At 44.9% G+C, this 144179-nt stretch overlaps 6 protein-coding genes across 7 annotated transcripts; 4 read left to right on the forward strand and 2 right to left on the reverse strand.

Moving 5' to 3' along the window:
- Nucleotides 1-1775: 1775 nt before the first annotated feature.
- On the forward strand, nucleotides 1776-6333 carry LOC100381909 (uncharacterized). The gene is made up of 7 exons (NM_001361554.1): nucleotides 1776-2710; nucleotides 4209-4340; nucleotides 4492-4622; nucleotides 4694-4904; nucleotides 4988-5225; nucleotides 5348-5498; nucleotides 5575-6333. The coding sequence occupies exons 1-7, from the start codon at nucleotides 1843-1845 to the stop codon at nucleotides 5917-5919; spliced, it is 2076 nt and encodes a 691-aa protein (NP_001348483.1). The 5' UTR covers nucleotides 1776-1842; the 3' UTR covers nucleotides 5920-6333.
- Nucleotides 6334-32764: 26431 nt separating this feature from the next.
- Nucleotides 32765-36019, forward strand: LOC100285504 (uncharacterized). Its single transcript, NM_001158396.2, has 4 exons — nucleotides 32765-33136; nucleotides 33231-33335; nucleotides 34284-34410; nucleotides 35674-36019. Exons 1-4 carry the CDS (start codon nucleotides 32924-32926, stop codon nucleotides 35889-35891), a joined length of 663 nt encoding a protein of 220 aa, NP_001151868.1. The 5' UTR covers nucleotides 32765-32923; the 3' UTR covers nucleotides 35892-36019.
- Nucleotides 36020-36578: 559 nt separating this feature from the next.
- On the forward strand, nucleotides 36579-38266 carry LOC100281743 (taxadien-5-alpha-ol O-acetyltransferase). Its single transcript, NM_001368093.1, has 2 exons — nucleotides 36579-37207; nucleotides 37304-38266. Exons 1-2 carry the CDS (start codon nucleotides 36758-36760, stop codon nucleotides 38159-38161), a joined length of 1308 nt encoding a protein of 435 aa, NP_001355022.1. The 5' UTR covers nucleotides 36579-36757; the 3' UTR covers nucleotides 38162-38266.
- Nucleotides 38267-39108: 842 nt separating this feature from the next.
- Nucleotides 39109-40552, forward strand: LOC100272498 (uncharacterized). The gene is made up of 2 exons (NM_001367769.1): nucleotides 39109-40168; nucleotides 40258-40552. Exons 1-2 carry the CDS (start codon nucleotides 39115-39117, stop codon nucleotides 40278-40280), a joined length of 1077 nt encoding a protein of 358 aa, NP_001354698.1. The 5' UTR covers nucleotides 39109-39114; the 3' UTR covers nucleotides 40281-40552.
- Nucleotides 40553-40632: 80 nt separating this feature from the next.
- On the reverse strand, nucleotides 40633-64477 carry LOC100282494 (GUP1). The gene is made up of 19 exons (NM_001155403.2): nucleotides 64177-64477; nucleotides 64033-64088; nucleotides 63765-63946; nucleotides 63629-63677; nucleotides 56486-56589; nucleotides 56323-56387; nucleotides 54499-54569; nucleotides 53718-53777; nucleotides 51848-51961; nucleotides 43889-44013; nucleotides 43744-43795; nucleotides 43036-43098; nucleotides 42748-42857; nucleotides 42327-42419; nucleotides 42160-42241; nucleotides 41571-41648; nucleotides 41203-41278; nucleotides 41044-41093; nucleotides 40633-40971 (listed from the first exon to the last, which is right to left on the reverse strand). The coding sequence occupies exons 1-19, from the start codon at nucleotides 64277-64279 to the stop codon at nucleotides 40930-40932; spliced, it is 1575 nt and encodes a 524-aa protein (NP_001148875.2). The 5' UTR covers nucleotides 64280-64477; the 3' UTR covers nucleotides 40633-40929.
- Nucleotides 64478-83048: 18571 nt separating this feature from the next.
- On the reverse strand, nucleotides 83049-113714 carry LOC103647820 (probable ATP-dependent DNA helicase CHR12). 2 transcript variants are annotated; one of them, XM_008672327.4, is made up of 13 exons: nucleotides 113208-113634; nucleotides 112751-112789; nucleotides 112072-112207; nucleotides 106800-106864; nucleotides 100582-100776; nucleotides 100333-100482; nucleotides 99474-99872; nucleotides 94584-94843; nucleotides 94250-94468; nucleotides 92840-93041; nucleotides 85119-85272; nucleotides 84367-84966; nucleotides 83049-84264 (listed from the first exon to the last, which is right to left on the reverse strand). In XM_008672327.4, the coding sequence occupies exons 1-13, from the start codon at nucleotides 113502-113504 to the stop codon at nucleotides 83591-83593; spliced, it is 3390 nt and encodes a 1129-aa protein (XP_008670549.1). In that variant the 5' UTR covers nucleotides 113505-113634; the 3' UTR covers nucleotides 83049-83590. The 2 variants fall into 2 exon arrangements, with proteins under 2 accessions (XP_008670549.1, XP_008670550.1); XM_008672328.3 differs by lacking the exon at nucleotides 112751-112789 and having other exon boundaries at nucleotides 113208-113714.
- Nucleotides 113715-144179: the final 30465 nt, after the last annotated feature.

A 144179-nucleotide genomic window follows, 5' to 3' on the forward strand; every position in this document is an offset into this window, starting at 1 on the left:
TTATATCAAATCAATATAAATTGAACAAATCGGATTAAAAATTACAAGAGACATCTACTTTAGAGTTTAGTTTGCTATTTTAAAATATGTTCTGTATTAAGTTTTAAAATTTTCATTCGACTCATTTAGATCAAGAGAAGTTCATGGGGCTCGTATATGGGGAACATGGACGGAGGATGATTCCCCATCTTTGTCCCCACAAACCCAACATAGACTAAATTTTCTTTGTTTCGATTTTCATAGAGACTAAATTACCTCCGTTTTTATTCCCTACTAGAGGAATTCCCCATAGTGAATCAGGGTTTGAATCTTAATTGTCATATCTAGAACTCTAGATGGGCCTTGTATGTTAACATGGCTCACTAGTGAGCTCAAAATAACATGCATAGAAGGAAGGCTCGGAAGGCCGTTGGAGAGACAATACTACATACTCTTCGCTTCGTCATCGTCCCTGCGAACACTCACATGGGAGCCTTTTCTCCTATCCCTGTCCTCATCGCGGGGAATTTATTCCCGCGGGGATCCATCCCCGCTAGAAAGTACAATATCTAGAGACCAATTTAAATTGATTATATCAAATGAATGTAAATTGAACAAATAAGATTTAAAATTATACGATACATATACTTTAGAGTTTAGTTTAATTTTATAATAGGATATGTATTGAGTTTTTAGTATAATTATAACAACTCAATAGACTAATTTAAATTAAGAGAAGTTCATGGGGCGAGTACGTTGGGAACAAGGACAGGGAAGAGTTACCCATCCCCATCCATGTGATTCCAATATGGACTAAATTTCCCCATTTTGATCCTCGTGGGGCTACAACCTAGTTCCAAACCTCTAAAAGCACCTCTAAAACTAATTGTTATGCATCTAATAAGTTATTAGCTGGGTTGGAGCAGCTACCAACTAAATCTATTTGAGATGTATAACTAACAATTAGGGAGGGTCTATTAGCTGACCTATTCTAAACCTTTTAAGTAATTTTAGCTACTAACTATTAGTTTTATAAGTTTGAAATAGGGCATAAGGGACTGTTTGAATGTACTATAACTAATAGTTAGCTGAATAAAAATCACTAGTGGAATTAACTGACTAATAAATAGCTAGTTAACTATTAGTTAATTTTAGCTAGGTTGAACCAGTCAATGAACTAATGGATTGTTAAAAGTGCAACTAATAGTTAGCTGGACTAGTAGCTGACGTGTTTAGATGTTTTCGGCTAAAGATTGCTAATATCTGAACTATTAACTGGATTGTTTGTATGCGTTCAATTAATTTTAGCCATAATTTATTAGCCTAAATTACCTCATACTTGTTCTATAATAGAGGAATTCCGCATCTCTAGAGGTGACCAACGTGATGATCGAGTTTCTTTTGACCGTGACATCTCACGAACTTTCCCTGTTTTTTGCTCTAGGCTACCATACCGTGTGCACACTCTTAGGGGGTGTTTGGTTTCTAGGGACTAATGTTTAGTTCCTTCATTTTATTCCTTTTTAGTGTATAAATTGCTAAATATAGAAACTAAAATAAAGTTTTAGTTTCTATATTTGTCAATTTTGGAACTAAAATGAAATAAAATCTAGGGACTAAACATTAGTCCCTAGAAACCAAACACCCCCTTAGATGCAACGCTGATACTGATACCACTACCACAGGCCGCAGCGAGGGACGTCGCCGGCGGCCCCCACCCTGCCGGTCAATTCGAACTAATACTCCAATGCGTTGCTACTTTGCTAGTCAAAGGACACGCCCCGCCCCCCGCGACGCACACGGCACCAGGCACGCCCTCCGTCACCGCTCAGGTGCTCACCACTGACGAGCCGCCGCGGCGTCATGGCCACAGCAGCGCCCGGTCCCGGCTCCCGGTCGCGGCTCCTCCCCCTTGCCCTCTCCTCCTTCCTCCTCCTCCTCCTCCTCCTCCTCATCGCGCCGGGGGCCGCCGCGCAGCCGTGGCAATCCTGCGGGAACACGGACAACTACTCAGCCAATAGCACTTACCAGTCCAACCTCGCGAGCCTCGCCAAGGCGCTCCCCGCGAACGCATCCCGGTCGGCGACGCTATTCGCGGAGGGCAGCGCCGGCGCCCTCCCCGACGCCGTCTACGCGCTCGCGCTCTGCCGCGGGGACATCAACGCCACGGCCTGCGGCGCCTGCGTCACCACGGCGTTCCAGGACGCGCAGCAGCTGTGCGCCTACAACAAGGACGCCGCCGTGTTCTACGACGCCTGCTACCTCCGCTTCTCCAACAAGGACTTCATCGCCAGCGCCACCAACAACGGCGATGCCATAGTCCTCATGAACTCGCAGAACGTGAGCCCGCCCGTGCGGGCCTTCGACGCCGCCGTCGCCGTGCTCCTCAACGCCACCGCCGACTACGCCGCGGCCAACTCGTCACGGCGGTTCGCCACGGGGGAGGAGGGCTTCGACGCGACCGATCCCACCATCTACGGGCTCACGCAGTGCACGCCGAACATGTCGCCCGCCGAGTGCCGGACCTGCCTCCGGAGCATAATTTCCGATATGCCGCAGTACCTCAGCGGCAGGCGGGGCGGGAGGATTATCGGCATGCGCTGTAATTTCAGGTATGATCTCTATTCTTTCTTCTCCGGGGGGCCGTCGCTGCGGCTGCCAGCGCCGTCCGCGCCGGCGCCGGCACCGTCTCCTGCGCAGGTTAACGTGACGCCGACGGTAACCCCAACAGGTGAGATGTCAGACACGAACTCGCCAAGTTTTCAGTTCTTGTTTTGTTTTAGCGGTTGTTCATGTTTCCTTCAAATCAGACTTTGCTAGCAGATACGTGACCGTGTATGATGATCTTGACATCTCTGCAGTCCCATCGCTATCATTTATTGAATGGAAACAGAAATTATATATTACGCTGAAGAACCGTATCTAATCGTTGACGTGGTCTGCTGACCGGTTCGGTCCCACTCACAACTAGGGCCACGTCTGTCCACAACAAATCGGATAAAAAATAGGGGATTATTAAATTATTTATATAGTGAATTTCGAGATAGGAGTTAAGATAAGATAGGTGCTGGAGACAGTCTCAAGTGTCCATCCGTTAGCATTAGTTTGATCTAGACCGGTCGATATCAATTGGATTTGTATGTCATGTTAGCTACCTATTTTTTAAACCGTTTAAAGCTCATTTAAAAAACTAAAAGATTGTAAAAAACAAAAAATATGAATTATATATTTTTTACTTTCAGAATTATGTAATTGTTATTTATGTTCTATGAATTATGTATAAATCATACAATTTTTATTTATGTTTTATGCATCATGTAAATTTTATTTGCTTAATTTTATACACGGATGACTTTTTATTTCAATACAACGTTGTGTTCCATTTTAAATAGAAGTCTCTAGAAGAAAAGTTGATGCGACGCTAAAGCGACTATAAGATGGTCGATAAAGGTTGTGCACTGCTTCAATAGATAAAGATTGACGGTGGTCGATAACATGATCGGTTGTATCATTGTATGGTCGATAGCTAATATGACAGTAGAACCGGCTGCACCAGAACGGGCCTTACTCAATTAGTTCAAAAGAAGAACAATTATGCATATTGGCGTTCAAGGCATACGATTGGTATTTTTTTTAAAAAAAATGAATAGAAGAAAGCCTCAACTACCACTACCTCGTTCTTAAAAAAAGACCTGTATACCACGAAGCCCTCAACTATAGATAAATCATGTACATTTTTTAGAAATATTCTTACGTTTTCAAGGGTGCTTGTGTTTTCCATTATGCATGATGAAGTCAAACAGATTAGCCCACAAAACAATGTGGTTAGTTCCGTTTCCAGTAGGCACTGCCCGAAGCTAAGTATTAAAAACCATCTCATGGTCCACTTCAAGATCTATTAATTAGGAAAGAGTCAGCAAAAGATGAAATTTTGTCGTAAAGGTGTCTTTGTTTTCGTCTGTTGGAACTTATCCTGAATAATATATCGCAAAGCGCCACACTGCTACTCTACTAGTAGTCGATTTCCTTAATGTATGGGCCTAGTCGCACTAAGCTTCTTAGTGCTTGGACCCCCAAAATTTCCTACATGTGCTCTGAGTCATTGTATCTTCTGGAATGAAGCTTTATTGTAGTAAAATATGTTTTGTACCAAGTGGTTCAGATTGTGGTTGAATTGTTACCAAGATTTCCTGCGTGCTATTACTGAAGTTGGTGGAATCTGTTTACAGGGAGAAGCAGAAACAGAACGGGAATTGTTATAGCAATTGTATTGCCTATAGTTGCTGGCGTGCTAGCTATAACTATGGTTTGTCTCTGTTTCCTGTGGAGGAGAAGGCCAGCAAGAGATCAGACATCATCTTGTAAGTCATCTTAACATTCTGTAATTGTGATATAGGGATAAATAGTAACGCTTATATGTGATTGTTATTTTTTGTTCTAAATTGAATTTAATGTAGTTTATATTCACATATATTATATTTGTTATTACATCCTTATTTTTCCTTTTGACAGATTCAGTTAATCAATCAGAGATTGAAAGTATTGATTCACTTCTTCTCGATATATCAATGCTACGTGCTGCAACTGATAACTTTGCTGAGAGCAATAGGCTTGGTGAAGGAGGTTTTGGTACAGTCTATAAGGTGATGACACGCATACCATTTCATTTCATAGTGTTTTGGGTTTAAAAAACTGAATGTCCACACATATGCAGGGTGTCCTTCCTGACAACCAAGAAATTGCAGTGAAGAGGCTCTCACAGAGCTCAGGGCAAGGAATACAAGAGCTGAAAAATGAGCTTGTTTTGGTTGCCAAGCTTCAGCACAAGAATCTTGTCAGGCTTGTTGGTGTTTGCTTGCAAGAATATGAGAAACTGCTTGTGTATGAATACATGCCCAACAAAAGCATCGACACCATTCTTTTTGGTACTATTTTGTAGTTATTTGTTTCCCATAGTATAAGTACTACCAATTTAAAATTACTGACATGATGTATGTCGAACTGCCAGATTCTGAGAAAAGCAAGGAGCTAGATTGGGGAAAGAGAGTTAAGATAATAGATGGAATTGCTCGAGGGTTACAGTATCTCCATGAAGATTCTCAGTTGAAGATTATTCACCGGGACCTTAAGGCGAGCAATGTCCTTTTAAACTCTGATTATACTCCTAAGATATCTGATTTTGGCCTAGCAAGGCTATTTGGTGGGGATCAATCACGGGAGGTCACAAATCGAGTCGTCGGAACATAGTACGTCTATGCCCATGCTTCCCCTCTCCCATCAATTGTTGTTTATCTTTTGATGTTTTCGCTCCTTTATAAATATGTCTAGCTGCATCCTTGACTAGAATGGATTTTTCTTCACGTTGCAGTGGATATATGTCTCCAGAGTATGCCATGCGTGGCCACTATTCTATAAAGTCAGATGTCTTCAGCTTCGGCGTCTTGATCCTGGAAATATTAACCGGAAGAAGCAGCAGTGGTTCCTTTAATATCGAGCAATCTGTTGATCTCTTAAGTCTTGTAAGACATTACACTATACCCAAACCTACAAAAGTATTTGCCTCAGAAATGATAACAAAATTTGCATTTGACACAGGTCTGGGAGCACTGGACAATGGGAACAATTGTGGAGATCATGGATCCATCTCTGAGAGGCAAAGCTCCTGCAGAACAGATGCTGAAAAATGTCCATATCGGGCTACTGTGTGTTCAAGATAACCCTGTTGATAGACCGAAGATGTCAACAGTAAACATCATGCTCAGCAGTGGCACTATGCCTCTCCAGTCTCCATTAAAGCCAGCATTCTTCATTCCCAAGAGCGGCTACTACTCAACTGTTCATTCAGAATCATATCCTATAGCTTCCCGATCCGTCGATAATGGCAAGCCAGGGGCGATATCACCAAACGAAGTGTCAATTACAGAGCTGGAACCAAGATGAGGCCATAGTAGTTGGACATGGTTGTTTGTTGTAGCATCTAACACTTGACGCTAGTGGCTAAGGACTTTTTTACCCAGGCACATGGGTGACAGTTTAGCCTTAGAATTGATTGTCATTAGTGCTTGAGATCTTTTTTCCCTTTTGTTCGAACCAGAAATGAGCCGGCGGACTGTCCGGCCCTGAGGCCGGACGGTCCGCGGTCCGGACGGTCCGCGCCTGTGGGCCGGACGGTCCGCGCGTGCGCAGAACAGATTAGGGTTCCGAGTTTTGTGCTACGGTTGTTAGCTATATTCGCGGGATTAGCTCGGAATCAGTTGTGTAAAGGGTCCAGCCCCCCTCCTCTATAAATAGAGAGGTCTACGACCGATTTGTAATCATCAACAATCGAATCAATACAACTTCTATTCGCATTTTATCCTAGGAGTAGTTCTAGTCTAGTTTAGGTTTAGCCACTCAATCCCCAAATTCTCCGCCTCTCCTCGACTCTACGTCGATTAGAGGAGTCTAGGTCGGCCTGCCCGAGCCTACACAACTCCTAGGATCTCTCCTCCCCGACGGGGTCCCTCCCGGGAGCGAGATCCAGGCGCCGCCGGCGACTTCTGCCGCCCCTGCACACGCGCGGACCGTCCGGCCCTAGGGCGCGGACCGTCCGGCTGTCAGGCAGAGAAGCCCCAGCTGCGCACCAGGCCGCGGACCGTCCGGCTCCATGCCGCGGACAGTCCGCCCCTGCGCAGAGAATACCACCGCGCCTCGCACCAGGCCGCGGACCGTCCGGCCCCGCGCGTGGACCGTCCGCCCCTGTGCAGAGGGCATCGCCACGGTTCTTCTTGAGTGTTTGACGCTCCGAAAAGGCGTCAACATACTTTTTGGCGACTCCGCTGGGGAAGACACATCTAGGCTCATCAAATCGGCCCTCAATGGCCGGTTCAAGGGAGAGCTCTGATATTTCTCCAAGCAACATCATAGAGCCGACTTGGGAAACCTTGCCGGCTGACGAGCAGCTCCAGTTTGAGGAGCACAAGGAGCGGATGATCCAGGAGGCGAAAGCAAAATTATTGGCCAACTTCAAAGTGGACAGGAACAACAGGGTCGTCCGACATCGGGCGACGGATCCGGCTTCGCTCCAACCCACGCCAGATATCCCCAATGTAAGTAATACCAACGAGCTACAATCTCTTAGAAATTACGTAGAAGAGCAGCGTGAACAAATGCAGAACATCATAGGGGGTATGCAAAGCGATGTTAAGAGACTAGTACGTGCATTCGATAAATCTAACATCACAAATTTTCCTTCACACGAGGTTGAGTTAGGAGGTAACACGCGTAACACATCGGCTACAGGTTGTCACGACCAGTCACAACCCCTTTATGGGATGCCGATGGACACATACCCTGAACAACCGCAAATCGGCAGCAAATCAGCCGATCTGCACATGCCCGGACCCTCCGCACGTGAGCGCGGACCGTCCGGGCCAACAACAGTCGGGCCTATTTTTAATGAGTTACCTAGATATGCGCCCGAACCACCACATGCGACACAGAATCTAAACTACCCAGTCGGACCATCCGCGTACAACGACGGACGGTCCGCACATAATCACGGACGATACGGGCCAATGTCCGGACAGTCCGCGCATGACCTTTTTGAGCAGGATTGCTACCTGAATCCTCACCCGTCCCAGCAACACTTCCCATCGCACTATACAATGCATCAACCTATTAATTCGAGATCTAGAGCCCAGGAAAACTTTCCGGCCCCACCTAGAAGGCCGGAAAGGAACGATCAAACACACGAACCATATAGGGCAAATGGCAATGCACCACGTAGCTCAAACCAATGGGGGGAACGACAACATACCAACATGCAACCAACCCCACCTATGTTTGACCAGAGAGCCAGTGGTCTCGCACCGGCTGCCATTGATATAGTAAGGGAAGAAATAGCCGGGGCGTTCTGAGATAAGCTCGGAGTGAGCATGGTCCCTGGGGGGCAATCATATCGGAAACCTTATGACAGCCGATTTGATCACCACCCATACCCACAGGGAACCAGGATACCCGAATTCACAAAATTTTCGGGTGATCAAGGAAAGAACACACGTGAACACATAGGCCAATTTTTAGCACAATTAGGAGAATTGGCCGACACAGAGGCATTTCGCGTACGTTTATTTTCATTATCTTTAACAGGAACTGCGTTTGCATGGTACGCCACTTTACCTCCTAATTCCATTTCATCATGGGGGGATTTAGAACAAAAATTTCATGATCATTTTTTCTCCGGTGACTATGAGTTGGATTTGGTAGATTTAGCGTCGTTGCGACAGACAAAAGATGAATCGGTTAATGATTACATCCGGAGATTCCGAGATACAAGAAACCGATGCTTTCAAATTCATTTAGCAGAGAAACAGCTAGTAGGATTAGCTTTTAATGGTCTGCGATATTATTTAAAGGAAAGATTAGAAGGCATCCAATTCTTTACACTAGCACAATTACACCAGAGAGCTTTGGCTTGTGAAAGCCGAAGCAAAGAAACTACTAAAACAATTCGTCACAACATACATGTAGTAGAATGCGACCAAAGTAGCTCAGAAGACGAATCAGCAGAGGTGTATGCTGCTGAAATGGTTTGGCCAAAACAGGCCAAATCTTCGGCTTGTTCCTCCTTACAGCCGGTTCAAAAGAAACGACAAGAGGAGGTTAAGTTTACATTTAATGTTGGTAAGTGTGATAGAATATTTGATGAATTACTCAAAAATGGCAACATTAAAATAAATCACACTATTCCATCCGCCGACGAGCTAAAACGTCGTGCATATTGCAAGTGGCATAACTCATTTTCTCATGCCACTAATGATTGTAATGTATTCCGTCGACAGATTCAATCGGCCATTAACGAAGGACGATTGAAATTTCAGGAAATGCAGGTGGACACGGAGCCCTTTCCAATGAACATGATCGACTTTGAGGGCAAGAAAGTCCTGACTCGACCAAACACAGCCGATGAAGGCAAAGGCAAAGAAATAGTCATCAGCAATGCAAGAGAGGCCGGTGGGAATCATAAAACTTCTTGCAGAAAAGTGGTGGCAGAGAAGACTCCTGATGGAGGGGAGACCTTGAAGGTGACCATCACAGCCTCTGGCACTGGGGGGCAAACACAGACAGGGAGACAAGCGCAAGAACCCATTTTGCGCATCGCGGACGGTCCGCCATCCAGACGCGGACGGTCCGACGCTTCTCCGGACGGTCCGGCGAACTCCAGCGGACGGTCCGGCCGTGCTCAGGACCCGCAGCAACCACGTACCTTCAAACCACGATGACCCGAGATAGGTACGTGGAAAACAAATACATTTAAAGCAGCTGGTCGGCTGATCAAGCCTGGCCCGACTTTCGATCAATTGTTGTCTAAATACGTGAAAAAGAAGGCCGGTCCCAGTAACCGGCCACCAAAGCGACCCCGCTCACCCATTCATGAGCAACGTCAGGTCAAAACGATTGGACCACCTCACCAATCGGAAGAAATGAAAGGTCCTATTGTACAATTGAGACCTAACATACCGACATAGACCCCTCCACCCCCTTATCCATCTATGCCATATCCATACACATACTTACCTCCACCATATGTCCCAAATCAAATGTGGGGCATGCCACCATATCCACTTGGGATGCCACAGTACCCCGCCTGGGGGGCACCCCAAACATCCGTTTTTGATAGGTTGGCGCCGCCAGTGCAAGACCGATTGAGCGCTGCTGGATCTGGTCACCAGGCACAGGCCCAACAAGATTGCCGGATTACTCGGCCTCCTAGGCCGACCAATCCGGCAGGGGGGCATATGTCTGTAGCAACTCAAAGAACAACGAAAAAAGACATCATCAAAATAGGCACTGCAGATGTTGTCATACAGGGGGACAATAAAGGGCTGATGATTTTTGGTGAATCGGCCAACACAACCAAAAAGTATAACACAACCAAAAAGGATACGGCTATCGTCAAAACAGCCGATCCAAAATACTCCATGCCTCGATGGTGCCCGGCGGGATTGACACGATCCCAAAAGAGAAAATTACAGCGCCTAAGAGTGAAGGAGAGCCAGGAGAAAGAGGCGGAAAAGATATTCAATGACACGCATCCACTATACCCGCCACCGCAAAAGAAATGGAGACCAAAGGCCGTCGAGAAAAAACAAACGGCCACGGAAATAGAAAGTCAACCTGCACCAGGCGCGGACCGTCCGGCCCCTGCGCACGAACCGTCCGGCTTTCACCAGGAAGCGTCTGGACAACCTGCACCAGGCGCGGACCGTCCGGCCTTCGCACGCGGACCGTCCGCCGTTCACCAGGAGGCCTCCAACGACACGACAACATCAATGGAGGAGGACGACCTGCTGGGAGAAGACCTGGTCGACTACGAGGCTTCTCCAGAACGCCCAGGTATGGATGTAAATATTATTACATTTTCTGCCGATTGTACTATTATCGGCGACGATGAACCTGTTGTTGCCCAGTTTGATTTTGGTCCTAAAGAAGCCACCTTTACTAAACCAAAGGAATCGGTAAACCATTTAAAGCCGCTCTTCGTGCGCGGCCACATTGATGGGATACCGATTGCTAGGATGTTGGTAGATGGAGGGGCGGCTGTAAATCTAATGCCTTATTCATTGTACAGAAAATTAGGTAAACAAGATGACGAACTTGTCAAGACCAACATGACCCTCAGCGGTGTTGGAACTGATAGTTCGATCAAAGCCAGGGAAGTCACGTCCGTTGAATTAACCATCGGTGAAAGGATCACGATGCCCAAGAGGGGGGGGGGGTGAATTGGGCTTTTCTAAAAATCAACACTAATTAAAACCTAAGCAAGAGCTAAACAAGAGCCCAACTTCACCCCAACAACTAGCACTAAGAATATAATACTAGAAATGTAACAAAGCTAAGATAATACTTCAAATACTTGCTAAACAAATACACAATGTAAAGTGCTTGAATTAAGTGCGGAATATAAAGCAAAGTTTAGAAGACTCCTCCAATTTTTCCCGAGGTATCGAAGAGTCGGCACTCTCCACTAGTCCTCGTTGGAGCACCCGCGCAAGGGTATCGCTCCCCCTTGGTCCTCGCAAGAACCAAGTGCTCACTACGAGATGATCCTTTGCCACTCCGGCGCGGTGGATCCCTCGAGACCGCTTACAAACTTGAGTCGGGTCACCAACAAGATCTTCACGGTGATCACCGAGCTCCCAACGCCACCAAGCCGTCTAGGTGATGCCGATCACCAAGAGTAACAAGTCGTAGACTTTCGCTTGACCAAGAGAAGCCTAATGCAAGTGGTGTGTGCTCTAGGTGGCTCTCACTAGCGCTAATGAGGAACAAGCGCGGATTATGATTCTCTAATCTCCTCACAAGGCTTTTGGTGCTTGCAATGCTCTACCAATGTGCTGGAATAAATGTGGAGTGCAAGACATTGAATATGGTGGGTGGAGGGGGTATAAATAGCCCTCACCCACCAACTAGCCGTTACAGGCAATGTGCTGCGCGATGGCGCACCGGACAGTCCGGTGCGCCACCGGTGCGCCAACGGTGCGCCACCGGTCACTTCCAACGGCTAGTTCTGACACAGAGCCGTTGGACTCATGGCGCACCGGACAGTGAACAGTCCACTGTCCGGTGCACACCGGACAGTCCGGTGCGGTGTCCGGTGTGCCACTAAAATTCATCTCCGAAGGATGCGCTCTCGGGTTTCTGCGACGGGGAAAAACTCTGCCGTGGACCAGCCTGGCCCCACCTGGCAGAGGGTGCACCGGACAGTCCGGTGCCCCTAAGCCAGAAACACTAAATCTTGTTTTCAGCTGATTTTCAAATCGGTTTTCGCTCTAACTTGTGTGTGAGTTCTAGAGTGACACCTAGCACTGTATATGAGTGTGATTGTGCACCAACACTACACTAGAACTCTCTTGGTCAAACTACTCATCGACAACCCCTCTTTATAGTACGGCTAAAAGAGAATAAAAGACCTAACTAAATCGCGAGTGTCCACATCTCCTTGACACTCGGACTCCGTAGACCTTCACCTTTTGTTCCGTCGTTTTAGCCGTCGCTTCGAGTTCTTATTTCCTGGATTGTTTTCACCGTTGTAGTACTTCTACCTGTCATGCGACCTAACTTACCATTTGTCTCTGCAAAACACATGTTAGTCACATATAATATTACGTTGTCATTAATCACTAAAACCAACCAGGGGCCTAGATGCTTTCAATCTCCCCCTTTTTTGGTGATTGATGACAACCCTACAAGTTTTGTGAGAGTAGTTTGTTTTGAAGATTCTGTCAATAGAAAGAATGGTTAGTTATACTCAGTAATCTTTGACAGAAAGAATGTGTACCATAATAATAAGAGTGAGCGCATACACATCATAAGATTCTTGTTCATATAAAAGTGAAGTTAAATTAATGAAACAAGAGCTAAAAGACTGGTGATAAAATATAAGGTGAAAACATAATACACACTGTCAATCATACGCAACGAGAGTATATGACGAGTTTGTGAGCCAAAAACATCAAGGTAGTACAGAGAGTAGCAGGCACATATATTACATCAAAATGACTCTGACTCTCTACTAACTCTCTAACTCCCCCTAGCTCTCACAACTCATATCTCTCCCCCTTTGGCGTCAAACACCAAAAGGACCTGAACCTAAACATCTGAAGCAGGAGGAGGCGGCGGGGGCGCATCCGGTCGAGGTCGAGGTAGCAGAGCGAACGCCGGCGGAGGGTCAGAGTCAGTCTCGGATCCAGGATCTGCGGTAGAAGCTGGAGCTGGTACTGACTCGGACGGAGGCCGCGCTGCAGGAGCTACTGGAACAGAAGCGGTCACAGATACTGCCACAGCGGTAGTGGTAACAGCAGATGCTGGTGGCACTGGCGGCTGCGGACAGATAGAGCTGAGAGCCGGAGAGGTGAACGCCAAAGTGACCGGCCGGAGTGGAGAGGTACCAGCAGGGGGTCCAGACAAGATCGAAGGCACCACTGGAGCGTGAAGCGGAGGAGGCGGAGCAGACTGAACCGGAGGTGCTGAGATACCAGAATGCTGAAGCATGAGGGCCATGAATGCCCTATTCTCTGCCCTATCCTGAATAAGCTGCTGCTGAAGTGCATCCTGCCTGTCCTGCATGTTCTGAAACATAGAGAGCATCCTCTCGGATAAACGGGCCTGCTCGGCTGCCAGGTGAGCCTGCTGCTGAGTGAGAGTCTGGAGAATCGAAGCAAGAGCAGGGTCCATAGCCTGAGGAGTAGCAGGAGCAGCACTAGAGCTCCCAGCCTCATGATCATGTGAGCGTGGAGGCATAGGAGGCGGAGGCGGAGGAGGAACCCCAAAATCATCATCATCATCATCATCATCATCATCAGCTGCTGTACCCTGAGTGTCAAACTGACGAAGAGCTGCATCCTCGGCCTGAGAGTCGAACACAGAAGCAGAAGCTGGCACTGGAATCTCAGGAGCAGGATGGTAAGATCCAAAAACAAGTCGTGAGGCCTCAAGGGTGCTCTGAAAACGAGGTGGCTGAATCAGCTGCGCAAAGATGTGGCACAAGTAGTGAGCATAAGGTAGCTGCCGACGAGCACGAATCCCATCCAGAACAGTGTCCTCGATCTCACAGATCAGGAAGTCCACAACATCAAACTGTGAGTGGGATACCAGGGCACCAAGGAGCCAAAGCTGAATATGAGTGGTAGCCTCCCTGTATCCCATCCTCGGCAGGAGTGTCCGTCTGATGAGCTCATATAAGTACTTCGCTGCTGTAGTAAAGTCTGCTGGAGAACGTCGCGACCCATCTGTGAAAGGCGGGCGGAACAGAGCCGCGACGTGAGCTGTCCCTGGAGCAACACCGCCGTGAGGGCGACGAGGAGGATCTGAAGTGCCGTAGCAGAGGCTGTGGAGGCGAGTCGACGACTCAGGGAATCCAAATAGCTGTCGGATCTGACTGGCAGAGATCGTGACATCCTCGCGCTCAAAGCGGAACCTCATCCAATGATGATCCGGGTCAATCCAAACAGAGGCGTAGAAGACGCGGACCCACTCCTCAACATATCTGCCGCTGATAGTCAGAAGGGACAGGAGGCCAGGCAGATAGGTGAGATGCGCCTCAGACTCAGCACCGGCTGCAAGCAGAAAAGCTGGAAGATCCAAGAGGCGGTGCACTCGCAGCGCTATCTGAGCAGACATCTGAGCCCTGAAGAATGACTCCTGAATCCGTGTGCTGAAAAGAACACCTGCTGCTGGGTCTCTCTGAGCAGGTAGCCAAGACTCCACGGGTACGTACCTGAACCGACGTACCCGTGCTGCAGTAGCACGCTGAAGATCAAACAGACGAGGATCCGAAACCAGAGGACGGACCTCAGTCTCATCACGCTCCCGGAAGCGAGGTGGAGGAACAGGAGGAGCTGAAGCGGGAGCGGGAGCAGGGGTAGCAGTGGAAGCTGGCGTAGTGCTGGTAGTGGGTATGGTTGTGGAGGTGGATGGAGCAATAGGAGTGACGGGAGCAGGCAGGGTGGGTGGCGGAGTGAAAGCGTAGGTGTGAATGGAGGAGCGAGGCCGGGAGGTGAGACGACGAGCACGGAATGCAATCTGATCAGATGGAACATGCGGCTGATCTCCAAGTGCTGCCTGCGCAGCGGCTGCTGCAGCTGCTGCCGCTGCACGGGCCTCTCTGTCCGTACGCCGCTTCTTGCGGCCTTCTTGCTGCTCCAAATACACAGTCTTGCCCTTCACCTGCCTGAAGGGGCGACGAGGGTCCTCGTCATCGCCACCCCCTGACGCCGACGCATTCTTCGTGCGCGGCATCCTGAACTAATGTCTGCAAATGAGATAGAGAGACTAAGCACAGAGCAAAAGTGACCGATAGATTTAGCAAAGAGTGAGATGTCTACCTGGAAAGCTCACACGAGAGGTGACGATCCAGGCAGGACGGGAGACGGCACACGGTCACACAAGGTCACTAAAATGACAGAAGAGGTGAGCACGTATTAGTCACATAGTCATAAGCATATGAAATGTGAATAAATACATACACAGAGAGATATGGCACAAGACGGGACGTTCAAGAGGTCAAAAGACGTAAAAACGACGTTTGACAGATAAATAGTGACATAGGAGGTTTGGAATTCGAAATGAGGCACGAAATGTTATGGAATTGAGCCGATACTTCACGAATAGGTTGATATAGATCAATATGAGTGAAGTGTGTGCTTGATTTGAATTTAGGCGAAGAAATAGGGATTTGGGCACTCGGCTCGGAAACGATCGCTCAAAACGGGAATTTTGGTGAAATTTAAGCCTGGGATCTCGGATTGGCGTGAAATTTGGCAAGTAGGTTACTGGAAGTGTTGTGAAGGTGCCTGAAAAATTTGGGTTCAATTGGAGCAAGTTTGGCTGGTTTGGGCATTTCACCGAGCATGTGGCATGCGGGGAGCTAGGGTTTTGGTGAAACGGCCATTTGAGGTGGGAATGCCCTCCCGAAGGAGCTAAAAACTTGCAGGGATACACAATAGAGATATTTGAACTCATTTCACCAGAGGGATTTGCAGGATTTGACAGGAAAATGAGAGAAGGTCAATGGGGGGAATAGAGTGCAACACAGCTGCAGACAGAGCACAGAGAGGGAGAGGAAACAGGGGAGGAAGAGGAGAGCCTGCTCACCGAGAGGGAGAGGACGGTCGCCGGAGGGTCGCCGGAGAAGATGGCCGCCGGTGGAGATCGCCGGGGGGGGGGGAATCGCCTAGAGGCAGAGAGCAGCGGGCGGCTGGGAAATAAAACAGAGCCTCTGGCTCGGCTCTGCGGGCTGGAGGCCTTTTTTTAAAACGCGAGATGGGCACACCGGACAGTCTACAGTGCCTGTTCGGTGCACACCGGACAGCGCACAGTAGCTGTCCGGTGAACCACCGGACAGCGCACAGGAGAATTGGATTTTAGCGCGCGGCTGCCTGTGCACCGGACATTGCACAGTGCAGTGTCCGGTGCACACCGGACTGTCCGGTGAGCCCAGACAGAGGGGAGTTTGGAAAATTTTGAATTTTTCTATATAACTCCTAACCAAACCAAATCCCAACTTATAATCACACAAAATAACACTTGTTGGGACAGGTATTGGCACCCTCATATACTTTTCAAAATATTTTGCCATAGGCTAGATAATTTTTAGAGAAAATAAGCAAATGGTGAAATTTGCATTTGGGCTTGCACTAGGGGTTTTCAAGAGTGATTTGAGTTTTGAATACTCCCCCTAAGTGCAGTACCTCATGCATATTTCAAGAACCAATAATTGCATGAAAAGTAAGAATTTAAGTGCTAAAAGCTTAAAAACTAAGACTTGTCAGGTTTGACCCGAGTTAAGCTTTTTCACTCGTTTTGTTGGCGGTTATCTCAACTAGGTTAGACAAGTCCTAGATGCAATACAAGGAATTTAAATATGCAATGCAAATGACAGCACCATTTGACATTTCACATAAAATTTCTGAGATCAAGAATATTTAGTTCATTCCTCAACATGCAAAAGCGGGTCTTATCAAGTGGCTTAGTGAAAATATCCGCTAATTGATCTTCCGACCTCACTCCTTCTAAAATGATATCTCCTTTAGCAACATGATCTCTAAGGAAGTGATGACGGATATCAATGTGCTTGGTGCGAGAGTGTTGTACAGGATTATTAGCAATTTTAACAGCACTCTCATTATCACACAACAAAGGTACTTTTTCTAGAACTACGCCATAGTCTAGAAGAGTTTGTTTCATATATAAAATCTGTGTGCAACAAGCACCTGCGGCAATGTATTCCGCTTCGGCAGTTGACAAGGCAACACTATTTTGCTTTTTGGATGTCCATGAAACTAGTGATCTACCAAGCAGATGGCATCCCCCAGAAGTACTTTTCCTATCAATTTTGCAACCGGCATAATCCGAATCGGAATAGCCAATTAAATCAAAAGTAGCTCCTTTGGGATACCACAGACCAACGCTTGTGGTGTGCTTGAGATACCTAAGAATTCTCTTAACAGCGCGAAGATGAGCTTTCTTAGGATTAGATTGAAATCTAGCACACATGCAGACACTAAACATAATATCGGGCCTAGATGCGGTAAGGTATAATAAACTACCAATCATAGAACGGTAGAGAGTTTGATTAACCGGGTTACCTCCCTCATCTAAGTCGAGATGTCCATTTGTAGGCATGGGGGTCTTGATTGGCTTGCACTTCTCCATGTTGAATCTTTTCAACAAGTCTTTGGTATACTTCTCTTGTGAGAGAAAGTTACCATCTTTCATTTGCTTGACTTGAAAGCCGAGGAAGTATGTTAGCTCACCAATCATTGACATCTCGAACTCCTTCGACATCAACTCACCAAATTCCTTGCAATGATAGTCATTTGTCGAGCCAAAGATTATATCATCAACATATACTTAACAAATGAAAATATCACCGTTATGTTTCTTTGTGAAGAGAGTTGTGTCGACGGTCCCGATTTTGAAGCCCTTTTCGATGAGGAAGTCGCGAAGACGCTCATACCAAGCCCTTGGAGCTTGCTTTAGCCCATATAGCGCCTTGGACAACCTGTAAGCATGGTTAGGATATCTAGGGTCTTCAAATCCAGGCGGTTGCTCAACATATACAAGTTCATTTATGAAGCCATTTAAAAATGCACTTTTTACATCCATTTGATAAAGTTTTATATCATAACATGATGCATATGCAAGTAGGATACGGATGGCTTCCAGTCGAGCAACCGGGGCAAAGGTCTCTCCAAAATCCAAGCCTTCAACTTGAGAGAATCCCTTTGCGACAAGTCTTGCCTTGTTTCTTACAATCACACCTTGATCATCTTGTTTGTTTCTGAACACCCACTTTGTTCCAATGATTCTTGCATCTTGTGGGGGCTTCTCCAGGGTCCAAACTTCGTTACGGGTGAAGTTGTTAAGTTCTTCATGCATGACATTCACCCAGTCCGGATCCTGTAGCGCCTCATCTATACAGGTAGGCTCAACACAAGAAACAAAAGAGTGATGTTCAATAAAATTTGCATGTTTATGTGATCGAGTAATAACCCCTTGTGAAGGACTCCCGATGATTTGGTTTTGAGGATGAGCTTGAAGTAGTGATGAGTTTCTCCTGTCAACCACTTGGGAAGAAGATCCTGGAGCATCAACATCTTCGGCTTGTACCCTTGCTTGTTCATGAGAGACAAATGTATCTTCATTTGCATGCCTCTCATCTTTTTCATCATCTTGTGGTACATTTGATGAAGAAGGCCTGTCAATGATTTGCACCTCTTCTTCATCTTCTTTTGGTTTGATAGCTCCAATAGGCATGTTCTTCATTGCTTCCCTAAGTGGCTCATCACCTACATCATCAAGATTTTCAAGTGCTCCTTGGGAGCCATTAGTCTCATCAAATTCCACATCATATGTTTCTTCTACCACGCCAGTGGCATGATTGAATACTCGATATGCTTTGGACTTTAATGAATAACCCAAAAGAAAACCAATATCACAACGTCTTTGAAACTTCCCTAGGTGATGGCGTTTCTTGTAGATGTAGCATTTGCACCCAAATACCCGGAAGAAAGAGACGTCTGGCTTTTTCCCATTTAGCAGTTCATAAGGAGTCTTCGCAAGTAGCCGGTGAGGAAATAGTCTGTTTGATGCATAGCAAGCAGTGTTGACAGCTTCGGCCCAAAACCTCTCCGGTGTGTTATACTCATCAATCATTGTTCTTGCAAGGGTGATCAAGGTCCTATTTTTCTTTTCAACAACTCCATTTTGTTGAGGTGTATATGTGGAAGATACTTCATGCTTGATCCCAATTTCATCACAGTACTCATGAATGTTGGTGTTGTCAAATTCTTTGCCATTGTCACTTCTAATCTTCTTAATCTTGCAATCAAATTCATTTTGTGCCTTCTTGGCAAACTTCTTGAATATAGATGCAACTTCAGATTTGTCATGGAGAAAGAACACCCAAGTGAATCTTGAGAAGTCATCAACAATCACTAGACAGTAGAGGTTGCCACCGGCACTGACATAATTTGTAGGTCCAAATAAATCCATGTGAAGTAGTTCCAGTGGCCTTGATGTTGACATGAAAGCTTTAGTAGGATGTGTATTAGCAACTTGCTTTCCAGCTTGACATGCACTGCATGGCTTGTCTTTTTCAAACACCACATCCTTTAAACCTCTAACCATATCTTTCTTTAATACCTTCTTGAGTGTGCTCATCCCAACATGTGCAAGCCTCCTATGCCAAAGCCATCCAAGAGAAGCTTTGGTGAAGAGGCAAGTTCTTAAGTCTGCATCTTCTGAAGTGAAATCCACTAAGTAGAGGTTGTTGTATCTAAAACCCTTGAATACCATTGATTCATCATCCATTTTTGTTACAATAACCTCTGATGGAGTGAATAAGCATTGAAGTCCAAGATCACAGAGTTGTCCCACTGATAATAAATTGAAGCTCAAGGGTGCAACTAAGAGAACATTTGATATTGATAAGTCATTTGAGATTGCCACCTTGCCAAGTCCTTGCACTTTTCCTTTTGAGTTGTCTCCAAATGTGATTTTATCTTGACCATCAACATTCTCATCTAATGAGGTGAACATCCGTGGGTTGCCTGTCATATGTTGTGTGCATCCACTGTCAATAACCCAATGGCTCCCACCGGTCTTGTAGTTCACCTACATTCACAGACAATTCAAGCTTGAGTTTTGAGGGCCCTATATTGCATAGGACCAGTGACTCTTTCAATTAAGGACTTTGCCACCCAGATTTGTCTAGGTCTACTCTTATTTGGTGGACCCAGGAATGTAACCTTAATCTTTCCATTTGCAACCTTTCTTAGAACATAGTGAGCATTGAAAGCAAATGGTCTTGAGTGCTTAGGCAAGGGAGTTGGTGGTTTAGCTTTGCAGTTGTGGGCAAAATGACCTTCATTTCCACACTCAAAACATTTGATAGGCTTGTGAGTCTGCTTTGGCTTGTATTGAGTGATAGCTTTCTTTTGCACAAAAGCATTGTATCCAATACCACTCTTGTTATTTTTCATAACAGTGTTCATAAGCAGCTCATTTTGGAGGTATTGACCCTTGTTGAACTTTTGCACACTTGTTGCAAGATGTTCATTTTCACTTTTTAGTTTCTTGACCTCATTCTTAAGCCTTTGATTATCCACTGCCAACTCATTGTTGAAATCATTGTTCTCAATAGCAACTTTTCCTCTAGTTGTTGCATCAGTCAAGTAATTCTTCAATTTTTGGTTGTCTAAAGTCAGGACTTCAACTTTTTCAGTCAATTCAGCATGTAGACTAGTTTGCTCTTCTTGAATCAAATCATCACATGAGGTTGCTACATCAAGCTTAACAACAGGGTTAATAGCCTCATGTGTTTTGCAAGATAAAAGTTCATTTTCAACAAGAAGATTGTCATGATCAAATTTAATTTGAGTATAGTCTTCCTTGATCTTTACTAGTCTATTTTGCAACTCCCTATTAGCTTCATTTAATTTGTCATATTTTTCCTTAGCATCTTTTAGGGAGTTTGTGAGCTCATTTACAGTTGATGACATAGTTTTATTTTCTTCTTTTATTTCATCACTAGCCTTTATAACTATGTCATACTTGGCATTTAAAGATTCATTTTCATTTTTCAACCTATCACATTTAGCTTTTGACTTTCTAATGATTTGAGTATATTCTTTAAGCAAGTCAGCTAACTCATCATATGAAGGTGAAGCAAATTCTTCATCACTATCACTATCACTATCATCATCAATATTAATATCATTTTGTACCTTTCGTTCACCCCTAGCCATGAGACATAGGTGAGAAGTGGATGATGGCGATGGTGGTGGTGAAGAGAAGTCCCCGGCGATGGCCGCAACTTTTTCATCATTCTCTTCTTCACTTGAAGAAGACCCACTTGATGATTCGATGTCGGTGAGCCAGTCGCCAACAATATAGGCCTTTCCATTCTTCTTCTTGTGGAACCTCTTTTGCTTCCCATCCTTCCTCTTGAAGAATTTCTTTTCCTTCTTTTCATCATCGATGTCATCTTCCTTCTTGCCCTTGAACTTGTTCTTCTTGGGCTTGTTGCATTGATGAGCAAGATGACCAAGCTCACCACAGTTGTAGCAGTCCATCTCAGAAATGGGCTTTCTTTTGTTGGAAAAGAACTTCTTCTTTCTTGAATCAAATTTGATGCCTTCTCTATTTAGCTTCTTCAACATCTTGGTGGTCTTCCTTACCATCAAGGCAATGTTTGCATCAAGGTCATCATCACTTGAGGATTCTTCCTCAACTTGTATTTTTGCTTTTCCTTTTCTTTCATGATTTGCTTTGAGAGCCAAATCCTTTCTTTTGGAAGATGATTCTTCTTTGTCGTTGATGTGCATGTACATTTCATGGGCATTGATCTTTCCCAAAATTTATGTAGGTGTGGTAACTGAAAGATCCATTTGATGTAGCACAGTGACAATGTGTCCATATTTGTCTATTGGGAGGACACTGAGAATCTTCCTCACAACATCCGGTTGTGAGATTTGAGTTAGCCCCAATCCATTGACTTCCTCTACAAGAATATTAAGTCGTGAGTACATAGCATTTGCATTTTCATTAGTAAGCATTTCAAAGGAATTTAACTTTCGCATGGCTATGTGATATCTTTCCTCACGTTCACTTCTAGTTCCTTCATGTAGAGCACAAATGTCCATCCACAAATCATGAGCATTTTTATGATTCCTTACTCTATTGAACACATCTTTGCAAAGGCCTCTAAAAAGGGTGTTTTTGGCCTTAGCATTCCATTTCTCATAATTGAACTCATCACCTACAAGATTTGTGGGATCTCTAGGTTCGGGGAACCCTCGTGTGGCGGCTTTATAGACACCAATGTCTATAGCCTCTAAGTATGCTTCCATACGAATTTTCCAATAAGGAAAATCGTCACCATCAAAAACGGGAGGAGGTCCATCCCCACCGGACATCGTAACTCTAGCGGTTAAGCTAATCTATGAGCAACAAGGCTTTGATACCAATTGAAAGGATCACGATGCCCAAGAGGGGGGTGAATTGGGCTTTTCTAAAAATCAACACTAATTAAAACCTAAGCAAGAGCTAAACAAGAGCCCAACTTCACCCCAACAACTAGCACTAAGAATATAATACTAGAAATGTAACAAAGCTAAGATAATACTTCAAATACTTGCTAAACAAATACACAATGTAAAGTGCTTGAATTAAGTGCGGAATATAAAGCAAAGTTTAGAAGACTCCTCCAATTTTTCCCGAGGTATCGAAGAGTCGGCACTCTCCACTAGTCCTCGTTGGAGCACCCGCGCAAGGGTATCGCTCCCCCTTGGTCCTCGCAAGAACCAAGTGCTCACTACGAGATGATCCTTTGCCACTCCGGCGCGGACGCGCGGTGGATCCCTCGAGACCGCTTACAAACTTGAGTCGGGTCACCAACAAGATCTTCACGGTGATCACCGAGCTCCCAACGCCACCAAACCGTCTAGGTGATGCCGATCACCAAGAGTAACAAGCCGTAGACTTTCGCTTGACCAAGAGAAGCCTAATGCAAGTGGTGTGTGCTCTAGGTGGCTCTCACTAGCGCTAATGAGGAACAAGCGCGGATTATGATTCTCTAATCTCCTCACAAGGCTTTTGGTGCTTGCAATGCTCTACCAATGTGCTGGAATAAATGTGGAGTGCAAGACATTGAATATGGTGGGTGGAGGGGGTATAAATAGCCCTCACCCACCAACTAGCCGTTACAGGCAATGTGCTGCGCGATGGCGCACCGGACAGTCCGGTGCGCCACCGGTGCGCCAACGGTGCGCCACCGGTGCGCCAACGATCACTTCCAACGGCTAGTTCTGACACAGAGCCGTTGGACTCATGGCGCACCGGACAGTGAACAGTCCACTGTCCGGTGCACACCGGACAGTCCGGTGCGGTGTCCGGTGTGCCACTAAAATTCATCTCCGAAGGATGCGCTCTCGGGTTTCTGCGACGGGGAAAAACTCTGCCGTGGACCAGCCTGGCCCCACCTGGCAGAGGGTGCACCGGACAGTCCGGTGCACACCGGACAGTCCGGTGCCCCTAAGCCAGAAACACTAAATCTTGTTTTCAGCTGATTTTCAAATCGGTTTTCGCTCTAACTTGTGTGTGAGTTCTAGAGTGACACCTAGCACTGTATATGAGTGTGATTGTGCACCAACACTACACTAGAACTCTCTTGGTCAAACTACTCATCGACAACCCCTCTTTATAGTACGGCTAAAAGAGAATAAAAGACCTAACTAAATCGCGAGTGTCCACATCTCCTTGACACTCGGACTCCGTAGACCTTCACCTTTTGTTCCGTCGTTTTAGCCGTCGCTTCGAGTTCTTATTTCCTGGATTGTTTTCACCGTTGTAGTACTTCTACCTGTCATGCGACCTAACTTACCATTTGTCTCTGCAAAACACATGTTAGTCACATATAATATTACGTTGTCATTAATCACTAAAACCAACCAGGGGCCTAGATGCTTTCAATCGGGACTAAGACCCTTGCTGCTGCATTCTTCGTCGCTGATGTAGAAGGAAATTACAGTTTAATCCTAGGCAGAGATTGGATTCACGCCAATCAATGTATACCTTCTACATTACATCAAATGCTAATACAATGGGTAGGCGATGATATAGAACAAGTACATGCTGATGTATCGGCCTGCATCGCTGTGGCCGATGCCCCTGTACTCTGGACGTATGAGACCGCTACATGTCTCACAGGAGTAGACTTTTCTGATTATCAATTCATAAGTATAGATAAGAAAGGTTTCATTCCTGTAATGCTAGAGCTGATGGAAAATCGGCTAAATCCTAAATAAAGTTAAATGATGAATACACACAAAGTTCATGAGTCTTTGGTCACAGACAGTTCGGCCGCCAAGGCCGGATGGTCTGGTCTTTCACAAAAGAGTTCGGATTTTAAGACCGAACATCTACCACAACGAAAAGACAGTATTACGGATGATCCGGTCCCCGAGACCGGATAGTCCGCCATCACACAAAGATCATCTGATTCCTCTGTGGGGGACATGATAGAGGAATTCAGAGATCTTGATAAACTAGGACAGGGGTTTACATCGGCCGATCCTTTGGAGGAGATTGACATAGGAGATGGTAAAACTCCAAGGCCGACTTTTGTAAACAAGACCCTGGAGACCGATTCTAGAAATGAGATGATCGGTCTATTAAAGTAATATTCAGATTGCTTTGCTTGGAATTATACTGAGATGCCTGGATTAAGCCGAGAGATCATAGAGCATCGGCTGCCTATTAAATCTGGTTTCAGACCTTTCAAGCAAAAAGCTAGAACATTTCGTCCAGATCTTCTCCCACGCATCAAGGACGAAATCCACCGGCTGCTAGAAGCTGATTTTATCAGACCTTGCAGATACGCAGAGTGGGTCTCCAATATTGTGCCGGTGGAGAAGAAGGAGACAGGTAAACTTAGAGTATGCATTGATTTTCGCAATTTAAATAGAGCAACTCCTAAAGACGAATATCCCATGCCCATAGCCGACACATTAATCAATAATGCATCAGGAAATAGAATTATTAGCTTCCTTGATGGTAATGCCGGATATAATCAGATTTTCATGGCCGAAGAAGATGCGTCTAAAACGGCCTTTATATGTCCAGGCTTCATTGGTTTATTTGAGTGGGTTGTCATGACATTTGGTCTAAAAAATGCTGGTGCTACTTATCAGAGGGCTATGAATTTGATCTTCCATGAATTGTTAGGAAACACTGTGGAAGTTTACATTGATGATATTGTAGTCAAATCGGCTGAGTTTAGTTCTCATATAGCTGATTTGCGCAAGGCCTTTGATAAAATGCGTCAGTATGGTTTGAAAATGAACCCACGTAAATGTGCTTTTGGAGTGTCGGCTGGGAAGTTTTTAGGATTTGTCATACATGAACATGGTATAGAGATAGACCCTGACCGAATCAAGTCTATTCGGAATGTGGGGCCTCCGACCTGTAAAGTCGAGATACAGAGGTTCCTCGGCAAGGTGAATTATTTACGAAGGTTTATTTCTAACCTAGTCGGGAAGATTGATGCGTTTACCCCTATTCTTCGGCTTAAGAATGATGCCGAATTCACTTGGGGGGCAGAACAGCAAGAGGCATTTGATCTCATCAAAAAATACTTATCTTCGGCTCCCGTATTAAAAGCACCACAAGCAGGAGTGCCATTTCGATTATACATTGCAGCTGAGGATAAGGTCATTGGGGCTGTTCTGACACAAGAAACTGAGGGGAAGGAGCATGTTGTGGCATATCTAAGCCGAAGATTGGTGGATGCTGAAACAAGGTACACTTTTATTGAAAAGTTATGCTTATGCTTGTTTTACGCATGCACCAAATGTAGATGTTATTTACTGTCTAGTCATTGCACTGTTTCTGGTCAAGCCGATGTGATCAAATACATGTTGCATAACCCAATTATGAGTGGTAGAATTGGTAAGTGGGCTTATGCACTAATAGAATATGACTTGGCCTATGAACCATTGAAATCTATGAAAGGCCAAGTCGTAGCGGATTTCATTGTAGAACATCGGGTTAATGATATTCATGAGCTAGACATGTCATACCTCACTATTACTCCTTGGACTTTATATTTTGATGGATCGGTTTGCAATGAAGGGCAAGGAATTGGCATTGTACTTGTTTCACCAAGTAATGTCTCCTTTGACTTCTCTAGCCGATTGGAAACTTATTGCACTAATAATCAAGCTGAATATGAGGCCCTCCTATTCGGTTTAGAACTTTTAGATGGTATGGGAGTAAAACATGTGATGGTATTTGGTGATTCTCAGCTGGTTGTCCAACAAGTGTTAGAAGAATATCAATGTCTTGATGGTACTCTAAATAGTTATCTTGAGAAATGTTGGAGCATAATCCATTCTTTTGACGAATTCAGTATTCGGCATATCTCTAGAGTTGAGAATCATAGAGCTAACAACTTGGCACAAGATGCATCGGGTTATCGGATAAAGAGAGGGAAATTTCACAAAACTAAAAATCTGATAACCAGTGCAGAGCCAAATTCCCAGGTCGCGGACCGTCCGCGTGTTGACGCCGGACCGTCCGAGGTTACCAGAAAGGTTCTCTTAATCGATTCGGCTGACAATGAAGCCGATACAAGTGATTGGAGGACACCTATACTTAATTATTTGCAAAATCCCAATATCAGGACAGATAAGAACATTCGGCGAACAGCTTTTAAGTATGTTTTGATGAGTGATGAACTTTACCGCCGAACGGTTAATGATGTCCTGCTTAAGTGCTTGGGCCCAGATGATGCTATATTAGCCATGGCCGAAGTACATGAAGGAATTTGTGGTACCCATCAATCAGCTCCAAAGATGAAGTGGTTGTTGCGAAGGTCTGGTTTTTATTGGCCTAGTATGACAGCTGATTGTTTCAAGTACTACAAGGGGTGCCAAGTGTGTCAAAAATTCGGCGACCTACAGTTGGTCCCTGCAGCCGAATTACATCCTATCGTCAAGCCTTGGCCATTCAGAGGATGGGGATTAGACTTTATTGGAGAAATTCATCCTTCATCATCAAAGGGGCATCGGTTTGTGTTAGTTGCCACTGACTATTTCACCAAATGGACTGAAGCCGTTGCTCTAAAGAACATGACGCACAAGGAGGTAATTGAGTTCATAACTGAGCATATTATTCATAGATTCGGCATTCCCCAGACCTTGACTACAGATCAAGGTACTTCTTTTATGTCAAAGGAGGTACGTGAATTTGCTGAATTATACAGAATTAAGCTACTTAATTCGTCTCCATATTATGCTCAGGCCAATGGACAGGCCGAGTCTAGTAATAGGACGTTGATTAATTTGATAAAGAAGAAGGTATCTGATAATCCTAAACATTGGCATAAGATTTTGTCTGAAGCTTTATGGGCTCATAGAATATCTAAACATAGTGCTACTAAAGTATCTCCTTTTGAGCTTGTCTATGGGCAGGAAGCAGTGTTACCTGTGGAAATAAGTTTGAATGCTGTCAGGTTTGCCAGACAAAATGATCTAACTGCTACTGATTATTATAATTCAACGATGGATAATATTGATGAGGTGACTGACAAGAGGATGATAGCTTTGGGAGCAATAGAAAAGGACAAGATCATGGTAGCCAGGGCCTACAACAAGAAGGTCAAAGCAAAATCATTCCAAGTAGGAGACTTGGTGTGGAAGACCATTCTACCTCTAAGGAATAAAGACCGAAAGTTCGGGAAATGGTCGCCAAGCTGGGAGGGTCCTTATAAAGTGAAGCAGGTGATGTCTGGTAACGCTTATTTACTACAAACATTACAAGGCAAGGATCTACCTAAGGCTTTGAATGGGCGTTTCCTCAAACAGTACCATCCTAGTATGTGGCAAGATGCCTAAGAAAACCGATGTGATCACATCGAGTTAGTTGCTTTTGGTTCGCCCAGCTCCACCAAAAGGCAGGGGGGCATATGTTCGAACCAGAAATGAGCCGGCGGACTGTCCGGCCCTGAGGCCGGACGGTCCGCGGTCCGGACGGTCCGCGCGTGCGCAGAACAGATTAGGGTTCCGAGTTTTGTGCTACGGTTGTTAGCTATATTCGCGGGATTAGCTCGGAATCAGTTGTGTAAAGGGTTCAGGCCCCCTCCTCTATAAATAGAGAGGTCTACGGCTGATTTGTAATCATCAACAATCGAATCAATACAACTTCTATTCGCATTTTATCCTAGGAGTAGTTCTAGTCTAGTTTAGGTTTAGCCTCTCAATCCCCAAATTCTCCGCCTCTCCTCGACTCTACGTCGATTAGAGGAGTCTAGGTCGGCCTGCCCGAGCCTAGACAACTCCTAGGATCTCTCCTCCCCGACGGGGTCCCTCCCGGGAGCGAGATCCAGGCGCCGCCGACGACTTCCGCCGCCCCTTCACACGCGCGGACCGTCCGGCCCTAGGGCGCGGACCGTCCGGCCGTCAGGCAGAGAAGCCCCAGCTGCGCACCAGGCCGCAGACCGTCCGGCTCCAGGCCGCGGACAGTCCGCCTCTGCGCAGAGAATACCACCGCGCCTCGCACCAGGCCGCGGACCGTCCGGCCCCGCGCGCGGACCGTCCGCCCCTGTGCAGAGGGCACCGCCACGGTTCTTCTTGAGTGTTTGACGCTCCGAAAAGGCGTCAACACCTTTCTTTTTAGGCTGTATGCATCCTGATATGCCGAGGCCGGAAGTGTTTTCAAGACTAAATCATCTCGATGTATGAACTTGAAAATTCAATAAAACTTCCTTTATCTAAAAATATAAAGTAATCCATCAACTGTGCTCAGCAGGTTATATTCCGTAAATATTATAATTTTTTAATAAATTCAGTGCTTATAGGTAAAAAATGTAATGAAAAGTGCCGTTATATTTTGTTTACTTTTAGTAAGGAGCGGGTAATTATATGCAAACTTGAAGAGATATATAGATTAACTATTATAATGATAAATGGTGTAATTTGGTAATCTAATTAGGTGGACTAAATTAAATTATATTAAATTTTATAATAGCATAATTTGGTAATCTAAACATAACTTTAAGGGTTACATATATTAACTATTATGATAACATATATGGGCAATTTAGATTTCAATTTAGTGTACTAAATTAAATTATATTCCATAATATCATTAGTGGATAACCTAAGTGCAATTTAGTGGTTGCTTTAAAATAGTTATTTATAATGGCAGAGTGTGTAATTTAAATATAGCTTTAGGGGTACTAATCTAAGTGGTAGAGTAGGTAATTTCAATATTTTTAGGGGTTACTTGTGTCAGCGTCCAAAAAAGTATGCCTAAATACTAGTAACATGCTTCTAGATATCTCATCAACAGGAAAAAAAAAAACCATAGTGAGTTCGGTTGATGCTAACTTGGCATCACTAGGACCTTGCAGGTCTGGGTGCCTCACATTGGCCCCTAGCTCTCTATAAGGTGTCTGCAGGGCAGGACAACCTCAGGTTTTTTATGACCCTAGGAACGATAGCCCTGGTGTCAGTTGTCACGTGGACAAGATAGTAGGTGTGCGATTCCTTATGTGATAAAAAGGAATTATTTTTTATACTTGCCTCTCCATCAGGTTTGCCCTGCATTGATTTTCTTATTGAAGGTGTAATCAATTAGAGTTTGTAGCGTTTGAAAATTTGTAACTTTAGATTTTATGTCGAATGGGGTAAAGCCAAGTTAATTTACTATAGTCACCAATAAAACTCACATATTTATATTTTTCCAACAGAAAGGGACATAACCCCATGCATTTGAAATTACAAGTTCTAAGATAGCTTGAGACACACTAAATGACTTATAGAAATGCAACTGGTGACTCTTTCCCTGTTGACACACATCACAGCAAGATTTCACTTGATTCTAAAGAAGAGCATAGCATTTTATTATCACTAACAACCTTATTGACAATGATCATGGATGGATGACCTAACCTATCATGTCACCTTGCTAATGAAGGCTTGGTGGTCATTAAAACACACTTGGATGAAGACGGTTGCTCTAAGCTTGGTCATATATAAAGTCCCTCCCGACATCTACCACCATAGAAGAATTCTATTGATGTCCTCGTCTTTTAAAAAAGTGAGGTTGATACTCACGGAATATAGAATTACCATTGATAAATTTATGGACATATATAAGATTCTTTTCTATACTCATGATATGAAAAATTTTATTAAGATGAATATCTTGAGTAGGAATATGCAAAGTACAATTGCAATATAGCTAGTAGTGTGTACTTTATCTTGGCCATTAAACTTGTTCTTGGTAGACAACTTGTTTAGCTCTCCAGCAATATGACCGATCGCATTAGTGTCAAGATACCAAATAGTATCTACACCATTAGAAGTAGAAGCATTATTTGTTGACCTCTCTTCGTTATTGAAACCTTGGTTGAACTTGTTCTAGCATTTGGACATCACGCCCTGGCTTTTCACACTACTGACACATCGGTCTCATACAAACAACACATTGGTCGATAACACAAGCACGTGCACGATAGCTAAATCTTCGGGTTCATTCTAATATAGTCAATTGTGTTTTAGAAATTACGCTTAGTGTCTTAGATGTTTTAATGATTAGGAACTTTAGAGAGGACCAACAAGGACTTGAGAAAGGCTAAGATGTCAAGTATGATAGCTAGAACGTTCAAAACAAGAGAAAGCTAAGTCTGACTCAACTTCGTCTCCACCTCACAGTGCAGAACAGTCTACACTAAAACGGACGCCCAGATGCATCCGAACTCTGATTAGGTTGGGCTTTATATGGATGGAAAGCTAAAGAGATAAGATTTCCAACCTAGTTGAAACTAACTTAAAATTAATCAATAGTCAACGGGAATCGTCGAAACAAGTCGGCATTCAGATTTTGTTTTGGTGCTGCGATACTGTCTGTTGGGCTGTTGGCCCGTTTATCGTGTTGGAGCCCACTAGGGGGTACCTCCAGGGGTTGTGCACGCCATAACCTCTATTTTATCAGCAGCCACCGCCACATTAGGGTTTGCATTTTGCTTAGATCATATATGTCATCTAACAGTGTCACCATTTATCGGTTTATAAGACCCCACCTCGTGACCAATACAATTTTAACTGTTATCTTCCTATTTTTGCTTGTGTTATTAGTTGTTCAGGTAGCTCAACAATTGTTGGTCTTGTGTGACCCTCGTGATCTTCTCATTTTGTCTTACCGTCCTTGTCGACAGGAACTTTAGCTTCAGGCATCTTTGTGGTTCTATATAGGAATATAGTAAGCTATGCTCCTCGCATAGTCAGTCAGACTTGGACCTTTTAGAAAACGTAATTATCTTTGGTTAACTTCTCTTGTACTTGGTGGTTCAAGAAGAAATACGAGACACATGCCATATTTTTGGTGGGAAAAGATGGCTTCATGAAAAAAAAATTAATGGAAGCAATACATCTTTTGTAGCATATTCCACACTTCCACATGTTCCTTCTCGATATTTTTTGTGAAAGACGTTCAAGAGTCCATCGACAAAGAATAGATCAATATCGGTATAATCTATCTCTACTTTGGTTTCATCAGTGCCTTCCATTCTCGCAACCGTACGTTGATCATAGACTTGTTAGCTTTTCCTGGTATGTGATCCATATATCTTCCCTTCTACGTCAAGCAAGTAGGAAACATATCGGGTGCAACTATACACATTAGTCCAACCGTACATTTGTATCTTGGTTGCACGGTTGTACCAATATATATAGTTGCACTAAGCACTATTTGGTTATGCTTATATAAGAATCGCTTCCTTGAAATACATGATTTTTTGTCAAAAAACCGAGGGCCATGGAATCTACTGCCGGTAGAAGTAGAGTGTTTAGGGCTAGTTTGGGAACACCATTTTTCCAAGGGATTCTAATTTTTCCAAAGGAAATTAGTTTATTTCCCCTTGGGAAAATTGGAATCCCTTGAGAAAACGATGTTCCCAAACTAGCCCTTAGCATTTGATTATTTTCAATGGAGTAACGTCGAGTAATGGAGTGGAACCGGGCGGGCGACAACTAACCTCGGGGCGGCGGAGCTTGAGTCAATGACGACGCCATGGAGTCGGGAACCTAGCCATGGGGCGGATCTGGTCGAGGACTCGAGGGTGTCAAATGTGGGGTGAAGGGTGAGACCGCATTTTAGAAATCGCGAGAGTGAGTCCATGATAGGAGAAAGCAACAGAAGTGGGTGAAAAGCATGGTGTTTGAACCAAACATACTAGACTACATGCACTCAGCTAGGTTAGTTAGAGCCAGGCTCACCAGAACGAGCTAGGCTCACTCACACAAGCAATCAAACACATTGTAAGTGACTTCTAGGGATCTGTTTGTGAGTAAAGTATTTCTATAGTTTCTAGACAATATCATGTTTTTAATAATACTATAGTATTTTATGTTATAAAGTGTTTTGTTTGTATTCATGAAAACTATGTTTTTAAAATCATTGTATTTTAGACATCATGTTATTTGTGGTATTAGAAACTCCACTACAATCCAAAGTATTTATGACATGATTAGCTTTTGCCTAATAATATAGTTTGCAATGTTGTACCAAACAATATATTCTCAACATCTGGTATTTTTAGAGCTGACCAAAACTATAGTATTATCATAACAACTATAAAGTACAATATTGTAAAACCATATTTTTTGAGACATTGTTGCCAAATAGGCACTGATCCTAACCAAACAAGGCCCTGCTTGTTTGTTGAGGATATTGACTTAGGAATCGTTCCTGCTCATTAAAACTTATATCAATTACACAAGTAATCTGACTAGAAATCGTTTTAGTTCATCGTTTCACGGAAACCGAACGAGCCAAGGCATACAACTATTATGCTCTATTTGGATGTCAATATTAGAAGATATGAAATTGAATTGAGTTTAATACCAAATTAGCCATAGCATTGAAATAAAATATAATTCTGATTCTATTGTTTGGATGTCACTGAATTGAAGTTTTGAATTGATTTCACCCAATACAGAAGGCTTACACTCTATATTAGAAGAGGTGGTTTCTAGTTATAATCTTATTGTAAGAACTTGGATCTCTGATTTTAAATCTTAATTTCATATGTAACTAAATAACAGATTTTAAGAAAACTGATTTCAATTTTTAATTCAGTGTTCCAATAGCTACATGCAAACAGGTATTAAAATCAGATCGGAGTATCGGACTCTCGTATCCGAGTCGATCTCCGCTCCGGTGGCGATCGGAGGGCACGAGCACGATGACAGGTGGGTCCCGCTGCCTCGCGGGCACGGTGCACCGTTGGATTCGTTCCATGGTCTACATGCCAGTGAGAAAGTGCACGGGGACTCTAGAGTAAACCCCGGTGCCACCGACGGCGGCGGCGACGAATCGAGCAGGCGCGGCGGCCATGGCGGCGGCGGTTGAGAGCGTGGTGGTGGTCCATAACGTGGCGAAGCGGCACAACGTGGGGACGCTGGCGCGGAGCGCGACGGCGTTCGGCGTCGCGGAGGTGGTCGTCGTCGGCCGCCGCGATGTCAGCGCCTTTGGCAGCCATGGCGCCACCTCGCACCTTCGCTTCCGTCACTTCGTCTCTCTCGCGCTCGCCCGCGCCTACCTCAAGGCAAGCAGGCGAGCAGATCCTGGCCTCTCCAACCCCTAAACCCTATCCTTTTGCTTCGTTTTTGCCCGACATGTGTTTTTTCGTGTCGTTGCAGGATGAGAGAGGATGTGACATTTGCGGCGTGGAAATCACCGACGACGCGCAGCCGGTGACCGCCCACCCGTTCCGTCGGAGCACTGCGTTCCTCTTCGGCAATGAGGTTGGTCGAATTCTCCGCATTCAGCACCGATTTTATTTTTTTCGTGTGCGATGCGATTTAGAACGAAAGAAATGGTGGTACCGCTCAATTTCGTGGGCTGGAAGGAAAATAATTAGCTCCTAGTCTCATATTCACTGTCATTTTCTCTTGTTCGTTGGCCATAGGAACAATTATATATTGTTCAGAAGACCATATCCCTTCAAAATAGTTCGTTGTGATATTTCTATTAGGCATCTGTTGAAGGCAATACTATGTAGTATAATTAACTTGCTTCACCAGAGTGCAAATGTAAAGAAAAATGCATCTCTTGTTCTCTTACACGAACACCGCAAACTGTAGTGTTTATGTCAGTTGCAGAATACCGTTGGATAGCATGAAAACATGTTAGCTGGGGATGTGATTTAGATGCTGCTAGTGAAATTCTATAAGTGCTGCTGTATGATGCTATCCTAACTTTCTATCGCTTCCAAATACTAGAATATGGGAATCTGTTAAAATACCACTGGACATTAGCTTGACCAAGTTGTAATACAATGTAATAGTTAACTTAAATAAGGGTACCATTTGAAGTTATTGTTCTGCCACCAAAGCCAAATACCAAAACAGGCAGAGGAAAGAAGAAATTAGCCCTGTGCGGCTGTGCCTCAGGGCAGAAGCCAGAAAGAATGCCATGGCCTTACATGAATATAAGCATAGGGCCTTTTCTACTTTACTTGTGAAAGAAGAAAGATATAGATCATGGATTTATTTCACATTAAGTTGGTAACCATACCTGTAGCACCATACTGCTTGGTTTACTTTAAGATGTTCTGCTGAGCACTATAACGTTCCAGTTATTGGTTTAAATAAATTTTCTATAGTCCTTATTAGTACACAGGTATACCTAACAATTTTATGCCTTTTATTCTAATGAGATTCTGCCATTCCTTTTTTGGTTTCATTTTGTAGGGTACTGGACTTTCACAAAAAGAGTGCGAGATCTGTGACTTCTTTGTCTACATCCCTCAGTATGGTGGTGGAACTGCATCTCTCAACGTTACTGTTGCAGCTTCAATTGTTCTCCACCACTTTGGGGGTAAAAATCCACTCTACTCCAGTCACCACAGCACTCTTTTTTCTGTAATATATTGAAGTGTTAAATGTTGGAATGTGCAAAGTAGCAAAAGTCAAATCATGTTCTTGCTTTTGAACCTAACTGTTTTATGGAGCTTTAGGGTGCCAAATTTCCATGTTCTTACTCTAAATAGTCATGTTCTCCCTGCCAGACATGGTTAAGGAATTATTTGCATACATACTAAGGGTGTGTTTGGTTTCTAGGGACTAATTTTTAGTCCCTCCATTTTATTCCATTATTCCATTGTAGTCTCTAAATTGCAAACTATGGAAACTAAAATAGAGTTTTATCCGCAAGTGTCGCTTTGATTCAGACTCTTCGGCCCCACATCTCTTAAACATGAGCACATGGAGTACTATTAGCGCTAGGCCGCTAGCGCATGCGGAACCATGGGGATGAACCAAACTATGCATGCAGAACGAGGTCACACAAAGCGGAACTCAAACACATCCTGTGGATGGAACACGTAGATCAACCTTGGACTACTTTCCCACCCCAAAGACATAGATCAACCCAAAATACGTAGATCAACTCTGGATGGGTGCTCGTTTTAGCTTGTTACATCATATCAGTCGTGGCATCTTTTGGTATTATGATGACCATCTTCAGTGTGGGTTATGGCCATAAACTGTGCATAAAGCTGGCTGTTGTTAATGGTTGCAGAGTACATTAACTTATTTTCTGTTTTGGGTTTTTCTGCTTAAGATGATGAAATAAATCGCTTCTATGAAACAGAAGAACTTATTACTGGGGTAATGTATAATTTCTTGTAACTCTCCAATCATGCCACTCTAGTGTGTAGCAGTGAACTGAAGCATCCTTGATAACAAGTCTGCGTCCACCTTGCCAGAAACCTGGGGACCGATGCTTATCTTTTGGTTCCATCACAGGCTGATTTCCCCTTTAGGCTCTGTTCGTTTTGTGCTGATCCATAGGGATTGAGGGGGATCAAATCCCCTACAAGTTAAAATCCTCTTCAATCCCTTCCAATCCACCTCAATCCCTATGGTTTTGGGATCAAACGAACATGGCCTTATTGGCTACAGTACCGTAGAGAAGCATTACATGTTAGAGATACTCTTGGATCACGATTCACAAGCACATGTTCACATTCTAGGTTCTGAGTTTGAACATGATATTCTGATGGCCATCTGAATCTAGAGTCAGTTAACTGTTCGGATTTCGTTATTGTAGCCACCTAATTCCTTGCATCGCTTTTTTCAGTCTGGGCTGGCTTTACTGAACGAGGCCGAGAGGGCAACAAATTCGTGGTCGCTGAAAGACCACAGGGGCACTCGAGGGGACTTTACTGTACAGACTCGGTTGAAGCAGTGGTTGAAGAGCGGAAAATGCGAAAAGAAAATGCCTGCGATGTACTCGAGGAAAATGGGTGCAGCCACCTTCAGGAATCAAACGGTCTAGACTTGATGTTTGCAGACTAGAGTATGACAACATGTTATCCCATCTCTGATGTTAAATCTACTCCCTGCATCCTCATTGATGGCACAAAGTTGCAATACAGAACATGACAGGGCTTATGAGAGAGAGAGAGAGAGAGAAATTTATCCTGACACACATGTATGGTTCACATTTGGTTGTCTTCTTAAAACAAGACGCGACAAGATATTTTTTTTACATAATCTACAACTCACAGTTATTTCAACCAAATAGCCTTCATCCTTATTTCAGTTCACAGCAGCTTTCTCATAACTCAAATCAGATTTTAGGGAATCTTAGGGAATACGAAACAGGCATTAGTACTACAAACTGATTTACGTCGCTTTCAGCAAATTCTGGATTGTGCCACAGCTTGTCGCTGGCTATTTCTGACAAATGCAGCATAGTTTGGAACCATGAATCCCAGTCCTAGCAGCATAGTTTGGAACCATGTGATCTGCACGTCACTGCCATGTACTACAAGTCTTGCGTACCGATCTCGGCATCTCTGAAATTTCCAAACGCTGTCACTTCAGCCTGTTCGTTTTTTTCTAGTCAAAAACACTTGCCGCCGGCAAATTCCGACCATGCGACAAATTAAGCATAATTTCAGAAATAGAGGCCTACCAACCAAGCATCTCGGTTTGGTTATTTATCCAAACTCCAAAACTACGAGACCCTCTCGCATCTCGGTATCTCTGAATTTTACACGCACTAGTGGCAAATTTCCAAACGCAGTCGCTTGAGCCTGTTACATTTTTCGGCCAAGTCCAAAGACTTCGTGGCCAGCCAGAGACTTCGATCGATCTACGGCGATTGCACCTCACGTCGGAAGCAGCACCGGAGCTCGCGCGTCCAGGCGCCGGCCACCATGACGTTGACGACGGTCGCATTCACCGTGCGCCGGGGGGAGCCGGCGCTCGTCGGCCCCGCCGCGCCGACGCCGCGCGAGACGAAGCGCCTGTCCGACATCGACGACCAGGAGACGCTGCGCGGGCAGATGCCGTTCCTCTTCTTGTACCGCGGCGGGGTGCACGTGCGTGCCGACGACGACGACCCGGCGTGTGTGATCCGCCGCGCGCTCGGCGAGGCGCTGGTGCCGTTCTACCCGCTCGCGGGGCGGCTGCGGGAGGTGGAGGGCCGGAAGCTGGTCGTCGACTGCACCGGCGAGGGGGTGCTGTTTGTGGAGGCCGACGCTGACGTGCGGTTGGACGAACTGGAGGCGACCGGGCTGAGGCCGCCGTTCCCGTGCATGGACCAGCTGCTGTTCGACGTGGACGGCTCCAGCGGCGTGCTCCACTGCCCCCTGCTGCTCATCCAGGTACCCCACCAGTTTTGCCGCAAACAAAAAAAAAAAGCTTTCAGACAATCAGTGGTGTGCGATATGATATGATACGATGGTCTCGTCGATCACCAGGTGACCCGGCTGCTCTGCGGCGGCTTCGTCCTCGCGCTCCGCCTCAACCACACCATCTGCGACGCCATCGGCCTCGCCCAGTTCATGTCCGCCGTGGCCGAGCTCGCCCGCGGCCTCCCCGCGCCGACCGTGGCGCCCGCATGGTCCCGCGAGCTCCTCGAAGCGCGCAACCCACCGAAGCCGGCGTTCCCTCACCGCGAGTTCGACGTGGCGCCACCTCCGCCACCCCCACCGCCGGGCGACATGGTGACGCGGACCTTCACCTTCAGCCCAGCCGACGTCGCCGCGATCAAGCGCGCCCTCCCGCTGGCTCTCCGCGAGGCGGCCACGACCTTCGAGGCGCTGACGGCGGCCCTCTGGCGCGCGCGCACGGCGGCGCTGGCGCCCCCTCACGACGCGGAGGCGCGGCTGGTGTCCATTGTCAGCTTTCGTGGCCTTCCCGAGCTGGCGCTCCCCGCGGGTTACTACGGCAACGCGTGCGTGCCCGTGGCCGCGCTCACCACCGCGGGGGCACTGCTGGCGGGGTCGCTGGGCGACGCGGTGGCGCTGGTGCGGGGGACCAAGGCGGCGGTCACCGCCGAGTACGTGCGGTCCACGCTGGACCTGCTGGTGCTGCGGGGGCGGCCGTGCGTGGCGCTCGCGAACCTGTTCCTCGTGTCCGACAACCGGCGCGCGGAGTTCCACCGGCTGGACTTGGGGTGGGGCGTGCCGGCGTACGGGGGTCCTGCCGTGGCGCTCTTCGGGTTGAGCTTCTTCGTCCAGGCAGGGAACGGTGACGACGTCGCCGTGTTGATGGCGCTGCCGCGGCCGGCTATGGACCACTTCGCGTCGGAAGTGGAGACGTTGTTGAAGGCTTAGTTGGGTGTTCTTGAATCTTGACGAGCGAGCGAGAGAGCGGCAGAGCGCCGCCTGTTCTTGCTAATGCTAACTGTCTTCGCTCAAATTTGTCGTCTATTCGTCGCCAACGACTCTCTCCGATCGTTCAGTCAGATTCGCTTGGCCATGTCAGGTCTGGTCTAGATGGACCATGCCGGCTTGGGCCCAATCTTGACAACGCCGTGTTTGGTTTGGACCGAAATAACAGGCCTCTGAGCCATCGCCATTCACTGGGAACTTAAAATGGTGCAGGGTTGTTGTTATTGTCCACGCTAATCCAAGTGTGTTGTGCTTCCGAATACAGCTATCAAGAGAGAGTAAAATTTTAAGATGAAAACCCACAGAGATAAAAGTTCTCCACTATGTATGTATGTTGTTTTAAACTGTAGTCATAGAAGAAGTCACCGTGCTCACTGATAGGAGGGTCTAAAAGTAGATGCATTAATCAAAAACAAAACATACATCATTGAACTTTAAAAGCATATAACCTTCAATACTAAATAAAAAGATTAGTATTGTTTAAATATTAGATACTACTGATAAAAAAGATAAACACCATTAGCTATATTACCACCCTCTCCAACTGTTTTCTGAACTAATTGTAAATGGGCCCATAGTGTAGTCGTCAAGCATGGAGGCCCGCTCGACCGACCTCCTCGATCGCTCAAATTTGGAAACAGCGGTTGCTACTGACCGGGGTGAGTGCTGCGTTGTTGGCGACTGCCCTGTTTTTTAATGGATTCAGTGAGAGCTAAAAAGTGCGAGACTGCGAGAGAAATCCAGCAGGTGTACGTACGTAAAGCGAGAGTCGACGCGTGGGCGCGGCAGACGCGAGCCTCCCGCCACGTTGGCCTCGTTCCCGCGCCACGCGGCCACGCCTGCCTGCCTCCTCACCTTGTTTATATGCCTCGCGCCTCCCTCACCGTGCCAATGCCATGCGCGCGCTACTGCATCTGCGGCTCATCAATCCGTGCAGTCCCAGAGCACCCCGTCTTCCCGCTACTCCCGCAAGGGCGCTCGTCGCTTCCTTCTCCGGGGCGTGGCAGGCACCTTCTGGTAGAGCGAGAGCGAGAGCAGCGCCGCCGGCAGTTCGCGCTATGGCGTCCCAGCAGGTGTTCCGGGCTCAGCAGCAGCAGCAGCAGCAGTTCCCGGCTCAGCAGCAGGAGTCCCAGCCGGGGAAGGAGCACGCGATGGACCCCCGGCCCGAGGCCATCGTCCAGGACTACAAGGCCGCCAACAAGCTCAAGGACAAGGTGGCGCTCGTGACCGGCGGCGACTCCGGCATCGGGCGCGCCGTGTGCCTGTGCTTCGCGAAGGAGGGCGCGACGGTGGCCTTCACCTTCGTGAGGGGGCAGGAGGAGAAGGACGCGGAGGAGACGCTGCGTGCGCTGCGCGACATCGGGTCCGAGACGGGCGCGCGCGAGCCGATGGCCCTGCCCGCCGACCTCGGGTACGAGGCCAACTGCCGGGAGGTGGTGGAGCGGGTGGCGTCGGCGTACGGCGGGCGCATCGACGTGGTGGTGAACAACGCGGCGGAGCAGTACGAGCGGGAGAGCATCGGGGACGTGACGGAGGCGGACCTGGAGCGCGTGTTCCGCACCAACATCTTCTCCTACTTCCTGGTGTCCAAGCACGCGGTGCCGCGCATGGAGCCCGGCGCCTGCATCATCAACACCTCCTCCGTCAACGCGTACAAGGGCAACAAGACGCTGCTGGACTACACGGCCACCAAGGGCGCCATCGTGGCCTTCACGCGCGCGCTCTCGCTGCAGCTGGCCGACAGGGGCATCCGCGTCAACGGCGTCGCGCCGGGCCCCGTCTGGACGCCGCTCATCCCGGCGTCCTTCGGCAAGGAGAAGGTGGAGCAGTTCGGGTCCCAGGTGCCCATGAAGCGCGCCGCGCAGCCGGCCGAGATCGCGCCCAGCTTCGTCTTCCTCGCCAGCAACCAGGATTCGTCCTACATGTCCGGCCAGATCCTCCACGTCAACGGTGCGTAGTGCGGCACTTACTAGTTACTACGTACCTGATGAGTGATGACTGATACTATGCCTGAACTGTTTTTTTTTTTTAATCTGCAGGAGGCGTCATCGTCAATAGCTAGATACGGAAGCTGTTTTGCTGTCGTGTCCAAGTCTAAGGGAACAAAGCGAGTGTCCGTGTGTACCAGGTAGCAGTGTCAGTACGTGCACGCAGGAAGGCAAGGCAGGGTTCAGTTGTAGCGGTGTGTAATGCTGTCAGCACAGCACTTGTAAAGAAGGAAGGTGTCTGAATAAATATGCGTCCAAGCATGAAGACTTCCTCCGTACGTGGTTTGCACAAAATAATCGTACGTCCCGGTGCAGTGGTACTTGCTAGTGCACCATTCTCCCCCTCTTTTGGACGAGCTTTATCCCGGCCGGGACACGTTCAGTAGAACACTAAATTCGAAACCAAGGTTCAAAGTTGGTTTAGCAACACATTAAATTCGCATATGCATTTGAGCCAGATGAATCACGTCGATCATGGTTACAACCGGACGTATAGCAGTGTGCAACTTCAACATTCACCACGCTAATGAGTCAGCCTTTACCTTTATATATTCTAAAAGCAAAATCACATGTCAACGCTTATAGCGCTGATGTTCTCTCGACACTGTTTAGAAAACAAAAACAAAATATGCAAACAAAAAAGACGAAGCTATCATCTTCAGCCACGGCGAAGCCATCTGCTTGCTTGCGAGTCAAAACTGGAGACATCATCTTAAAGCTCCCTCAACCTTGGTTCTTGCTAGCATCCCGTATATGGAACATAAGCTGCAATAATTTGACAAGATGTCGGCAAAAGGGGTACACATTGTTGAACGGAATTGATTAGCGAGGAATCACCTTAACGCCCACGTAGAACGTAGTAAATATGAAGGCAAGGGAAGGCAGGGCTGCAAGATAGGAAACGTGTATTTAACCATGAAGGCTGTTCAGTTGGGCCATGTACATCTGACTAAATGGAATCCATCACAAGTGGATGGATGTGAAACTGTAACTCACCATCCTTCCCAGCCATTCTTGATATCAGAACTTTAATCCCGGATGGCCCCACGACGTAACCAACAAGATTTGCCACCTGTGTGTTAAACATCTCAGAAATAGCACACATGTAACTATGCACGAATGGCTGATGCCATGTATAGCTGAAATTTTCCTATATGATTGCAATTTAGCAAATGATCATGGCACACGAGATCATTGGAACTTCCCATTAAATATAATAGCTAAACAAATGGTTTCATGTAGTCTCTTGAGCAGTTTTCTTGGATGCCTATTGTTTAATATTTATATGCTTTTACTGGTAAGAGACCAAGAACAATTGTGTTCTTTTGGTTGTGCATTCAGAAAAAAAAACATCTAGAACGTACCATAAGACAGCTGATTGTCACTGCACCAGCAATTGCTTTAAATTCACGGTGAACAAGCATCCCAAGGGAACTAGTTGCCTGCAAAAACATATTTTAAATATATGAGATGCTAGCCTTCTTAAATTTCCATGAAGCATCTTGAATTCACGCAATGGGCATGGAGTTATTTGGATCCATTGGAACTTCCCATTAAATATATTAGATATCTAAGCACCCTAGCAACTTCATTCCAGCAGATATCTTGAATTTTTATATCGTATGGGCATGGAGTTATTTGGATCCTCAATTAATATGTCTTCCTTAAAACTTACAAATTGAATTAATTTTTCAAACAAAGACGGCAACTTGACATGTTTTATCTAAATTTAGCATCTTGCAGTAGCTGCTCTACATTTCTTTCACACTAGAAATTAGTATTCTAATAATAAAAACAAGGTGCTTCAGACAATCTAATCATTTTTTTTTTGTGAAGCATTTCTTCCTGAACGATTTTTTTTTTGACTGGAGGTAGTAAACTAGTAGCTTTAAAGAAAAGCAGATGAGCTGCAACCATGGCAAGCCGACTGAATCCTTGGAAAAAAAAGTTTACCTGAAATTTGCTGGACAGAGATTTAACCAATATCTCTGGAATGAAAAATAAGCAAGTCAACCATGCCCATGAGATAAGTTTCCTGTTTAGGATTAATCTAAGTAATCAGAAATGATGTGGCGACAGAGTAAGCAAACATGTCAGACACAGGGTTATGCAGAAGCTACCATTCTAGATCATGCCACACTGCTACAAACGTGAATATCACCCAGATACTCAGTAGTTTTCTTTGAGAACCACCAAGAGGAATGTATAAGTACCTGTAACAAGAGTGGTTGATCAAACATAGCAACACAGAATAACCTATATCTGTATATTAGCTATAGATGTAGCTTAGTATAGACATGTTCCACTTTATGTACAAGGTTTATGCATGGTTCAAAAATATGATGTAAATGGGTGCAAAACTGCAAAATAACAATTGCAAATTTCTTACTACTTTCATATGCATATACCAAAGATTCATGAAGCTATAAATAGAAATGAACTATGTAAGGCCAATAAATTTAACAAGCAAGACATAATACAAACATGTTCCTATACATATATGTGGTAACACAAAAGAGATTTAAACAACCTAGCACATACCTAACCAACCATTTATTAAAAGAAGCATGCCAGCTTTTCCAGAAACTCTCCAGATCATGGCAATTATTTATACACCTTGGCATGTTTTCAGGAGTCTCGACTCCTCCAACCTGCAATGATGTGTTTAGCTTTAATACATGTCAAGAATATTCATGAAACAGATGCTGAGATCAGAACAAAGTTGTGTTCCTATAATGCTATCTATTAGATAAATAATTTTCAAGACATGATAAAACATTCGATATTAGATCAGAGTGTTATTGAATGCAAAATTTAATATGGAATTACCAGTGACCAAAACCGGAAGTAGCGCCAAATAAGAAAGAATTTCAACCACATAAAGTTTAACACCTGTACTGGAAAGTTTGAGAAGTCAATGGGATTGATAAATCAATAAAGCACTCGCTATGTCAGACAAGAAAAGATACATAACACTTATTTAAAGTAGGGAACCATAGCAACCAAGACACTTATTAAACAAAAAATATAATGCTGTGATGCTCCCATAGGTGGTGCAAGAAAACTTATATGCAGGCATGGGTTTTAAGACGTGATGCGTGACCAAGGCGAGCAGACAACTTCCAGCCACCTAGGCAGGCTAAGAAATGCCCAGGCAGCAAATATCCAAGGCGAGCAGCCACTGCCCGGACGCCTAGGTGATACCTCAAGAACAATGTATGCAGGTAATCAGTGAGAGATTCTGATATTTGCCATCAGCAAGAAACAGATTTGTAAAATTGCTATCAGGCTCACATTTCATAGACCCAGCTGGACCCACAATTCATAGACACAGTGGTAATTATAACAAGAAGTCAAGAAGACAACATTGTGAGTGGCAAAAATCAATGAATAGAATAAAGAAAGCAAATAAAGAACAACGGAAATGTCAATTGCTGCACACTGACTTAGGAGGGGACACAAATAAAGTGCCATAAGTGACAACCCAGAAGGCCTGGAGCACATTAACAGGACCTTACGAATAATCTATAATCTTACCCCATAACTGATGATGAAAACCTCAAAAGGGGATAACTGCTGCCATAGCCGGCTGTCGTCAGATATTCAATTGAAAATTCAGAATATAGCAGCGACCATTAGAAAGGGATAGAGTTAATTGTATGATATGAAGACAAACAAGTACCTTACTACAAAGGCATTGTAGTGGAAAAAGTGTGTCATGCCTTCCATAAGAAGGAAACTCAAAATCCACCTTAGACCATACCAAGATATTTGTGCAAATGAATAATTTTTCTGGGGTACCTCTAACTGCAAGATCGCTACATCAAAAACAGGTTAGTATGTGTAACTACTAGGACATTTCCATATAATGCCACTATTCAACTGCTACATGAAGCACAGTTGAAATTCCTCTCCAAAACTCGGCCTCACAGTTTCTTAAGTCACCTTGTGACATTTGAGGTAACTTAAACAAAGAAGAGTACAAAAGGTATTCATGATGATTAGTGGTATATTACAATTATCTATATCTAGATTGAAATCAAAGTCTCTTTCATATTTCCTTATTTTGAAAGAAATTCCAGACTAAACTGCTGCCGAGTTATAGACAGGCCTATTCCTTACAAACTCAAAAAGTCTATATAACCCCCAAATGTTTCGATGGTTGACTACATAACCCCCTCAACTATGAAACCAGGTATTGTAAACTTAAAGTATCCCATACCATTCAAACAACCCCACCATGGTGGTTTTGAAGGCGGTTATGCTGATGTGGCATATTAAAAGGATGGTGGCATAACTTTGAGTCAACAAATAATATCTTTCTCATCTCCATCTCTTACGTTAAGACCCCATATATCATTTATGCCTTATCAACTTTGCTCAACTGCTGTTTCCTGCACAACCCAGATCTCCGATGGCCACTGTGCCTGTTGCCCTTCCGCTGGCCACAGTGGATGACAAAATCTACAAGCTCATGCCCTGCATCCACAACTACAAGAACCACGAGGAAGATACTCCGGCTCCAGGTTCATCGTTGTCTCCATGGATGCTGCCACCTGCATTGTCGGACATGGTGAGCACGAGGACCACAGTGAAAGAGAAGATGGTGCTCACCCCCCTCTTGCAAACGGCGGCACGGTGCTCGTCAGGCCAGTGGCTGCAGCGTCAAGATGCATTGGCTCAATCTAGCAGTTCTCCAGCCAGACCCCAATGCCTCTCGTAGGCTCCAGGACCTACATGATGGTGAGCAACAACTTCACTAGTGGACATTCAGGACCTCGTCGTTCATGCCACACTTGAGGAATCAAGGGTCCTTGAGCTCGGGAATCGCTCCTGCTGGTTCTTGGCTGGCTCAAGATGCTGCAATGTTCAATGTGAAGAAGGTCTGGCTAGTATCCTATCTGCCACCAGGGCTCAAGATTCTGCCATACCCACACTTCGTCCTCGACAACCTCCTCCCAGGACATAATAGCCTTAAGGCTTTGGACATTGCTGGCGTCTTCCATGTGGCGTGTAGACCACTCATCCGTTGTGGAGAGACCGAAGCAGGAGAGATCACGGGAGGTGGGAAGGGTGAAGAGGAAGAGTAGAAATAAAAAAAAAAGAATATAAACCTTACAGGGGGGCTGTGTACTAGTGTGGCATGCTGTCATGTGGGGCCGCACCTATACGCGGGACCGCGACGCCAGGAGAGCTGAGGCTCGGGCGTTCAAATTGGACGCCAACAGCAGCTCACCTAAGGAAGGTTCGTCCAAGGAAAGTGGCAGCAGCTCAACCAAGGAAGGTCCGTCCAAGGAAAGTGGCTAGATTAGTGGCCAAATTGATAGGCCTTAATCGTAGGGGAGTTGGTTTCCAAACAAGTCATTTCCTAAATTAGAAGTTATCTAGTTGGTCAGGCCAGTGGCCTATTTATATGGAACCGTGAGGCAATGAAGGGAATAAGAAATATATCACCTTAATCTCCCATCTCCCTGTACTCTCTAAGCCTACGGCGGAGGAATACCTCGCCGGAGAAGACGGACGGCGGATACGAGCTACGTAGCCACGGTCCAGCTACTCGAGGGCTTAACGCCCTTGACAACCTGGTATCACGATCCCGGCGATCCTCTTCCCACTCCACCACTACACCAGCCGCCACCACCTCACCACCACCCCCAGCCGCCGCACCAACTTCACCGACGTCCTCTGTGGTGTCCTGCGTTCCAGCCATGGGCGATTCCAACGACTTCAAGGCCTTTGCCGAGGCTCTCAAGTCACTGCAAGCGTCAGTCACGGCCAACGCCCAGGCCATCGCCAGCCTCACAGCCGACCGCACGTCCGCCTCAGGCCACAAGATCGGCTACGGCGAGCACCATGGGGACCGGCCACCGAGGTTCCAAAAGCTGGACTTTCCCCGGTACGATGGTAAAACCGACCCTCTCATCTTCATCAACCGCTGCGAATCCTACTTCCATCAGCAGCGCATCATGGAGGAGGAGAAGGTCTGGATGGCATCCTACAACTTGGAGCACGGGGCGCAGATGTGGTATATCCAGGTCCAGACGGACGAGGGTACTCCATCGTGGCGCCGGTTCAAGGAGTTGCTCAATCTGCGCTATGGCCCTCCTCTCCGCGCCGCGCCTCTCTTCGAGCTGGCCGATTGCCGCCGCACGGGGTCCGTCGCGGACTATCAGGACCGCTTCTAGGCGATCCTTCCACGTGCAGGACCCCTCGACGAGGCACAACGGGTCCAACTATTCACGGGGTGTCTCTGTCCCCCGCTCAGCCTTGACGTCCAGGTACACAACCCGCAGTCCCTAGCGGCTGCCATGAGCCTGGCGTGCCACCTGGAGCTTCGGGAGCAATATACACCGACGCCTCCCAAGGGTGCGCCCCGTGGCCTGCTGCCGACCCCTGCACCGCGACTAGCTCTGCCTGCCCCGCCGGCTGAGCAGACAGCCACGCCCACAGTCATGGCAGATGGGCACAAACGCCTATCCATGCAGGAGCAAGAGGAGCGCCGTCGGCAGGGCCTCTGCTTCAACTGCAACGAGCGCTACACACGGGGGCACAACCACGTCTGTACGCGGATCTTCTACATCAACGGCGTCGAGTTGGACACCGCTGACGAGTCCGCCACGGGGGATGACCACGACACGAAGACACCGGTGTTCTCCCTTCACGCCGTCGCCGGGGTATTCGTCGGCAATACGGTACAACTGCAGGTGGTCGTCGGCGCCGCTACTTTCGTCGCGCTCATCGACACGGGCTCAACACACAGCTTCATCGGGGAAGCGGCTGCGCGACGCTCGGGGCTAACCATCGAGTCGCGGCCTCGACTCACGGCAACGGTGGCCAATGGGGAACGCGTGGCCTGCCCGGGCGTTCTTCGCCAAGCTCCGGTCGACGTGGGCGGCATGGTATTCGGCGTCGATCTCTTCGTAATGCCTTAGCCGGGTACGACGTCGTCCTCGGCACGCACTGGATGGCCACGCTCGGGCCCATTGTATGGGACTTCACCGCCCGAACCATGGCATTCCAGTGGGAGGGGTGCGATGTCTGCTGGCGCGGCGTGGCACCTCCATCTGCGTCGACTCTTCTCGCCGCCACAGCCGACGACACCCTCATCGACGGGCTGTTACACGCCTTCGCCGATGTATTCACCGAGCCGATCGGACTACCTCCAGCACGGGGCCGCGAGCACCACATAGTCCTCAAGCTGGGCTCCTCCCCGGTGGCGGTGCGACCGTACAGGTACCCTGCGGCGCACAAGGACGAACTTGAGCGGCAGTGCGCCGCCATGATCGACCAGGGCATCGTCCGCCGCAGCGACTCAGCGTTCTCGTCCCCGGTCATCCTCGTCAAGAAGCCAGACGGGTCGTGGCGCTTCTGCGTCGACTACCGCGCGTTGAACGCGCTCACTGTCAAGGACGCGTTCTCGATCCCGGTCGTCGACGAGCTCCATGGCGCACGCCTCTTCACCAAGCTGGACCTGTGGTCGGGGTATCACCAAGTACGGATGCGGCAGGAGGACGTCCATAAAACGGCGTTCCGCACCCACGACGGCCTCTACGAGTTCCTGGTGATGCCGTTCGGGCTGTGCAACGCCCCAGCCACATTCCAGGCCTTGATGAACGACGTCCTGCGAACCTACCTCCGCCGGTTTGTGCTTGTCTTCTTTGACAACATCTTATATACAACACCTCATGGGTGGACCACCTCCGGCACCTCCACGTCATCCTCAACACCCTGCCAGCACCGACTCTTTGTCAAGAGGTCCAAGTGCTCATTTGGTGTTGACTCCATCGCCTACCTCGGCCACGTCATTTCAGCGGTTGGCGTCGCTATGGACCCCGCAAAGGTCCAAGCCATCCACGACTGGCCCCAACCTCGTTCGGCGTGAGCCGTGCGTGGCTTCCTCGGTTTGGCAGGCTACTACCGCAAGTTCGTCCACAACTATGGCGCCATTGTAGCACCCCTCACGGCACTCCTGAAGAAAGAGGGGTTCGTGTGGTCCGACGAGGCAACCGCCGCTTTCAGTGCCCTCAAAGGGGCAGTGACGACAGCACCGGTGTTGACATTCCCGGACTTCACCAAGCCCTTCGTCGTGGAGTGCGACGCGTCCACCTATGGCTTCGGGGCGGTGCTCATACAGGAGGCTCATCTGATCTCCTTCTTCAGCCGACCGGTGGCGCCCCGCCATCGCTCCCTAGCGGCCTATGAGCGCAAACTCATCGGGCTTGTGCTTGTCGTACGACATTGGAGGCTGTACCTGTGGGGGCGACGCTTCGTCGTCAAGACAGACCACTACAGCCTCAAGTACCTCCTCGATCAGCGCCTGGCGACCATTCTGCAGCATCATTGGGTGGGCAAGATCCTCGGGTTCGACTTCTCCGTTGAGTACAAGTCAGGAGCAACGAACACGGTGGCTGACGCGCTCTCGCGCCGCGACACCGACGAGGACGGCACGGGGACTCTCCAGGCAATCTCAGCTCCCCGCTTCGACTTCATCAGCCGCCTCCGACACGCCCAGGCTACTGAGCCCGCTCTGGCTGCCATCCACGACGAAGTCAGGGCAGGCACACGCACTGCTCCATGGGCGGTGGCTGACGACATGGTTCTCTACGACAGGCGCCTGTACATCCCACCGGCCTCGCCACTTCTGCAGGAGATTGTGGCGGCTGTCCATAATGATGGACATGAGGGCGTCCAGCGCACGCTACACCGCCTCCGTCGTGACTTCCATTTTCCCAACATGTGTCGTGTTGTGCAGGACTTCGTACGGGCATGTCCCACTTGTCAGCGGTACAAGTCGGAGCATCTTCACCCGGCAGGTCTCCTCATGCCACTACCGATTCCCACCGTCGTTTGGGCGGACATCGGCCTCGACTTCATTGAAGCACTGCCCCGTGTCAACGAGAAGTCGGTGATCCTCTCCGTCGTCGACCGCTTCAGCAAGTACTGCCACTTCATCGCCCTCGGCCACCCGTACACCGCCGAGTCGGTGGCGCAGGCCTTCTTCGCCGACATTGTACGCCTCCATGGCGTGCCGCAATCCATGGTGTCCGACCGCGGCCCGGTGTTCACCTCGACGTTCTGGCGTGAGCTCATGCGGCTCATGGGCACTAAGCTGCACATGTCGTCCGTCTTCCACCCACAGTCAGACGGCCAGACGAAGGCGGCCAACCGCGTCATCATTATGTACCTCCGTTGTTTCACAGGCGACCGTCCTCGACAATGGCTTCGCTGGCTGCCATGGGCCGAATACGTGTACAACACGGCATACCAGTCCTCGCTCCGGGAGACGCCATTCCGGGTGGTGTATGGTCGTGACCCGCCCTCCATCCGCTCTTATGAGCCTGGTGAAACAAGGGTGGATGCGGTCGCACGCGACATGGAGGAACGCGAGGCATTCCTCGCCGATGTGCGCCATCGCCTCGAGCAGGCACAGGCGGTGCAGAAACGCCACTACGACAAGCAACACCGGCCAGTGACATACGCAGTCGGCGACTGGGCGCTCCTTCGACTTCGCCAGCGAGCTCCGTCCTCACTGCCACAACAAACAACGGGCAAATTGAAGCCCCGCTTCCTAGGGCCATACCGCGTCATCGAGCTCATCAACAATGTCGTCGTTCGCCTGGAGCTACCACCACAGGCCCGCATTCATGACGTCTTCCACGTGGGCACCCTGAAGAAGTTTGTAGGGGCACCTCCATCCGCCCCACCACCCCTACCCGACATCCATCATGGGGCGATTGTTCCAGAGCCATCTCGGGTAGAACGCACTCGCCTGGCACAGGGTGTTCAACAGGTGCTGGTCCCGTGGCGGGGCGAACCAGCAACTTCGGCGACCTAGGAGGACCTCGACAAGTTTCGCGCCACCTACCCAGATTTTCAGCTCGAGGACGAGCTGGACCTCGAGGGGGGGAGAGATGTCATGTGGGGCCGCACCTATACGCGGGCCCGCGACGCCAGGAGAGCTGAGGCTCGGCCGTTCAAATTGGGCGCCAACAGCAGCTCACCTAAGGAAGGTTCGTCCAAGGAAAGTGGCAGCAGCTCAACCAAGGAAGGTTCGTCCAAAGAGGAAAGTGGCAGCAACTCAACCAAGGAAGGTCCATCCAAGGAAAGTGGCTAGATTAGTGGCCAAATTGATAGGCCTTAATTGTAGGGGAGTTGGTTTCCAAATAAGTCATTTCCTAAATTAGAAGTTATCTAGTTGGTCAGGCCAGTGGCCTATTTATATGGAACCGTGAGGCAATGAAGGGAATAAGAAATATTTCACCTTAATCTCCCATCTCCCTGTACTCTCTAAGCCTACGACGGAGGAATACCTCGCCGGAGAAGACGGACGACGGATACGAGCTACGTAGCCGCGGTCCAGCTGCTCGAGGGCTTAACGCCCTTGACACATGCCAAGGTGGCAAAACTGCCATGCAAAACCAGCTAAGGGGTTATTTGAATAGATTAATTTTTTTTATCGAACACGCATGATAGTTGTGCATCTTTATATATTTAACTTTAGAGAGAAGAAAAGGTCTTACAAGAAAGGTAACTTGCTAGGCAAGTTCCCCAAAACCACCCACATACAAAGGGTAGTATTAAATACTTTAAGGGTTACAATACCTAGTTTAACAGTTGGAGGGGTTAGTCAACCATCAATACATTGAGGGGTTAGTGCAGCTCCAAAAGGACACAAATTTTCTTCCCCAAGGCGTCTTATTAGCGCTGTTGTTAAAAATGAGATTCCTAAAAAAAGTTAAACCCACAGTAGACTCCTAATAAATAAGCCCTAATATTTTAATGTGGGCCACACCATGTGCTAATTGGGCTGGTTGCTAGACTTGCATCCGTACTTGTGTCCTTACCATCAGATGGATACGCGTACCTGGCGGCTGGCATTGCACCGGAGTCAGTTAGCTGCGCGTGAGATGGGCGATTGGGGAAGGCTCCGCGACGCGCAAATTTGCGGGGCAGCAAGCAGCGGATGCGGGACGCGAAGAATATGGAGACAAGAGAGAGCTATTGGAGGACTTAAAATATGTTTTCTTTCCTAAAAACACTTTTGGGGTTGGTTTACAGGATTTCTTGGAGATGCTCTGATATAGGCTCTTTCCTTACAAACTCCTTTTTTGAAGGTGCGCATAAGAAATAAGAATAGATAAACTGACTGGTAACACAACGCGCCAGCTCCCTAAGGGACCCTAGCAGTTTGCCTGCTGGTGGTCATTTTTGGTCGGGTTGTTGCTCTGTGTGCGTGGTGCGTTGTGTTAATTTCAGGGGGGTCTCGGCCTAAGGGCCTTTGTATTAGGGGTTGACAAGTCTTGTCTCTCTTATGTTTCTTTTTCTTCTTAATATAATGACACACAACTCTCCTGCGTTTGTGTGTGTGTATATATATATATATATATATATATATATATATATATATATATATATATATATATATATATATATATATATATATATATATATATATATATATATATATATCAGTTGATCCCATTATGCTGAATGGTACAAAATAAATTACTTATAAAAAACTGTTTTTAAAAAACTAAGAATATCTTGAAAATGGAAAAATCATTTTCGTTTGAAATGCTAGGTCTGCTTTCACCATGATAAAAGATCAGCTTCCATAAAAAATACCTAGATAAAGACTAACCTGAGCAGCAAATGCATTGTATCCAACAATAGGTCCAGCAATATACACTGGAGCATATGTCAAGTAGCATAAATACATAAGAAATGTATATCTGTCAAGACTGAGCCCTCTTTCCTGCAAGAACAGTGCTTTATCACCGGAACAAAGAATGAATATAGTTCAGTTCCTAAATAAATTGCTTAAGCTAAATAAAGTTATAAATAAAAAAAACTCAACAATGATACAATGACATACCATAGTAGAAAAGATTAAAAATGCCAAGACCTAATTTACAGACAACCTAAGTCTATATTGAATTCACCTAAAGGTCAACCTGGTGTCAGCAGAAACTAACCATTCCTTAGTAAGTCTTCTTCCAATATCTTCTCATGAGAGGCCTGATTCCTTGGAGACAATTTCTTATTTGACACTAGTAAAGTTCATGGTTCCTTTCTTGGCCCTCAAAATATAAATTTTACCTATTTGACATTAGACGTAAATTTGGTTCACTATATGACACTACCGTTAATTCTGACCTCTAACGGTGTTAACTTTCATAAGAAAAGATGATTTTACATTTTTACCCCTGTTGAAGATAGTATATATAACTTGTAGCAAAGTGTAATATATTTCCATAATAACCTGTATTACACCATTTTGATGCTACAGAACTAACGGTAAAATTAAGTATTTATATTACAATAGTGTACTATAGGTTATTATGCCATTATGAAAAGAGTAAAATGCAGTAGCGGTCCTCAAACTTGGCACGATGTGTCACTTAGGTCACTGAACTTAAAAAACCAGTAAAACAGGTCCTCTAACTTTGTAGGCCTGTGCAAAACCATCCAAAACCACTTTTGCTCAAACTGGATGTCGATGTGGCATGTCACATTGAATTCACTTGGGTCTCTGAACTTAGCATGTTGTGTCACTTGGATCCCCAAAGTTGACATGTTGTGCCACTTGAGTCCAAGAACTTTCATTAGTATGCTCCAACGTTTTTTTCTCGAAAACGCAGGAAAACTGCATTTCATTAAATTAAGAAGCAAAATGGTAGAGCAAACCAAGTACAAAGGGCTCCTTACGGAGGCCGGAAACAAAGAAACCTAAATGGACTCATCTAGAAACCAAAAAAACAAACGACCATAACCACCTCACAGAACACTTATGACCAAATACCACGTAGCCCTACAATTCCAGCCATACAACAAAGAGATGCCCATGCCTCATCTTTGATATCCTGGATGATCTTGGTAATGCTAGGTGGAACTTTTATGCTCCAACGTGGCATGCCATGTCGGCATTCGGTTTGAGCAAACCCGGTTTTGGACGGTTTTACACAGGCTGACAAAGTTCGAGGACTCGTTTTGCTGGTTTTCTAAGTTCGGTGGCCCAAGTGATACAAAATGCCAAGTTCGAGGACCGCTACTGTATTTTACTCTTATGAAAATATATTACACTTTGCATCAAGTTATATGTACTATCTTCAATATGGGTAAACTCGTCTTTTCACATGAAAGTTAACACCACTAGAGATCAAAACTAAGGTAGTGTTATATAGGGAACCAAATTTACATTCAATGTCAAATAAAGAAGATTTATATTTTGAAGGTTAAGAAAAGAACCAGGAACTTTACTAGTGTCAAATAAGGAATTGTCTCAATTCCTTGCCCCCATGCAAATTCATATGCAAGTCAGTCAGCGTGGGGGCACGAAAAAGACCTCATGCAGTAATCGTTAATGTATCAAAATAAGAATGCTAGTTTTGTTCTTGCTTATGCCAAAACTAGTTTTCATGAAACTAAACCAGACCTTACATATGTCTAAAACCTTAACACATTTAGAAAAATGGATTAATTGTTACAAGAAAATTGGAAGACTGAAATACCTGCAAAGCAAAGTAGCATGTCTTTCCAGAATAACAAACCTGACATCTTTGCATATGTTTCTGCACCAAGAGCATCCATGTTAGTATACTACAGCATTGGCCAACGGAGTGCATTCGGCATTTATGAAAGCTAGCACATCAATATAAGTAACTATGTCAAAGGTACGGTTAACAACAAATGAGTTAAATGCATTGTCGACGTCGTTCCCTGAACTTGTCATGGTGTGTCATTTAAATCCATGAACTTTGAAAATGCATTTCTAGGTCCTGAGACTTGTGAAATTGTGGTATTTAGGTCCAAAGTGACAAAAATGTCCCTGTCGAGGGCTCGAGGCTAACCTGTCATTATGAAATACCCGCAGAAAAACACAACGCCAGCAATGCATGGACACTTTTGGTACAAGACATCAGCAATGCATGGACATTTTGGGTATTTTGGACCTAATTAGACCTAAATGATACTATTTCACAAGTTTAAGAACCCAGAAATGCATTTTCAAAGTTCATGGACCTAGATGACACTGTGACAAGTTTAGGGACTGCTAATGCATTTAACTCAACAAGATACAGTAGAGTTGTAGTTGTAGCTATTCGTGAGAACTATCAGCAACAGCTATTTATAATAAAAAAACAATTGCGAACATTGTTTTGAAAACCATATTTCATACAGATGTGATCAGATATCAGATGCACTCCACTCCAACAAGCATGTCACTAAACAGACCCACTTTGTGAAACATCAAAGTTCTGATGCTGCAAAACTAACATGGCACAAGGATACCTTGAAGTCAAAATGAGAAGAATGAATTGTCCAGCAGTAATCACATCCAAAGCTAATCATCCGTAATACAACTGCAGCAGAAAATTAGAATGTGCACAAAACCAATATTGAATCAAGCAATCTAGACAAGCTTGGTTACACATAAACACGCGCAGAGACAAGGAGTAAAAACAGCACAATACTTGCTCTGATATCAATACAAAGGAACTCTTGTGATAGATGGATCAAGCCTAATGCAACTTCAAACAATAAACTGCCTCAGTTTTAGACAAATTGCAAGATAGTTATCAAAATGAGGTACTCCAGTCCAATGGCATCTGACCTCAGAGCTTAGTAGGGATGAAAACGGTTTCGGAATTTTTCGGTATTCCGGAAACCGATTTCGAATTTTTTCGGTCGGATTCCTCGGTAACGGTATTTTTCGAAAACGGAATCGGTTTTCGGAATTTTCTATCGGAATCGGTATCGGAATCGGCGTGGTGTTTTACCGACCGTTTCCTTCGGTTACCGGTTTTTGTCGGAAATTACCGGATTTGTGTCTCGGAATTTTCCGGAATTGTGTCTCGGAATTTTTCGGAATTGTGTCTCGGAATTTTCCAGCATGTGATTTTTCGCATCGCCTGTACATCTCTAGATAAGGGTTACTTATTTTTGTATTTTTTGGACACCTTTAGATTTTTTTTTTTTGGATAGATGGTTTTGGAAGGCAGTTGAGATTAACGATTTGGTCTTTTCCACACACTAGGTTTTAGGGTTTTCCTGTGAGGTTGTGAAAAACTTTTTATGTGAGGAAAAAATATTTCATAAGTAAGCATGCCATGTCAGCTAGATCGAGTGGATATTGTGAATTGTGAACTTTGAGTTTATGAACTTGTGATCTTTATGAACTTGTTATACTGTGAACTTTGTTATATTGTGAACTTGTGGTCTTTGCACACTTTTTATATTAAAAATTTGTGATCCTTGTGAACTTTTTATATTGTGAACTTGTTGTATCATGAATTGTGAACTTGTGTTCTTTGTGATCTTTTGTCAACTTTGTTGTATTATGAAGTTTAATATATTTACCGATTGTATTTTAGATTCCGACCGTTACCGGTGTATTTTCCGCACCAAACTTTCGTTTCCGATGTTTCCGAAATACCGATATCGTTTCCGTTTCCGGAGTTACCGTTTTCGATTTTGTTTCCGATAAAAAATATGAAAACGGTAATGGTTTTAGTGTTTACCGACCGTTTTCATCCCTAGAGCTTAGTAACTAGGTTCCGCCGTTCCGGATCGATGGGAATATGGGATCGAGGAACGGGAACGTGGTACACGGTACGCTACTAAAACTAGGTTTTAACACTACGGGAACGAGAATGTTCCCACGTTCCCGGAACGAGGAACGTGGTGTCGTGGTCACGTTCCCAGTTCCCGGTTACTAAGCCTCACAGCATCAGCCAGGATGAAATAGTTGCCAATGACTTGCCAAAAAAAGAAGTATCTCAAGTAGGTCGGTAACCTTCAGTTTATTACTTCTGGTTTTGAAGTTTTAACTTTTAATACAACCATCAGGTTTTAGTATTCTTAGAACATGTTCATATCCACAGTTGATAATGTTGACCAACAAACTTACCAAAATATGCATTCAGAAAGAACTAAACACTAGTCCTTTTTAGTTTTCAAACTTAACATAAAATTCTCTAAAATGTAAGACCTTTGATAACTTCCCCTGCACCAGATGAGAAACCAATTTGAAGAGCTGCAACGAGCTTCTATACAGGGCAGCAAACAATAGACGGATGATTTCAATAAAAAACAACAACATAAGGTGAAACATACCAAAATTGAAGCATATGTGCCACCTGAATGTACCCCGATAGTTGTCTAGAAAAGCCATATTTTGACTGTTTTGATAAAAAAGTTAAATCTCATATAAACTAAAGAGAAGACGTCTGAGTAAGAGAAACTAGAAGATTAAATGCAACTGCATAAAGAATCTAACCCGAACAATGAGAATGAATATCCTTCATAAACTCGGTTAAGAATAAGAACAGATAAGTTGAAGCTCCAAATGAGACTTGTGCAATACTTATAATGAGCAAATAGCTGCAAGAGGTAGAATTATGGTTAACAAAGGAATGAAACAGAAATTAACCAAGAACATGACAGAGAAAAACTCCTAATATATTTACTTAGTCACTCTATATCTCTTTTTCCCCAACATGCAGGAAACTACACGCCATGACATTAAGAGAGAGAAAATATTGTTGCAGGGGCCTTTCCATTTTGGGAAGTTAAAGAATCGTGCCTTTGGGGGTTTAAGAAATGGCCAAAGCAGCATAGAACTTTTAGTTGGTTTTTGTGGGAAACCCCAACCCTAGCTCAGGGATGGGAGTTATATTAATAGACTCAGGTTATTGGGCCTAGCCCATTACACAGGGGTAAAACTATAATTACAGGGGCTAACCCCAAAACCCTAAACGGTACTCTAACGGCGGGAGCCCCTTGGTGAAGATGTCGGCGAACTGCAGTGTGGTGGGGACGCTGAGAATCCGAACGTCACCGGCAGCGACACGCTCGCGGACAAAGTGCAGGTCGATCTCCACGTGCTTCGTGTGCTGATGCTACACAAGATTGGTGGAGAGGTAGACCACGCTGACGTTGTCGCAGTAGACGAGGGTGGTGCTCTGAAGGGGGTTGTGGAGCTCCTGGAGCAGCTGTCGCAACCAGAAGGCCTCTGTCACGCCGTTGGCCACAGCACGGTACTCGGCCTCTGCGCTGGAGTAAGAGACGACAGGCTACCGCTTGCAGCCTAGGAGACGAGATTGGAGCCCAAGAACACGGCATATCCAGAAGTGGACTGGCGCGTGTCAGGACAGCCAGCCAATCAGCGCCGGTGTAGACCACAAGCTCCGTTGTCGGGGAAGGTCGGAGTATAAGGTCGTAGTCGAGGGAGCTGCGGAGGTAGCGCAGGATCCGCTTGAGAGCGATAAGATGGGGCTCCCGCGGGGTGTGCATGTGCAGGCACACCTGCTGGACGGCGTAGGCGATGTCGGCCTAGATAAGGTCAGGTACTGGAGTGTGCCGGTCAGGCTCCGGTAGGACGTCTCGTCGGTGACCGAGGGGTCGTCCTCAAAGAGCTTCACCTGAGTGTCGACAGGCGTAGAGCAGGGCTTGCAATCGGACATGTCAGCCCGCTCCAGGATGTCAATGGTGTCCTGGCGTTGGTGGAGGAAGAGACCTTGAGGCCAGCGCTCGGCGGTGATGCCAAGAAAGTAGTGAAGAGGCCCCAAGTCCTTCATTGTGAACTCCCGCTGAAGGGCAACGATCGTGCGCTGTAGAAGGTCGACGGTGGATGTCGTGAGCACAATGTCGTCGACGTAGAGCAGGAGGTAGACGGTGTCATCGACGCGACAGTAGATGAACAGGGACATGTCCGACTTGGCCTCGACGAAGTCGATGGAGGCCAAGTAGGAGGCGAAGCGACTGTACCAAGCCCGCGGCGCCTACTTGAGGTCGTACAGGGAGCGGTTCAGCCGACAGACCAGATCCGGGCGAGCGGCGTCGACGAAGTCGGTGGGCTGGCTGCAGTAGACAGTCTTCGTCAGAGTGCAGTGGAGGAAGGCATTCTTGACGTCGAGTTGATGGATCGCCCAGTCATGGGAGAGGGCGAGGAAAAGGACAGCTCGAACGGTGGCGAACTTGACGACGGGGCTGAAGGTCTCGTCGTAGTCCACTCCGGGACGCTGGGTGAAGCCCCGAAAGACCCATCGGGCCTTATAGCGATCAAGGGTGTCGTCCGAGGTCAACTTGTGGCAAAAGAGCCACTTGCCAATGACCACGTTGGTGCCTGTTGGACGCGGCGCTAGGTCCCAGGTGTGGTTGGCCAGCAGGGCCGCGTACTCCATAGCGCGATGTGGGGGTCGGGGACGACGGCGCGAACGAAGGACGGGACCGAGGAGGCATCCAAAGGAGTGGCAGCCGTGTCGGCCGCCAGGATCAGTCGGACAACGAGGCAGAGAACGCCGGCTACACGGTTAGTCACCAATGGGTGGACGTGCTCGGGGTCGCGGTGGATGGCGACCGAGTGGTACACGGGAGGCTCGATGCGGGCCGGCGGGTTGTCATGGACCGAGGGAGGGGCCAGCTCGCGGCGGTGGTAGACGAGGGCAGGGTCGGTGAAGCGATCCGCGCTCGTCGACGATGCCGATTCGGCAGGGCTGGAGGGAGTGGCCTGCCCGCGGCGGTGGTAGGCGAAGCGGGCCACGCTCGTATATGGTGCCGCATATGGCGCGAGAGGGGTCGACGAGGCCACGCATGGCACAGGAAGAAACGCGAGCGGAGGCGTCGAGGCCGCGCGTGGCGCGGGTAACGGCACAAGGCGAGGCGTCTGGGCCGCATGTGGTGCGGGAAGAGGCATGAGCAGTGGCGCCTGAGACTGTGGAGAAGGAGGTCGGAGCGATCGGGGTGGAGGGGGGACCGGATCGGACTCAAGGAGAGAGTCGAGATCGATGGGTGGGGAGGAGCCAGCAAGGGGAAACCCATCTTCGTCGTAAACGACGTGACGAGAGATGAGTATGCGGATGGTGGCGAGGCCAATACAGCGATACCCCTTGTGGTCAGGGGAGTACCCGACTAAGAGGCAGCGGGCGGAACGAGGAGATAGCTTATGGGGAGCGGTGGCGGAAGTGTTGGGATAGTACGCACAGCCGAACACACAAGGTGGTCGTAGGAGAGGGCTGTGCCATACAAGGCGAAGTGGCGGTGAGATGGCTCACCGCCTTCGAGGGGAGGCGGTTGAGGAGATGTGTAGCAGTGTTCAGGGGCTCTGCCCAGTAGCTGCCAGGGAGAGACGCCTGAAAGTGGAGGCAGCGGATCATGTTGGTGGTGGTGCGAATGATGCATTCTGGCCGGTCGTTCTGGGAAGAGGTGTAAGGGCACGAGAGACACAACTGAACGTCGTGGGAGAGGAAGGAGCGAGAAGCGTCGTTGTCGAACTCGCGGCCGTTATCACACTGAAGGGCATGAACCGGGCAACGAAACTGGGTGGAGACCCAGGCGAAAAAGTGAGTGAGGGTGGCGAACGTGTCAAACTTCAGACGAAGGGGAAAAGTCCAAAGAAAGTGAGAAAAATCAACCAAAATCACCAAATAGTATTTATATCCAGTAAGACTGAGTACAGGGGAAGTCCAGAGATCACAATGAACTAAATCAAAAGCCTGCTCAGCTCTAGAAGAAGATGTAGGAAATGGGAGACGAGTGTGTCGGCCTAGCTGACAAGCATGACAGAGCCCCTCAGAATGATCCCGACTACATGAAATATGTAAACTGTTGGTGAGCTTGGTCATGACGTCAGGTCCTGAATAGCCGAGACGACGATGCCAAGTGGTGGAGGAGGTGGTGGAGACCAGGACGGGTGGGGAGGACGCGCCGGTGGAAAAGGCCTAAGCGTGTAGAGGGGCCCCGAGCTATCACAGCGGACGAGGGGGGTCCTGGTGGCCAGATCCTTCACAAAGAAACCAAAAGGGTCAAACTCAATGGAACAAGAATTGTCGGTGGTGAATCGGCGAACAGAAAGAAGGTTGTAAGTAATGTGAGGAGCTACAAGAACGTCGTTGAGATAGAACGGTCCAGGAAGAACCGAGGCACCTACTGAGGTGACCAACAGAGTGGAAGTGGAACCGTTTCCAACGACGGTCGAGTAGAGATGGGAGGGATGGGGAGGGGAGGAGTGGGGGTCCCCAGAGGCGGGAGCTGGGGCGAAGTCGGAGTCGTCGGGGGCACGCCATGGGGAGGCGCGGTCAGGAGGGCTGGTGTAGGAGGGCAGGAGGCACTCGGGGCCTGGCCCGACCACAAGGCGATGGTCCCGGTCCAGAGTTTGTAGAATGACGGCCACGCCTGGCCGCCACCCCGACCGGAGGGACCATCCTGGGTGGAGCCACCGTTCCCGTTGCTGCCCTTGCGGGAATGACGACCTCCATCGGTGTTGGAAGCCGGACGAGGGGTCGCAGGGGCGGCGGGTGGAGTGCAGGTAGTGGCCCCAGTCGATGGAGGGCGAGGGACCTGCCCCCCCCCCCCCCGAGGGTGCCTGACCGCCACGACGAGCACTGTAGAGGGGCGGCGCTGGAGCAGGGGCCTCAGTCTCCAAGGTGAGCTCCTCGAGAAGAAGCTCGTTGCGGACGTCGTAGAAAGCGGGGAAGGGCACGATCCTTTTAATGAGAGCCTTTAGGCGGCCGTAGCGGGGGCTGAGGCCACGCAGAATGTCCAGCACTAGGGTACGGTCGGCGATGGGCTTGCCGAGGTCACGGAGAGAGTCCGCCATGCCCTTCATTTGGTGGAAGTATTCTCCCACGGAGAGAGCTCCATGAGAAAACTAGTGAAACTGGGCATCAAGGTGGAGTGCTCGAGCCTCCCGGTTCCTGAGGAACTGTTCCTCAAGAGCGAGCCACACCTGTCGAGCAGGGACCACCTGGTCGCGGATGATGTCCTGTAGCTCAACGGTGATGGCACCGTAGAGCCACGAGAGGACCACGCTGTCCATCAGGTACCACGATGGAGACGACGGGACGACGAGGTTGTCGAGGACGTGGTTGCCGAGAGCGTACCGTCGAAGCGTGAGAAGGACCTGTCCCCGCCAACGAGGGTAGTGGGAGCATGTCGGGTCCAACACAACAGACACGAGGGACCAAATGTTGTGCATCCCAATGGCCTGAGCGTGGAGAGCGGCGATGTGGTCGACGTCGAGTCCGGAGACGTGAGGAGACTCTGGGAGCACCGAGGAAGCCTCAGGGACTACCGGTGGTGGCGGTGTGCCACGCCCGAGAAGGAGACGCTGAGTCGTGGCCAGCTGAGTGGTCAAGGCCTAGCCCATAGCGTGCTCCTGTTCCCAAGCGAGGGACGCGACGCGCTCGCGCTCTTGCGAGGCGGCCACGGCGGCCTGGATGGTGGCGATGGTGGTGACCAACGCGGAGGATGCGGGTGGAGGAGACATCGCGGATAGGGATGGCAATTGGTCGAGTTTGAGTCGAACGGGACAAAAACCCACCCATGATCGTACTCGTGATGTCTAACTAAACCCGCCCATGATCGCACCCGCCAGTAGCGGATCCAGCTGCTACACTAGTGTGCCAGGAAAAATATGAAAAAAAACAAAAAACAGAGAACAATAGAACTTGAACCTTGACTGCCAAGTTCAAAAGATAGTACTTACACCACTATGCTAACTAACTTTATATGATCATAGGGTGTGTTGTGGCCCATATGGACCACCCACTGGGTCCGCCCATGGCACCCGCGGGTGCAATTTCAAACTCGCGTCCGGACCCGTCGGGTTTCGGGTGCATTTAGGGTTTAGGGTTTTTACTCAGTGTGCAATTTTAAACAATAATTCGGCTATAAACAGACAATAATTGAGTTATATCTACAAATTTAAGTCTTCTCATATTGAACAGCAACAAAACATTCACGGATCATTAGCCAAGTTACTTGTTCAAAATAATCATTGTTGTATCTTAATCATTTTCGCGCATAACAAAAAATAAACTAAATTTCAGGTCAGGTGCGGGTGACCCGCGAGTTGAAATGAAAACCTGCACCCACACCCATGAAACTTTGGGTCAGGTGTGGGTTGCACCCACGGGTCAAAATCTACACCGGTACCCGCACCCATCGGGTTTCGGGGTTTGCGGGTTAAATTTGCCATCCCTAGCCGCGGATGCGATGGTGTCAGCCCACACGGGAGCGGTGAGGGAGAATCCCGGCGGAGGCGACGAGGTCGTTGCTGCTGCGCAGCGAGGGTGGCAAGGTGCTGCTGCTGCGCAGCAAGCGCGGGAGAGGGGGCACCGTGGAGGGGCTCGAGGCCAGTGATGAAGGGCGGACCATCCCCGTCGAGTACACCGATGCGCAGGAGCACTGCGCTTGCGCCTGAGGGGAGCCAGAGGGCTCCAGAGTGAGGGAGGCCGAGCAGGGTGGCCTAGGAGGTGGCACCAGTGACCTGCCGGACGAGCAGACGCGCTGTGGTGGCGGCATCGGCGTCCATGGTCGTGTCCAAGCCCGCGCTAGAGGCGGCGACGGCGGCCACGCCCGCGCCTGCAGCCGCAGCAGAGGCGGCGGCGGCCGCCGCATAGGAGAGAGGGCCAACGTCCATGGGGCTGGGCACGCCGGCGGGAAGGGTCTAGGTCACGCTGGCGGGAAGGGGCTAGGAAGGGGGTAGCTTGGTGAAGCAGCCGATGGCTGGGGTTGGAGGAAGGGGAGAGAAAATTGGGGGGAAAAAAGATAAACTAGCTCTATACCATGTGGGAAACCCTAACACTAGCTCAGGGGGTTATATTAGTAGACTCAGGTTATTCGGTTTGGCCCATTACACAGGGATAAAACTGTAATTACAGGGCTAACCCCAAAACCCTAAACGGATACTCTAACAGTTTTAGCTGATGATGTCACTTAGCAGTTGATGATCACATAACAAACTAAGTGGCCTTGTGGCATTATGACTAATAAATTCACGGATTTAGCAACACATTAATATGACAATATGTCTTTTTATTTGATGTGCTTAGAGCATCTCCAACAATAAACCCTAAAATAGAGTCCTAAAATTTGAAATAGGACCATATTTAGAATGTTTAGGGTCTCAAAAGAAATGTTTACTCCAATAGTCAGGCCTTAAATAATGCTATTTAGGAAATAACTCATGATATTAGGAAATAAATGGTTGGAGATTAAGTGGAAATGAGGATAGGGCTCCAGTATATGGGTACTATATTTAGGACCCGAGAGACCGAGCCCTATAACCATTTGATGAAATTTTATAAAATAGGGCCGCTATTGGAAGAATGTTTTATGGTTTTGAGCCCTATATTTAAAATAGGACCATGTTTAGTGCCTCTCTTGGAGATGCTCTTAATATAGTTCTTGTCTTTGGCATGCTCAGCATGTGTGTATCAATAACTGGAGAAAATTAGTGCTTCTGAAACATCTTCAGGCCTAATATATTTTTTCCAAGTAGGTTCATCATGACAAAACAATAACAGTTTGTTTGTTCTATTGACACGAAGATTTGTTTGTATTTCCGAAAACGACACAGGGACAAAAACTAAACCAGTTTGAGTTAAAGCAGCAGTGAGGGGAAGATGAAAGCACTGACCTTCACTATTGAGTAATTAATCAGTGCAATTAAAAGAACAAAAACAACACTGCCATGAAGACAAACAAGTTAGAAATTTACCAGGAGGAAAAGACCATGAAAAATGAAAAACAAAATTGACTGGTGAGTTGCATACCAAGCACCGTGAAGATAGCATAAATAGCTCAAAGACAGTATGAGCCACAACAAAGCAGTACCTCGACCTTTCAGGCCATAGCAATATCTCAACGTATTGACCAGAATCAGAAATGCTCCCATTACAACAGTCAGAATTGGCAAGTTCCCGCGGAAGTTTCTCCATTGCGCATCCGACAGGTCCTGCGACAGATGAGAAGGAAATTAAACGGGAAGCCCCTCGGTCTTCAGGTAAAACACAAGACTGAAACTGGTGAAATGGCACGCACATTCAGATGACCCGCAAGTGATCCCACGCGTAGTCCGTAGAGCCTCCCGGAATATTCTGCAACCATGAAGCAGCTGTGAGACGAGCGGCAATCGCTGAGGAGATAGCATGAGGAGGTGGCTGGAACTGGGTGCCACCGACGTACCGTGCGAGAGGCGAAGCGACCTCCAGATCACGACGAGGTAGAAGCCCAGCGCGTAGAGTACGAGCAGCGTAAGTTCCACCCGGTTCCAGGGCACGCCGCCCATCTCCGCCAGACCTCAACCCCCGACCTCGCTAGGCGTGCGTGGGAAATTGGGGAGAGTGAGCAGCGTGGGAGCAGGGCCCCTGCTCGGCGAGCCGGTGGGGAATGCGCGGCTGTGTCCGGGCGCAGAGGCAGCAAGGCGACTCAGATCCGAGGCGGAATGGCAGCTGGCAGTGGCGGACGATCCAGGCGGAGGCGACACCGGCGACTGCGGTGAGAGTGGAAGCCTAGAAGGCGAGGTAGAAGAGCTGCTGGCCGTTGGATGTTGGTATTTTTCGCCGGTTTCGTTTTTTTAGCGGTTTTCATTGTTTTTAAATAAAAATTCTGATTAGTTTTTTAAAAAAATTAAAATATATATGTGAGATATATCAGGAAAATATTTAGTATTTTATAATTTTTTTTCTGTTTTATATTGTAAAAAAATAAACGATTTTTGAAAAAAAAAAGTGGAAAACCGTTCTTGGGCTCCTCTAGTTTTGGGAAATCAGACAGTTTTCTGCGGTTTTATGCTGGTTTATTTAACACTGGAATGCATCTAGGATCCCAGACTCCGGTTGTTTTCCACATGACTAAGATGAAAGATAGCTTACTGCAAGTTATCATACTAATGATTATGATGCAATTCAAATAGTATATATTTTTAGTACATTTCAACCATATGCATATGAATTCATAAATAGAAAAAATTAGAGATAGAGATAGCCATTTCAAAATTTATGTGGTTTTAAAATTTTCTTTGGATTGAATATAGTGTCGAAAAAGATATCGCACTTTACTTTATGTGTTACTTATTCAAAAGCAAAGCATGGCAAAGGATTTCTGCATTTGCTTCGTATGGTTGGAATAAAGGGTATGAAGCACTTCTAAAATATGTGGGTTTTATGGCACATAAGGTAGCCAAAAACAAATATTTTGGCTTTATGAATCATGATGCGGCAATGGACAATAAAACTGAGAAGTGGAGTGGTGGACAAAGAGCTAGTCTAAAGATATAAAAGCAGATTATTTAGTGTTGTGCCATGAAAAGTAGAAAGAAAAATTGAAGAGCTTAGTGAAGAGTCATTTGCCATTTTAGCATATGAGTTTAGTGACATATCACATAAAGAAAAACTAGCTCTTTGCTTGTGTTATCTTGATGCATTGGAAAGTCCATGTGAACACTTTATTGGAGTTGTTCATATAAATGATACTAGCTCTTTGTCACTTAAGGATGCAAGTGAAGTTTTATTGGTTAGTCATGGCTTGTCTTTGTCACGAAATCTATGAAACACCAGACAGTCCGCTGGCGCACCGGACAGTCCGGTGCGACCTCATTGTCGTTGGCTGAGCTGACGTGGCCATCACATGGCCGCCGTTGATTGCGCGTCGACCGTTGGCGCTGGCGAGAGTCGTTGGCCGCCTGGCTCATCGGACAGTTCCGTGAATTATAGCCAGCGCGCCCGACTCTTTCCTCGAGAGTGGTCAGTTCGCCTGGCTGGCCAGCCTGGGCACCAAACATAGTCCGGAGCTCCTCAGACTGGTGCAAGTTTGGCCAAACTTAGCCAAATTTCTTCACTCCAATTTGTCTCGACTTGGAGAGTTTCCTAGCACTTAGATGAACATAGTTAGCAACTAAAACAATTTACTAAGTGCTAGACTCATACCTTTGTTCCTTCAATTCAATAGGATTTGCAATATACTCTTATATTTCTCAATTTGCCTTTCAAATATCTGTGCATGTGCTCAACATCAAGATGTTAGTACAAGACAATATGTTGAGCATCTAATCACCAAAACAACTAGAAATGGTCCAAAGACCCATTTCCCTTTCAGTAGTCTGAATTGTCCAACGTATTTTGTACAGCCTGCGAATGGCGGCAGATGCGTGTTATTTGATCTTTGACTCATGTACCTTCTGCTCGTGGTTTCGACAGTGCAACTCTGTTGTTCTCGGACATTCGGAGAACAGCGGGGTTATGCTGCCGAAATCACGAGCGGAAGGTACACGAGTCAGATCAAATAGCCGCAACAACTTTCATTCTTGGGTGGGTTTAGGACATATCCTCTTTCTATTAGGGTTTGTAGTTGTGATTTGGTTAATAACACTGCACACTACACATGTCTGTCATGCATGATGGTGATCTATGTTTTTTCATTAGCTTCGAAAATGGGTGACGATTGAAGAAGGGCTATGTGCGATGGTTTCAACAATGACACTCTGGGGCACTCTGATGCATGGGTTAAGGTTGCTGATAGATTACCAATCATGGCGCGCTCATATGAAAATGATGTGATCACAAAAATATGTATATGTGGATGCATCAACAGGTAATAGCTCGACTTCAATTTAGTTGTTTGTCGGTTTTTCCAAATGATTCTAAATGCACAATTGGTAATCTGTTTGCTTGCAGATGTACGGTAGCGGAGCGGAGTACCTCAGCAAGGAGTTATTCTGACTCCGCTGGTGAACCCACATGTCTTTCCATGGTGATGCATCACGAGTAAACTAGTGCAACTTTATCAAGTTAGAGTTCTTAATCGTAAACATGACACTTATTCTCTTGCTACAGGGTTCTGGAATAGGTCCCCACAACCAAATGGTGCCCCAATGATACTGTGGGTATATGCTCCATAGATACCGCCTCAGATGAATCCGTCGATGCTACCTTAGACGAAGACACGATGATGTCTCAGATGCCAACGTCGATGATACGGCCACAAATGCTATGGGGATATCCTCCTATGGGTCCGTGAAAGTTGCCTAGAGGGGGGGTGAATAGGCAAGTTAAAACTTTTTCAACAAAAACTAGAAGCAAACTGGGTAAAACTGAATTGATCTCGAAATTCACCCAGTTAACTTTGGAAATGAGATGTTCTAAATGATCCACAGGGTTCAAAGTAGTAGATCTGAGAAGGGCACTTCTCAAAATCCACACACCAAAAAGATATAAACAATCTTCCACGGAATGGTGAGAGAACGAAGAACATGAACAAACACAATGAGCAAGAACACAAGAGACACAAGATTTATCCCGAGGTTCGGTCACACCATAAAAGGTGCCCTACTTCCTCGTTGAGGCGCCCACAAAGAGCCGGGTCTCTTTCAACCCTAATCCTCCCTTTGCCGACCACAAAGGTCAAGCCCACACAATAATCTTTGCTCAAACGAGCGGGTAATACAAACTTTCTTGTGGTCTTCCACAAGATTTGGAGACTCACAAGAGACACCTAGTCGTCTAGGAGCTAGAAGCTCCAAGAGTAATGAATCCACAAAGAACTCGATGTAGTACCAAAGCTCGAATGAAGAAGAAGAGCAAGAGAGATTTAGAGATGAAGCACAAAACCGCAGCTCTCAAGCTCACTCAAAGATTTCTCTCCAAAGATTTGAAATGGGAGAGGCAAGAGATGTGTGAGAGAGAGAGGGAGGTGTTTCTTGGGTTAGAAATGGAGTTCAAATCGTGCTCACTGCTTTGGGGAGAGAAGTAGGAGGTAGTATATATAGGTGGAGCTCAAAACTAGCCGTTGGGCAGATTTTTCTGCCTGAGACCGGTTGAACCTCCCCCTAGGGTGGTTGAACCTCCCCTGGCAGGCCTGGCAGCCTGTCTGCCAGTCTGACTGGCAGACTGACGCGCAGACTGACCGCAGACTGGTCAAAGTTGACCAAAACCGGTTGAACCGCCCAGGGGGGGCGGTTGAACCGCCCCTGACAGCTCCTAGCGACCTGTTTGCCAGTCTGACTGGCAGACTGCAGATCAGAGGTCAGAGGGGTCAGAGACCAGCTGAACTGCCCCTCAGGACCAGTTCAACTGGTCTTGACCAGAGAGTTTAGGAGAGAAAACCCCAGCTCAACTGCCCGAAGGCAAGTTCAGCTGGTGTATGGTCAAAGAGGTTCACAGCTGAAGTTGAGTTCAGCTGAAGTTGAGAAAGCTCAACTCAGCTGAAGTTCAGCTCAGCTGAAAAGCTCAGCTGCAGCTGAAGAAGCTCAACTCAGCTGAAGTTCAGCTCAGCTGAAAAGCTCAGCTGCAGTTGAAGAAGTTCAGCTGCTTTTCAGCAAGAACACTCTAGGTTTCTCAAACCTAACCATGGTCAACCATAGAATGTTAAAGAGATTTTTGCTTTTCAAAAATAGCTTTTGAATAGAGAGGTTTGAGCTTTGGCAAACACCAACCTTCTTTTTGGATCCCCCTTTATAGTACGACGATTCCTATACTCAAGTTAAATAAAATATAATGAAGTAAACTCCTTGAGTCATTGGTGTCTCATGTGTGATTTCTCCATGGCATTGCTTCATAAGGATCACAAACATCTTTGTCTCACCTTTTGAAGCAAACACAAATCAAACCCTGTGACTTGTACCATATCACTTTATATGAGTTCAAATCATGGCTTCAAGTCACCTTACTGATGCATCAACATGTTATAACTCTTCATAGCTGATTGGTTCATCGACTTAGTGCAAGTACTCTCTTCTTCACCTTAGCCATGGTACCTCGGTCTACAAGCCGTCGCTTGGCCTTCACCTTCGCCTAGTTCCTCGAAGCCCTTTACTTGCTATCTTCACCCTATCAAACCATTCTTGAGTCACATCATATTGAGCATCCATTGAGAGAATCATTTCTTCAGTATTGTGAACCTTGCTTGAATGTCATCTAGATATAACTGCTAAGATCAATCAAGCTCTAGTTTGATTCTCATAGAAGCATATATGGACTGATAGTAATATGGTCAAGCCAATTCACGATTCCTCATATCTTATTCACTTTGGCTTGACCAATCCTCTTAATCACTTCATCCTCTGTTCTGATCATATGTATGTAGGAATTTCTCAGGTCTTGTCCATATATATTCAAACCAATACAGAGACCATATTATATCCATTTGCATTGTCTCATTGGTTATTTGACCTCGTGTTGAACCTTTGTTCACTGATCATTATACACTATTCAAGTATGTTCATCATACTGAATTTCCTGTTCAACACTTAGCAAACTCGTTAGACCTTTAAATGTGTTGTTATCCAAATCACCAAAACTCACAAAAGGGATGAATGCACTTTCAATCTCCCCCTTTTTGGTGATTGATGACAACACATTTAAAGCTTACATAAGATTTGATAAATAAGATTTTAAATCCTATGATATAGTTTCCTCCCCCTAAATATGTGCATTTCAGAAAATATCACTTTTGTACTCAAATGACAAAAGCACATATTTAGGTCAAAGTAGAGACAACTTATATCATACTATTCATAGGATGCAGTGTGTCATAAAATAAACGTGATGCTCATGACATGGAATGCACTTATCAACTTTCTTCATCTTATGTTTTTCTTATGACTTCCCTTTTTTATTAATTATTTCTCCCCTTTTTAAAAGTCTTCTAACACTTAGTTACATAAGACTAAAGGTAAGCTTTAATGCACAATCTCTCCCCCTTTGTCATAAATCTCCAAAAAAAGATACAAAGAATATAAAGGATAGAAATTATGATTAAGCGAGATGTGAACACACTATCATGAAAGGGATCCTTAGATGGCACAAAGATAATGGATAAGTGTCATAAGTGATGTACCTTTGCGTTTTACCTTTTCAAGGGGTTTCCAGACTTGTGTTGGATTTAGAATTCATTTGCAAGCTCTTGTTGGCATAATTGTGACATAGGTCCAAGATATCAAATGAAGATTGTCATACTAACTGAAAGATAAATCTTGATACCTGGAGTCTAGATGTCACTTAGCATTTTCTTATCACAACAAGAGGCAACATGAAAATTGCACAAGTATGGATTATACAACTAGTGACCATGTACGAAATATCAATTGAAAAACACCAATTGATACAATTTGATAGATAAGCAGATCACTAATAGCATATTACACAATGTTATCCTCAAGTTTAGTGCACACATATATATGAATTCAATTGATATCTATTGAGAGTACTTATTTGCAACTTAAAGTACCATTGGCATAAAAGGAGTATCAATTGAACATAATCATGCAACATAAGAAACATGTGCACTATTTAATCAATTAAGTTCTAGACAGGAGAATCTATAAGCTATGCTACTTCAGATATTTGTAATCCAAAAAGATGTGATACATATTTACCAATTTTAGATGAAGTTGGAGTAGCATATACAAGAGAAACTCATTCTCTTATGAAATGTATAGAAGATACATTTATTGGAGCAAAGAATCTTTGATACCCATCAAAATTTGCAGTGGAAGCGATTGTCTTTGCTTGAAGATTCCTTTCTAATTTGAGACTACACACATAATAGACTTGAAAATGAAGTTAGTCTCAAAGATTCAAATTATAGACCATTCTCCCCCTAAATGTGTGCATACAAGTGATGAATACTTGTTTAGCTTATGCACTTGGACTTGTGAGGCCAGGGGATTAAGTTCTACAATTTGAACCTTGGTACAAATAAAGTATGAAAATATGAAATTGCACCAATTGAAGGAATTACTCATAATCAAAAGGTATACTAATAGACATGATATGCAATATTTTAAGCCAAGATCCTTAAGAAGTTAGCATGTTTGACCCATACCTCACTAAGATGACTTAAGACAAACTTATGACATCACCACAAGAGGTATTAATCAAATATCTAGAGATTCTTTAATCATCACCACAAGTGCAACCTTATGGCGTGACTTAAGATATTGCATATACATGCACACACTAGCATGTAAGAGCCTAGATACACAATTGTAATACAATAGTTCATGGAGTGACACACCTTTGTTCTATGTCACATGGTCTCCATTATAATCATGAATTTCCATCTTAGCTTTTGATGGGCTTGACATTTCAAAGAGAAACTTATCCTCTTCAAACAATTAAGAGAAATTCTTCATTTCTATGGAACCATTCATCCTCATTTGATGTTCTCCATGGTGTGAGACTACACAACATGAACTTGAAAGAAATCATTAGTCTCACAAGATACAGGCTAAACTCTCCCTCAATTTGTGCATGCAAGAGTACACAAAGTACACTTATGCACATTAACAATACGAGGTTAAAGGAGATGTTTGCACTTATATATCTTGGTTTAACATAACATGCTTTACATAGATGATGAAAATTAAACCAATTGAAAGTTTAAGAACTAAAAGTATATCAATTGAAATTCTGAAGGGTAAAGCATGCCAATATGAACCTCAAACCTCATAATGAAGGATATCATATAAATATGTCACTACATCTTCATTATTAGGTTAACAAAAAGTGTAACTCCCTTCTTGAATCACTGTGATTTCTTTTCTCTTTATGATTTCATCCAACCAGGCGATCTTGAACTTCATTGATCTTGGCTTGGTTCAATCATACTTGATATGAGACCCATTGAAACTCAATGATTGAAATAACCAAGACTCTTATATCTGTGGATTTTGAATCCATCTTGAAAGCACTTGGAAGGACCTTATTGAAACACTTAGAAAAGAGAGCATTAGAAACACAAGGGAGGGTTTCACAAATGATAATCCTTATATGTGGATGGAAAATGAATTATCATTCTTGAAACCCAAAAAGATAGATTAAATTCCTTTAAATTAGTGTACACATATATTTGATGTCAAAGTTATATGCACTATTGAACATTTTATAGTGCAAGGAAATTAACCTATACTATGGTACATCCCACTAAGGATAGAATACTAAAACAACTGAAGGAGAGGAAGTTTTCATACCTTGGCATCTGATCAACTTCTTCTTACTTTAGTTGAATAGTATCCTTTAAGCTTGTGATTTATCCAATTTAAAACAAGCACCATCTCTTAACATAGATTTTCTATGGATAAACTCAACACAAGAGATGACATTAGTAGCACAAGCACTAGTTTCTTATTTAGCAACCCTTTATATGTGGAAGGCAAGCGAGTTGGTAAAATAAAGAAACCTCATAATATGGACTAAATTTCCCTTGAGCCCTCATGCATAATATATTTTGAATGACATGGATAATATGCATGGTTGTTCAATGAAGTCTAAAGGGCTAACATATCCATATTATGGTGAGTGTCTAATAAAGAAGAATCAAATCCAAATTAACTAGATAGAGAATATGTCACATAATTTTGGATTGTTCACCATATGATAATATTCATTCATCTTCCAATTAGACCTTTATCAACAACTGATGTATATCCTCAAGTGCTTCTTTTTCTTTAGTGGCTACACAAGTCACAAAAAAAGATAAGATTTGAAAATAATATGCACTTGAGATTCAGTTGTTACCACCCTTGCTACTATCTCCAAATATGATTTATACATTCATTATTGAGCACCCAACTTGATCCATTGAAGGAGTGATCCTGCAAAACAAGTTTAAGCTTCGTATCTTGGTACCCAATTTGAATTGGGTCCTTTGAGATTAGTAGTAAGAGCCTTGGGTACCCACACATTTCTTATTGTGGCCTTTCTCTTTGTGTAGGCACCAACATATACTTAACAACCATCTTACATGGTTTCATTTCAATATTTAATCACATAGATAAAAACTAGAGTTAAGAATAGGAGCCTTTTCTCCTTTTCTTGATACATCGTTGTGTTGCCTTCTTGATGATGAACCTAGCTTGACCCTGGGTGCACCTAGCTTATCAAGGTTAGTCGCACAAGCATTCATGTCATGAAGACAAGTTATGCATGGAATTTACAACATAGTGATCCAATCCTAGTGAAGCATATGGATACCGATTGAAGTAGATTCCTGAGATATCAATTTGTAGGTTTCCAAAGTTTAGAGAGTATGGATCACTAATTGTACCTTTTACATTTTTTAAAATCATATCCATGTTAGTGCATATGTATGTGATGAATATCAACAAAAAGAATTCTTATGCACTTTTAGATTTAACGATAAGGAAATTTTAAACTGCATCAAGAGTAGCTATTTAGAAAACAAAGATTACAATCCATATGAATGAGATACAAATTTACCATTTTGGATTGTCTTAGTATAACTTACTCAAGGGAAACTTATTCTCTACGACACAAGATATATAATGTTCTCCCACTAGATATGTGCATCAAGTATTTGAATGACTTACCACATGCACTTTCAATTCAGTTAAGAGACTCATGAGGAGTACATTACATATATTGGTCAAGGCATGACAAATTTGCAATGAATTAACTTATGCCTAAGAATACTTACCACCATATAGAATGTACCATTTGTTATACCAATTGGACAGATCTTACTATCTGTGGTGGTGTCACCTTAGTATTCTTCTTTTCATCATTTGTGGAGACTTCCTTCTTTGTTATCTCTTTTCCTTTTAAAACTAGTCGATAAAACACTTTGAAAAGAGGTATTAGTAGTACAAGGAAGTATTTAATGAATGATGATATCTATATATGAATGGCAAACAAATCATCATTTATGAGGCGTAAAGGCATAAATTAAATTCCTTTTAAGTTAATGCACATGGATGAGTGAATTAATAATATGCACCAATTTACAAATTTAAGCTAAAAGGAATTTAACCTTCATATTGGCATTTCTTTCCATAAAATAGATTGTTACCAATTGAAAGAATGCCACTTGAAAGGAACTATTATTGGTCACATACCAAATGAAACAACTAGTTCCATACCTTTGCCTTGAGCATTCCTAATCTTTCTTTGTTTGAAGATTAACCTTTAATGCTTGTGATTTTACCAAATGAAAGAGCACAATCTCTACTTATGAATTTCCATGAAATGGCTTAAAAGAGATTGCATTAGAAACACAAACAATAGTTTCCTATTTAGAAACCTCTAGTATATGAATGACAAGAAGGTTACTAAAATAAGGAAACTTCATGATATGAACTAAATTGCCCTTACAAGCATCATGCATAACACCAAAATTAAACAAGGCGAAAAAAACATGATTATTTAATTAAGTTTACATGGCAAGTTTAATTCATAGCATGGTGAGTGATTAATGTAGAAGACTCAAAACCAATTTAAATGAGAATGAATACATCACATAGTATTGGTTCGATCTTCTTTGAACGTTGAATGTCACACTCCATTTGGGAAACACATTCTCATGTTGTGAAACTACATAAATCACTTAGATAAAAACATTAGTCTCACAACTTTAGTCATATAGAGAATTTCCCTTTTGGTAAGTGCTTTAAGAATTTGAATTTCTTACTTAGCACTCTATTCATTTAAGAACATGGGATAATCCTCTTTATGTCTAGGTCATGGCAATAATACGATAATCAATTTGAAATATGCCACAAGATACATACAACCAATTTAAAGCATGTAGATTGTCATAATATAAAAATATGAACATGCAATCTACCATATAATTAGATCCTTTCCAAAGCAAGGTAAAATCTTTTAAGTTCATTCTCAAGTGCTTCATTTTTCCTATGTGGCTACAAAAGACACAAAGGAATATACCAATTAAAAGCAATGTGCACTTAAGAATTAATTGTTACTATCCTTTGGATATCACTTGGTTGTAGGCCTTTTGCTTGATTCCCACAAAGATTAATCCTTATTCCCTACAACACAAGTTCTTGCTAGAGATGAATATGAAGTTAGTGATATAACAACTCAATTCATCTTTGGGTCAATCTTAAAGGATAGACAATGTAAGATTGATAGCTTGAGGTAAGAATTGAGTTAAACCGCTCAGGCACCCCAAAGCTTCATATCATCTCTGGGTACCTGCAAAACTTATTAAGTACATTTTGGTACCCATCTCATGATGGGTCCATCAAGGTTAGCTAATAAGGACTTAGGCACCCAAACAGCCTTGGTCCTAGAATGTGGTGAACTCATCACCTTTCTAGCACAAGAGTCAAATTTGGGTCTCCTAAGCATATTTGAATGTATTGACAAGTTAGGCTTAGGAGTTTTACCATTTGGACAAACCTTGAATAGATGACCTTTTTTACGGCAATTGTAGCAAATGCGGTGCTTGTCCTTGCAATGCATTTGCCTTTTGCTTTCATCTTTCTTGATGATCATCTTTCTTGATTGTGCAAGGTCTTGGTTCTTCATGTGGGGGCATGAACCAATTTCATGACCCTTCTCCTTGCATCCATAGCACCTTCTATCACTTCTCTTTGATCTTTCTTTGTTGAAGCACATAGGCACATTGTTAGAGCAAATAGTATGATCATTAATTTTCTTACCATGGATTTTGCTCATGCCCTTCTTGAAAAGCTTGGTATTCTTTTGAAGGGGTTTTGTGCATGCTACTGTTGTCCCCTTCTCAAGCTTTTTCACCATATTATCACGGTTATCGTGAGAAGGTTGAGCATGACACTTTCCCTTCAAAAGTGTTAAGCTCCTTCTTAGCCTTCCAACTTCTTCCTTGAGCTCTTTATTTTCTTGTGTGATAGAAATATCACTAATTCCTGAAATTTCTAGCTCAATGGAAGATTGGCTTGCTTGATAACAACAATTGTTAGCACATGGTGATATAGTTTCAATTTCAACACATGTGCACATGTGAGGTTGGTATGATTTCAAATTAGTTAACACAACCTCATGAGCCATTTCTAACATGATATGTGAATCCATAAATTTATTATGAGAGCATACAAGCATATCATGTTTTTCTTGCAAAGCTAGATTTTCAATGTTTAGCTTTTCTACCGTGTTCTTGAGCATAACATTTTTATTTTCTAATTGAGCAATATATGATGAATGATTAATAGCTTTAATTTGCTCAATTGAAATGTCTTCATACCTTTGGACCAAATCATCATGAGAGCACTTTAGCTTCTCATGCTCTTTGGTCAACTTCTCCAAGTCTTTGATTTTTTCGATGAGGATATCTTCTTGCTTATGAAGCATTTCCTTTTGTTCTTCCGCTCTTTTCATGAGTTTGAGCAAGCTCATCCGGTTCTTCTTGCTTAGTTGAGCGAAGAATTTTTGAAGATCATCCTCATCTTCACTATCACTTTCATGCTCCTCCTCATCCTCACTTTCGCTTTCACTGTCACTCTCATTAGCAACAAGGCACATATGAGAAGTGGATTTGAAAGACGAACCTTGTGAAGAGGTGGATTCGTCGTTTGGTCTCCATCGATCATTTTCTTCTTCTTCAATACTTTTCTTCGCCTCATCTTCCTTCATTTTGAGGAACATCCTTTCGGCGATTCTCATGGCAAGATCTATTGCCCTAGGATCAACATCTGCACCAAAAGATGAAGTCGAGACAATCTCAACTTTTTCAAGCTTAGAAGCACTTTCGTTTCTTAGTCCCCCCGACATGATCTTTCCTCACGCGGTTAAGCGTTAGAACTAGGATTAGGCTCTGATACCAATTGAAAGTTGCCTAGAGGGGGGGTGAATAGGCAAGTTAAAACTTTTTCAACAAAAACTAGAAGCAAACTGGGTAAAACTGAATTGATCTCGAAATTCACCCAGTTAACTTTGGAAATGAGATGTTCTAAATGATCCACAGGGTTCAAAGTAGTAGATCTGAGAAGGGCACTTCTCAAAATCCACACACCAAAAAGATATAAACAATCTTCCACGGAATGGTGAGAGAACGAAGAACATGAACAAACACAATGAGCAAGAACACAAGAGACACAAGATTTATCCCGAGGTTCGGTCACACCACAAAAGGTGCCCTACTTCCTCGTTGAGGCGCCCACAAAGAGCCGGGTCTCTTTCAACCCTAATCCTCCCTTTGCCGACCACAAAGGTCAAGCCCACACAATAATCTTTGCTCAAACGAGCGGGTAATACAAACTTTCTTGTGGTCTTCCACAAGATTTGGAGACTCACAAGAGACACCTAGTCGTCTAGGAGCTAGAAGCTCCAAGAGTAATGAATCCACAAAGAACTCGATGTAGTACCAAAGCTCGAATGAAGAAGAAGAGCAAGAGAGATTTAGAGATGAAGCACAAAACCGCAGCTCTCAAGCTCACTCAAAGATTTCTCTCCAAAGATTTGAAATGGGAGAGGCAAGAGATGTGTGAGAGAGAGAGGGAGGTGTTTCTTGGGTTAGAAATGGAGTTCAAATCGTGCTCACTGCTTTGGGGAGAGAGGTAGGAGGTAGTATATATAGGTGGAGCTCAAAACTAGCCGTTGGGCAGATTTTTCTGGCTGAGACCGGTTGAACCTCCCCCTAGGGCGGTTGAACCTCCCCTGGCAGGCCTGGCAGCCTGTCTGCCAGTCTGACTGGCAGACTGACGCGCAGACTGACCGCAGACTGGTCAAAGTTGACCAAAACCGGTTGAACCGCCCAGGGGGGGGCGGTTGAACCGCCCCTGACAGCTCCTAGCGACCTGTTTGCCAGTCTGACTGGCAGACTGCAGATCAGAGGTCAGAGGGGTCAGAGACCAGCTGAACTGCCCCTCAGGACCAGTTCAACTGGTCTTGACCAGAGAGTTTAGGAGAGAAAACCCCAGCTCAACTGCCCGGAGGCAAGTTCAGCTGGTGTATGGTCAAAGAGGTTCACAGCTGAAGTTGAGTTCAGCTGAAGTTGAGAAAGCTCAACTCAGCTGAAGTTCAGCTCAGCTGAAAAGCTCAGCTGCAGCTGAAGAAGCTCAACTCAGCTGAAGTTCAGCTCAGCTGAAAAGCTCAGCTGCAGTTGAAGAAGTTCAGCTGCTTTTCAGCAAGAACACTCTAGGTTTCTCAAACCTAACCATGGTCAACCATAGAATGTTAAAGAGATTTTTGCTTTTCAAAAATAGCTTTTGAATAGAGAGGTTTGAGCTTTGGCAAACACCAACCTTCTTTTTGGATCCCCCTTTATAGTACGACAATTCCTATACTCAAGTTAAATAAAATATAATGAAGTAAACTCCTTGAGTCATTGGTGTCTCATGTGTGATTTCTCCATGGCATTGCTTCATAAGGATCACAAACATCTTTGTCTCACCTTTTGAAGCAAACACAAATCAAACCCTGTGACTTGTACCATATCACTTTATATGAGTTCAAATCATGGCTTCAAGTCACCTTACTGATGCATCAACATGTTATAACTCTTCATAGCTGATTGGTTCATCGACTTAGTGCAAGTACTCTCTTCTTCACCTTAGCCATGGTACCTCGGTCTACAAGCCGTCGCTTGGCCTTCACCTTCGCCTAGTTCCTCGAAGCCCTTTACTTGCTATCTTCACCCTATCAAACCATTCTTGAGTCACATCATATTGAGCATCCATTGAGAGAATCATTTCTTCAGTATTGTGAACCTTGCTTGAATGTCATCTAGATATAACTGCTAAGATCAATCAAGCTCTAGTTTGATTCTCATAGAAGCATATATGGACTGATAGTAATATGGTCAAGCCAATTCACGATTCCTCATATCTTATTCACTTTGGCTTGACCAATCCTCTTAATCACTTCATCCTTTGTTCTGATCATATGTATGTAGGAATTTCTCAGGTCTTGTCCATATATATTCAAACCAATACAGAGACCATATTATATCCATTTGCATTGTCTCATTGGTTATTTGACCTCGTGTTGAACCTTTGTTCACTGATCATTATACACTATTCAAGTATGTTCATCATACTGAATTTCCTGTTCAACACTTAGCAAACTCGTTAGACCTTTAAATGTGTTGTTATCCAAATCACCAAAACTCACAAAAGGGATGAATGCACTTTCAGTCTGTCACAAATGCCTTGGGGATATGCTCCATGGCCGACTCAGCCACCTCCATCACATGGAGTGGTATGTTAAGTCTACTTTGAGCTTTAGTTAACTAAAATATAGTAAATCAAGCTAAATCTATATGATAACCTGTGTACCGCATCTTTTGTAGGGTTCGGGTTCGCGTCCTACTTCGGACGACGCTACGAACTTTGTCGACCAGATCTTCAATCCGACCGACGACCCACCTCAAGCTTGACGGACTTGTGAACTTCTAGACTTTTTATGTGATGTTTGGACATGTTTATGTGAAGTTTGGACTTGTGTCGTCTGGACTTATGGACTATTGTGTATATATCTATGTGAACTTGTGTTTCGGACTATTCTTTGTATGTATGTATGCAGATTATAAAATATAAACCCTGTTCTAGAGGCTTCCCATTCGGGGAGGGAGCCAAAACAGGGTTTATATTTTAAAAACAATAATAAGAACATTAGCCAAACCGACATTCTTTAATCCATGTCAGTTAAGAACATCAGTTGACCGACGTTCTTAAATCCACGTGGCAACGACAGCGGTTGGCTGGGTGGCCACATAAGAACGTCGGTGTCAATGGCCGACGTACTTAATGCCGCGTGGCTCGCCCATGGAGCCCCGACAGAGTACCACGTGGCTCGTAGTTAAATACGTTGGTCCCGACGTTCTTAGTTGTTTAAGTACGTCAAATATTGTACGTCGGTTAAGAACGCCGGACTATTAGAGTAAGAACGTCAGTTCTTGGCCGATGTTTTTTCTAGTTTTCTTGTAGTGATTGTGGTGAACTTGAAACTGGGATGGGATTGAATCAAGAGTTGGGTTGCGTAGGCCCGGTGAGACTTGGTGGGGCTCTCATTACAAACTACATGCAACATAATTGCTATATATTCTATAATCCAATATGTTATTGTGACTCTTGGAGAGGATAATATGATTAGAACTGATTGGACAAAGATACATTCTACGCTTGGAGCATTTGAGTCATTTGAATTGTTTTTGATATGCACTTAATGTTTGTTATTATTGGAAATATAAATAATTTATCAGTATGTAGGATATTATTAATGCATTTTCACTTATTAATGTGGCAAAGATAAGAATTCAACAGTTAAGACCTAATGATTGGGATCAGTTCCTTCAGAGAATCACTTTATTTTGCAATAAACATGGTATTGAAATTCTTGCTATGTAGACAAATTATGTGCCTTATGGGAAAGATCAACACGATATGTTCATATCCAAACCCAAGATGACCACATTAGAACAGAAGTATATATTGGTGTCAATGATCAAATTAGCCTAGATCTTGATAGTCGGTTTAGTAAGGCTAATATGGAGCGGTTTTCTTGTATGTTAGCCTTTGATCCTTCGAACTCCTTTGCTTTTCTGATGCACGTATCAAGCACGGACTTGTTAAAACTTGACTTATAACATGAAAATTATATTGATGGTATAAGAGAAGATGGTAGATTCAAATAACAAATCTTGTGGACCTCTCAGTTAAGCTTGTTGAAACAAATATACGTTTGATATGGTTTACTTGCTTCTCAAATTAGTATTGTTTTTTGTAGCAACAAGCGTTGAAATGGCATTGTCTACAATGTGTTTAGCAAAAAATAAATTAAGAAATTAGATGTGTGGTAGTCTTTTGGATTATTGTCTCGTTACATATAGTGGGAGGGATATTTTCTTTGAAGTGGATGAAGAAAACATAATTGAAACTTTCATGGCATGGAGGTAGCGTAGGCCACATAAGTAGATTGCAATCTTTATGTCCATTTTATAACATTTCCGAACTATTTATATTCTAATGTATGCAAGTTTCATACTTAATTGTTGATTGTTAGACTTTATATTTATTTACCTAATTGTGGACCTATCGATGGTGGCTCATTGCGGATTACGACCTTAACGAAGGTGAGTTCTGCTATCCCCCTCTATTCCCTTGCCCTTTTGTTCTTCTGAAGATTAGGGGTCTTTAGGGTTAGGGTTCCTTTTATTTAGGTGGAGATCTCAAATCTGGTTCCCCTTTCTATGTTATATATGAGGGCTAGGGTTATGTGTTCTTCCCTGAAGCCACCCTCTAATCTAGAGCTAGGGATAGGTTAGAGTTTTGAGTAACTCTATCCTTCCTCCCTTAGCCCTTCCATGTTCTAAACTTGAAGTTCTTCTCTTAATTTTTTCTAGGTTGTAGCTAGGATAGGGTTAGGGGTTCTTCCCCACCACCATGACCACACTAAGATCTAAGGGGTTCTTTTATTTAACTTCTAACCTGTTTTATGGATCTAGGGCAAAAGGGAAACTTGGTAATGGCACTGATGCCAATGTTAATTCTAGGATCCGAAGGATCTTACTTAGTTTCACTTTGATCATGCAATTACTTAGTGATAGATATATTCCTCTAGATCTACCAACTCAAAGAGGGGAGAAGGGGAGGTACGGAAGGCCATACCTTTTGGCCGAGGTGCATGACGAAGGGGGTCGGCGTAGTGGAGTCGAGGGTAAATGTGGTGGCATTTTGTGATCCTCCATCACCTCCTCCCTCCTATAGGTTAGGTAATTGTGGTGGTGTGTCGGTGGCCGATGCAGAGGGTGCACTTAGCTCTACCAGTGCCATAGAAAAGTTGATTCCAGTCACTAGGGCGCTAGGAGGTGATCGGGACCATGAAAAACTATGGTGCCTAAGGTGGAGGCAAGAAGTGTTGGCATCCATATCGGTGACCTGCCTTAGTTCATATAGCACATATGATTGGGGGGCACAACTAGAGGATAGGGTTGTGCCCTCAATCAGGGCACATGCGGTAAGGATAGTGATAGAACTCGGTCTCCTTGACTGAGCTAGATCTCACTCACCTAACAACAATATCTCACTCACGCGGTGCACGAATACTATGGACTTTAGCCTCCAATGGAGGAGATCAAGTTGGCGATTGCGGTCACACCTCACAGTGCGCCACATGCGTGTGCTGAATTATAATAGCGTGTGTACGCACCCATGATGCCCCACTACATCAGCCAACCACCACCGTGGTCGCATAAAACTTGCTCCTACCATACCATACAATCGCCACCGCACCTGGAGAAGAGACCCAATGGCCGATGTTATTGGGAGATTTGCTAATATGCTCACCTTGACGCTAAGAGATTTGCTAATATTCCCACTCCAACACTAGGTTTTGGAATTTTTCCTATGGATCCATAATTCATAGATGCAGTCGGACCCACAATCATAGGCTCAATAATTTTTTAGCGAAGAGGCAGATAGTCAAAATCGTAGAATTATTGACACTATCGTCCTAGGTGAGGGAGGGACTAGGATCCTGAGAGATAGGGCATCACCGCCTCATCTTGCGAGAGGGGGTCGTCGTCTTACGAATCCAATGTGGGTGCATCAAGAGAACCATAGCCCGACCATCAGCTATTGTTGGATTGCTGAGCCGCCAAATCGGAGAGGGAGCAAGGAGCCAACCACCACGACGATGGCCTCCCTGCAGGCCTACATGTTAGTGTTGGTAGTGCTCTCCACGACACTAAAGGCCATTGACGTCATGATGAATGTTCATGTCAATGTCGATGAAAAGTCACAGATACAAGACATACTAATTAGATGCTCGTGCATTCCTACAATTACTATATATTACGTAGATATACTTTATTTTATATTATACTTAATTATATAATATAAAACATAAAAATGTGTGTATTTTGTTGGTTATGTTGTGTGAATATGAAGCCAACAACTTCAAACCCCCACTTAAGAATACTTTTAACTTATTTTTGCATAAAGTGAGAAGATGCTTGACGAATAACGACCATGAAAATGGTAGAAACTAGTGCTTTATATAGTAGAGATAAACAAATATTGCATAAACCTTCTAGAACCTTTGAGGCAGAGAGAATGGCTTTCTTTCGTCACGTTGTTAACAATGGCCAAGTGTATATTCTAGCAAACTTTACCTATTTCCTCGTGGACTTAATTTTGAGCCAACACTTCGTAAAAATTGATTTTTATTGCAAACAGAGCAGTTTAGCATCACATGGCTATAGCCTTGCCAGCCATAACTTCATCGAGTCGCAGCGAATTCCGTTTGGCACTTGGAAGCACAAATTTGAACGCGTAGTTTCAACGCGATTAATTAAAGGGGAAAACTCAAAAAGAAATTATCTTTGCACAAAGCTATTTTTACGTAGTTATCGTGTGTCTATCAGGCTATGTAAGTGCATATAGATTCACAGAGCCAACTCTACTAGCTATACACAATAAAAGATGACACTTGTTTGAGGACTTGCCTCGGTGGAAGCACATCAGATAGCACCTAGTACAGTTTTGCTTGCCATATAAACCAGTAAAATCTGGACAGGCATTAGCCGAAGACTGCTCAACGGAATGTGCAGACAAGACAGCCCAAATTCAGGGCAAGCCATCACCAGCTATTTACCAATAACCTTTACCCCCAAAATAGGCTTGAACTGTAACGCAATTTAAGTTCGTTTGAGTTACGAATTCATGGCAACAAGTCCAGAGTATACTACTAATTCTGAAGTTTATAGCTTCAATGTACTTTCAAAATGGTAGTCCTGCTAGCTACAGCCTCCATCCTGAAGTTTATAGGTTCAAGGTACTTTCGAAATGGTAGCGCTGCTAGCCTCCAGGGGTACTCCATTATTAGAAGGGCTTCATCGAGCAAAAGCATCAAGGCAACTGACATTAGAATGATGGTCGCCCTTTTGAGTCCGACGACGAACTTAAGTGGCTTGACCTTTTTCTTCCAAGGGTCTTCCATGTGAAACTGTTACCCTTCTGTAAGCCACTGGTGATGACTTCGTCTTCACCATCATCTTCGGTCTCATCCTTGCTGTATGATGAAACTCCAGCCCTTCCTTTGTCGGGTGTCCGTGTTGGGTTGCTTGCGCCATCTGCGCTGTTTTCCACAGACTTGGGCCTTTTCCTCCTTTCATTGTACTCAACTTGAATGTCAGGCGAATAAGCAGTTCGCTTCACCCTTGGAGTCATCTTTGCAATCTCTTCAAATCCCTCGTCGGATTTCATCCACTGATCACCAAAAGAGTCCGAATAGACAACCTCCTTTCTACGTCTCTTTGAACCAACAATTATATTCCGGAATTCATCTGCCACGGTTTTCTTGCGTAAGGTTTCATTATCATTGGCAAACACCCAATCTGGGACCTCATTTCCATCCATAAGTCTAGATTTGTAGTTCTCCTTTAGCCTCCTTTCTTCATCCATCTTCTCAAACAACCGGAATTCTTCATCGTTTCGAGCAGCCAAGCGGTTTATCTCACGTTCACTGGGGATATCCGTTCCCAGTGAGCTTGTTCCTCTCCTGAGTATCTCCTGCAGCAATGCTCGCCTGTCCTGTGCTGTAGTGGGGATGAACATTAAAATATAATATCATGAGTTTCGATACAATGTGTACAAGCAGAGAAAATTAATTATGTAGGAACTAGAGCAACCAAACTCACCTGTGGAGGTCGTGTTAAACAACCCAGCCTGGATTACTTTTGCATCAATACCCATCTTCTGTTTCGCACGATCCAATATCTCTTCTTCAATTGAACCAACGCTAACAAGAACAAACACACGTACTTCGTTCTTTTGCCCTATACGATGGGCACGGTCCTCAGCTTGTTGGTCCATCTGAGGGTTCCAGTCACTATCAAAGATAATGACGGTGTCTGCAGTCTGCAAGTTCAATCCAAGACCTCCGGCTCGTGTGCTGAGAAGAAACATGAAATATTCTGAATTCTTCTTATTAAAATCTGCCAGTAACCTCCCACGTTCTTCAGTCTTTGTGGATCCATCAAGCCTCATGTACTTGAAATTGTACATCTGCAAATATATTTCTAAAACGTCAAGCAATTTTGTCATCTGAGAGAAAAGTAAAACCCTGTGACCAGCTCTCTGCAATTTCGGAAGTAGACGATCAAGCAATTCAAACTTTCCGGATGCTCTAACTATTTCCTCCCGCTGGTACATGTTATAATGCTCTACGAATAGGTAGGGATGATTGCAACACTTCCTAAGTTGCATTGACAGATTTTGCAGAGCCTTCTTTCTGATCCCTGCACACATGCACAAGTATAACAATAAGTAAGTAACTTACCCAAAACACAAGGAAATGCAAGTACACTATCAAGATCAGGTAAAAAATCACAAACTTGGTTCACTCAGAAGCTCCAGAGGAAAAAGGATTAGTAGTATTAGGAGGAAATACCATATCCTAGCGCAACCTTTTCCCTGCTTGTGACTTGTTCGTAGTATGCTTTTTGCCAAGCAGACATGTCACACTTGAGAATTACTTGTGTTTTCACAGGGAGATATTTCTCTACTTCATCTTTCTTCCTCCTCAGCAAGAATGGACGCAAAACCTGGCACAAAGAAAGTGTGCGATGAATATAATTGAATGTTCCCATGTACCAAACTAGCCATAAGCTATGTGCTGGCAGTGCTGCCATTTCAACAGATGGTTTCTGAAGGAGAATATAATCAATGTAATTGGATTAATGTATTGCATTGAGCCATTAGGTGGTTTATATCGAGTACATGACTTAGGAGATAAAGCAATCCACGGATAGATATGGCAGTCTACGAGACACAATATCTACACCAAATATACTCTAATACACACGACTATCTATGAGACATAATATCTAAAGTAACAATTATACTCTAACATCCCCCCACAGTCATAAAAGGAGAATTGTAGATGGTCAGACTGTAGAAGAAATCGATGAACTAACATCCCCAACCGTCGTGGCGTTGTCGCAGTGCAGATGCAACGACTGTAGAAGAAACCGATGAGTAGCTCATATAGAATAGCCCTTTATGTCGATGTCGAGGTAGCCAAGTACGAGGATGGGCAACCGTTGTTGATATGTGGTGCGAAGCATAGTCGTGATCGATGAATGTTGTCGAGGTCGCCAAAAAGTAAGAGCCACACAAGTCGTCAGTGTGCTAAGAACGTCATGGTGATGGTGACGCGCGGGAGGAAGCGCCATAGATGAAGATGACGACGTAGTCAAGGCAGTCGATGAAGATCGGTGTAGAAGTCGACATTGTCGAGCCATCATGGTCAGGCGTGCGCCAGATTTGCCAAGCCCAAGAACACGTCGGGGACGAAGACACACACTGATGCCGCCAGTATCGAAAGTACTAGGTAGAGGGCCCTAACCATTCCCAAATGTCTGAAGGTACTAGCAGAGAAGGCCTCCATGATAGCTGCGATGTGCAGAAGAATGATAAGGTGATGATGCAGCCCACAGTTGTTAGAGTGAACAAAGTAGACAAGGACGAGTGAACGACACTGGAGACGAGGTTGTACTGGATGAAGTCGAAGAAGTAGATGGGTGATGCATCAAAGCTCCTGGAGTGACAACGGCAAGAGAACCGTGATGGTGTTGTAGTGTCGTGACAACAGTGCTTGAAGAAGGCGACGAAGAGAGCGAACACTCGGGTAGACCACGTGTGAGAGGCGCACAACGATGTAGTCAACGCCTCAACGACGATGTAGGGGCAACGAAGATGACAACAGGTGGTGGCAGTGTTATTCCCCGAGGAGGCGACGCAACGACAACCCTTGTACTTGGAGAGGCACGCAGTAGACAACATACATCGCAAGAGGATGGTCACACACGATCGGTTAATCAGGTCGAGAACATGCGAGGCAAAGACGACGATGGCGAAGGGAATGAAGACAGAGCCTCCCGATCGTGGTGGTGAGGATGAGATGGTGTAGGTCGACGTGTAGACGAAGAGACATGACACATGTGTGCGTTTCGAGTATGTCGTAGGCCACATGATGCAACACGATTAAAGAAGATGAAGAGGTCGATGTTGTCGTTGTCGATGTCGAAGACGCACACGGTCAATGGGTGGTGGGCGATGCAAACCTGGTCACCAATCGGGAAGAATAAGAAGACTCACAACAGCAACAGATCACACGGAGGTCGGTGGTGGCGCAAGGGCCCACACCCCATCGAGTGAAGGCCCCCATGGTGGAGTGGGTGCTCGCCATTCGTGGGCCGGCAGCGGCGAGGGGCCTACCATCACCCCCGTTGTGATGGAGTCACGCCCTCCCTGCAAGACCAGTCGACGCGGATATGGGGGTCGAGGGTGACGAAGTCTATGGGCACGAGCGACCTCTGCACAACCGTCACCACAACAACGGATGGAGGTGAGGCATACGAATGTCATGGTCCCTCATAGACATCACCATGACGGTATGTAGAAGGGACAAGGCATGATCTAGCTGGCGGGAGAGCCCAAGCAGCCACCAGGACACGTGGAGAAACCAGTGAGTCCCTGATTTATTGAAGCTTGATGACGCAACGACGATGATGGGCGCGACAAATGAGAAAGGTTGGTCGCGCATCCTAACTATGGAAGAGCAGCACCCCGACGGAGATTGATCTCCCTAGGGGTTGCGCGGCGGCGGCGGAAGGAGAAGCCTAGGTTGTAACCTAAACTCGTGACTGTTAGTCAGCTTTGGTAAGCTAGAATCAGGGCCAGTCACATGATTACCTTCCCCATGCAGGCCGACTAGATTAGGTAGGGTATATGAGTTGATTAGGCAAGGATCAATCTACGATTGGGTGTTTCTATAAACCCTGTGATCCTTGCCTTTATATATGTAATCTCTACTCTCATTCTAATCAATCAATTCTCAGCCATACACTATTCTGCATGGTATCAGCAGACCAGGACGCATTCATGGTCGTCTTCCCCTCCGGCACGTTGCCTTAGGTTCTCTCTAGCGCGAAGCCCCCTCCGCGTCGTCCCCCTCTTCACCTTCCGCTGCTCCAGCGTGCAGCCACCCAAGCGTTGCCAACCTCTCTTCCCTGGCACGCAACCCTCAGGCGCCGCCACTCCCTCTTCTCTATACCGGCGCGCACCCCTCATCCATGGCGGACTCCACCACTCCAGTTGTCGATGGCATCGGGCGCGAGACCCAGGAGAACTCCCCTTCCCACCAGCAAGCCCGCCTCGCCACCCTGGCGCGAGCCGAACAGGCCGAAGCTTAGGCCATCGTCGCCAAAGAGCAGGATATCGTCGATCGTGCCCAGGCGACTCTCGAGCGCACAGCCAAGGAACGCGCCGTCACCAACCCTGCTCCCCCAGCGACCACGACGACGACACCGACATCGAGTCGTCCGAAGGGGTTTGACCCTCCGTTCACATAGTCATGCTCTTCCGGGAGGCCACCGCCATTCTCAACCTCCACGCTCAGGTTGTCGCCGTGCAAATCATCCTCGTCGTCCTCAAACTCGGAGTCGACACCTTCACTCGATGGCGTGAACAGTTCCTGCTCACCCTCGGCAAGTACTCTCTGCAGGACCACGTCCTTCGTGACCTACCTACCCTGGACTCGCACGACTAGGCGCGAATGGACTGTGTCGTCCATTCCTGGCTCTACAGCACCCTCTTCGATGACCTCGTCATGCTCACCCTCGTCATGCGCCACGATGACTGCGGCATCACCGCTCTCGCCACCTGGCTCGCCATTGAAAGCCAATCCCTTGGGAACCAAGAGGCCCGCGCCCTCATCCTCGACGCCAAACTTTGCACCATCGTCCAAGGTGATCTTGTCGTCGCAAACTTCCGCAAGCGCCTCAAAATGACAACTGATGATCTCGTTGACCTAGGCGAACCTGTCTACGATCGCTCACATGTCCTCAATCTGATTCGTGGACTCAACAAGTGCTTGGCCTCGGTCGCTCGTCATCTCTGGCGCGAGCATCTTTTACCCCACCTTCCTTGAAGCCTGGAACGAACTCGCCCTCGAGGAGCTCACCATGGGAGTTGCTCCTCCGACGGCTCTCGTCACTGGCACTGGCAACAACCACACCACGCGCTCCGGAGGCTCGTCCCAGCACTCCTCCAGGGGCGCAGGTTTTGGCTCCGGGGGCGACAAAGGTGGCGGCTCTAGGGGCTCGTCTTCCAATAGCAAGGGTGGACGTGGCGGCCGCGATCAAGGTAGCAAGCACAACAACATGGATGACAAAGGTGGCGGCTCCAAGCCGGCTACGGGCAGTTCCTAGGCACCCAACAGTCTATGGCCCACATACTACAATCCTTGGCTCATCGTACCAGGGCCTCGTCCACCGCCCCCACTTTCGTCGATAGTGCCGCAGCAAAAGCTGGCGCTACTGGCCCAGTGACAGGGTTCCCTTCCTGCAGCATACTACGGTGGTCCTCTTTAGGGGGCGCCCCTACCCTCACTTGGTGCCTCTACGCCCCCCCCCGACTTCTACACTTCGATGCGGACTTCCTACTTCCTGGGATCAATAGTCGCTCGCCTCGAGGCCCTCGAGGCCTCGACGTTCAACACCATGTCTCTCCAGCAGCCCCAGTCTAACAACCGGTACTTCGACTCAGGTGCTACTTCTCACATGACCTCTAATCCTCGTACTCCTTCACATCCAGCTACTTCGTGATATCCCTTCTTCCATTATCGTTGGTGATGGCTCTTTACTTCTAGTTACTGCAGTAGGCAATACAACCCTCACCCATTCTCTGTCTCTTCATAACATTCTAGTTTCACCTAGACTTATTAAGAATCTTATTTATGTTCGTCAGTTTACCATTGACAACAGTTGTGTTGTTGAATTTGACCCTGTTGGTTGTTCTGTGAAGGATCTGACGTCCCCACATGAGATTATCAGGTGCAATAGTTTTGGGCCTCTATACCCCCTGCAGCTTCCTAGTGCTCATGCCCTCAGCGTTGATTCCACCTCTTTGCTCTAGCACTGTCGACTAGGTCATCCAGGGCGTGATGTCATGTCAAAAGTCACCCATGTCATCCCTTCTGGTAATAAAGAACCTAGTAACATGTGTCATGCTTGTCGGCTCGGGCGTCACACTCGTCTTCCCTTTCAGTCATCCTCGTCTCATGCATCTAGTCCCTTTGAACTTGTACATTGTGATTTGTTGACTTCACCAATCGTTGGTGCCCTAGGTTTCAAATAATATCTGCTTATACTTGATGATTTTTCACATTATTTGTGGACATTTCCCCTACGCCTCAAATCTGACACCTTCAGCACCCTAACTAATTTCCTTGCCTTTGTGCGTACACAATTCGACGTCACCATAAAGGCACTCCAATGCGACAATGGTCGTGAGTTCGATAACGCTAGCTCTCGCACCTTCTTCCTCACCCACGGCATTCATCTTCACATGTCTTGCACCTACACCTCCTCGCAGTGCATCATCCACACTATTAACAATGTTGTTTGTACCCTTCTGTTTCAGACCTACTAGGTTGAAGCCTTGCATGTGGCAGACTCACTTGCTAAACATCCTACCCACCAAAATTCATTATGTCTTCCACCCCCCCACCTCTCCCTCTTCGACACTCCGCGCTATGATCATCTTCAAGTTTTTGGTTGTGCCTGGTACCATAACCTTTCAGCCATGGCCGCTCACAAGCTTGCGCAACGCTCCACGCTCGCTCAGCACCTTCCTTGGCTACTCTCCTAACCACAAGGGATATCGTTGCCTTGACTCTCTAACCAATCGGGTCATCATCTCACGTCATGTTGTGTTCGATGAGAACTCATTTCCATTTTCCCGTCAGCCATCTCCCTCCCTGTCTAGACAATCTTGACTTCTTACTAGATCATACTGATAACGTGTTGCACCCAATTAGTCCACAGCACATGTTTTGTTGCCTACAGGTGTTCTTCCATATGTTCCTGCATAGCCACGTGTGACAGGCGTATTGCATTCTCCAAAAGCCAACGCCTCCACTCAACCATGTGCGGTCGGGTATGCTGCCATGCCATGAGCAGCGTCAGCTTCACCTGCGCCACACATGGTCTCGACAACGGCGCCCGGCACGGCCTCGACCTCGACGACAACGCCCAGCACGACCTTGGCCTCCCCTGCGCCACGCGCAGCTGCGCTGCACACCCCTGCTCGTCTACACACGTCGACGGCATGCCTTGGGAAGACCCGCCTTCTGCACTTGTGTCGTGACTTCCCAAGGGCGTCGTGTTGATCCCACTGGTCATCAACAACCACGAGATGATCATGTGGCCAAGTCTGACCTCCATTCCCATCCGACTACCAAGCCACTATGCTGTCTCATGTGCCTCTGACATTCTGTAGCGCTCTCGCTGATCCAAATTAGCGCGAGGCTATGGAAGCCAAACACTATACACTCTTGAACAACAACACTTAGGACCTCGTTCCACGTCCTCCCCGCGCCAACGTTGTCTCCGGCAAGTGGATCTTCAAGCACCAATTTCATGCTGATGGAACTCTCGAGCGCTACAAGGCTCGGTGGGTTCTTCGAGGTTTCACTCAGCAGCCCGACATCGAATTCGATGGACATTCAGTCCGATTGTGAAGCCTGACACCGACACAGCACAGTACTCTCCCTCGCCCTGTCCCATGACTGGGTAGTCCACCAGCTTGGCATGAAGAATGCTTCTCTCCATGGAATATTGTCCGAGACTGTCTACGCTGCTCAACCAGCCAGATTTGAGGACCACCTGCACCCCGACTTTGTGTGCCGCCTGAACAAGTCTCTCTACGGCCTTAAGCAAGCCACTCGTGCTTGGTATAACCACTTCGTCTCCTACCTGGTGTCTCTCGGCTTTACCAACACCAAGACCGAAGCCTTGTTCATCTACCACCACGGGGACAACACCATCTACCTACTTCTGTACATGGATGAGATTGTCCTCACAGCATCATCTTCTACGACACTTCTTCGGCGCACTATTGCAGCTCTTTAGAGGTAGCTCTCAATGAAGGATCTTGGCGAGTTACATCATTTCCTGTGGATGCGTGTTCAGCATCGTGATGGCTGCCTATTTCTATCACAGCACCAGTACATGTTGGAGATTCTCGATCGAGCTGGTATGGCCGACTGCAAGTCGTGCACCATCCCAATTGACACCAGTCTGAAGGTCTCAGCTGACACTGGTACCCATGGTCCTCAGGAACCCCATCTGGCAGCCATGAAGCGCAATCTATGTTATCTTCGAGGCACCCTGCATTTGGGGTTGATGATCCGTCCCTGTCGTCGTCAAGAGCTGTTAGTGGTCTATTTCGATGCAAACTGAGTTGGATGCCCCGACACTCGCAAGTCTACTTCAGGCTACGCAGTATTCCTAGGTGAAAATCTCATCTCATGGTCATCCAAGCACCAAAACACGGTTTCTCGTTCCAGCGCTAAAGCTGAGTATCGAGTCATCGCCAACGCAGTCACCAGGGCATCCTGGCTGCGTCAGCTCCTCACCGAGTTGCAATCACCACTGTGTCACGCCTTAGTGGTATTCTATGATAACATCAGCGCAACCCAGTTCAACATCAGCGTACCAAGCACATAGTGATCGACCTCCACTTCGTGCGGGAACATGTTGCTTGTGGTGATATCTGCGTCCTTCATGTTCCAACATCCTCACAGTACACCAACATATTCACCAAGGGTCTTTTGTCCTCTATCTTTGCGGAGTTTAGGACCAGTCTGAACGTTCTTTGATCCTTGCCTATATATGTGTAACCTCTACCCTCATTCTAATCAATCAATTATTGGCCATACACTACTCTACAGTCTACAGTGATACCATGGAGAATAGAATCAATGTAATTGGATTGATGCATTGCATTGAACCTTTAGGTGGTTTATATAGAGTACATGACTTAGGAGATAAGGTAACCCACATATATGGCAATCTACAAGACATAATATCTAAACTATCAAATATACTCTAACACATATGGCAGTATATGATACACAATATCTAAACTACCAAATATACTCTAACACATATGGCAGTCTATGAGACACAATGTCTAAACTACCAATTATACTCTAATAGTTTCATCCAAACAAAAAGATGACAATACAAGTGGAGGATCATGTGGCAACATCTGAGTTAAAAGAACTGAATTGACTGGAAGTAGATTGGGGGCAGCATTACTCACTTGATGCAAACGATGTATGATTAGTAGTTGTTCCTCATCATTAAGACTGACATCACATGCAAATGGTGCATTAAACCATTCCTCAAAATTCTGGGATGAATTAAAAATATTGGGCAGGATGAAGTTAAGCAAAGACCAGAGCTCTTGCAGGCTGTTTTGGATAGGAGTGCCTGTTAAAAGTAGTCTCCGGCGGATCATGTATCTGTAAACCAAGTATCAGCAGTCTGTAAGTACAATTGTTGAATGATCCAAATTAATTGATTTACTGTAGTTAAGAATGAAGAATGAACAAGGTTGTCGCATAAAACGGCAAAATGAGAGTAGGAAATTACTCGTAAAAAAGAAGATAGTAGTGAAATATGATAGACAGCAGGTGTCCAAATCACCACTCCCGCAAAAACTTATGTTCGCATATGTTTGGCAAATTTGTATAATAACTAACTGAATTATTATCATTGAAGTCGATGATTAAATCGTAGCATTTGCTACATACTACATCATGGCAATTTAATATTTTTAGACCAACAATTAATCATATATGAGTAGGCACTAAATGGTAAACACACATGATCAATATAATGACCTATTTACTCAGCTCACATTATTTTCCAACTATCAAGGACAAGGACAACCTCATTCAGAAAAGGCAGAAACTTTGTCATGTGATAACCTGCCAAGACAGGCCATTCAAGATCCATCTGTGAAATGCTATAGGTGTAGGCCCATTGTCACTACGACTACATATGAGCAAAACATGTGGAAACAAGATCACAAGAGTAGTTTAATGATTGTTAAAGAGGATACACAATTGTTGAAATGTATAAGTGGATTGACTACCTTCTCCCATCTGCTTAAGCTTTTGAGTTGAACTGGTTATGCGTCCACTTTAAGGTCTTGTTCGTTGGTGCCGGATTGCACCCGGAATCGTTCCAGCTAATCAAAGTTTATATAAATTAGAGAAGCAACCCGGTTAGGAATCGTTCCAACCCACCAAACCGTAACAACCGAACGGCGCCTAACATGGTATCGAAGCCAGAGGCCTCGAGTTCAAATCCTAGCAAAGGCTTTATTTATGTCTCCACCTATTTATTTCCACATTTGCGTCTTTCTCTCTGGTTGCACGTGAGTGAGAGTGTTGAAGTGTATAAGTGGATTGACTACCTTCTCCCATCAGCTTAAGCTTTTGGGTTGAACTGGTTACTGCGTCCACTCTAACAACAATGTTCTGACACCTAGTAGTAATGAGTGTGAAGATTGAAGGTCTTCATATTTCAATGGCTGGTATTTCAAATGGTTATAGACCAATATGTCCACCGCCAAAAAGACATGGCAATCAGAGCATCATATAATTAAGTGGATACATGTCATTCCAAGCCTGAAGACAGTAAAAATATGAATAAACGGTATTACCCAGAAACCAGTGTTCGAGCAAGAGCGCATTCATGATTTTTCAGACGATGTCCTTCATCAACAATCAAATAATGCCAGTGAACCTTCTTTAGGAACTTCTTATCTTTCAGTATCAGGTCATAATGTGTGAGCAAAACATTAAATTGCTCTCCGTCAAAATTCTTATCCCTTAACAGCCTCCTTTCCTCTGGACGGCCATCATAAAGAATTGTCCCAATGCTGCAACAGACAAAAGTATGTTGAGTTAGGGCAGCTCTGATACATAGTAGAATGGAAAATGCACTCAGGAATGTTGGTTGATAGTGCACGACTACGCGCTCCTGTGAATAAGTACCTGGGAGCCCAAGTTTTGAATTCATTAGACCAATTTGGTAATACTGCTTTTGGAGCAATTATTAAGTGTGGTCCTGCAACCTCCTTCTTTTCCAACAGATAAGCGATCAAAGCTATGGTTTGAATTGTCTTCCCCAAACCCATTTCATCAGCCAGAATGCCATTCAAATTGTTGTTAAATAGAGAAAGCATCCATTGGAGACCTTCTAGCTGATATGGTCTCAATTCACCACCTTCGAGAGCAGATGGTTGTTCTGTTACCTGTAAATGCAAAAAAAAAAAGAAACACACACACAAGCGAAACATTAGGTTCACCAGAAACACGCAGAATTAATGGTTGTGCTAATATGATTTTTGCATAAAAGAACAAATAAAATTAATGAACACAATGATGATATTATTCTAACGAGATATGGTATCAATTAGCACTTGAAATTTTCGAGTTTTAGACCTATATGAAAGAAACAACAAAAAATAGTTGCTGTAAATAAAATACTCCCTCAATCCCAGAATATAGCTAGGTTTTAGCTTTTAAAACTTGTCTTGCAATATAGCTTCTTGTTAGAGTGTTGTTTACGTCTCTGTGTATACCTCCATCGTAATGGGCCTTGGCCCACAACACTCAGCTATATATACACACTCCCAACCCTAATTAGAGTTAGGGTTTTCATCTGTGATGAGCGGACACTTCACAAAACTCACGTACCGGTGTCGGATACCGTATCGGATACGGATACTCCTTGGATACTTCCGGATACGTATCCGGGACGTATTGGGAAATTCTGTGAATTCAAATAAATAAAAAATGACGGATACTCCTAGGACACCTCTCCGACACCTGCGGGATACCTTATATACCTAACTCCGTATACAGTGCATGTGATACTGTAGCGCAGCCAAAGGCCTGCAGCGGAAGCCTCCGCTTCTCCTGTATGCGCGCCGCCAACTGCCACTGATTGGAGTCGTCGTCGTCGATTGGAGCCGTCGTCAGCACATCCGCCGCCACGAGTTCTGTGGGCGTGTTCTGCCGTCAGCCCGTCCGTCGTCACGAGGTTTGTGGACATGATCTGTCGTCTGCCCTGCCTTGCTTCTCAAAGTCTCAAACTCCTCATGTTCTTCTTAGATCCCATGGCCGGCGGCGAGTTCTGTACTTCTGTGGCCACCTGACTAGTACTTGACCCATCCTCTATTCTTGTTAGATCCCATGGCAACGAGTGCATCTACTGATGCTAGCAGCAGCGAAGGAAGTTTTCCCGTCGCCAATAACCCTGCCATCACAAGACAAGTCTTGGTTGCTGCTCGTATGGTTCCTCTAGATGAGGATGAGAAAAAACCATTGTGGAGGTAGCTGAGATACTTGAAAGAACTGGAAGGGGTTTGGGGGCATTGTGAGGATTAGGTGTAGACTCTGTAACCATGTTTGGAATGGAAGCTATTCTAGAGTTAAAGCACATCTGTTGAAAATTCCTGGTTTTGGGGCTCCCTTCTTCGCCCTCTTCGGCACAACCCCTCCTACGAGCACCTTAGTGTCTCCGGGCATGCCTGCTATCCTAACATCTCCACCACCGCTCCCCATAAGCTAGCGCCCCACTCCACTCGTTGTCTTCCCCTTGGGTACTCCGATCACAAGGGGTATTGGTGACTGGATCGCACCTCACACCGACGTGAGCATATCCTGCCATGTGGTGTTTGAAGAAGTTCTCTTACCTCTTGCCGACTCGTACCCCCCTCGACCTCGAAACCCTCCTAGAGTCGATCTTGTGGACGTCTCTCCTATTCCTTTACTCATTGATCCGTCTCCCACCACGCCACCCACAGTCCCACCGACACCGCCTGCGCCACACGCGGCCCCGTCACCTCCGACCACGCCACACGCAGTCCTATCCTTCTCGACACCTCCGGCTAGCTTCACCAACCCTGGTCGCACCTACCAGAAATGTGTACGGCCTAGTGCCCTAGCCCGCACTCATGACGAGCAGCCGATGTATCATCCTATCACCATCCACTGCAACCCTCGCCACATCCACTTGGTGGTCATGCGAAGGTCGATCGGTGGTCTTCGTCCTATCGACCGGTGCTTACTTCCCCGGTTCCCCCACCACTCTGCCTCCCTCGCCTATACCACCCTCGATCCGTAGTGCGTTCATAGACCCCCACTACCTTCGTGCTATGGAGTACGAGGTCGTGCTAGCCAACCACACGTGGGACCTGGTACCGCGGCCCCTGGCACCAACGTGGTCACCTGCAAGTGTACCTTTCGAGACAAGCTCGAGGGTGGCGTACCCTAGATCGATATAAGGCTTGTCGGATCCTTCAGGGCTTCACTCAGCGCCCTGGAATGGACTATGATGTGACCTTAAACCTCGTTGTGAAGCCCACCATTGTCCAGACTAGGGATGTTACCGGGTATATACACGTCGAGTAGTACCATTCTGTACCCATACCCATAAAAAATTATAACCATTGGGTTACCCATATTCGCTCACGGTATGAAATCTTACCCATACTCGTGCGGGTAATTTTACCCATTGGGTAACCTATACCCGCTAGGATGGTCTCAAATTCTAGTATTCCAATCACCCAAAATATCAAATAAAGACACAAAAATAAGTTCAACTTAAAATATAGCAAACCATATGATTACAAAACCTGATAGTTAAACAAACAATAGCCGGAAAAGGATTTTCTTTTAGCTAAGATGGGCTTTACTAGATGACAAAAGTGGTATGATGCGAGTATATTTTGCCCACGGATACATAAGTATGGGAAGTACCCACCAACACCCGTACTTGTCTACCCAACAGGTAGAGAACCTTGCCCATTAACATATCGTAGGTAATAAAATCATCTCATATCTACCTTCATATTGGGTAAATCTTGTCGGGTATTTGGGTTTCGGGTATCCATTGCCAACTCTAGCTCGGACCGTCCTCTCTTTAGCGCACTCTCGAAACTAGGTGGTGCACCAGTTGGACGTCAAGAACTCCTTCCCCAACGGCACACTCTCCAAGACGGTGTACTGCAACCATTTCGTCGACTCCAGTCATTTAGGTATGGTGTGCAAGCTTAACTGCTCCTTGTATGGCCTCAAGCTGACGCCACAGGCCTGGTACAATCGCTTTGCCTCCTATTTGGTCCCACTGGGCTTTGTCGAGGCCAAGTCGAACACGTCATTGTTCGTCCTCCGGTGCAACGCTAACACCATCTACTTGATGCTCTACATCAACAACATCGTGCTCAGGACGTACAGTCCCGCCCTCCTTCAGCACACAATCATCTCCCTGCAGCGAGAACTCACGATGAAAGACTTGGGCCCTCTCCACCACTTCTTGGGGGTCGTTGTGGAGCACCACCCGCAAGGCCTCTTTCTCCACTAGTGGTAGTACACCCTCGACATCCTAGAGCGGGTTGACATGTCCGATTGTAAGCCTTGCTCCACGCCTGTCGACACCCAGACGAAGATCTCTAACGACGTCGACGACCCGATAGGCAATGTGACGGCCTACCAGAGCCTCACAAGGGCCCTCCAGTACCTCACCTTCACTAGGCCCGACATCGTCTACGCTGTCCAGCAGGTGTGCCTTCACATGCACACCCCTCAAGAGCCACACATCACCGCTGCAAAGCGGATCCTTCATTACCTTCGCGGCTCCCTTGCCAAGGCCTTCTCCTTCGATCCTCTCTAGCCTCCGAGCTAGTCGTCTACACCGATGCTGACTGGGTGGGGTGTCTCACGCGCCAATCCACCTCGAGCTACATTGTGTTCCCAGGCAGCAACCTCGTCTCCTGATCCTTGAAGCGGTAGTCTGTCGTCTCCCGCTCCAACGCTAAGACCGAGTACCGCGTCATGGCCGACATGTCCTAGCTCAATCAGCTGCCCCAAAAGCTTCATAGCCCTCTTGCCTGCACCACCATCGTCTATTGCGACAACGTCAACATGAGCTGCCTCTCCAATCTCGTGTAGCATCAACACACGAAGCACATGGAGATCAACCTCCACTCGGTCTGTGGGTGTGTCGCTATCGACGATGTTCGCGTCCCAACCACCTCCTAGTTCGCTGATATCTTCACCAAGGGTCTCCCCTCCACGGTATTCTCGAAGTTTCGGTCCAGCCTCAATATCTGTAATAGCTAGACTTGTGAATACGGGGGTGTTAGATTTGTTTACTGCTATAATGGGCCTTGGCCTAGCCTACATATACATACATACATATATATATATATATATATATATATATAGACACACACAACACCCACCCTGTTTAGGGTTAGGGTTTCCAAGTTCTAACGGTAAGAAAGGCAAGTCACCATCACATTTAAGTGATTTTTTGTCATCAATGCAATAAAAGTAGGTTTTATGCACAACTATAGGACAATTGAGGGCAAATTAGACTATCTATACTTTGTTAATCTATTTGAGAAACACTAACGGAGTTATATTCTAGGACGGAGGGAGTAACAAATAATATTCATCTTCATAATATCCCCACATTATATGAGATCAAAAATGAGGGGTGGGCAGTTGGATCCTACAGATCTAATTTGCTTAAATCCGCGCAATATCTACTAGCAACAATGCTTCTTGTTGTATTCCCTAACAACATTACCTCCTACCAAGGGATACAACTGAAACAAGCATCAGTGCATTCTGTGTGGGTGTGTGGCCGTGTGTGCGAGCGTGTATTCCCTAACAACATTACCTCCTATCAAGAGATACAACTGAAACAAGCATCAGTATTCTATGTGTGCGCGTGCATGTGTGTGTGAAAATTTTCCATAATTATGCATATGATGGTCAACAAAACTGCACTAGTTCTAAACTGTGGGAGCCAACGAACATGGCAACATGCCAAGCAATAAGTTCAATATATAGCTAGTGAAACTTTGCTACCTTTTCTTCAATAGAATGAACAGTAAAATCAAGTCTACGTCCTGCATTGAATTTACTTTCATCTGCAGGGCCAGGGAGGTCTCCATCGTCATCTGAAGGAGACTCCTCAGCTGATTCACTCTTGATGCCCGAAATTTGAGAACAATCCTCAGATTCTGACCCTTTTGGCACTTCACTCCCTCCTTCTGGCTTACTAACATGTTCAGCATCTTTTTGTCGCTGTACAGCTTTTCCAATTCCTTCAAGAAGCTCATTTGTTTTATCAAGGAGCATTTTCAAGCGTTCATTCTTGCTCTCTTCAACCATCCTCATATATGCTTCTTGATCACCAGTTTTCAGAAGATTAATTCTGCTTTTTTCTTGCCGTGTAATACGTTGGCGTGCCCGAACATGCCATGCCTACATTTAGCAAGTAAAAAGGGCTCTCAAGAATTGAAGCGGCACATTCAGAACGTGAGTGTCTCTAGGATAAGATCATGTTACGTAAGAATGTAACTTATTGTGAAAGTGTAAATAAATATACAATGATGTGCTAACAAAGTACTACATAAAATAAGTTGCACCTATTTTCCTAGACATTTCACTTCTGTTCTCAGGAATTAGATATGTAGTGCATCAAAATCTCCACCTTCCATAATCACAAAGAGCATAAATATTTTGTTAAGGATGACAGGGTCTATAAACAAAATTTAGAGCTATACTAACTAAAAAAGTGGCAATATGTTCAAAGGGTCAGTAAAACATGATTGATTCAGCACATGGTGACGTAATGTTCATACAGAATACACAAAGCTAGGTGATTCCTCCAGCTTATTAATATCTGCTAAGTTCTAAAAGAATAAGATATAAAAAATCATACCATAACGCCATCATTCCGCTGCTTTCTTTGTTTGAAAGTAGTCCCTAATTGCACCTGGTGTTCTCTAGAAGCATTGAGAATTTCTGCAAAGAACTTCCTCTTCCTGATATCTGCCTGATTTTTTCCTTCCTCCTCAAGTCTTGACATCCTCTAAAGTTCAAAATTACCAACATTGGACTCATGATTTCAGTTGAATATAAACTACCAAATCTAAATATAGGATATAAATATAGGATATATGATACAAACCTCTGTGAATCTCTTTCTGCGGTGAACATCATCAACATCCACTGAAAAGCTATCTCCTATTCCATACATGGAAAAAGGATGCCGTATCCGCATCATCCCCCAATCGAAGAGTTGCCTCTCAGGATATGCACATTTCTTTTGTAGCCAATACTCAGCACTGATATCTGACCGAACTTTCTTCTGTAAGTCTAACAACTGCACAAGTATATGAATAATCAGCAAGAATTGATATGATAAATCACAGATGATGTTTGACTCCTAAATACAGACATATGAAAGTCATAGGTAGAGCTGATAGTTTCAAATATGTGGAGTCTCTAATAAAATAGATCATAGCTGGGTAAACAGTACGGTAGGGATGAAACTTGGATGGATATTTCCCGACTGCCTGATCATTCAAATGAGTTCAAAGACTAAATGGGCAGTCTGATATTTGAATCTGAATATTAGTATTCCATCCGTATCCACATCCAGAGATTCAAAGTTAATATCTGATGCATTTCGACACTATCCGTACACAAATCCATCCCAATAAAAAATATAAGTATATATTCATTTGCATCTGTCCTAGTTTCACGCCTAGGGTATGATGCACTGGTGCAGATTGTTAAGGCCCATTAGGCCCAGGCCTACTGCCTATATATATATCATATAGTCCTTAGGGACTAATCATCTATTGTGAACCCCCAAGGTTAGTAACATGGTAACAGAGGAGGTTACGATTAGGGTTTACCTAATTTTCTAGCCGCCGTCGCGGCCATTCCATCCCAGCCGCCGCCGCCGTCGCGGCCATCCCAACCCTAGCCGCCGTCGCGGCCCTCATCTGCCCGTCGCGGGCAAGCGCCTTCTCCTGCGCCGTCGCGGACGCGGACCTGCCGTCGCGGCCCTCATATGCCCGTCGCGGACGCGCGCCTCCTCCGTCATCTGTCTGCGAGTGGACGCCGTCGTGGACGCGGACTCCTGCGCTCGCGCCTGCGTCGTCGCGCCCTCATCTGCTCCGCCCTCCTGCGTCGTCGCGGACGCGCGCCTCCTCCTGCGCCGTCATCTGTCTGCGGACTCCTGCGCTCGCGCCTGCGCCGTCGCGGCACCTGCTCCGCCCTCCTTCGCCGTCATCTGTCCGCGAGCGGACGCGGACAGCTGCACTCCATCTCGCCACGTGCGCCAGTGCTTTGTTGGCCTGCTCGGTGTTGTCAGCCCTGCCTCCATCAGATCTGCTCCACCGTGCTTCTGCCTTCTGCAGCCCCGACCAAATCTACTGCCCGGTGTTGTTGCTCTGTTGGCCATCCGTCCGATCTGCTCCATCGTGCTCCTGTCTTCTGCAGCCCCGGCCAGATCTGCACCCGCTAAGTTTTTTTTGGTACCATCAAGCTATTTTTTTCAGATAGTGTTTTTATTGCTCTTCAATATATCGGCCAACGCTATTGTTGTCAATATTGTGCTTGATGGGCAGAACTACCCAGAATGGGCTTTTTGTGTTCAGACTGCATTAAGGGGTCACGGTTTATTATTTCATTTGACTTGAAGATTCTCTAGTTCTAGCAGTTGATAGAAGCAATGCTGCTGCAATCAAGACTTGGCAGATCAATGATGGCAAGGTAATAGCTGCAATGGTCAATAGCACTAAACCAACTATGATTATGAGTCTGTCCAAATTCACCACTGCTAAGGCCATCTGGTCACATCTGAAGGATCGGTTTGTTCAGGATAGCGGTGCTCTTTCACATACCCTTATGCAGCAGATTCATGTCATTGAGCAACATGATATGACCATTGATGAATACTATTCCGCCTTTGATCGTCTTATGAGTGCATTGACCTCCATGGTGTCTGCTTGTACAACTGTGCCTTGCCCAGCCCATAAGTTCATTGAGAAGTTCTTTACCTACAGATTTGTTATGGGAGTTCGACCTGAATTTGATTCTCTTCGTGCAAGGCTGCTTCACAGTTCGGATACCCTAACCATGGCTCAGGCATTGTCTGAATTGCTTGCTGAAGAGACTCGTCTGAAGTCTATGTCTTCTATTACTGGTCCGAGTTCTCACAGTGTATTGGCTGCTACTCAGAAGTCCAGGAACACCTCATTTCAGCCTTGTGAACATTGCAAAAAGACCACTCATCGGTCTGAGAACTGCTTTGCTAAGTTTCAAGAGAAGTTGGCTGGTTTTCGTGTCTGTCGTGCTACCCGTGGACGTGGTATAGTACAACCTCCTAAAGGCTCAGTTGCGGTTGCTGCTACTTCATCTGCTGGTGCTTTATCATCATCTTGGGTTCTTGATTCTGGAGCTTCATTTCATGTGACATCTGATCAGTCACGGCTGGCATCTACTACACCTGTCACCGAGGGTACTTCTGTTCAGACTGCTGATGGTACATTATGTCATGTCACCCACAAGGGTTCTCTTTCCGATTCTAATTTTAATGTCCCAAATATATTTTTGTACCTGAGTTATCCATGGATCTACTATCAGTTGGTCAAATTACCGATCACAATTGTTTTGTTGGATTTGATGACTCATCTTGTTTTGTACAGGATCGGCACACAGGGGATGTGATTGGGACTGGCTGTCGCCGTAAATCTTCGCCTCGCCTATACATCTTGGACACCTTGCGTCTTCCTTCATACCATACCTCTACACCTCATGTGCTTGCTGCTTCGGGTCCTACGACGTCGTTTGCCCAGTGGCATCATCGTCTAGGTCACTTATGTGGATCTCGTCTGTCCACTCTAATAAAGTCAGGATGTTTAGGTCCTACACATGTTGAGTCTAGTTTTCATTGTAAAGGTTGTCATCTTGGAAAACAAATACAACTTCCTTATTTTACTAGCGATTCTCATTCTGCTAAACCTTTTGATCTAATTCACTCTGATGTTTGGGGTCCAACTCCGTTTGTTTCCAAAGGTGGTCATAAATATTATGTCATTTTTATTGATGACCATTCTCGTTATACTTGGATTTACTTCATGAAACGCCGCTCGGAATTGCCTTCTATTTATAAGTCCTTCACTCGCATGGTTCACACCCAGTTTTCTGCTACTATTAAAATATTTCGTTCAGATTCTGGTGGTGAATTTTTATCTGACAATTTCCGCCATATATTGACCTTAGAGGGTACTCTGGCTCAACTTTCTTGTCCTGGTGCTCATGCCCAAAATGGTGTTGCTGAACGCAAACACCGTCATATTATTGAGAGTGCTCGTACTATTTTGATATCTTCTTTTGTTCCTTCACACTTTTGGAGTGAAGTTGTTTCCACTGTTGTGTATCTCATTAATAGACAACCATCATCTAAACTCTCTGGCAAATCCCCAGGTGAAGTTCTTTTTGGGACTCCTCCACGGTATGATCATCTTCGTATGTTTGGATGTATATGTTATGTCTTGTTACCACCACGTGAGCGAACCAAATTGACTGCTCAATCTGTAGAGTGTGTATTCCTTGGATACAGCCCTGAACACAAAGGCTATCGTTGTTATGATCCTTCTACTCGTCGTATTCGAATTTCTAGAGATGTGAGTTTCAATGAAAATCGCCCCTTCTTTCACAACCAGTCTACTCACTCCTCATATTATCCCACAGAATCTACTTCTTTCATGTGCCTTCCTTCCATTCCTGCATCTGAACCATCATCTTCTACATCCACATCTGATGTTCTCATTCCCATAACACCACCTCCACATCATCTTCTTCTTACTCTTCCAAACCACCTGTCATCCAAACCTACATTCGTCGTTCCCGCTCTATTCCTACGGCTGGTCCTGATACTGATCCTGTACCAGATTCTTGTACTGACAATCATGAGTCTAATGATGTTTTTAATCAGGGCTATCGTCTCCGTGACCGAGGTACCATTGAACCTCCAGAACGCTATGGTTTTCCACGAGCGGGTGTGGCAATTGTTGAACCCACTACATATCAGGAAGCTTCTGGGATTCTCGAGTGGCAGCTAGCTATGATTGATGAATTGGCTGCTCTTGAACGCACTGGTACATGGGATATCGTTCCTTTACCCTCGTATGTTGTTCCTATCACATGTAAGTGGGTCTTCAAAGTTAAGACAAAATCATATGGTTCCATTGAGAGGTATAAAGCTCGTCTTGTGGCTCGTGGTTTTCAACAGACTCAAGGATTTGATTATGATGAGACTTTTGCACATGTTGCGCATATGACTATTGTTCGAACATTGATTGCAGTTGCAGCCTCATCTTCTTGGTCTATCTCCCAGATGGATGTGAAGAATGCTTTTCTCAATGGTGATCTACATGAAGAAGTTTATATGCATCCTCCTCCAGGGGTTGCTACTCTCTCAGGGCATGTTTGTCGTCTTCGTCGCGCATTGTATGGCCTGAAACAAGCTCCTCGTGCTTGGTTTGAGCGATTCATCTCTGTCATTACAGCTGCTGGTTTTTCTTCTAGTGACCATGATCCTGCATTGTTTGTTCATGTCTCTCCAAAAGGTTGCACTTAACTTCTATTATATGTGGATGATATGCTGATTACAGGTGACAACTCAGAACATATTTCTTATGTCAAGCAGCTTCTTAGTAAGGAATTTCATATGTCTGATTTGGGACCACTTAGTTATTTCTTGGGCATTGAAGTTCAGCAGACTCAAAAAGGCTTTTATCTGTCTCAGTCCAAGTATATACAAGATCTTCTTGATCGCTCTGGAATTACTGATACACGCACAGTTGCAACACCAATGGATATTCATTTAAAACTTCATCCAAAAGATGGGACACCACTAGCAGACCCAACTTGATATCGTCATATTGTGGATAGTCTTGTTTATCTTACCATCACCAGACCTGATATTGCTCATGTTGTTCATATTTGAGCCAATTTGTATCAACACCAACTTCAGTTCATTAAGGTCATCTGCTTCGTGTGCTTCGATATTTACGCGGGACAAGATCCAGATGTTTACTCTATGCTTCTAATAACCCACTTCAGCTTCATGCGTATTCTGATGCCACTTGGGCAAGTGATCCTGTTGAACGTTGTTCCACTACAGGTTATTGTATTCTCCTTGGATCATCTCCCATTGCCTGGAACTCCAAGAAGCAAGCGGCCATATCTCGTTCTAGTGCTGAAGCCGAACTTCGAGCACTTGCTACTACCACTGCTGAAATTATTTGGTTGCGCTGGCTCTTGGTTGATCTTGGTGTCTCTTGTGACACTCCTACACATCTGTTATGTGATAACTTGAGTGCTATACGGATTGCTCATGATCCAGTGAAACATGAACTTACTAAACACATCGGTGTTGATGCGTCTTTTACTTGATCTCATTGTCAGCAGAAGACTATTGATCTTCAATATGTGCCCTCAGAATCTCAATTGGCAGGTTTCTTCACCAAAGCGCAAACAAGAGCACAACATCAGTTTCATTTGATCAAACTCAAAGCTTCAGATCCTCAATTTCCACCTTGAGTTTGAGGAGGGGTGTTAAGGCCCATTAGGCCCAGGCCTACTGCCTATATATATATATATATATATATATCCTATAGTCCTTAGGGACTAATCATCTATTGTGAACCCCCAAGGTTAGTAACACAGATGATATGTCCATACAATCTCACCCCTAGGCATAGCAATATGTGAGGTTATTCATATTGCACCACAATTCTATTTCTTGGCTTTCTCACAAAATTCATGGAATAAAGCACTATCAATTACTATTTAAAGAAGTACACTAATTTCACGAGCTTGTGCACAAGGGAATAGTTGATGTTCTTTTTACTACACGTGCAAAATATTTAGCTATGCAAGCAAAATGCAAACCGATGCACCTAGTTGGATTAAACCCTGATACCCTATATATCGTCATTTCAAACTCTATTTCCTGTATGAACACAAATCATCAAAATATACGCATCTATGCCACATTAATGCTTGGTTTGTTGCCTTTTAGCAGGCCAAAATTTTGTAACATACAATATAAGTGGCCCAATGAGCACCCTCTTATGTGTTCGCCACAACTAACTCCAATGTATTCCCAATCCATGAAGATGTAAAATATTAATATATTATAAAAAATAATTCATAGAATAAATGAATAATGCAAGGATAGTGATAAATAACTACTATACTTCAGATTGTATAGTAGGACCACTATATGCAGGTTCAGAGCTAAACAGAGAACATATCAAATGAGCAGCCGATAAGAACAAAAGTAATGCCCACAAAGTAACCTCTAGTTCTATATGCCATGTTTACCTTTAGCCCATACAATTCAAGCAAACATTTCATTTGCAAGTCTTCACCCCTAGTAGAAGGTAATCCTGGTACAAAAAAAAGAGAGAGAGATGAGTAATGATCCTGCATCAGGCAAATATAACAGTGATCTAAGAACTAAACTTCCTTAAAGGCAATAAGTAAATAAGCTCTAGTGGCAGCTGCAACGACGACGACGACGACAGAGTCTTGTAGTCCCAAGCAAGTTGGGGTAGACTAGAGTTGAAACTCAACAGAAACCACAAGTCAAATTCTATCACATGGATAGTTGTTTTCCATACACTTACATTTAAGACTAAATATTTGGTTATATTTCATCCTTTCAAGTCTTCGTTTACTATTACTATCTCTTCTCGTATTAACTTTGGTCTTTCCTTGTCTCTCTTCCCATTTCTATCGCGCCTTAGAGTCCCACTACGCATTGGTGCCTCTGGAGGTCTCCGTTGTAGATATTTAAACCATCTTAGCTGGTGTTGGACAAGCTTTTCTTCAATTGGTGTTACCCCTAGCCTATCACGTATATCATCATTCCGGACTCGATCCCTTCTTGTACGACCACAAAACTAAAGCAATATACGCATTTCCTTAACACTTATCTGCTGAACATGTCGCCTTTTGTAGGTTGTTCTACACCATACAACATAGTAGGTCTAATCGGTGTCCTATAACACATGTCTTTTAGCTTCTGTGGTATCCTCTTGTCACAGGACGTTGAATGCTTGACACCACTCCATCCACCCTGCTTTGATTCTATGACTAACGTCTTGATCATATCCCTGTCTCTCTGTAGCATTGCTCCTAAATACTAAAAGGCATCCATCCTAGGCACTACTTGACATTCCATACTAACATCTCCTTCCTAAAAACTCGGTCGGTAGGGGAAAGTGTTAGACTGTGTGTGTGAGTGTGGGGGGGCTGGCACCACTGTTGGGCTGCCAGCCCATTAGGGTTAGGGTTTCATGTGTCTCTATATATTGTAGTCCTCCTCTATGCAATACATCAAGGAGTTCACTCTCCAACATGGTATCAGAGGACTAGGTTAGGGTTAGGCTTTCATCCCAGCCGCCGCCTGCCCCACGTACGTCCAGCCGCCGCCCCGGGAGGCTCATCCCTCCCTCCCGGGGCGGCCTCCTTGCAGCCGCTGCCTCCTCCCCCAGATCCGGCCCCGGCATGGCCATGGCGGCCTCGAGTTTCTCCCCTCCCCAACGGCGACGCCGACGCGACCGTTGATGGACTCCCTGCGCTCCCTCACCGGCCAAGGGCGGACCCGCCGCCGCCACGAGCAGCCGCTACGTCGACCTGCACGCTGCCGCCGCCAAGGGAGCGCGCGAGCGCGCAGACGACGGCGTCGCCTCGCAGCCCAGGGCGTGGGCGCCGCCGCCACGAGCGCAGGCGCGGGATCCGCCCGCAGCCGTGCCGGGTCTCAGCCACCACGTCGGGCCTCTGCCCCTCCGGCCGCCAGGCACGCGCCCCGGCTGCCGTCGCCAGGGGAGCACTCGCCCCAGCCGCCGGGGCCGAGGGCCGGTCAAGCACGGTGGTGGCCGACCGCGGCAGCGCCATGCTCGCCGCCTCTGCGCGCCGGCCGTGCTTGCGCGCTGCCAGGGCCTCCAGGACGCCAGCTCCCTTGCTACCGAGCTGGTCGAAGCCGGCGGGCTCGCCGCTACCCTCCACCTCCGGCCAGTCTGGCCCTTCTCCCCTGAGCGCCCGTCGCCTCCCTTTCCCTCCCTCCCTCTCCCTGCGGGCCGCCAGAGGCAATTTCGCCCTCGATTTGACCCCGATTAGTCCGCCCGCGACCGGGATTCCCTCCGCCCATGCGCGGATCTGAACGCTGCGCTCCGTGTCGCCGCGCCTGCTCCCGCTCAAGACGCTCCGGCCACCCCCACGCGCAGCGCCCCGCGGCCTTCCTGCTCACCCTGCGCGCGGCCGCTCCCATGCGCAGCGCCCCCCGGCCTTCCTGCGCGCGCCACTGTCCTCACCAGTGCCGGCCACCTCTTCCCCGGCATGGATACTCTGCGCTCCTCTCGCCTGTGTCGGCATCTTCGCCCGTGCAGCCCCTTGTCATCGCGCTAGCCACCTCCTAATTGCTCGCACTGACGCCCCAGCAGCGCCTCCCTCTTCGAGCTTCTCCCGTCGCCAGTGCCGTCAACACCCTTTGCCAGGTCCGGCGCAAGCCCCTGCCCGGCTGGACACGCCCCGCCGCCCACCCCCTTCTTCGCCTTCGCTGGATCCGTCGCTGTCGCGGCCTTCCCGGTCGGATCCACGTTGCTGCGACCTTTCCGGCTCGATCCGCCATCCCTTTGGCTGGATCGTGTCTTCCCGGCTGGATCCGTCGTTGTCGTGGCCTTCCCGGCCGGATCTGTCATTTCCCCTTCTATTCTACCGCAGCCGCAGACACCATGACTGACGCAGACGCGTGCGCTGCTGTCGGCCTCCCTAGCGAGGCTCCTTGACGCCCGAACGATCGAAGAAGCAGGAAGGTCGGCCTGCCGGTGCCCTTTTGTTGTGTCGTCCTGCCGATCATTGACGCTAGAACGTCGACCCCTCCTGAAGATCAGGCTTCTGCTGCGTGTCTCCCGACCGCGACCACATCGACTTCGGCTACCTCGGCATCTAGGGGCTATCGTCTTCTTGGAGCACACACCGGTCTCTACTCCAGCCGCAACATTCGCACCATCACGACGCTGCGACCGCGGGGGGATTTCAACCCGTCGGCTCCTACCTTCGGCCTCTACTCCAATCTCATCGTGTGTGGTGCCCCCGTTGCGACTGCGGGGGGATGTTAGACTGTGTGTGTGAGTGTGTGGGGGCTGGCACCACTGTTGGGCTGCCAGCCCATTAGGGTTAGGGTTTCCTGTGTCTCTATATATTGTAGTCCTCCTCTATGCAATACATCAAGGAGTTCACTCTCCAACAGAAAGACCGCCCCTATGGTATTATATTAAGAAGCTCAATCGGAGCCCCGACCGAGAAAGGTCACAAAAGTTGGTCCCTCGTGAAACATGAGGGTCCACCCCTTATAGGCTAGATCTTTACTCGTGCTTTGAGCCCTCTCAACCCCTACACGAGGATCCACCCCCCATAGGTCAGTCCATCTCGTGTGCACACGGCCAGGGGAACCAGTGAGTGACCTTTTAAAATTTCAGCCAGAAATTCGCTCCCACTGGGATTCGAACTCATGACCTAAGGAGTGCTACTCAGACCACCTAACCAACTCGGCTAGAGGCCCTTTCGCCTAACATCTCCTTCCTCATGTGTAGTGATGAAACCACATCTCATATATTTGATTTTAGTTCTATCGAGTCTAAAACTTTTGGACTCTGGAGGCTCCCGTCCGCCATAACTCCAGTTTACTATTTACTCTTGTCTAGCTTTCATCAACTATCACTACATCATCCGCAGAAAACATATACCAAGAGATATCCCCTTCTATGTCCTTTTGTGACCCCATCCTTTTGTGACACCAAGAGATATCCTGGAAGTGCACGGGAAAGAGGGAGAGATTTCAAGTGGGCGAGACAAACAAAGAAACTCATCCTTTAAAGGTGTAGTGATTAGATTTATGATTCAAGAATCAGGTTCATGAATCAACGATTGGGTTCATGACTCGGGATACTATATCTAGTACAGCCATAAAACAGAGAAGTGAGCAGCAGCCACATAGGGCATGTTTGAGACAACTTTTTTCTGAAGAGCGGTTCTAAGAATCTGGATTCCTTAATAATCTAGTTGTCGCAAGAATATGGATTTCGATGGGCATGTGTGCGGAGGAAGATGAAGGGGTCTGCATGGTTTAGGGTTTAGGAAGCGGCGGATTCCTCCCATCGATACGACTCGGCGGATTCTGGATTCACATTGATTTGGGCAATTTTCTCAAGTGATTCTCACAGAAGCAGACTTAGAAGCCAAGCGTTTGACGACCAAAAGCCAAAACGAACAGGCCCATAAGGTCCCCAAGATATAAAAAAAAAAGAGCTTTTTCCAGAAATCGGTAAAAGAGGGAGGATATGAATGTAAAAAGATGTGGGCCAGCAAAAGTTGGCTGGCCCAACCCAGACAGGTCAGTCAATAAAAGAGGGAGAAGTTTGCTCTATTATGGTGCTATTCACTCCCTCGCCACCTCCCTCAGAAATGGTGATACACAAGGGAAATAGAGTTGGGGTTCTTAAAGTGGTACAGTGAGGTGTAGTGTTCCACCACTTCTGGACACCTAAGTGCCAGCAAGGTGACGTCTTATCGCTGCAGAGACAACAAGACAACAGCATGAAGGAGGTAGAAAAAGTAAAAGAGAAAGATGGGTGAATAAGACATAAAAGGCATTGCCCAGCCCAGCAACCATTTGGCCTCAAATAAGGTTGTTGTCCCCGCTGCCTCGACCACCTCTCCTTATGCGCTGCCGCTCGCATCCCCCTCTCCTTTCTGTGCCGCCACTTCTGCCTGAAAGGCCGCAACTCCAGCCCTCTTTTGTACTGATTCTCTACCCAGCAGCACTGGCTACCAGGGATTTAGTGAGTTAGTGACGGATCGACGACAGAGCAGGCTGTTGTCTCCCGCCCAACGGATCAACGCTGGAGTGAGCCACTGCCTGCCCGGCAGAGTGCCAGATCGACTCCAAAGCTTCCCCTTGGCCCTTCCTTCTTCTCTACGTCTCATTCCTGTGCTGTTATGGCAAGATGATGGCAGACACCTGACTTTTCCACTCGGGCGCCTAGGCGATGCCTCAAGAACCATGAATAGAGCAATAAAAGATGTGGCAATGCAGACACATCTCCCTCCCGCCCGTCCTCTCATTCATGAACCTACCCCAACGAACCTTAGTGTGAGGCAATAGATCAAATCCAAGCTCCTCCAGTCCCAATGTTCTTCATTTAGGGTTCATCAAGGGGCAAGTACCACCTTCTGGATTGGTATGATCTGAATGGCGCACAAAGCCACAAACCATGTTTTGGTTTGCGCAACCTGAACCTTGATACACGACTTCTTTACTCAATTCCTGTAACTAAGGTTTTTTGCACCTTTTCTGAAGTTTACATTCATTTTTTTCACCAGAAATCGAACTTAGCAGCAGAACTACGACCAAGTTCAGGTCAGCCAGAACCAAATTAAGGACGAACTAATACCAGGTCAGGGACCTTCAAGAGACCGAAGTGTGGTGGACATAGAAGATCATAAACCCGGAAACGGAAGCTGGAAAAAGGTTTTCTTAAAAACTAACCACGACCCAGACAAACAGTCAGCTAAAAGAGTATCAATTAACCTTCAAGTTCAGCTAGTCGATGCTGAATGGATGCATTGAACCGCCCTTCTCGTATTGCTGCCAATTCTGAGTAGGTTATGGGCGTTCTTTGATTCTTCAATATTGCATCTTCAAGCTCTTCAATCAAGGTGGTCCCCTGTAAAGTAAAAGCTTTACCCTCAGATAAAACATAAGAGGATAAGAACATTGAGAAGTTTAAAATAGCAAGCACTTCTCGCCAACCAAACAAAACTAGGTAAAGAAGTAAGCACATCTACCAAATTATCACGATCATGAATATGCTGTTTTACAGCTACATCACAAACAGTATACTAATAGCAAACAGTCAATACAAAATGGATATAAGCATTTTTTATCAACGGCAAACGTTAAAAAGTAGTGTCGAGATGTTATTATTTATGCATTTCATGAATACTAAACGACTAAAAACAAGCAACCAAAAGGAAAAGGTGGCCTACGCAAGCGTAGATGGCGCCCAAGGGAACAAAAGATCGCATGGTGTGCTTATTTCATTGTGTTTATATAAATCACCCCATCTTAGCAAAGAAGAAAATATGATTTATGACAAACTTTACATAAAAACTATGCATTCTCTGAAGCAAGCAACATATTGCTGGTTCCAATGCAGCATCAGAAGTTAGTAGGATTTCAACTGGGGAAAACAAATGCACAACCATACATTATTGATTATCCAGCAGCATCGCCTCATCCGGCCATCCTGGTAGCAAATAGCTAGTTGGATTAGCTCACTTCTTTCAGTATAATCAGGTGGATATGTCCTAACAAGTAACAAACTATTTCACCTAATGAAAATACAAAGAATGCGCCCAACAGAGAAATTTGGACAACCTCGTGCAGGCGGATCAGCCCCCAAACACAACAAGAAAGCTAGTGATGAGACGCCGCTCCAAGTGCAGTCCCCAACAACCCCCGCACGAAGCACGCCAAAACTAGAAATACTAACGAAAAGAACAAGCTAAATCACAAAGAGTACACCAAATCCTAAGCAAATCCCGTAACAGGCAGGCCCCTAGCACCCGCAGCACCAATTCAACACCAGCACGGCAGCAGCCGACCTACCGGAACTCCGGAAGGGGAAAAATCGCAACGGGAACCGAAGAACCACACGCACGCACCTCGGTCGCGCCGCCAGCGGCGTACACCGAGCAGTTCCCCTCGGCCGCCCCATCCGCGGCCGGCATCTCCTCGTCCCCTCCCTTCTCCTCCTCCCCCGCCCTGTCGCCGGCACCCCCGTCGTGGTAGATGGACGAGACGGCGCGCATGACATCAGGGGGCAGCGGTAGGTTGCGAGAGAGCAGGTTGAGCGCTGCGATGAGCGTCCTGGCCTGCTCCACCGCGCCGCCGGCCTCCTCCACCGCGGGGGGCACCGCCGGCACCGCTACTGCCGACGCGGCGTCGACGGACGCCGACATCTCTAGGGCTTCGCCCCCGCGGGCCGAGACGGCGTCGGCGGCTCCTCCCCCAGCCGGCGGGTTCGAATCGGCGCGCGGCAACGGTACGCTGGGTTTTGGGAGGGGTTTGATGGGCGTTTTCGCACCGGCCTGTGTTGGAAGCCGAAGCTTCGATCGATCGGAGACCGGCGCCGCGGACGGGGCAGCGGATGGGGAAATTTCGTGATTTTTTATTTTATTTTTTTATTTTAACTGCGTTCGGGATATCCTACTCATCAGTTGCTGTCGTGACGAAACAAACACACGCTATGTTTTGACTAAAAACCAGTCGTTTGCCCGTATTCTGTGACGGCTTACAATAATAACTACATCAACTATCCAAGATTTTTTATTGATGGTCACCGCTCTCCGTATAATATTTTTTTGATTTGGCTAATTAATATTATTGTTACTTCATTCAATATGTCTTGGTACAACATGCCCAATGAAGTGAACAATTAAAAGAGAATTCACAACGACTAACTGAACGAGCAGAGATTATAGAATGACATAATTGCAACATACAAAGACCAAATAAGAGAAAGTTTGCGAGCTAAAGTTTCTAAAATAAGTCACATGAACTCAAACTTTTAAAAAAGATAGATCAAAATATGAAATGTTTGCTAAAGTCAGACATCAATAAAAACTGTATGCGCTTCATATAAATTATGTTGCTTCATAGCAATTACTAACGTTTAAAACCAACAAATAATCTTTCATTTTACTGTTAGTTTGACAAATCATTGTTGCTCCATACAATTCAGAAACCTCAAACATGGTGTCCATTGCGCCAATGTAGTCTTAGAAACGACATAATACTTGCAAGAGCCAAGAACGTTGTGTCGTGCTTGGCTGTAGCCTCAGCCCTTAGTGCTTGCCCGGTCCGACACGATTATATTTTTTTATTTTACAAAAAAAACGTATATATATATATGTACAATTTATATTCGATATTAAAAACATCTGATCATGATATTCTACTGGTTAGATATCTTCACCTAGTGTCCCCCGTCCTTCTTCCATCAGAGCATGGGCTAGAACCCCACTTATGCACCGTTTTTTAATATTTTACGCTTATTTAATCAAACGGGCCGACAGGCTAATGAGCCGACCCGGCACAGTCAGCAGTTCGGCATGACGTGCCTAGGCCAGAGCTGTGGTCCGCGGGCGTCTGGCCCGTGACGGGCCGTCGTTTGGCCATCCATAGGCGTGCAACGAGTTAATTTAAAATAGTTGTGTGGGGTTATTCGTAAAAAGATACGTGGGACGACCGTTGAAACTGCTGCTTTAAGTATAGTAGAGATAGATCAAAATATGGAGTGATTGCTAAAGTCAGGCATAAATAAGAACTGGATGTGCTTCATATAAATTATGCTACTTTGTAGCAATTACTAACGTTTAAAACCAACAAATAACCTTTCATTTTACTGTTAGGTGACAAATCATTGAGTCCATTGCGCTAAAGTAGTTTTAGAAATGACTTAATGCTTGCAAGAGCCAAGAACGACGTGTCGTGCTTGGGCTGTTGCCTCGACCGTAGTGCTAGCCCAGCCCGACACGATTATATTTTTTTACAAAAAATATATATACATATATACAATTTATATTCAATATTAAAAACATTGAGCATGATATTCTACTTGTTAGATAGCTTCACACAGTGTCTCCCGCCCTTCTGAGAGCACCTAGAGGGGGTGAATAGGTGATCCTGTAAAATTCAACACTAATAGCCACAAAACTTAGTTATTAAAGTTAGAACGGCTAAGTAGCTTGAAACGAGCTCTCGTGAACACAGACAATCAAAGAGAAAGCACACAAGAGACACGTGATTTTTATTTTGTGGTTCGACCAAGTAACACTTGCCTACTTCTACGTTGTGGCGTTCCAATGGACGAGGGTTGCACTTAACCCCTTTCAAGTGATCCGATGATCAACTTGAATACCACGGCTTTTCCTTTCTTAGTCTTTCTCCCGTTTGCGAGGAATCTCCACAACTTGGAGCCTCTCGGCCTTACAATGATGATCACAAAAGAAGCACAGAAGTAAGGGAGGGGAGAGCAACACACACAAGACTCAAATCACAGCACAATCACGCACATAAGTCACAACTTGAGCTCAAAACACAACTCACGGAGTTCACAACTCAAATGGTGCTCAAGTCACTATCTCAAAGAATCAAATGCGCGAAGTTGTAGTCTTAGAGTCTTAGAATGTTTCTTGTAAGCTTGGGTTTGTCCTCCATACGCCTAGGGGTCCCTTTTATAGCCCCAAGGCAGCTAGAAGCCATTGGAGGCCAACAAGGAAGGCTATCCTTGCCTTCTATCGGGTGGCGCACCGGACGGTCCGGTGCGCCACCGGACAGTCACTGTAGACGGTCTGGTGCCGATCTCCTTCCTATTCTGGCGCAGACGACTGTTGCATCTTCGGGCCAGATGGCGCACCGGACACCTTCTGGTGCCCCCTACCGACCGTTGGCGCGGGCCACGCGTCGCTCGCGGATTGCGCGGCCGACCGTTGCGCTGGCGACCGTTGGCTCACCGGACAGTCCGGTGCACCACCGGACAGTCTGGTGAATTATAGTCGTACGCCGCCGATTTTTCCCGAGAGTGGCTTGTTCACCGGAAGCCAGCCTGGCGCACCAGACACTGTCCGGTGCACCACCGGACAGTCCGGTGTGCCAGACTGAGTTGAGTTTTGGCTGCACCGAGCCAAGTCTTTTTGGTTCTTTTCTTCTTTTCTTCTCATTGTTTCTAGCACTTAGATAAAACATATTAGTACTTAAAAACTATGTACTAAGTCTAGAAACATACCTTCTCTTCGATTTGCACTTCTCTCTTCATTTAGCACATAAGAACTTATTTAAATGTGTTGGGCACTTAATAACCAAAACATAATAGAAATTGCCCAAGGGCACATTTCCCTTTCAATCTCCCCCTTTTTGGTGATTTATGTCAACACATCCAAAAGCAACTAAAAGAAGTGCAACATCACTGCAATTGAGAACAAAATTGTATTTGCACAAATTTTGACATATTTGGATTATTCTTTGCCACCACTTGGTTTGTTTTTGTAAATCAAATTCATTTTCCTATATCTAAGTCAAACACACTTGTTTAGGCACAAAGAGAGATATTCCAATGGAAAAATTGATCAAGTGCCAAAAACTCCCCATTTTTCCCATAATCATAAATTCTCCCCCACAAGAGACCAAATTTTGCAATAACAGTATTTTGGACAAATCAAAAATTCTAACTCTACTATTTTCAAAATTCTCAAGTGGTAGATGATCCATTTGCTTTGGCCTTAATTTCTCCCCTTTTGGCATCAAGCACCAAAACGGGATCATTTTTGGCCCTTTAACCCCATTGCCTCACCAAAAATGTTAATTAAGAGCAAAAAGGCAATGAGAGCATAAGAATGAACTTGGAGGTGAGTACACTAATACCGGAGTGTAGTGGAAGTCTTTGCATGGTCCAAGTTCACCTTTCCCTTTCAATGCACCTTTGAGACTACATCAAGTAACTCAAACACAAAGGTTAGTCTCAAAGGGTCAAGTTGTAGCACATCTTCCCCTAAATATGTGCATCATTCACATATGGACTTTTGAGGTCCGGTGATCCCTTGCACAACTTGAGCACCATAAATAAGCAACAAATTGCATAAATGTATAAGTAACATGATCAAAGGCATAAAACACATGGATGCTATAGATCAATCCAAGTTACGTGAATCTTAGACATTTAGCTCACTACGCAACCTACAAAAGGTTTTCTCATCTAATGGCTTGGTAAAGATATCAGCTAGCTGGTTCTCGGTGCTAATATGGAACACCTCGATATCTCCCTTTTGCTGGTGGTCTCTCAGAAAGTGATGTCGGATGTCTATGTGCTTAGTGTGGTTGTGTTCAATAGGATTATCCGCCATGCGGATTGCACTCTTATTGTCACATAGGAGTGGGACTTTGCTCAGATTGTAGCCAAAGTCCTATAGGGTTTGTCTCATCCAAAGTAGTTGCGTGCAACACTGTCCTGCGGCAACATACTCGGCCTCAGCGGTGGATAGGGCAACAGAGGTTTGTTTCTTTGAACTCCAAGACACCAGGGACCTTCCTAGAAATTGGCACGTCCCTGATGTACTCTTCCTATCAACCTTGCATCCAGCATAATCGGAGTCTGAATATCCAATCAAGTCAAAGGTAGACCCCTTTGGATACTAGATCCCAAAGCAAGGCGAAGAAACCAAATATATAAGAATTCGCTTAACGGCCACAAGGTGACATTCCCTTGGGTCGGCTTGATATCTAGCACACATGCATACGCTAAGCATAATATCTGGTCTACTAGCACATAAATAAAGTAATGACCCTATCATAGACCGGTATGCCTTTTGATCAACGGACTTACCTCCTTTGTTGAGGTCGACATGCCCGTCGGTTTCCATCGGTGTCTTCGCGGGCTTGGCGTCCTTCATCCCAAACCGCTTAAGAAGATCTTGAGTGTACTTCGTTTGGGAGATGAAGGTGCCGTCCTTGAGTTGCTTCACTTGGAACCCAAGGAAGTAGTTCAACTCGCCCATCATTGACATCTCAAACTTTTGAGTCATCACCCTGCTAAACTCCTCACAAGACTTTTGGTTAGTAGAACCAAATATTATGTCATCGACATAAATTTGGCACACAAAAAAATCACCATCACAAGTCTTAGTGAAAAGAGTGGGATTGGCTTTTCCCAACCTTGAAAGCATTAGCAATTAAGAAATCTCTAAGGCATTCATACCATGCTCTTGGGGCTTGTTTAAGTCCATAGAGCGCCTTAGAGAGCTTAAACACATGGTCGGGGTACCTATCATCCTCAAAGCCAGGGGGTTGTTCCACGTACACCTCCTCCTTGATTGGCCCATTGAGGAAAGTGCTCTTCACATCCATTTGAAACAACCTGAAAGAGTGGTCAGCGACATATGCTAATAATATCCTAATAGACTCTATGAAAGTTGCCTAGAGGGGGGGTGAATAGGCAAGTTAAAACTTTTTCAACAAAAACTAGAAGCAAACTGGGTAAAACTGAATTTATCTTGAAATTCACCCAGTTAACTTTGGAAATGAGATGTTCTAAATAATCCACAGGGTTCAAAGTAGTAGATCTGAGAAGGGCACTTCTCAAAATCCACACACCAAAAAGATATAAACAATCTTTCACAGAATGGTGAGAGAACGAAGAACATGTATAAGCACAATGAACAAGAACACAAGAGACACAAGATTTATCCCGAGGTTCGGTCACACCACCAAGGTGCCCTACTTCCTCGTTGAGGCGCCCACAAAGAGCCGGGTCTCTTTCAACCCTAATCCTCCCTTTGCCGACCACAAAGGTCAAGCCCACACAATAATCTTTGCTCAAACGAGCGGGTAATACAAACTTTCTTGTGGTCTTCCACAAGATTTGGAGACTCACAAGAGACACCTAGTCGTCTAGGAGCTAGAAGCTCCAAGAGTAATGAATCCACAAAGAACTCGATGTAGTACCAAAGCTCGAATCAAGAAGAGCAAGAAGGATTTAGAGATGAAGCACCAAAATCGCAGCTCTTCAATCTCACTCAAAGATTTCTCTCCAAAGATTTGAAATGGGAGAGGCAAGAGGTGTGTGAGAGAGAGTGGGAGGTGTTTCTCAGGTTGGGAATGAAGTTTTGTGCGTGCTCTCCTGTGGGGAAGAGTGTGGGAGGTGTATATAAAGGTGCCCACAAAAGCAGGTGGCCGTTGGGGAAAGTTGGCTAAAAACCGGTTGAACCGGTTTGTAAACCGGTTGAACCGGTTTCCACCAGGAAGAACTCGGTTCACTGACCTACTCAGCCGGAGAGTCAACCGGACTCAAAACCGGTTGAGCCGGGCTCAAATCCGGTTGAACCGGTTTTCCCAAAATCTGCACACGACTTTTTCTGACAGGACTGACTGGCAGACTGGCAGTGACAGAGCGGAACAGTGCAGAAACCGGTTGAACCGGTTTTAGGTCCGGTTGAACCGATTTTTGAACTGCTGCACAGATTTTGAGAAAACAGAAGTGAAACTAGGGTAAAATGGAAGTTTTAGATCAAGGATTTTGAGCTTTAGTACCAACACCAACCTTCTTTTTGGATCCCCCTTGATAGTACGACGATTCCTATACTCAAGTTAAATAAAATATAATTAAGTAAACTCCTTGAGTCATTGGTGTCTCAAGTGTGATTTCTCCATGGTGTTGCTTCATAAGGATCACAAACATCTTTGTCTCACCTTTTGAAGCAAACACAAATCGAGCCTATGACTTGTGCCATTTCACCATATATGAGTTCAAATCATGGCTTCAAGTCACCTTACTGATGCATCAACATGTTGTAACTCTTCATAGCTGATTAGTTCATCGACTTAGTGCAAGTACTCTCTTCTTCACCTTAGCCATGGTACCTCGGTCTACAAGCCGTCGCTTGGCCTTCACCTTCGCTTAGTTCCTCGAAGTCCTTTCCTTGCTATCTTCACCCTATCAAGCCATTCTTGAGTCACATCCTATTGAGCAACTATTGAGAGAATCATTTCTTCAATATTGTGAACCTTGCTTGAATGTCATCTAGATATAACTGCTAAGATCAATCAAGCTCTAGTTTGATTCTCATATATTCATATATGGACTAATAGTAATATGGTCAAGCCAATTCACGATTCCTCATATCTTGTTCACTTTGGCTTGACCAATCCTCTTAATCACTTCAACCTCTATTATGATCATATTTATGCATAGTGATTTCTCAGGACTTGTCCATATATTCAAACCAATATAGAGACCATATTATATCCATTTGCATTGTCTCACTGGTTATTTGACCTTGTGTTGAACTTTGTTCACTGATCATTATACACTATTCAAGTATGTTCATCATACTGAATTCCCTGTTCAACACTTAGCAAACTTGTTAGACCTTTAAATGTGTTGTTATCCAAATCACCAAAACTCACAAAAGGGATGAATGCACTTTCAATCTCCCCCTTTTTGGTGATTGATGACAACACATTTAAAGCTTACATAAGATTTGATAAATAAGATTTTGAATCCTATGATATAGTTTCCTCCCCCTAAATATGTGCATTTCAGAAAATACCAATTTTGTACTCAAATGCCAAAAGCACATATTTGGGTCAAAGTATGGAGGCAACTTATATCATACTATTCATAGGGTGCAGTGCGTCATAAAATAAACGTGATGCTCATGACATAGTATGCACTCATCAACTTTCTACATCTTATGTTTTTCTTATGGTTCCCCCTTTTTGTTAATTATTTCTCTCCTTTTCAAAAGTCTTCTTACACTTAGTTACATAAGACTAAAGGTAAGCTTTAATGCAAAATTTCTCCCCCTTTGTCATAAATCTCCAAAAAAAGGATACAGAGAATATAAAGGGTAGAAATTATGAGTAAGCATGATGTGAACACACTATCATGAAGAGGGTCCTTAGATGACACAAAGTTCATGGAGGAGTGTCATAAGTGATGTACCTTTGCGTTTTACCTTTTCAAAGGGGTGTTCCACACTTGTGTTGTATTTAGAGTTCATTTTGCAATCTCTTGTTGGCATAATTGTGACATAGGTCCAAGATATCAAATGAATATTGTCATTCTGATTAAAAGATAAATCTTGATACCTGGAGTCTAGATGTCACCTAGCATTTTATTTATTGGAGCAAAGAATCTTTGATACCCATCAAAATTTGCAGTGGAAGCGATTGTCTTTGCTTGAAGATTCCTTTCTAATTTGAGACTACACACATAATAGACTTGAAAATGAAGTTAGTCTCAAAGATTCAAATTATAGACCATTCTCCCCCTAAATGTGTGCATACAAGTGATGAATACTTGTTTAGCTTATGCACTTGGACTTGTGAGACCAGGGGATTAAGTTCTACAATTTGAACCTTGGTACAAATAAAGTATGAAAATATAAAATTGCACCAATTTAAGGAATTTCTCATAATCAAAAGGTATACTAATAGACATGATATGCAATATTTTAAGCCAAGATTCAAGTGCAACCTTATGATGTGACTTAAGATATTGCATATACATGCATACACTAACTTGTAAGAGCCTAGATACACAAATGTAATACAATAGTTCATGGAGTGACACACCTTTGTTCCATGCCATATGGTCTTAATTATAATCATGAATTTCTATCTTAGCTTTTGATAGGCTTGACATTTCAAAGAGAAACTTATCCTCTTTAAACGATCAAGAGAAACTCATTCTCTTCAAAGAACTACACAAATTCACTAAAAGAAAATGTTAGTCTTTAAGGACACAAGATATAGAATGAGCTCCCCCTAAATGTATGCATCAAGTACTCGAATTACTTGTAACATGCACTTGATTCAATTAAGATTCTTAGAGGAGTTCATCATATATCTTGGTCAAGGCATAATATATTTGAAACAATTGAATTTATGCTAGAGAACACATATCGTTCCCCAATAGAACTAATCCATGGGGTGACATGTGGTAATTATTTGATCATTTCTTTGGAACCACTCATCCTCATTTGATGTTCTTCTTTCACCAAGGTGTGAGACTACACAACATGAACTTGAAAGAAATCATTAGTCTCACAAGATATAGGCTAAACTCTCCCTCAATTTGTGCGTGCAAGAGTACACAAAGTACACTTATGCACATCAACAATACGAGGTTAAAGGAGATGTTTGTACTATATCTTGGTTTAACATAACATGCTTTACATAGATGATGAAAATTAAACCAATTGAAAGTTTAAGAACTGAAAGTATATCAATTGAAATTCTGAAGAGTAAAGAATGCTAATATGAACCTCAAACCTCATAATGAAGGATATCATATAAATATGTCACTACATCTTCATTATTTGGTTGACAAAAAGTGTAACTCCCTTCTTGAATCACTATGATTTCTTTTCTCTTTATGATTTCATCCAACCAGGCAATCTTGAACTTCATTCATCTTGGCATGGTTCAATCATACATGATATGAGACCCATTAAAACTCAATGATTGAAATAATCAACTCTTATATCCGTAGATTTTGAATCCATCTTGAAAGCACTTGGAAGGACCTTGTTCAAACACTTAGAAAAGAGAGCATTAAAAACACATGGCAAGGTTTCACAAATGATGATCCTTATATGTGGATGAAAATGAACCATCGTTCTTGAAACCCAAAAGGATAGACTAAATTCCTTTAAATTAGTGCACACATATAGTTGATGTCAAAGTTATATGCACTATTGAACATTTTATAATGCAATGAATTTAACCTATACTATGGTACATCCCACTAAGGATAGAATACTAAAACAACTGAAGGAGAGGAAGTTTTCATACCTTGGCCTCTTATCAACTTCTTCTTACTTTAGTTGAATAGTATCCTTTAAGCTTGTGATTTATCCAATTTTAAAATAAGCACCATCTCTCAACATAGATTTTCTATGGATAAACTCAACACAAGAGATGGCATTAGTAGCACAAGCACTAGTTTCTTATTTAGCAACCCTTTATATGTGAAAGTCAAACGAGTTGCTAAAATAGAGAAACCTCATAATATGGACTAAATTTCCCTTGAGCCCTCATGCACAATATATTTTGAATGACATGGATAATATGCATGGTTGTTCAATGAAGTTTAAAGGGCTGACTTAATCCATATTATGGTGAGTGTCTAATTTGGAAGAATAAAATCCAAATTAACTAGATAGAAAATACGCCACATAATTTTGGATTGTTGACCATATGATAATATTCATTAATCTTCCAATTGGACCTTTATTTCATAATCAACAACTGATGTGTATCCTCAAGTGCTTCTTCTTCCTTAGTGGCTACACAAGTCACAAAAGAGATAAGATTTGAAAATAATATGCACTTGAGATTCAGTTGTTACCACCCTTGCTACTATCTCCAAATATGATTTATACATCCATTATCAAGCACCCAACTTGATTCATTTAAGGAGTGACCCTGCAAAACAAGATTAAGCTTCGTATTTTGGTACCCAATTTGAATTGGGTCCTTTGAGATTAGTAGTAAAAGCCTTGGGTACCCACACATTCCTTATTGTGGCCTTTCTCTTTTTGTAGGCATCCACATATACTTGACATCCATCTTACATGGTTTCAAGTCAATATTTAATCACACAAAAAAACTAGAGTTAAGAATAGGAGCCTTTTCTCCTTTTCTTGATACATTGTTGTGTTGCCTTCTCAATGATGAACCTACCTTGACTTTGGGTGCACCTAGCTTATCAAGGTTAGTCACACAAGCATTCATATCATAAAGACAAGTTATGCATGGAATTTACAACTTAGTGATCCAATTCAATGTTAAGCATATGGATATCAATTGAAGTAGATTTCTAATATATCAAAATATAGGTTTCCAAAATTTAGAGAGTATGGATCACTAATTGTACCTTTTACAGTTTAAAAATCATATCCATGTTAGTGCATATGTATGTGATGAATATCAACAAAAAGATTCCTATGCACTTTTAGAATTAACGATAAGAGAATTTTAAACTGCATCAAGAGTATCTATTTAGAAAACAAAGATTACAATCCATATGAATGAGATACAAATTTACCATTTTGGATTGTCTTAGTATAGCTTACTCAAGTGAAACTTATTCTCTATGACACAAGATATATAATGTTCTCCCACTAGATATGTGCATCAATTATTTGAATGACTTGCCACATGCACTTTCAATTCAGTTAAGAGTCTCATGAGGAGTATATTACATATCATGGTCAAGGCATGACAAATTTGCAATAAATTAACTTATGCCTAAGAATACTTACCACCATATAGAATGTACCTTTTGTTATACCAATTTGACAGATCTTACTATCTGTGGTGGTGTCACCTTAGTATTCTTCTTTTCATCATTTGTGGAGACTTCCTTCTTTGTTATCTCTTTTCTTTTTAAAACTAGACGATAAAACACTTTGAAAAGAGATATTAGTAGTACAAGGAAGTGTTTAATGAATGATGATATATATATATGAATGGCAAACAAATCATCATTTATGTGGCGTAAAGGCATAAATTAAATTCCTTTTAAGTTAATGCACATGGAGCAGTGAATTCACAATTTGCACTAATTTATAAATTTAAGACAAAAGGAATTTAACCTTCATATTGACATTCCTTTCCATAGAATATATTATTACCAATCGAAAGAATGCCACTTGGAAGGAACTACTATTGATCAACTACCAATTGAAGCAATTTGTTCCATACCTTTGCCTTGAGCATTCCTAATCTTTCTTTTAGGTGAAGATTAACCTTTAAAGCTTGTGATTTTACCAATTGAAAGAGCACAATCTCTACTTATGAATTTCATGAAATAGCTTAAAAGAGATTGCATTAGTAACACAAGCAATAGTTTCCTATTTAGCAACCTCTAGTATATGAATGACAAGAAGGTTACTAAAATAAGGAAACCTCATGATATGAACTAAATTACCCTTACAAGCATCATGCATAACATCAATTGAAAAAAGATGAAAGTAGCATGATTATTTAATTAAGTTTATAGGGCAACTCTAATTCATAACATGGTGAGTGATTAATGGAGAAGACTCAAAAACCAATTTAAACAAGAATGAATACATCACATAGTATTGGTTCGATCTTCTTTGAATGTTGAATGGCACACTCCATTTGGGAAACACATTCTCATGTTGTGAGACTACATAAACACTTAGATAGAAACATTAGTCTCACAACTCTAGTCATATAGAGAATTCCCCATTTGGTAAGTGCTATAAGAATTTGAATTTCTTACTTAGCACTCTATTCATTTAAGAACATGGGATAATCCTCTTTATGTCTAGGTCATGGCAATAACACGATAATTAATTTGAAATATGCCACAAGATACATATAATCAATTTAAAGCATGTAGATTGTCACAATATAAAAATATGAACTTGCAATCTACCATATAATTAGATCCTTTCCAAAGCAAGGTAAAATCTCTTAAGTTCATTCTCACGTGCTTCATTTTTCCTATGTGGCTACAAAAGACACAAAGGAATATACCAATTAAAAGCAATGTGCACTTAAGAATTAATTGTTACCATCCTTTGGATATCACTTGGTTGTAGGCCTTTTGCTTGATTCCCACAAAGGTTAATCCTTATTCCCTACAACACAAGTTCTTGCTAGAGATAAATATGAAGTTAGTGATATAACAACTCAATTCATCTTTGGGTCAATCTTAAAGGATAGACAATGTAAGATTGATAGCTTGAGATAAGAATTGAGTTAAACCGCTCAAGCACCCCAAAGCTTCATATCATCTCTAGGTACCTGCAAAACTTATTAAGTACATTTTGGTACCCATTTTTGGATGGGTCCACCAAGGTTAGCTAATAAATACATAGGCACCCAAATGGCCTTTGTGCTAGTTTTAGGTGAACTAATTACCTTTCTAGCACAAGTGTCATTTTTGGGTCTCTTAAGTGAATATGAATGAATTGACATGGTAGGCTTAGGATACTCACTCATGGGACAATCCTTGCATAGGTGTCCCTTTCTTCGGCAAGTGTAGCAAATCTGATTTTTAATTTTGCAAGACTCCTTTTTGCCTTGCTTCTTGTTTGCTACATGGTTAGTGAGCCTCTTTCTTTCTAAAGTTAAGACACTATCCTTTGTGTAGGGACATGACTTAATCTCATGTCCCTTATCATGACATTGATAACACTTTCTAGCGCATCTTCTCTTATTTGGAAGAGTGACTTGTTTGTTACCTTGTGTGGAGCATGTGGAGGCGTAGTTGAGGCACTTGTCATGAGCTTTGGCTTTCTTCTCTTGATGTTTGCTCATGTCCTTCTTGGAAAGCTTGATATTCTTTTGAAGGGGTTTTGTGCATGCTACTATTGTCCCCTTCTTAAGCTTTTTCACCATATTATCACGGTTATCTTGAGAAGGTTGAGCATGACACTTTCCCTTCAATTGAATCAAGCTCCTTTTGAGCCTCTCATTTTCTTCCTTGAGCTCATTGTTTTCTTTTGCATAGGAAACATTACTTGTTCCTGAAAATTCTAGCTCAATGGAAGATTGGCTTTCTTGAGAGCAACATTTGTTAGCACATGATAATATAGTTTCTATTTGAGTACATGTGCATATGTGAGGTTGGTATGATTTCAAATTAGTTAACATAACCTCATGAGCCATTTCTAACATGATATGTGAATCCATAAATTTATTATGAGAGCACACAAGCATATCATGTTTTTCTTGCAAAGCTAGATTTTCAATATTTAGCTTTTCTAGCGTGTTCTTGAGCATAGCATTTTTATTTTCTAATTGAGCAATATATGATGAATTATTAACAGCTTTAATTTGCTCAATTGAAATGTCTTCATACCTTTGGACCAAATCATCATGAGAGCACTTTAGCTTCTCATGCTCTTTGGTCAACTTCTCTAAGTCTTCGATTTTTCTGATGAGGAAGTCTTCTTGCTTATGAAGCATTTCTTTTTGTTCTTCCGCTCTTTTCATAAGTTTGAGCAAGCTCATCCGATGTTTGTTGCTTAGCTGAGCGAAGAATTGTTGAAGATCATTCTCATCTTCACTATCACTTTCTTGCTCCTCCTCATCCTCACTTTCGCTTTCACTGTCACTCCCATTAGCAATAAAGCACATATGAGAAGTGGATTTGAAAGACGAACCTTGTGAAGAGGTGGATTCGTCGTTTGGTCTCCATCGATCATTTTCTTCTTCAATTTTGTTCTTCGCCTCATCTTCCTTCATTTTGAGGAACATCCTTTCGACGATTCTCATGGCAAGATCTATTGCCCTAGGATCAACATCTGCACCAAAAGATGAAGTCGAGACAATCTCAACTTTTTCAAGCTTAGAAGCACTTTCATTTCTTAGACCCCCCGACATGATCTTTTCCTCACGCGGTTAAGCGTTAGAACGAGGATTAGGCTCTGATACCAATTGAAAGTTGCCTAGAGGGGGGGTGAATAGGCAAGTTAAAACTTTTTCAACAAAAACTAGAAGCAAACTGGGTAAAACTGAATTTATCTTGAAATTCACCCAGTTAACTTTGGAAATGAGATGTTCTAAATAATCCACAGGGTTCAAAGTAGTAGATCTGAGAAGGGCACTTCTCAAAATCCACACACCAAAAAGATATAAACAATCTTTCACAGAATGGTGAGAGAACGAAGAACATGTATAAGCACAATGAACAAGAACACAAGAGACACAAGATTTATCCCGAGGTTCGGTCACACCACCAAGGTGCCCTACTTCCTCGTTGAGGCGCCCACAAAGAGCCGGGTCTCTTTCAACCCTAATCCTCCCTTTGCCGACCACAAAGGTCAAGCCCACACAATAATCTTTGCTCAAACGAGCGGGTAATACAAACTTTCTTGTGGTCTTCCACAAGATTTGGAGACTCACAAGAGACACCTAGTCGTCTAGGAGCTAGAAGCTCCAAGAGTAATGAATCCACAAAGAACTCGATGTAGTACCAAAGCTCGAATCAAGAAGAGCAAGAAGGATTTAGAGATGAAGCACCAAAATCGCAGCTCTTCAATCTCACTCAAAGATTTCTCTCCAAAGATTTGAAATGGGAGAGGCAAGAGGTGTGTGAGAGAGAGTGGGAGGTGTTTCTCAGGTTGGGAATGAAGTTTTGTGCGTGCTCTCCTGTGGGGAAGAGTGTGGGAGGTGTATATAAAGGTGCCCACAAAAGCAGGTGGCCGTTGGGGAAAGTTGGCTAAAAACCGGTTGAACCGGTTTGTAAACCGGTTGAACCGGTTTCCACCAGGAAGAACTCGGTTCACTGACCTACTCAGCCGGAGAGTCAACCGGACTCAAAACCGGTTGAGCCGGGCTCAAATCCGGTTGAACCGGTTTTCCCAAAATCTGCACACGACTTTTTCTGACAGGACTGACTGGCAGACTGGCAGTGACAGAGCGGAACAGTGCAGAAACCGGTTGAACCGGTTTTAGGTCCGGTTGAACCGATTTTTGAACTGCTGCACAGATTTTGAGAAAACAGAAGTGAAACTAGGGTAAAATGGAAGTTTTAGATCAAGGATTTTGAGCTTTAGTACCAACACCAACCTTCTTTTTGGACCCCCCTTGATAGTACGACGATTCCTATACTCAAGTTAAATAAAATATAATTAAGTAAACTCCTTGAGTCATTGGTGTCTCAAGTGTGATTTCTCCATGGTGTTGCTTCATAAGGATCACAAACATCTTTGTCTCACCTTTTGAAGCAAACACAAATCGAGCCTATGACTTGTGCCATTTCACCATATATGAGTTCAAATCATGGCTTCAAGTCACCTTACTGATGCATCAACATGTTGTAACTCTTCATAGCTGATTAGTTCATCGACTTAGTGCAAGTACTCTCTTCTTCACCTTAGCCATGGTACCTCGGTCTACAAGCCGTCGCTTGGCCTTCACCTTCGCTTAGTTCCTCGAAGTCCTTTCCTTGCTATCTTCACCCTATCAAGCCATTCTTGAGTCACATCCTATTGAGCAACCATTGAGAGAATCATTTCTTCAATATTGTGAACCTTGCTTGAATGTCATCTAGATATAACTGCTAAGATCAATCAAGCTCTAGTTTGATTCTCATATATTCATATATGGACTAATAGTAATATGGTCAAGCCAATTCACGATTCCTCATATCTTGTTCACTTTGGCTTGACCAATCCTCTTAATCACTTCAACCTCTATTATGATCATATTTATGCATAGTGATTTCTCAGGACTTGTCCATATATTCAAACCAATATAGAGACCATATTATATCCATTTGCATTGTCTCACTGGTTATTTGACCTTGTGTTGAACTTTGTTCACTGATCATTATACACTATTCAAGTATGTTCATCATACTGAATTCCCTGTTCAACACTTAGCAAACTTGTTAGACCTTTAAATGTGTTGTTATCCAAATCACCAAAACTCACAAAAGGGATGAATGCACTTTCACTCTAGCCTAGCCACAGGAGCAAAAGTCTCCTCGAAATCCAAACCTGCAACTTGGGCATAACCTTTTGCCACAAGTCGAGCCTTGTTTCTTGTCACCACTCCGTGCTCGTCTTGCTTGTTGCGGAACACCCACTTGGTTCCCACAACGTTTTGCTTTGGACGTGGCACCAGGCTCCAAACTTCATTCCTCTTGAAGTTGTTGAACCCTTCTTGCATGACCAACACTCAGTCCAGATCTTGCAAGGCCTCTTCTACCCTGAAAGGCCCAATAGAAGAGACAAACGAGTAATGCTCACAAAAATTAGCTAATCTTGAGCGAGTAGTTACTCCCTTGCTTATGTCACCCAGAATCTGGTCAACGGGGTGATTCCTTTGAATCGCCGCTCGGACTTGAGTTGGAGGGTCCCGTGGTGCTTCTTCCTCCATAACTTGTTCTTCTTGTGCTACCCCTTGATCACGCGCCTCTTCTTGATGAACCTATCCATCATCTTGAGTTGGGGGATGCACCATCGTTGAGGAAGAAGGTTGATCTTGCTCCTGTTGTTCCTGTGGTCGCACCTCACCTATCGCCATCGTGCGCATTGCGGACGTCGGAACATCATCTTCATCTATGTCATCAAGATCAACTTGCTCTCTTGGAGAGGCATTAGTCTCATCAAATACAACGTCGCTAGAGACTTCAACTAAACCCGATGATTTGTTGAAGACCCTATACGCCTTTGTATTTGAGTCATACCCTAGTAAAAACCCTTCTACAGCTTTGGGAGCAAATTTGGAATGTCTACCTTTCTTCACTAAAATGTAGCATTTGCTCCCAAATACACGAAAGTAAGAGACATTGGATTTGTTACCGGTAAGGAGTTCGTAGGAGGTCTTCTCGAGGAGACGATGCAGATAGAGTCGGTTTATGGCATGGCAAGCTGTGTTCACAGCTTCCGACCAAAACCGCTCGGGCATCTTGAACTCTCCAAGCATCGTCCTTGCCATGTCGATAAGTGTCCTGTTCTTCCTCTCTACCACACCATTTTGTTGTGGTGTGTAGGGAGCAGAGAACTCATGCTTGACACCTTCCTCCTCAAGATACTCCTCAGCTTGTAAGTTCTTGAACTCAGACCCGTTGTCGCTCCTTATCCTTTTCACCTTGAGTTCAAATTCGTTTTGAGCCCTCCTTAGAAAGCGCTTTAGGGTCCCTTGGGTTTCTGATTTGTCCTGCAAAAAAGAACGCCCAAGTGAAGCGGGAAAAGTCATCTACAATTACAAGACCATACTTACTTCCCCCGATGCTAAGGTAGGCGACGGGTCCGAAGAGGTCCATGTGAAGAAGCTCCAGTGGTCTTGATGTTGTCATCACATTCTTGCTGTGATGAGTGCTTCCCACATGTTTCCCTGCCTGACAAGCTGCACAAGGTCTGTCTTTTTCGAAGCAGACATTGGTTAGTCCTAACACATGTTCTCCCTTTAGAAGTTTATGAAGGTTCTTCATCCCAACATGTGTTAGACGGCGATGCCACAGCCAGCCCATGCTAGTATTAGCTATTAAGCATGCATCTAGATCGGCCTCCTCTTTCGAAAAATCAACTAAGTAGAGTTTGTCGTCTAATACACCCTTACATGCTAATGAACCATCACTCCTTCTAAAGACATAAACATCTATATTTGTAAATAGACAATTATAACCCATGTTACATAATTGACTCACAGACAATAAGTTGTACCCGAGCGATTCAATTAAGAACACATTGGAGATATAATGTTTGGATGTAATGGTTATCTTTCCCAATCCTTTAACCTTGCCTTGGTTCCCATCTCCAAAGATGATCGAATCCTGGGAATCATTGTTCTTGACGTAGGAGGTGAACATCTTCTTCTCCCCCGTCATGTGGTTTGTGCATCCGCTGTCGATAATCCAGCTTGAGCCCCCGGATGCATAAACCTGCAAGGTAGTTTACACTTGGGTTTTAGGTACCCAACTCTTGTTGGGTCCTACAAGATTAGTCACAATAGCATTTGGAATCCAAATACAAGTCTTATCTCCCTTGCATTTGGATCCCAACTCCCTAGCAACTACTTTTTCATTCTTACAAAAAAATGCAAAATAAGTATTGCAAGCATGGTAAAAAGTAGAAGGTTCATTACATATTGTCCTAGACACATGATGCGCAACATTACTTCTCCTAGGCCTACTTCTACCATGCACAAAAGTAGAACTTGATACAAACATAGCATGTGAATCATTATAAGTAGTATGAGCATAATTTCTATTATAATGAGAATGACTAGCAACTTTTTCATTATAGATAAAGGCATGGTTCCTTTGAGGACTACTAGTCATAGGGGCCTTTCCTTTCTCCTTGTTGAGAACGAGAGCCCTATGGCTTGTTAAGTTCTTGGTTTCCTTTCGAAAACCAAGTCCATCCTTAATAGAGGGGTGTCTACCAACGGTGTAGGCATCCCTAGCAAAGTTTAATTGATCAAAATTAGGTTTGCAAGTCTTAATTTGAGCATTAAGACTTGCTACCTCATCATTTAATTTGGTAATAGACATGAGGTGTTCATCACAAGCATCAACATCAAAATCCTTACATCTATTACAAATACTAACATGCTCTACACATGAACTAGATTTATTTGCTTCCTCTAGCTTAGCATTTAAATCATCATTTACACTCTTTAAACTAGACACAATTTCATGGCAAGTAGATAACTCAGAAGATAGCATTTCATTTCTCTTAATTTATAGAGCAAGAGATTTTTGCACACTAACAAACTTATCATGCTCCTCATATAAAATATCCTCTTGTTTTTCTAACAATCTATCCTTTTCATTTAGAGCGTCAATTAATTCATTGATCTTTTCTACCTTAGCTCTATCTAAACCTTTGAACAAGCTAGAGTAATCTACTTCATCATCACTAGAATCCTCATCACTAGAAGTATAGTACTTTGGGGAATCTCGACCACTTACCTTCTTCTCCTTGGCCATGAGGCAAGTGTGGCGTTCGTTGGGGAAGAGCGAAGACTTGTTGAAGGCCGAGGCTGCCAGTCCTTCATCGTCGGAGTCGGATGTAGAGCAGTTCGAATCACATTCTTTGCCAAGATGAGCCTCGCCTTTCGCCTTCCTATAACTTTTCTTCTTCTCCTTCTTCCCATGTCTTTCTTCCCCCTGGTCATTTTCATTATCGGGACATTGAGCAATAAAATGATCGGTATTACCGCATTTGAAGCAGGAGCACTTTCCCCTTGTATTATTCTTGTTGGGGTACTCCTTGCGTCCTTTTAGTGCGGTCTTGAAGCGCTTGATGATAAGCGCCATCTCATCTTCGTTGAGGCCAGCGGCCTCCACTTGTGCCACCTTGCTTGGTAGCGTCTCCCTGCTGCTGGTTGCTTTGAGGACAACGGTTTGGGGCTCGTGGACGGTTAGTGGACCGTTTAGAGCATCGTCCACATATCGAGCCTCCTTCACCATCATACGCCCGCTCACAAACTTGCCAATAATCTCCTCGGGCGTCATCTTGGTGTACCTAGGATTCTCACGAATAAGTTTGACAAGATGGGGGTCAATTACCGTAAATGACCTTAGCATTAGTTGGACGACGTTGTGGTCCGTCCATCTTGTGCTTCCATAGCTCCTAATCTTGTTGACCAGGGTCTTGAGCCTGTTGTATGTTTGTGTTGGCTCCTCTCTTCTGATCATCGCGAATCTTCCCAGCTCGCCTTCCACCAACTCCATTTTGGTGATCATGGTGGCGTCGTTTCCCTCATGTGATATCTTGAGGGTATCCCAAATTTGCTTGGCATTGTCCAAGCCGCTCACCTTGTTGTATTCATCCCTGCACAAGGATGCTATCAAAAAGTAGTAGCTTGTGCATTCTTATGAATTTGCTCATTAATAAACACAGGGTTATCCGTACTATCAAAATGCATTCCATTTTCAACTATCTCCCAAATACTAGGATAAAGAGAAAATAAGTAACTATGCATTTTGTGACTCCAAAAAGAGTAGTCTTCTCCATCAAAGTGTGGAGGTTTACCGAGTGGAATTGAAAGCAAATGGGCATTGGAATTGAACGGAATACGAGAATAATCAAATGAATAGTTTTGATTAACCGGTTTCTTTTTAGACGAGTCATCGTTGTCGTCGTCTCTTGGTGAAGAAGAGGAGGCATCGCTGTCGTAGTAAATGATCTTCTTGATCCGCCTCTTCTTCTTCCCGTCCCTCTTCTTGTGACTCGATCCTGAGATAGTGGGCTTGTCGTCCCTTGGCTCGTTGAAGAGGGACTCCTTCTCCTTGTCGTTGACCACCATCCCCTTTCCCTTAGGATCCATCTCTTCGGGTGATTAGTCCCTTAGATGAAGAGAACGACTCTGATACCAATTGAGAGCACCTAGAGGGGGGTGAATAGGTGATCTTGTAAAATTCAACACTAATAGCCACAAAACTTATTTATTAAAGTTAGAACGGCTAAGTAGCTTGAAACGAGCTCTTGTGAACACAGGCAATCAAAGAGAAAGCACACAAGAGACACGTGATTTTTATCCCGTGGTTTAGCCAAGTAACACTTACCTACTTCCACGTTGTGACGTCCCAATGGACGAGGGTTGCACTCAGCCCCTTTCAAGTGATCCGATGATCAACTTGAATACCACGGTTTTTCCTTTCTGAGTCTTTCTCCCGTTTGCGAGGAATCTCCACAACTTGGAGCCTCTCACCCTTACAATGATGATCACAAAAGAAGCATAGAAGTAAGGGAGGGGAGAGCAACACACACAAGACTCAAATCACAGCACAATCACGCACACAAGTCACAACTTGAGCTCAAAACACAACCCACGGAGTTCACAACTCAAATGGTGCTCAAGTCACTATCTCAAAGAATCAAATGCGCGAAGTTGGAGTCTTAGTATGTTTCTTGTAAGCTTGGGTTTGTCCTCCATGCGCCTAGGGGTCCCTTTTATAGCCCCAAGGAAGCTAGGAGCCGTTGGAGGCCAACAAGGAAGGCTATCCTTGCCTTTTGTCGGGTGGCGCACCGGACGGTCCGGTGCGCCACCGGACAGCCACTATAGACGGTCCGGTGCCGATCTCCTTCCTATTCTGGCGCAGACTACCGTTGCATCTCCGGGCCAGATGGCGCACCGGACAGTCCGGTGCCCCCTGCCGACCGTTGGCGCGGGCCACGCGTCGCCCGCGGATTGCGCGGTCGACCGTTGCGCTAGCGACCATTGGCTCACCGGACAGTCCGGTGCACCACCGGATAGTCCGGTGAATTATAGCCGTACGCCGCCGATTTTTCCCGAGAGTGGCCTGTTCACCGGAAGCCAGCCTGGCGCACCAGACACTGTCCGGTGCACCACCGGACAGTCCGGTGTGCCAGATGAGCTGAGTTTTGGCTGCACCGAGCCAAGTATTTTTGATTCTTTTCTTCTTTTCTTCTCACTGTTTCTAGCACTTAGATAAAACACATTAGTACTTAAAAACTATGTACTAAGTCTAGAAATATACCTTCTCTTCGATTTGCACTTCTCTCTTCATTTAGCACATAGGAACTTATTTAAATGTGTTAGGCACTTAATCACCAAAACATAATAGAAATTGTCCAAGGGCACATTTCCCTTTCACCTTCTTCCATCAGGGCATGGGTTTCGGGTTCGAACCCCATTTCTGCACCGTTTTTAACATTTTACGCTGATTTAATCAAACGGGTCGACAGGCTAACGAGTCGGTCCGACATGACGTGCCTAGGCCAAAGCTGTGGCCCGCGAGTGTCTGGCCCGTGCCGGGCCGCCGTTTGGCCATTTATAGGCGTGCAACGAGATAATTTAAAATAGTTATGAGGGGTTATTTGTAAAAAGATGACGCGGGACGACCGTTAAAACTTTTTATGGCAAACTTTTCTAAGAATCTAGTTGTAGAAAAATTATCTGTACTGTGAATTAAATGGATAAAAAGATGAAGTGGTTTATAGAGTTCAGAATCTAGAAAGTAACTGAGGTTTCTTATCGCGGTGACTTGGCTGATTGTATGTTAACGTTGATTTTGAACGTTTTTTATCAAAACGGTTCTCATATAAATGAGATGAAAAGTTAGTCGTTTCTCAATCCGCAACAGCTTCTAGTGGCTAGAATCAGCAAAAAAAATCAAAACAAACTTGTGTTGTATATTCTAGTTCCGAGCCAGCTCACTCGTCACGCCCACCCTTCTTCCTCGCCTCCATTCGGCCTCCAACACGCAAGCTAGAAAGGAGGCGCATTGGGCGAGGCAAGAAATCTATCTCCATCCCTTCCTCCAGCCACCCCTCTCGAATCTAGGACAACAGCCCGCGTGCGATCCGATCCCGATGGTGGCTCGGCCGGACGCATGCATGCAGCGGCTATTGCGTCATAACACACCTTCTAGAGCAAGCACATAGATATCCCACACCCCGCTGACATGCACACCATTGTCATGTTCCTTGTCCCACCGTCACACAACCATCGTTACGCTCGTCAACGGCGTCGTGGGTTGTCGGGTCACGTTATAGGACCTCTGGCGTGTGGTGGAGGTGGTGGCCACCACACTCGCCGCATCGTCGCTATCACTCCGCAAGGGCTAGGACACACTCATCCTCTCCCCGAACTTTCTCCACTTCCCTATCGCCGCCTCGCAGCCATATCATTCGATGCCTTCCTCACCACCACTAGCCTGCACAACACACCTGTCAAGATTGTCAAGCAAGTCACCCATGTTGGATCTTTTATGGGCTTGACCCATTTATTGAATAAACTCTATGGTGTGTAATGGTGGAGAATACCAATAGTACCATATTGGAAGTCCAAGGGTCTGTTGGCTTGACTTATATGGTGGGATTTATTCCACTTAACTTGAGAAGTCAAGAAATGGACAAGGGCGTGCCACACGCGCGCGCGCGCCGCCGCCGCCGCCGCCGGCCGGGCGTGGCGAGGCGAGGCGAGGCAGGCAGAGCACTCACTAACCGCATTAACCTTTCAGTTGCCTGTCTCTTTGTCAGCCAGCCGAGTGACCCTTCTCCTTCAGCTGACCGACTCATGGCATGACTCGGTGAGTGTTGGCCGACTCATGGCATGACTCGGCGAGAGCTGACTGACTCTTGGCGTGACTTGGCGAAGGGCAGGTGCCTCCGGAGCCCTTGCCGTTCGAGACCTCGCACGAGGGATCGGCAATTAGGTTTTTGGGGAGCGTCTACGCGACTGCCCAACATCTGTCGTTGTCTTCATCGCTGGTTCGTGGCGTCTTCATCTCGATCGGATGACAAGAGAAGTTGGACAAGGATCAGGATCCTCGGAGCGCATGGGAGGGTATGATCAATTCAGTTCGTTACTGTTTTATATTCTGCATATTATATATGTCGTATGTAGCTCTGTTCTATCGTATTATAATATGTTATATTTGTCTGTCTTAATTTTACAGTCATCCTGTTTATATTGTTATCTGTTTATTTCCAGTTGTTCCGTAATAATCCATGAACCATGTTTATATACTTATTTTATTTATATGATTTACATGCTTCATATGCTTTGTGTTCTCATGATCCATATTGTTATGGATATTTTTGAGATCACGTTTTCTATGTTTGATTATCTATTATATGTCATCATCATAATGTTAATTTATGGAATTAAAATGGTACGGAAAATGTCTATATTTCTAAAAATCCAAAAACCTAATGTTAGGCATTTTTCTATCAGAGGTTTTGCTGATGTGCTAAAGCCTGATCCTTTTGATGGTAAAAACTTCTTGATATGGAAAGCTAAGATGGAGTTGTGGCTAACTGCAATGTCATGTTATTATGCCGCTGAGGGCAAGCCTGCCAACTTACCTCCTGAGGATGAGGCTAAGTTTAAGGTTGATGACAACCTCTTTCGAGGAGCAGTGATTAGCGCACTGGATACTAAATTCCAGAAAAGCTATATCATCCTTCCCACAGGGAAAGAGCTGTGGGATGCACTTGTTGGAAAGTTTGGAGTAACTGACGCTGGTAGCGAGCTGTATCTCATGGAGCAGCTGTATGGCTACAAGATGGTTGAGAACCGATCTGTAGTGGAACAGGCTCATGAGTTTCAGGCACTAGCTAAGGAACTCGAACTTTTTCCTTGTCCTTTACCTGACAAGTTTGTGGCTGGCGATATAATCGCCAAGTTGCCACCTTCTTGGAAGGACTTTGCTACCTCTCTCAAACATAAGAGACAAGAGTTCAATGTGGAAGAGCTCATTGGTACTCTTGATGTTGAGGAAAGGGCTAGAACAAATGACAGTGGAAAAGGTGTTGAGACCTCTACTGCTAATGTGGTGCAGAAGAGAAACTTCCGCAAGTTTAACAAGAAGAAAAACCAGAACAAACAAGAGAATGCAAATAAACCTGTTCATACAGCACAGTTTAAAAAGAAGAACAACAATAACAAGGGAAAGGGAGGATGCTTTGTCTGTGGCAGTGATCAACATTGGGCAAGAGAGTGCCCTGATCGCAAGTTCACTCAAGACAAGAAATCAGCTAATGTTGTAACCACTGAAACTGGAGATGGAACATCTGGGTATGGTAATTCTTTACCATTTGTTCTTTCAGTCTGTAATTCACCTGAGTGGTGGATGGACAGTGGTGCAAACATTCATGTGTGTGCTGATGCCTCTATGTTCACTTCCTATCAGGTCGGGAGGTCTGGCGCCTTGTTAACGGGAAATGGGTCGCGTGCTCATGTTCTTGGTGTTGGTACGGTCATTCTGAAGTTTACTTCGGGAAAGACAGTGCCATTGAAGAGCGTGCAGCATGTGCCCTCTATCAAGAAGAATCTCGTTAGTGCTTCGATGCTATGTCGAGATGGATATAAAGTTGTTCTTGAGTCTAATAAATGTGTTGTGTCGAAACATGGTACTTTTGTTGGTAAAGGATATGACTGCGGAGGCTTGTTCCGCTTATCACTGCATGATGTGTGTAATAAACTGGTGAATTCTGTTCATTTTTCTGATGAGTCAGATTTATGGCATTCACGTTTTTGTCATGCAAGCTTTGGCTGTCTTATGCGGTTAGCAAATATAAATTTAATTCCTAAATTTAACTTGGTCAAAAAGTCCAAGTGCCATGTGTGTGTTGAATCAAAACAACCCCGCAAGCCTCACAAGGCTGCTGAGGCGAGGAGTTTGGCACCTCTAGAACTTGTTCATTCTGATATGTGCGAGATGAATGGAATTTTGACCAAAGGTGGTAAAAGATACTTTCTCACTTTTATAGATGACTCCACTAGATTTTGTTATGTGTATCTCTTAAAAACAAAAGATGAAGCGTTCAATTATTTTAAGGCCTATAAAGCTGAAGTTGAGAACCAACTTGAGAGGAAAATAAAACGGTTAAGGTCTGATCGAGGTGGAGAATATTTCTCTAATGTGTTCGATGAGTTCTGCGTGGAACATGGTATTATTCATGAGAGGACACCGCCATTCTCACCACAATCCAATGGGATTGCTGAAAGGAAAAACCGCACTCTAACAGATTTGGTGAATGCCATGTTGAGTACAGCGGGATTATCCAAGGCATGGTGGGGTGAGGCGATTTTGACAGCATGTCATGTCCTGAATAGAGTTCCAACAAAGAACAAAGATATCACACCATTCGAGGAATGGGAAAAGAGAAGATTAAATCTCTCATATTTGCGCACTTGGGGTTGCTTGGCTAAAGTGAATATGCCAATCAACAAAAAGCGTAAACTTGGGCCTAAAACTGTTGATTGTGTATTCCTTGGGTACTCTTTTCACAGCACTGTGTATAGGTTCTTAATTATAAAATCTGATGTGCCTGATATGTATGTTGATACTATCATGGAATCAAGAGATGCAACATTTTTTGAGAATGAGTTTCCCATGAAGAATACACCTAGTGATACAAGTCATGAGACTATAATTCCCCATGAGCACGAACTGTCGATTCCTATAGATCATGCTGAGGATTCTCACGTACACATCCCTGAGGAGGATGACACTATAGTCACTCGAAAGAGCAAGAGACAGAGGGTTGCAAAATCCTTTGGTAATGACTTTATAGTGTACCTTGTGGAAGACACACCAACTACCATTAGTGAGGCATATTCCTCTCCTGATGCTGACTTATGGAAGGAAGCAGTAAGGAGTGAGATGGAATCTATTATGTCTAATGGAACTTGGGAGGTCGTTGACCGTCCTTATGGTTGTCAACCTATAGGTTGCAAATGGATCTTCAAGAAAAAGCTTAGGTCTGATGGTACAATCGAGAGGTACAAGGCAAGGCTTGTGGCCAAAGGATATACCCAAAAAGAGGGTGAAGATTTCTTTGGCACCTACTCACCAGTGGCTCGATTGACTACAATTCGCACATTAATAGTCGTGGCAGCCTCTTATGGTCTTATCATTCATCAGATGGATGTTAAGACAGCTTTCCTAAATGGAGAGTTGGATGAGGAGATCTATATGGATCAGCCAGAAGGGTTCATTGCGGATGGTCAAGAGAACAAGGTGTGCAGGTTGATAAAATCATTGTATGGCCTAAAACAAGCACCTAAGCAATGGCATGAAAAGTTTGATAATACTCTTACAGCAGCTGGCTTTGTTGTAAATGAATCTGACACGTGTGTATACTATTGGTATGGTGGGGGTGAGTCTGTTATGCTGTGCCTTTATGTTGATGACATCTTGATCTTTGGATCAAATCTTAATGTGATTGAGGAAGTTAAAAATCTTCTATCGAGCAATTTCGAAATGAAAGATTTGGGAGAAGCTGATGTCATTCTAAACATCAAGCTTGTTAGAGAAGCTGATGGTGGGGTAACTTTGTTGCAATCCCATTATGAGGAAAAGGTATTGAGTCGCTTTGGTTTTAGTGACTGTGATCCTGCTCCAACACCTTATGACCCTAGTGTGCTATTAAGAAAGAATCGGAGAATAGCAAGGGATCAATTGACATACTCCCAGATCATTGGCTCGCTCATGTACCTTGCAAGTGCAACAAGGCCAGACATCTCTTATGCTGTGAGTAAGCTAAGTCGGTTTGTGTCGAAACCAGGAGATGATCACTGGCGTGCTCTTGAGAGAGTGTTGCGGTATTTGAAAGGTACTATGACATACGATATTCATTATACCGGAAACCCAAAAGTGCTGGAAGGCTATTGTGATGCCAACTGGATTTCTGATGCTGACGAGCTTTATGCCACAAGCGGATATGTGTTTCTGTTTGGAGGTGGCGCTGTTTCCTGGAAGTCTTGCAAACAGACTATCTTAACAAAGTCTACAATGGAAGCAGAACTCGCAGCATTAGACACTGCTGGGGCTGAGGCCGAGTGGCTTCGTGATTTCCTATTGGACTTACCGGTAGTTGAAAAACCGATACCGGCTATTTCCATGAAATGTGACAACCAAACGGTGATAACAAAGGTTAACAGTTCTAGGAATAACATGAAGTCTACAAGGTATGTTAAGAGGAGATTGAAATCTGTCAGAAAATTGAAAAACTCCGGAGTTATAACTGTGGATTATGTCCACACATCGAATAATCTGGCAGACCAATTCACTAAGGGTCTATCACGCAATGTGATAGAAAGTGCATCGAGGGAAATGGGTATGAGACCCATGTAAAATCTACTCTAGTGGTAACCTACTCTATATGATCGGAGATCCCGTGAAGTAGAGTGGAGAAACAAGCTAGGAGTAGATTGTGAGGAAAGATCCCTTCTTTAACGCATTTCTGATGTACATCTTTCCTATCTGTAAGGCAGGATGGTATTTTACCTTAATGTATTCCAAGAGTCTTATAAAGGTGAGATGTTGTCCTACAGAACATCTTCTGAGGAATACACCTATATGAGTCAGACTGCTAGTCACAGTCTATGGGACTTGGGTAATCCCTAAATACTCATGAAAGGCACTGAAGTGTGACTTATATGCTTCTAAACAGCGGGAATACCCTTTTGCAGCCTAGTATCAACAAAGGATTTGAGTGAATCTCATTTCGCACAAAACTGTCAATTAAAGGCTTAGTCCATTGTTCAGTTGTGAATGAGTGAAACTCTTATTCTAGATGGATGTTCAACTTAACAGTCTCCATCGAAACACTGGTATATCAAAGGATTGTGATTCTGATACTTCATCATTACAAACCCTAGAGTTTGGTGGGGATTGTTGGATCTTTTATGGGCTTGGCCCATTTATTGAATAAACTCTATGGTGTGTAATAGTGGAGAATACCAATAGTACCACATTGGAAGTCCAAGGGTCTGTTGGCTTGACTTATATGATGGGATTTATTCCACTTAACTTGAGAAGTCAAGAAATGGACAAGGGCGTGCCACACACGCGCGCGCGCTGCCGCCGCCGGCCGAGCCGGGCGTGGCGTGGCGTGGCGAGGCGAGGCGAGGCGAGGCGAGGCAGGCAGGCAGGCAGGCAGGCAGGCGAGCGGGCGTGGTGTGGTTGTGTTAATTTTTAGCACTCACTAACCGCGTTAACCTTTCAGTTGCCTGTCTCTTCGTCAGCCAGCCGAGTGACCCTTCTCCTTCAGCTGACCGACTCATGGCATGACTCGGCGAGAGCTGACCGACTCTTGGCGTGACTCGGCGACCTTTCTCCTTCAGCTTCCCTCTGCGAGAGGTTAAGGGCCCCTTTGGCAGGGCTCTAGCTTCTCCAAAAACGGCTTTGGCTCTGGCTCACGAGGTGAAGCCACTTCTTTAGATGAGCCAAAGTCATTCTGAAAAATCATTTGACAAAACGGCTTATAGGTTGTTTTTCAGTACTAGGAGAAGGGCGTCGCACATCACCAGTAGGAGGATGTGAGCTGAAGCCGGGTGAGCCACTTTTTTTGGCTCATGCCCTCTAGTTCATTTTGGAAAAGCACTTCACTGATGAAGCCATTTGAAAAAGAGGTGTTTGGCACAACTTTTGCATGAGCCAGAGCCGAAGCTGAAAAATAAGCCCTACCAAAGGGGCCCTAAATAGAGGAGCACCCCTGTCACTCGGTACACGCGAAAAACCACTTTCAGAATCACAGTCCAGCCGCTGAGTGAGGGTATTTCCATCTTGTGACTCTGCGCGCACAGAGAAGCGAGAGGGCAGGTGCCTCCGGAGCCCTTGCCGTTCGAGACCTTGCACGAGGGATCGGCAATTAGGTTTTTGGGGAGCGTCTACGCGACTGCCCAACGTCTGTCGTTGTCTTCATCGCTGGTTCGTGGCGTCTTCATCTCGATCGGATGACAAGAGAAGTTGGACAAGGAACAGGATCCTTGGAGCGCATGAGAGGGTATGATCAATTCAGTTTGTTACTGTTTTATATTCTGCATATTATATATGTCGTATGTATCTCTGTTCTATCGTATTATAATATGTTATATCTGTCTGTCTTAATTTTACAGTCATCCTGTTTATATTGTTATCTGTTTATTTCCAGTTGTTCCGTAACAATCCATGAACCATGTTTATATACTTATTTTATTTATATGATTTACATGCTTCATATGCTTTGTGTTCTCATGATCCATATTGTTATGGATATTTTTGAGATCACGTTTTCTATGTTTCATTATCTATTATATGTCATCATCATAATATTAATTTATGGAATTAAAATGGTACTGAAAATGTCTATATTTCTAACAACCCACACGCGCCCCATCGTCGCCTTTTGTCAGATGTTTTATCAATTTTAGCGTTGATTTCACTCGTTGGCCCATGATAGGCTAATATCACTTGTCTTAGAGATATCTTCAATTAGATGTGAACGACATCACCAGAATGGCAACAAAAATAATCTAAATGGATAAGTAAACAATCATGGGTCTTTTTAGAGGCTAAAGTTGAAGGTCGTGAAAAGGTGCTCGGGGACTATCCAAGACCTAAAGCTATCATGGATGTTAGCATATTGTATGTCTCATCATCTTACCAAACTATACACATGCTTATTTTTTTCAATTCTAAGCAGTTCATATAAGTGTGTTGTTAAGATCAGACTATGTTTCTATTATTTTTCGAACCAAAATTAATTAAGGGCTCAAACTTATTATGATGAAACATTTGAATTGTGATACATTGCCACTCCTAGTTGTAATAGTTAATTTATAGTTGTAATGTACATGGGTACGTTGGTGTTCGATCAGAGTGGTAACAAGGTTTGCAAATGTCTGTATACCACGATGCAGCGTGGGACCCTGTTTAAATAGAGCAACTTTACAGTTTACTAGATAGGAGTAAGATTGGGCAGAAAATGTGAAATGGAGTATGTATTGTGAAATGGAGTGTGTAATTCCTTACAGGTGTCTGTGCAATAAATTAAGTTATGCTAATGCTTCTTGGATTTGAGTAACCTTAGTCTGAGTGACAAACACTACCGGAATTCGGCTCTTTGCCGAGTGCCGGCGGCTTTGCCGAGTGCTTTTTATCGGGCACTCGGCAAAGTCGACTTTGCCGAGGGCCGCTCTCGGCAGAGTCCTGCGCTCGGTAAAGATCTTGTTTACCGAGTGCAGGGCACTCGGCACAGCCAAGCACTCGGCAAAGACTGTTTTGCCGAGCGTCAAGCACTCGGCAAACATGGCTCTCGGCAAAGGGCCGTTAGCGGCCGTCTACAACTGACGGCCGTCAGCCTTTGCCGAGTGTCAAATATCTGGCACTCGGCAAAGAG

Source organism: Zea mays, chromosome 2 (assembly GCF_902167145.1).
Source record: "Zea mays cultivar B73 chromosome 2, Zm-B73-REFERENCE-NAM-5.0, whole genome shotgun sequence".
In the NCBI taxonomy this organism is placed as follows: Eukaryota; Viridiplantae; Streptophyta; class Magnoliopsida; order Poales; family Poaceae; genus Zea; species Zea mays.

Coding starts and splice junctions, on each gene's coding strand:
- LOC100285504 (NM_001158396.2), top strand. CDS start 32,924: ATGGCGGCGGCGGTTGAGAGCGTGGTGGTGGTCCATAACGTGGCGAAG. Junction 33,137..33,230: donor TCGCCCGCGCCTACCTCAAG/GCAAGCAGGCGA, acceptor GTGTCGTTGCAG/GATGAGAGAGGATGTGACAT. Junction 34,411..35,673: donor TGTTCTCCACCACTTTGGGG/GTAAAAATCCAC, acceptor CGCTTTTTTCAG/TCTGGGCTGGCTTTACTGAA.
- LOC100282494 (NM_001155403.2), bottom strand. CDS start 64,279: ATGGGCGGCGTGCCCTGGAACCGGGTGGAACTTACGCTGCTCGTACTC. Junction 41,649..42,159: donor CTCTGTCCAGCAAATTTCAG/GTAAACTTTTTT, acceptor ATGTTTTTGCAG/GCAACTAGTTCCCTTGGGAT. Junction 40,972..41,043: donor CGTTCTACGTGGGCGTTAAG/GTGATTCCTCGC, acceptor AAATTATTGCAG/CTTATGTTCCATATACGGGA.
- LOC100272498 (NM_001367769.1), top strand. CDS start 39,115: ATGCGCGCGCTACTGCATCTGCGGCTCATCAATCCGTGCAGTCCCAGA. Junction 40,169..40,257: donor CCAGATCCTCCACGTCAACG/GTGCGTAGTGCG, acceptor TTTAATCTGCAG/GAGGCGTCATCGTCAATAGC.
- LOC100281743 (NM_001368093.1), top strand. CDS start 36,758: ATGACGTTGACGACGGTCGCATTCACCGTGCGCCGGGGGGAGCCGGCG. Junction 37,208..37,303: donor GCCCCCTGCTGCTCATCCAG/GTACCCCACCAG, acceptor GTCGATCACCAG/GTGACCCGGCTGCTCTGCGG.
- LOC103647820 (XM_008672327.4), bottom strand. CDS start 113,504: ATGTCGGCGTCCGTCGACGCCGCGTCGGCAGTAGCGGTGCCGGCGGTG. Junction 106,865..112,071: donor TCGACTAGCTGAACTTGAAG/GTTAATTGATAC, acceptor TTTTTGTACCAG/GATTACCTTCTACTAGGGGT. Junction 100,483..100,581: donor GCAGAAAGAGATTCACAGAG/GTTTGTATCATA, acceptor TTTGAACTTTAG/AGGATGTCAAGACTTGAGGA.
- LOC100381909 (NM_001361554.1), top strand. CDS start 1,843: ATGGCCACAGCAGCGCCCGGTCCCGGCTCCCGGTCGCGGCTCCTCCCC. Junction 2,711..4,208: donor GCCGACGGTAACCCCAACAG/GTGAGATGTCAG, acceptor ATCTGTTTACAG/GGAGAAGCAGAAACAGAACG. Junction 4,341..4,491: donor AAGAGATCAGACATCATCTT/GTAAGTCATCTT, acceptor TCCTTTTGACAG/ATTCAGTTAATCAATCAGAG.